Raw genomic sequence first — 115,769 nt, forward strand, 5'->3', positions numbered from 1 at the left:
GGCTTCGCACGAACTTCCTTCTGTCGTCATACGACAAAGTTGTTGCAGTCCTCAAGCTTGAGTGCTTTGTGACAGTCGTGACGTTGCAAACCGCGACTCGCTGCCGTTTTAAATTTCCTGAAATTTTCCTCGGCGACCGAGGAGATGAATCCAACCGACTTTCCACGTACCTTACGTTTTCTCTAGCCATAAGCAGTAGTTGCGCAAGAGAGCGGCCAGCCTTTTCAAACTCTCTTGGTCGTTATCATTCAGTTGGGCGTGTCCGTCAGGCGAGGCTTTCACAGCGGCGCGCGATCATATCCCATCCTCGGATTTTAATTTGCGGCATGATCTTGTCATGCACTAACTTGGCGCAGTGCTTCAAACAAATAAATGAGTTTTAGGCCGTACGAATCGACCCTGTCATCTATATGAAGTTGGCAACAATTGACAAAATTCTAACAATCCATTGGATCCCCATCAAATTTCTCAACAATAGGTTTTGGAAATCGTTCACCAACCTCTGGTTGTCGACGTTGGTTACGATGGTCGTTCACCTGTTAAGTCGAGCAGACCGTTATAAGGTCCGTTCGGAGTAGGCTCATGATAGTGACACGATTTCCACGATTGTCCAGCTGTAGGCCATGGAAGATCACCACGATCCGCCTGAGAATTTGCGGTGGACAGTGGTTTTACTCTCTCTGGTTGCCAGGACCAGAACTGTCCATAAGTGGAGTCGGAAAGGTCCCGCAAAAATAACAACGACTACGTCGAGATTAGGTCAAAGATGCAGTTAGAAAATGTAACATTCATGAAGGTTTCATTAATGTCTGCGCGAAAACTAATTTGCAATTGCGATTTTACGCTACACATGGGCGTCAAAAGCCATGATCCGTAAGATCACATTGCGTTCTGTTAGACCAAAAACCATATGATCTGTTTATTTGTGGAAAGAGTCGCAAATATATAGGGCGATATCAAAGTCGAGGCAGAAACAAAGGGATAATGGCTGCGATAACGCAACAAAGGAGACTATAGGAGAAATAACGCAAGTTGAAAGACGTGAAGCAGGCGAGATAATTATAGCGAAGGCGCCAGAAAGACGGATTGTAAATGTAAAAGAGTAGAAAGACCGACTTTAAATAAAATATGAAAATGTTTAGCATCATGACAGGACAAACTACACAAAAGGCAATGTGCCGAAGACAGCTTTGCAATGCACACTGTTGTCAAAGTAACAACAATTTTTTTTAGATTTTACTGAAAAAATATCGAAACTTATATTTTTTTTCCAAATGAACTATCACAGACATTTTCTGTGATTGTTCATATTTGCGACTCCAATACTTGCGACAGTCTCAATTGCACCTTTAATCAGATTTGTTTTAGTATGCACTATCTGGATCCATAACTTTGTCATCTTCATTTGCTCTTTGCCTATGGAGTGTCGGTTTGGCAAAACAAGTTATTATTGTTGCCGCCAATAGCATCAAAGTTTGAAAAATTAAAACACCAAGTCCAGAAGTTCGGCTATAAATGAGTCTTCCCGTTTCTGCAGCCACTCCGCCAATTAAAGCTTGTAGTCCGACAACATTGAGACTGACAAAAATTTCATCAATCGGGTAAGTATGTTCAATTATTAATTTGTACAAGGGAACAATGCTCATGCGAATAAAAAATCCATACAGCGCGTTACTTACTCCTATGACCACAAAGTTTCTGTACACATACCCTAAAATCAATCCACATGAAGCCACACATGCAACTGCGGAGGCAATGATTGCTTGAAAATGAGGTTTTTGAAATTTGTCGACAAATAGACCTGAAACAGGAGAACCAACCAATCCGCCAAACGCCATCAAACTCATAACGTAGCCGGTGACAATTTTTGTTGGTAAAGAAGAATCACTGTTTACTCCAACAAAGTTAACTATTTCAGACATTAAGATGAGTTCAACGGAATTTACATGAAATATCACTCCCATTGAAATCGACATCAGAAAGAAGGTTAATGAGAACAAACTCCTCGCTTCCGCAATTAACATTCTAAACGTTCTTCTTTTAACAGTGTTTAGCTTTGAGTTTTCTTCTTTTTTTGCTTGAGCCAAACTTGGGTAGTTGGCTGGTTTTTTTGGCAATGTCAATACAAACAAAAGCAATATAAAAGCACTTGCCATTAAAAATGTAAAGTACATTGTCCTCATGGTGTCACTGTTTTCAATTGTCCAGTTGCCCTTAATTTCTGCAAACTTTTTTGGAGGACTTTTCAAAACGTTTGTTGGAAGTAAATATCCCAATATACTGCCCGCGGGAATTCCAAACATGATTAAAGACATGCTAAGTCCAAGTTCCTCTGTTGGAAACCAGACAACTCCAAATATCGGCGGGACTGCCACAAGTATTGCCGCAGCAATTCCTGTAAAAACCTGTCCGACGATTGCACATATAAAAAGGTGTGTCTTTGCCACAGCCAAAAGTATCAGGGCACATGCAATGGTGGCACACATTGATGATGTAATAATTAAATATTTCAGGTTTATATATTCAAAAAAACAGAAGGTTGCCAAAATCGGGGAGGCAAAAACTACACCAAAAAATGGTGTTATAGTCAACCAGTCAATTTCGACATAGCTAGCTTGAAAATACGCATGGTAAAAGTCGCTAACTTGGCCAAATCCCGCGAATTCGAAGCTGTTTAATAATTCCAATACAGTCAAAAGGAACACAAACAACCATCTTCTCTTGTACACTGATATTGTTAAAGACTTCACCTCGATTTTCTTATCAGCAACATTTCCTTTCCCAGATTCCATTTAGACTGTGCAAAATCTTTTTGTATTCTGTAATATTGGAAATCCTCAATAGACATTCAACATAAAGAATCCTCTTCAGGAAAGTTACGAAGTGGTGTGCGGAGATGACTGATGGATATAGGATGGATGCATTATATCCACTTCCGCTTACTGTCGCATTAAATTCATTCTGCGAAACATAGAAATCCGTGCGAAGTTAACGTTCAGGGGTTAACAAACCAATCACCTGTTATTTTTGATTATATATTTCAATTACTTGTACCGTCAACATTCGCACAGATTTATATGTTCCACACACTTTATTGAGGATCACAATTGCCGACATATAGCTGTGAGGGGGTGTTTCTAAAAAGCTTTCGTAGGCATTGAGGCTAGGCATTAAAGGCAATAAGGGTAGGCATTTTATGCACTGGCAAGTCGTGAGGCTTGTTACAGCATGCGCATGAAACGGGAGTAAACCAACAGGTTTTCGTAGACTGCTTCGACACCGAACAACGAATTGGCGTTGTGGGCGCGCTCCTCGAACTAGCTGTCTCAACGTATCCAATGAGTTTAAGCTCTTATATCTATATCTTCTAATATCTTCGAGTAAGCTGCGACAATTTTCTAACAGGTCAGAAAATTCCATCAAGGTCTTTTGGTCGACCTTGCTTGACTGGCGGAAATGGTTTGAGCCTGCGTTTACATGCGTTGGCAATGATAAAGGGTTGTCCGTCATCGTATTCAAGTCAGGAACGGGCTTTCGAGTATCCTGAGATCTTATCCTTACTGTATCTCAAGTTTAGCAGCAATTAAGACTTCGCAAAAAACAAACTAGCCGCGAATCTTTGGATTTCGTCCGGTACCGGGGTGACTTCGGACATTTGAGAACTGTTTTAAAAATGGACTGAATGGGCTTTTTAGTGAGCTAAAACGAACGAAAAACCTTCTGTTTTTTGAGCAATGCTTTACTACTTACAACAAAATAATATTTAAGAATGTGGTTCATGATTTAAAAAAAATATGAGCAATTTTAAAAAAAACGCCCGAGCTGGCCCCGGTCTCCCCTACATTGTGTTGACGTCAAATGAACAATACATCACATAACATAGAAAACATAATTAATCGACATAAAAAGGTGTCGATGCAACAATTGACAATACCTCTAATTGGGACTAACACACTTTCTCTGTCAACCCCAATGTTGATGTACTTGATGTACCCCAAAACATGCGATGTACTTGATGTACCCCAATACATCAAGCCTCCACTGTCGTACGGTCGCAACTAAATCATTCATGGTTCTGTGTGTTGATGTGTAGTAAGGTGAAACTGTCTAGCTTTAGTCAAAAAATTAAAATTGTATTGTTTGTCAGACAATTTTTCATGCAATATACATTTATTTGCAATTTTTGTTGAAAAAGTTTGTTAGCATCAATTACAACAGCCCAATTGTTTCATACTATGTTTTTTCAACTGGAAAATTGAAAAGAGCATATGCAACCAACTCAAAAATAACATTTTGCTCACACAAAAATAAAATTAAAAAAAATAAAAACCACCAAAATTTCTGCCAATATATTACATGTTCTTGACTAACGCAAGATTGAATAGTTTAACGGTTTATTTTCTGTTTTTGTATAGTAACAAAGTGGCCTTTATAAGCCAATTCAACATGATAAACACGAAATGTTGCATGGGCCAGTGTAGTTTTCTGGTTATTTTGTTGGGATGTTTTATTCATCTAAGTTTCTGTAACAATGCTGTCAATCACTGTATTGTGTGTTGAATAAAACTTTAAAAATGTCTTTGAAGATAATAAAGTGGATATTACATCTTGTTTGCCGATTTCTATGAATGCACATTTTCTCTACACTAATGTGTGTGTGTTGCAATCTCATGCGGTCTGTGACATAATAATAATAGACCAAGTTTTAAGTAATAACGCAACGTGGTTCTGGCCTTTTTGTGTCCGACAACTGTGCAGCACAGTGCTACGTCATTTTATTCTGCAAAAGGTTTTTTTGTGTTGCGAGCGAGCATTTTCTGGTGGGTCTCTTTATACATAAGTGTTTAACGACTGATCGAAATGTGTAAATTGTAACTTTGGCAAATTTAACTGCGATGACTTAGAAGTCAGTTCGGTGAACAGTATATAGCTGCCCTTGTTTATGTGATTAAGTTTACACACGGTGTTGACGCTGTCTTTGTACTCACAGTGTCTCTCTTGCATTTGTACACACGTGAAGCGTGGTGTATTCAATCTCTGTCGCCCAAAGTTATCGGTAAGCATTGTGTGTGTTACGTCATAGTGGCGCATTGTAGTTTATGTTGCCTGTTTCGTTTAGGTGTGCGACAGTAACTGCTTGGGCCGTCTTTGTGGTCCAGAGTTTTCCGGTTCCCAAATAGTTGGTGAGCCTTATGCTGTAATTAACTACGTGTGAAGTGTATTTGTTTGACACATTGCCTTCGGCGTAGAAACCGTGTTCTAAGGGTCCACGTGTCTTTTCGTTTCCTCCCGACGTCTGTATCGTCTACGCTTCGAATACATTCTATCTTGCGTACGAATGCGTACTGCACATTCGATAACAAGAATAACATCAACTGAGTGAGCGAGTTTGAGGCCCATTAAAGATACGCGTTTTAACTGCGGGAATTCCGCCTTGTGTGGCGTTCCGCGCCAAGAACCGGGGCGCGTTCAACGGACGTTACAATAAAATAATGCAATACAAAGGCAGCGTTTCTAGCCATTTCAAACAACTTTCTGCAATTTTATGTTGGGTCATTGGGCAATTAAATCCTCACAAAAAGTATTTTTTTGCCTCTTTAACTAAGTCAATGCTCCACCGCAGTCCTTACGCGGAATGTAATAAACAACGCCTTTGGGTTGGACCGTACCCTTCTCGTTAGGGTGTGACACCATCCTGCCCACTGTTCTAAGTGGCTTTGTGTATACCGTTATACCATAGTCTAACATCATACGCCTTAGCGTGTCTGTTAAAACAGGAACGTATGGCAAAACGATCGTACCGGTAGTTGGCGCTGTTTCTTGTGGCTTGACCGCGGGCTTTCTTCTAAACATCCATGACGGATACAGACCATCTGGATGTTTGGAAGACACAAGAAACAGCGCCAACTACCAGTACGGTAAAAAAATTTTTGTAATCACTACATAGTAACAATAAATTGTTTTACTACATGAAATCTACCTAACCAGCAGCACTTCTTTCACGTGACACAAGTTAACCATCAATTCAATTTTAAATGTTACTAGAACAACTTTGTGTCCACGTTTCTGGTTTTAGAAAACATGTTTCGCTTTTTATTAAAGCATCTTCAGTTCTATAAACAGCAGAAATTCCAGGTTTTCCATCAGAATGACCTCCAACACGGGCCTTTTTACGATTTTCGCTTTACCGGTGACGTCACTTTCAATGAAGTGCCAAACCACTTTCCGCTCTCTACAATTTTTTTTAAATCTCTGTATCTGCCAAGAATTGGGTTCTGAATAGCGTGAAAGTAATCAAAATCGGTAGAGATATCACGTATTCCATCATAATGACCTCAAACACGGTTCTTTATACGATTTTCGCTTTGCAGGTGATGTCACTTTCAATCAAGTGCCAAACCACCTTCCGCCCCCTAGAATTTTTTTAAATCTCTGTATCAGTCAAGAATTGCGTGCCGAACAGCGTGAAAGAAATAAAAATCGGTAGAGATATCACGTATTCCATCAGAATGACCTCCAACACGGGTCTTTTTACGATTTTCGCTTTACCGGTGACGTCACTTTCAATCAAGTGCCAAACCACTTTCCGCTCCCTCCCTGCCAGTGCTAAGCAAACGCACAGCTAACAGGGTAACGCCAGAAAGGGGCTAAATAAGCCCAACCAAATTTTGGGCGCCAGACAAAATGGAAAAAAGCCAAATTTAGGGAATTTGGCGCCGAAAGCGCCAATCTGGCAACCCTGTCTCCAATGCCTTCTGCGCGGCAAGTTGGACCTTTGAAGATGGCGGCCGCGTCTTTCAATTTGCTTCAAAAATCATTCATGCGTCACAGTGAGATGGACAATCCCGTGTTTATAGAGATCAGTGGCTGTAACAGATAGGGATAGACACCAATGGCTTTTACGCTACAACGACCCAAAAAAGAGGGTATTAATGCATATTAATAACCGTTACAAAAATTTGCTTAAAAAATCGTACAAAATTTGTTAGTGTCAATCTAGGCAACTTGTAAATAAATTATTGAAATCCCACGAATATCGGCTGAGTTAAGCACGTTTGAAGTTTAGTCGGGTAACACTAATTTACGGAATAAATTAGTGTTTGTGATTTCCTTAGGTTCCATCATAGAATACTAAGGGTGGTATTCACAATCTCCGATCAAGATTGATCCGCGATCAAGTTTGATCCGAGTTTCTGAATACGGATCAGTGAAAACTGATCCGGATCAATTGATCTGATCCTTGATCGGGGATTGTGAATACCACCCTAAAACATGGAATGGAAACTCTTTTCGTCACGCTCACGCATGAGTAACACTTTACGCAAAATGAAAAATGCATTGGGTTAAATGCGATTTTGGCGTTTTTCGGCGGGGAAAAACTCTAAGTTAATGTAACCACAGGAATTCATTTAAAAGAAATTCAAGTAGTTCTATCTTTAATCTTTTAAAATATGTGGATGATTTTAATTATGACGCGCTATAATACACTTTTTACCCGTGTGTCACAAGTCACCGAACTGACTGAAAAATTGTTAATACGTCATCGCGGTGACCTCAAAGATGACGTAAGACATGTATTATGTCATTCAAGTGATGACGTAATGTTTTAGATTTGCATATCTGCCTGAAGAGCAATCATGGGATTCAGAAACCTAATATATGAACAAAACAGGCCGACCCAGAGGTCACATTTTTGCAGTCATTATTGGGTATGTATCAAAATATTTCATAACTCCTCTTTTTGTAAAGACATATGTTGGATAGATAGTGCAGTACTACATGAAGTAGTTTTTGGCCCAAAATGTCTTTGGCAGATTGTAGTCATTGTAAGCGAGATAAGATAGGGCCAATTTTTGCTGTTTTTTTTTCAAAAATTGTCTTTAAACTGGTTAACCATACTTAAATCTGGCCGTTTTTTCATCTTTTATGAAATTATATATGAAATGATAAATAAATGTTGGTAATTATCTAAAAAATATTGACAGAATCAAATGAATTCTTGTGTCTTTTTTTATATTCCATTGGTTTTGAGCAATTCATGCCACATATGAGCCTATGCTTTGTGAATAGCAATGAACCTGCTTTTATTGTCCTAGTAATCTACTTTATACATTTTTCCCACACATCACTGAGTTTTCTATTTGATTTCATTGTAAATATTTGGTTGTATATTGGCTTTTTGTCTGAAAGTTGGACTTTAAGTGTTGATTTGTCCAATATCTGAGAAGAAAACAATTTGAATTTGATGGAAATTATTTTGTCAAACTATTGCACACATAACAGAAGTATATTTTTTTACTCAAAACACTTGATTGAATGCTCATGACACAGTTGAGAATATGTAATATTTTGTTCAACCAAACATAATTGCCTTCTGTTTTTTTTTCGAATCGGACCTTAATATATTAAAAATAACCTTTTTCACTAGTCATTTTTTTTCTTCGCAGATCAGTTTCAAGTAAAACACAACAGGATTTGATATGGATATGTATTAAAATGAGTATATTCTGAAGAAACATGTCACGTTGAAGTAAAAGATGAAAGTTTTCAGAATTTGCTCGTATGCAAACACTTCTATACAAATTATAGTTGGTTTATATTGGAAGTATTCCCACTGCCCTTGAGTATTTGCAACCAATCAACATATATTTTGTCAAGGCTTAACTTTTTCAAACCCATGTTATGCACAAAAATGTTGTTTTTGTTGTGCACTTTACTGGCAACATTTGCGCTCAAGTAGTATGAACATGGTGTTTCCTGATATCAACTGATTTTAATAGTTTAGTTCATCATAATATCTTCATCTCCATCTTGATCAAGATACAGAAATCGCAGAAAAAAACATTCATACTATCGTTTGTCAACTATTTATGTCAAATGACATGTTTTTGCAAAATAAATATTCCCAAACCACCGTATTACTGTGTGCAAAGATACTGTCCTAAAAAAAAACATACCAAGCAAAGTATTTAATTTGACATAAGAAGCATAGTGGTTGATAATATTACTCGATTTGGCCTCCCATTGCTTGCGAACAGCAAAAGCGCGCAATTATTTGTTCATATTTTGACTTAAAGGCAGTAGACAGCAAACCGCCGTAAAAAATGATGCGACACGATTTATTCAAAATCATGTGCATATTTCAAAAGACGAGGGACCAAACTTCTTGTTTCTTTAAAAAAGTTTTAAATTTTGTTCTATTTAATGGGTTTTTAAGCCCTCTAAAAAACACCAAAATCGCATTTAACCCAATGCATTTTTCATTTCGCGTAAAGTGTTACTCATGCGTGACGGCGCATTTTCAGCGGAGTTTCCATTCCATGTTTTAGTATTCTATGGTTCCATAGCTCCGTAAATTAGTGTGAGTTTCCTTAGATTTCTTAGGTTCCTTATTCCGTAAATTAGTGTTACCCGTTTTGTCGATTGGCGTCTCTTTGGTACACTTGACTAGACCCGTTATTTGTTTGTTAGCATTTACAAAAATGAAACGAGCTAGGACGGAACAAGTACAAGCAACTACACTTAACCATTTGAAAAGAAGAAGCAACACAAATTCTGAACTAACATTTCGTCATAACTTCAGATTTAAGGAAAGTAAAGAGGTATGACAAAATTGGTTTTGGTAAAGTTCATTGCATGTGGAATTCATCGTCAATATTTAGTTTGGCAGAATCTTAAAGTATCCTCACTATTCTGCTCAATCCAAATATCCTGATTCAGTCCCGCACAGCCTCCAGATAAGAAAGTTTGTTATTTGCGCGTAGGCTTTTTTTTCGGCGATCGTTGATTGCGCGAACGATTTTTCGTATGTTAATGCATTAGCTATTTTATATTGCGCACATTTTCGGTATATTTGCGCAAAAGTGTGTGGAGGATTTAACCGAAAAAAAAATCCTCCGCGCCGTTCCAATGTTGCACAGTCCTGGTTTTGACGCAAAAATTAATTATCCAGTAGCAACAACAAAATTTATAATCACAATACTTTCCAAACAAGCTAATTTTTGGAGCTGATGTTGCATGGCAATTGATTATACATATCTGGATTAGGTTTCAAAAAATAATTGTGTACTTGAAGTTATTTTATTGTTTCAGGATATGTCAAAAAGGGCAGTTCATTCATTACACTGTACATTGTATAATGCAGTGTCTTTGGGGTCAACTGAACTCTGTGATTACTTTGACTCATTTAATCAAATGGTTAAGTTTACTGAAATACATGGAAAAAATGAAACACACAATGACCTTCCTGGTATGTTGTTAGTGGAAATATCATATTCAGTTGAAGAAGGATTCAAAATCCTAAATAGATTTGCCTCACTGGAAATAATGTAAACATACAAAAACATTAAATATATTTCCTTTTTGGCAATAACATATGGGGCTATAACATTGTGGCTAAGATAGGTTATCATCCAAAATCAGTTGCCTACACACATGACTGTTGCAGCGATCAGGGATATGTGTGTCCATTAAGGGGTTAATATAAATTGAAACCATTTTCCCTTTTCTCTATATCCTGCACTAAGTCCGTGATAGGTTTTAAACGTTAAGAGTATATTGCCTTTGTTTAACAAAGTAACCTATCTTGGACACTTTGCAATGTATAGCAATCATAGGGGACTTTTAATTTATATTAACCCTTCCATTGACCAAAACATGTGCCTTCCTTGATCGCTTTGGCAGTCAGGTGTTCAGGCAACTGATTTTGCTCACACAACCATGTTGGATAACAACCTATCTTAGTCGTAATGTTACAGCACATTTTCTGTGATAAGGTATAACAGTCATTTTTATGCCCACCTTGGCACCCTGTTTCAATAAGGACTATCGCACTGTTTTATCCAAATGATTTGGAAAGGAGTTTTGAAACCAGGTGATTATACAATTCTGCAAGCACAGTGATATTTTTTATTTTTTATAGATCTTCTTGGTCCATTGTTTGTGCACATGTATTTGGATTTAATAATTGCAGGCAGAATGTCTGAGGCAGAGGAATTCTATAATCTTTCGGCTATTGTTGAATCAGGTTTAGATTTGGATAACTTTGATTTGCAGCTACAATCACTGCTACATGCCTCAGATATGAACATGCATCTCCAGGTGACTCCTTAAACTTGAATTTTTTTTATCATGATTTTACTGAAGCCATCAGGTAGCTTGGTTTACTGATCCAGTTTAGTTTCTATAACTTATTTCATCATTGTATCTAGGATGTTATGTTATAATTTGTGTCAAAACGTTGAAAATTTAATCGATAAAGTTGAGTTCTTCTAAATAGTGTGAGTTGTTCATGTAATATTAAAGTACAAGTAAAAGTGCATTTAGTGGCTAAATTATTCAAATGTGCCAACTTACTTTATTTTGTGTTTTATCCATGATTAAATAGCCTTGCTATACCTGACAAAATAATTATTATACTTCTAATTAACACCATTGTTTTTGGTTGGTCATGTTTCTTTTTGTTTATTTTAGATAGCTGAATTAAGAAATCAGTTTTGCAAAATTAATCTCACTCCTCATAGTGAAGATACATTGAAAAGACATTTAAGTCACCAGCCAAATCTTATAATTATGAAGATATTAAATGAAAGGATTGACTTTGCAGGTATTGGTAAGCTACAAAGTATTGTTCGTGTAACTCTTTTATAATAGTATTGTGTGCAGCATGCAATTTAATTGATAATGGTGACAAATTCGTCAAAAATGAGGTTGGTCAAAATACAACACATGTGACAAGTAAAGTAAGTAAAACTTGTCTTGCAATGCACATTGGCTCCAACATGTTTATTGGTTGATTGGTTTATCTTTTAACAATGACAATTTCAATGCAGCCTGAAGCAACTTTAACAGGTGAAAAGTTAAGTTCCAACACCATAACTCCTCATCACAGCGTTTCAGGAAAACACTCAGTATCTGAACCTCTTGTATTTCCATCAGTCTTAAAGTTGGACACTTTAAAAAATAAGATAAGTTCTGTGAAAAGACAAGTTTCTTCCACTCCAAGAGTTTTTCTTCACAAGTAAATGAATGATATTTTTAAACTTTCAAAGGTAGTTCTTTGTAATATTTTGTAGGTTTACAGACTTTAAGCAAGAAATAACACATACAAACATGTCAAACAAGCTACAATATCTTTGCTGTGGTGTGTACAGTTTTTTCAATTTTTTTGCTCGTTTAAAACAAATGTATCTTGGATAAAAATCCTGAATCACATTAACTTGCTGAATGCTGTTAACTGGGTCTGGCACAACGCTTATCAAGGTATCTACAACTCTGCAGCTACAGATGATGCTTCTATTAAAGTTTGGAATATTAAAAAAAAAAACTCGCCTTCTGATGATGTTCCTCGCCACAATGCCCAATCCAGTCATGAAGTTCAACCTGTTTTTCAAGATGATTCGTTTTACACAAACTCATGTTCAAATGAAGACATGAAAAAAATAACTAAAGATTACAACATGGCGAGTTTAAGAGCCCATACAGGCACAGTGTATGACACCTGTTTTTCTTCTGATGACAAGTACATGCTATCCTGCTCGGATGATAGAAGTGGTAATTGTGATATGAATGTATCATTTCCTAAAAGTAACTTTAAAAAAAAATTTTTGACTGTTTGTACCTATTTTAAACTTTTCTTTTATTTAAATGCAACATCATCCATTTAATCTTTTCCATTCATCCATTTAAAGTTAACATCACTTCAAGTTTTGAACTTCTTAACAGCCCTCCCAATACAAACATTGCACAAAGAGTATCTGTTGTCAAGCATATATTTAACTAGATTGTGATAAATTTATGTTTCGATTTTGTTAGTCAGGTTGTGGGATTTGAGCAATTTTAAGAATAAGGCGGTATATTATGGTCATGACTATCCAGTATTTTCACTTGCCATCAGGTATGTTGAAATCCTTTGTTAATATACAGTAATTATGTAAAGACATAATATATTATTTCTGTGCAGTGACCTCGATATGTATTTTGCTTCTTCATCATATGACTGCACAGCCAGGTTATGGACAACTAGTCGATGTTTTCCAATTAGAGTTTTCGCAGGTCACCAACAAGCTGTTCGAAGTGTTGCTTTTCATAAGAATGTTAGTTACTTGGCTACAGCTGATAACACAGTTCGCCTTTGGGACATTGCATCAGGAAAACCAGTCCGCCTAATGACTGGACACTGGGTTTGTATTCCAGTTACAAGTTTCAAATTCTTATGAAAAGATTTTGTACAACTTTTAAGGCATCAGTTTTGTGTTTGAGCTTTTCACCAAATGGTCAGTGGTTGGCAAGTGCTGGTCAAGACAGCAGAATCAGAATTTGGGACATTGCCTCCGGAAGTTTGTGGAAAGTAGGTTTGGCATTGTTATTTTTTAAGTATCTGGTACGAATGCATTTGAACAGGAAATGAGAGGACATGATGGAAGTATTTATGGGTTGCACTTTAGTCTTGATTCAAATTTATTATCATCATGTGGTGCTGATGGCTGTCTTCGTGTTTGGAATGTTGATTCTTCTCAAACATCTTCAACACCATCCATATGTAATGTTGTTTGCCATTTCTGTCGTTTTACCTTAACATTATTTACAAATACAGCAGATATGTTGGACAATCCACACTTAATTGCACAATGGTCTTTGGATGGATCGAGTGTTTGCACCCGCTTCATTGCAAACAACCTGCTAAACTGTATTGTTGTAGAAAGATGACATTAACCAAATCTGTGTTTTTGCACATTTGCTGTAGGCAAATTCTATTGATCTGTCAAACATGTTTGTAAATAACAGTTTGTTCAGTAAGGTTTGCAGGAATCGCCTTGTGGTCGGCCTTTGGTGTATTTTGATTATCCCGCTTTTTAGTTTTGGCGTTTAACTTTTGTTTTCCTACTGTGGGCAATCGCGTATTTATTTCTTTTTTGTATGGTCAGTGACAACATGTTTATTAAATGACAGTGAATAAGCAACTTTGTTAAAAACGCAGACCAAATCTTCTTTGTGTATAAGCTGCAGACAGATGGACACTGTTTCGACCTAAAAGGTCTCATCAGTGCAGCTGGTGTGAGCTTATGCACAATTCATATTGTTGGCTCCGCATTGCTTATTAAATCTTCTTTGTTTCTAAGTTACCATAATGCTTGCCAAAATGTTTTTGTCATGAAAAATTTAATTATTTAATATTTTCAGTTGTTTGGCGTGTTGAAACAAAATTGCACTTACAATTTTTAAGGTAAACTGTATGGCCGTTTTAAATGGTGTGAAAAATAGTTAAATGTGCTAATGACCACCCCTGCAGATTTCGCAACCCCAGCATAAAACCTAATTAGAAGCAATATGATCGAAAAAAGAGTATGTTATTTAGAGCTACTGAACCAACACTGAAACATCATTACTGTTGACGTGTGACAGCTGAACTTTTGTTCTTCAACTTAACAGGTATTTTCGTTTTAGCATAGTTTCAGGGGCCTATATGGCAATTAAATCAACGAATTCCTGCTTTCAAGGTCATCTGCAACAATGTACAGTTTTTCCACTTGTTCATTAATAACCACTGTTGGGTATTGTGACTTACATAGGAACCTAATATTATTGTTTTAAGTTCAAAAAACAAGGATAGGACAGTACACAAAGGATTTGTGAAGCCTCCTGGATGATCTTGTGACCTACAGGAAGGCATAAACAGCCCTGGGGCCTGCTTAGGCAATTATTTACCACATAGTTGCCACTAAGTTATCTGGCCACCTGTGCACTTGGCGGTTTAATCCGGGAATAATTGTTATTTAAATAGAATGAAATGTAATCAAATAGAATTTGAACATACTAGAATCGAATGGTCGGAAAGAGGGTATAAACCGGCAGCCATATGTGATATGCGCGAGAAGCAGTGGGCTTGTAAATACCATGTCGATATGAAGGCCGCATCTCTGTATTTGTATGGAAAAGACTTTCCCGGTTGGGAAATGCCCTTCTCGAACTCTGTCCTGCGTAACAGAGTAAAATTGTGTGTAACAATGCAATGGGTCATGCATGGGCGCCAGTGTTTTGGTTGAATGTTTTGGTCCCCCTTCATGAGTCATCAGACCCGGCAATTGTTTTTGGCAAACAAGAGAAACTGTAACCAGGTGCACAATGACAAATGACTTGTAAAACTCAATTTTTAGGATTTAATTGTGAGATGCGGCCTGAAAGTCTCTGGCCCGTTACGCACGATAAAATATCCTTGTCAAACACAAACTCCACTATTGGTGGAATACAAGGACAAATTCTCATCAAAGAACCTTCCAGCTGCGGCGTTGTTATGCAATTGCCGTCATATTTTTACTCATTCAAGCCATCAACTCACACGTCAAAGTCGGTTTACACCACACGACCGGAATTCAAGTTTATGGTCCAGTCAAAAACGCGGTTTTCTGCAACAAAATTTCAAACCTGACACAACGTGCAGCACAAACCAACCGAACAAAACTTATCGAAATGTGACGTAGGCAAGCAGTAAAAGTCTTCATCAAAGTTATGCTCTAAGTTAATGTTTGGGGAATGTCCACCAACGAACAGGCCAACATGTTAATTACGCAGGCCTACTTGAAACATTGCAAAGTGATGAAGAGTTGTCTCTACCAAACAATCCTTCAAAAAAAACAAGACTTGAGGAATTATTGAGTAGATTTTCGAGATTCAATACGCAATACAATCCTTTTTAAACAAAAGGTGTATATTTGTTGTTTTTCACCAGAAGAACGTCAGATTCATATTTCATTATGATACCTGGTGGTCAAAACCTATTTTCAGTTTTTAGTGTTATCGGAAGAGAAAACAGTAAAAGCGGCTCGAAGGTTTATCAAAGAAATTTGCACGATTGGAAAGTAGTGTACTTTTTTGTCGCCTGATTTCTTTGCCCGCGGGTTCGCTACTGCGTTTGTTTTATTCTCTGAAGAAGCCTAGTCGTTCGTACAGGCGAAACGTCAGAAATTACAATCTTTTTTAAACGAAAGGTGTATAGGGGAGACCGGGGATACCTCGGACACGGGGATACTTCGGACCAGGTATTTTACGTCACAATTAGGTGTTGTTAAGACACTTTTACAAAAGCTTTATGTCTCCATTAAACGTTAACAGTAACTTTGGAATTAAATCATGTCTGCTTAAAAAATTATAATCGAAAAAGTCAATTTATCAGTGAAACCAAGTTTTTTTATTTGTATGTGTAAGGCTATATATCAGTCACAGTTAATCAAAATGCAGTAATTTTTGGTTGATTGCATATTCAAATATGTATTCTTGAATAGGGCAATGATGATTTTGTGTAACCTTTAAAAATACGGCCATATTTTAATAATTTCTATGTCGTCACGTGGTCGGGGATACTTCGGACATCATGGCAAGAAATCGCGAGAAGACAATTCAACACTTGTTGAGTTTTATGAAAAATTATCAGGTCATAGAAGATAATAAACAGAGGCTTGATGAAATGATTGAATTTTGGCAGTAAGAAAAAGCCCCAAAGATAAAAAATCGTTTGTTGACCCAAAAATATATAATATTCGTGCTGTCGTTAAAAGTACTCGAGTTACCCAAAGCATGAACGTGTGGAAGGGTCGAAACGATAAGTGGCCACGCCCCGATTCCTGAAAGCTTGAATGATATTTTGAGCGCTAATGCCCCAATGCTGTTGTTGCGCCAAGTTTGATTTCAGCTAATTGTTAAATAAACAAAAAACGTGCTGTCCGAGATATCCCCAGTGACATTTGAGACCTGTTTAAAAAATGGGCTGAATGAGCATTTTTAGTGATCTAAAACCAACCAAAACCCTTTTGTTTTTTGAGTAATGCTTTACTACTAACAACAAAGTAAAATTTAAGAATGTGGTTCATAATTTAAAAAAAATATGAGCAATTTTCCCAAAACCGTCCGAGCTATCCCCGGTCTCCCCTAGGCCTATTTGTTGTTTTTCACCAGAAGAACGTCAGATTCATATTTCATTATGATAACTGGTGGTCAAAAACCTCAGTTTTCCGGAAAAAGAATTGCCGGAATAGACGATTTTGCTTTTAAGATAATCCGATTCCGTCAAAGTTTTACAAAAACTCTTTGCCGATTTGTTAATGAGGTTTCGTAGAAAACCGAACAAATCCCCTTCAAACCTAAACAACACTGAAAAACCGCTAAACGTTTTGGAGTTTAAAATGAGGAAGAGAAACAAAACTAGTTTTTATTCATCGGAAATCATATGTAAACATTTAAACTAAGAAAACGAAAAATCACTTTCTCCACAACCAATGTTAACATTTGAGTGCACCCCGATAATGGCATTTTTTCCTACCTGTTCAAAACAAAACAAAAAGTTTTTTCGACTGTAAGAAAATTGCAGATTTCGTTTGGTATCATATACCTTTTACTCCAACCAATTTTTAACGCCGCCCTCGTCGCGCACTGTCGTCAGTCAGTTATTTCGTGGTGTGACGTAATACCACAATCTGGAAGTTTTGTTTGGTTACTTAGTTTTTGGAGTGCCTTATTGGCAGTCTACCTTTTTTGCCTTGAATTGTTTTTCTACACTGTATATTGACAATAATTTTGTCGTTTTAGCCATATTACTATACTCACAAACTAAAATATTGAAAATTCGTTTTAAAACTCTACCCACGATTAAAGCAATTTCAAATTGTTTGCGAGTTTCCTATCTCTCGGCATGCAAAAAGTCATTACCCTCTTTCTAGCAGAATAATCTTGCCAATTAGCCATATTTTACAAGATACAACAGACTTTCACCAAAAAGTTGTGTTTTTTGGATTTAGAATCAAACTACTGGGACCAGCAAGCAGTTCAAACTTCAACAACCAAACTTTTTCGCAGATATCAATGTTTAAAAAATCGCCCATTGAACTCTTTTTGTGATTTACCATTATGGCGGCATGCAAAAATACATGCGTAATTCAAACAATTCTGCTTAGCGTTGTGGTAATAGTTGTCAATGTTGATCAATATCAAGAGAACGGAAATTTAATGCTCTATAACATGCAATTAATAGATTTGAAATTAAGATGGCGGACGACATCAAAATCGACCATTGAACATGACCCTCTCTTCGCGGATTAGCGCAACCGGCAGTATGCGAAAAACTTTTCTTAACGTAATTTGAGCAACATTAGATCAACGAATTTTGGTGGAGGTTTTTTAAACGTTGTTTTTTATTTGTTTATAGAACGTTGCTGAGCTAACGTAACTTTCAAGTTTTCGTTTTTTGCTCAGCTTGTGTTTGTTTTGTTCTGAAAACGTAAAACCTTTTGCCAGTAGTAGACGCAAACTGATAACCAATACACAATAGCTGTTGAGTTAAAACTCTGTACCTTGACATTGGAGCTACATCATAGGTGAACAATATTTCCAAAAGTGAATTTATTAGAATACATTATACAAACACATATAATCTTATTGCGACAACGAGTTGTCTGAAGATGCACAAAAAGTCGATTTTGTAAGCGGGGCGAACTTGAAAGCAGTCCGCCAATACGCGTTTATTTCTTTTTCGGTGGTCGAGCTGCACCCCATCATGTAGGCCTACTCTGTAAAATCGAGAAGTTCGCATTACTTTTCATAACAAAACAAATCATGGTAGTTGTTTTGCCAAAGAACTGCTGCTATATTTGACATACTAAAGCGTGCTTTATATTGGTTGTTAAAAGATTATTTCAAAATACCATATGGTATGTTTTTGCAGCGAAAAAAAAAACAAATCAATAGTTTTTTGTTTCTGATGTTTTCTTTGTGGCTATGTTTTTCAAAAAGCAATTTTATTTGAACAACCCCAAACTAATAGTGATGGCCCTTGGTTTGTCCCTTGAGCATAGTTGAAATGTTGATGTTTCACTCACCCATCAACACTTTATAAAGTTGCGTTGAAAAGTTCCTTTTCCATGGCTTCCTTTCATGCTAAATTGCGCCATTGCTTTATTGGTCATTAATCTGCAAATCATATCAAAATATAACAACAATCTGGGCATTAATAAAAATGATTTACTTACTCTCTCAAGCGGATCACATTGTCTTTTCAGTTTTTCATTTTCCATGGAACTTTTATTGTCAATCTTAACCAACAAATTACTTTCACACTCAAGTCAATTTTAAACAATTAAGCTGCAAAACAACCAGTGTAAATCAACAGTCATTTCAAAACACAACCTTTGCTAAATAGCACTAAACAAATTATGTGTTCTGAGGTTATGCTATGGTATACTCTGATACTATTTCTGACATGACTTGAGGCTTACCATCAGTTTGACTCGCAGCCAAAATCAATAATGTCCCTCCTGAGAGGAATTCAATCAACCGTACTTTGAAAAACTTTCCCGCCACTCGGCTTCACTCCCACAAGCCGCGGCAAGCCCAGGTAGCGCCAAATTTTCTTTTGTGAATATGTGAGGTATGCGGTGCATTGTCGACTTGCGACCACACACTGCGGCAAATCCATAAGAGACGAATCCAATTTCTAACACAAATACAAACTATTTTGCGGAGGCCCGCAATTACTCTTTGCTCACTTGCGTGCGCTGACAGAGTTTTTTCTTGGGACAAACTTTAAAATTAACATGCGGTATACAACGTGTTGAACAACTAAACCAATTGTCTTTAATAAGTGGAAAAACCGCACTGGCTAGCTTAAGCACGATGTGTTTTCAGGTCAATATTGAAGCAAGTTTCAGACTTTCATAGTTATTTATTTAAATGACAATTGGATTATTCAGCTATAAAAATACACAAAAATATTTTACAAAAGGGTTTAGGCTAACCATAAGTTTGACTAATAAACAAAATCAATAATATCCCTCCCGAGAGGAATCCAACAGTACTTTGAAAAACTTTTCCGCCAACCGGCTTCACTTCCACAAGCCGCGGCAGGCCAGATAGCGCCGAAACCCTTAAATTTAGTGTGACATAAACAGGAAGATACGATAACAAACGATAGGCTACTAACCATGTCCTAATCGTTTGCTGGAAATAAAACCAAAAATACGGTACAACAACAGTCGTCATTGCAATCAAACGATGTTGTTCCCTGTCCAACAAGGAAAGTCAAAATGCAAATTTTCTTATGCGAATACGTGAGGTGTGTGATGCGATGTGCGTTGTCCGCTGTCGCCTTTAAGGCCTTCGAGTTTCGACCACACGCTAACGCAAACCCACAAGGGACAAAACGTAGCAAAGTCCGCGGTGGACAGCCCCATTAATCACAGTGTAAATTTGGTGTTGCAAGGAATATGAAATTTGTTCAACTGGCTTTTGTGTAGGACAGTGCTTTTCAACCTGTGGGACCATCACTGGTGCGGATGTGAACTGAAAATTTGTTGTGCGGATGGGCAACATGGTGCGGATAAGTGCGAATGACAATCGCCCAATAAAAGGCTATTTAGTCTAAGAATTTTTCATATTTGGTTACGTACACTAGCTTTAAGAAGCTACGCTAATCCTTCCCCTTTAATCGTTGGTAGGTTTTTAATCGTTTAAATTTCGAAACGTCCAAGAAAGGGCAATTTATCATGAAGCCTGGCTGTTGGTATTAGTTATGTACATCCTGGGGTTCGCAAACATTTGATGCGCGGTTTGGCCGCATTGTGCGGATGAAATTTTCGTGCCACAGAAAAGTGCGGATAGAATTTAAAAAGGTTGAAAAGCACTGATGTAGGACGAAATATTGCGTACTTGACAATTTAATATTTACAAATCTCGAAAAACAACTGATCTGGTACCACTTCGATATAGCCATACAAGAGCAGTTTGGTTACGTTTACGGTTTATAGAATTGTGGAAAGGGTCCTCCACTATCACACCATACAAATTTTGCACAGTATTACAACACTCTATTCGGAGTTCAACTGTAAAAACCAAATTATTTATTTTGCGATTGGCTTTTGAGAGCCAAGCGACCAAGCATTTTAATGTGCCAGCAGTAGATACCAAACCGCGCAGGTCGTGCCTTCGTGTTCAATCCAGTTGTCGGTCTCTCATTCGTTTGTTTTAACTTCAAACAAAACAAAATTTTGCACAGTATTACAACACTCTATTTGGAGTTGAACTGTAAAAACCGATTTTTTTTTCATTTGGCGTTTGAGAGCCAAGCGACCAAGCATTTTAATGTGCCAGCAGTAGATACCAAACCGCGCGGGTCGTGCCTTCGTGTTCAATCAAGTTGTCGGTCTTTCATTCGTTTGTTTTAACTTCAATCAAAACAAAATTATGCACAGTATTACAACACACTATTCGGAATTAAACTGTAAAAACAGATTTCTTTTATTTCAATTGACTTTTGAGAGCCAAACGACCAAGTATTTTGATGTGCCAGCAGTAGATACCAAACCGCGCGGGTCGTGCCTTCGCGTTCAATCAAGTTGTCGGTTTCTCATTCGTTTGTTTTAACTTCAATCAAAACAAAAATTTGCACAGTATTGCAACACTCTATTCGGAGTTCAACTGTAAAACCCGATTTCTTTTTTTTCAATTGGCTTTTGAGAGCTTTATAAACTCCAGAGCGTGAATGTTTACGACATTCCAGTCAGACTGGTACAATCAGCTGGCGATACGTGTACCTCCCGTGCCACAGCTCTTCTTGAGCACCTGTTGAAACCGATCAGCATTGCCTTTTGTTGCTCCACTGTAAATGAGTATTGCAAAGATAGCCAACACTACCTTAAAGAACTAACAGCGTGGCAACAAAGCAATCCAAACTTTCGAGGATCCACAAAAGACTTACACATTGTAGCAGGGGACGTATAGTATCCCTTTAACCAAACATCAGCAGCGATCTTATTCAGAAGGCATTAACGTGCGCATTGCGACGCCATTCCGTATTTAGTCCAAAGGCGCAAAAAACGTTGGTCAAACTCTGCCTATATACCATCAATAATTTACTGGTGCAGTTTGATAACGTCATTTACCGACAAAAAGATGGTATAGCAACTGGCGACAACGACTCTGTATCAATCGCCAACATAGCACTTCACTATGTAATACAATCAGTCGCTAAGATTCTTAATAACGCACATCTTTTCAAGAGGTTCATTGACGATATCATTTGGGTTTCCACGGGAGAAGACATAACCTCAAATATATGCTCAAAACTCACGGAAGCATTTTCTACTGTAGGACTGCAGATTGTGTTTCGGCAAATGCGCATCAAGGATGGTAACACTTCTGTAGAGTTTCTGGATGTGTGGCATGTGCCGGATTGCGAATCTAGTTTTGGGTTTGTCACCAAAAACTTTGTTAAGGAGACAGCAAAAGAGCGGTGTTTCCTTCATGGAACATCTTATCACCCCGGACACATTTACAAGTCCATTATTCTAGGTGAAGTATGTCGTTTGCGTCGCCTGAATGAAAGACAAAACCACTACCAACAAAGCCTGGATCGACTTCAGGACAAGTGCATAAAATCGGGCTTCTCGAAGAAGGCTATTAGTGAAAATATTGCTCAGGCAAGAACTTGGACACAACGCTTTCGTGATGCCACCGACAAGGGCAATATCTCAATGATTGCTTGGGGGCACCGCCTTTCCTCAAGTGCTTAAATTAACACATAGAGAGAAAGAAATTAAAAGCCAAGCAAGAATTGTTTACAAACGACCACCGTCTTTGGGAAATATTCTGACCAACTACCGGCAACTGGCATTGCAAACTGACTGCAGCAGTCCCGCGGGGAGTTACGCTTGCAGACGGTGCGCAATGTGCGGACACCATGGCAACCATAAATCTATGGTTATTGAAACGACCAATTTAACGACAAACACTGGTAAAGAATAGAAACTAACGCAACGCCTAACCTGTGCAAGTTATGGTATTTACGTTGCAACGTGCCAAATCTGTCATGAGCAGTACGTTGGTCAGACTAAAAATAAATTCTCAAAAAGGTGGACGCAACATAGGTCAGATTGGAACATGACAACAGGCAAAATGGGGAGTACCGACAAGACGGCCCTGCGCCACCATTACTTAAGCGCACACCCCTCGTCAGGTCAACACCAGCCCATTGACAGCTGTTTTGCAGTGACATTTGTGGAACAACCGATGGTCAACAGACTGGATATTTTCGAAGCCGAATGGTTAAATCTTACGCAGGCCTCAAAAAACATCCAAAAAATGATCATTCCCAGAATTCGGTGAATAACATATTGTTGACGGTTTATTGATGTGCCCCACGGTTGCAACGTATTTCTGTTCATTGGTTTTTATCATCGCCCTTTCTACGTTCTCATGTGTTGTGTTTACGGCGTGCGTTCGTGCTGCAGGTGTTGTTGCGTTGCGTGTCACGTCAATCGGCTTGTCTTATCTTTGCGCCACAGAAGTCTAAACACCTTTTATTGCAGTGTACTGCACAGGGAAGGCAGCAGAACAGGATTTCTTTCTTTTTAACTTTAGTAGTTTTATTTTATTTTTGTTTTAATTCATGTTATTTGTATTGTTTCATTCTTGGATTTGTTTTACCGTATAGCTTTCTGTGTTTACTTGCAAAATTCGAATTTGCAGAAACTGAGGATGCCCGTGCAGGCGAAATCGATTTTTCAAGATTACAAATAAATCAGCTGACTGCAATTTAAAACTTCTGTTAGTTTCACTTAATACTTAATGCTTAATAGTAAAATAGGAAATTGGTGTCGTTGATTAGAAAACAATGCCAACCAGAGGGCTAGATTCTGATAAAACTAAGGGAATAGTCTTTAGTAAAGTCTTTGCAATTGACCACGGCAATTTTGACGTGTTCGAATAAGTTACTAATCCACTTGCCAATACACGGCGTATTGCACCAATGTTATTAAATTTCATCCCAACAAAATCATTGGGTGGCAACTTAGTTTTTGAGGGGGCATATTTACCACGGGTACTGTCAATTTGTTTCCAATTTGCTTTACAAAAGTTAAGAAAAAGTTTCATGCGTGTTTTGTTTTTCTTTCCTTCCCAAAATGTGTGGTGCCGTAAAAAATCCGAACCTGATTTGACGTCAATATCTGTTATGTGGTGAAAAGCTAAATACTGCGCAATAGATTGTATGATTGTTTCGGACGGTGAAAAAGGTGAACCACCTATCAATGCTGTGCGAGCTAGAGGATAAAAAGCGGCTTGAAAAACACGTTGCACAGAACTCACCTCCATGGATGCTTCGGAACTTGGTGGTTGAGGCGTTTTTCCCATCCTTAAACGTATACTTTTTCCAACCCAAACAATATAATTAAGCACTCCTATAACACGCTTTGCAAACCTGCATTTAACAAAACAAGTTGTCGTGAGTTAATAGACAAAAACACGTTCTTGCTACTAAGGCGCAGTCAGTAACGAGTGAAAGGAGACATTTCAAACACTAAAAACAAAAGTTTCATTTCTTGTTACGTATTAATGGTTTTTATACACTTAGATTGAGGAAGCAATCTCTAATTGGACAAAAACGGACATAGGGATATGTTGCACGCTCCTAAAATACTACTCGGTGCTTCTGCAAATTTTCATTAGATTTCTTGTCTATTGAACTTCATTTGTATGAATATTCCATTGCTTACTTGCAATTGCTGACGGCAAAAATACATTTCGGTGGAAAACGATTCATTTTATTTTTAAATATCGTAGGCTACGGTATTTTATTTCAATATAGCTTATAACATTCTCCATGAATTGAGGCAGTTGTTGGGAAAAATTGTGGAGGTAATGGCGTAAACAGTCAACAAAGCAGCTGTGCTGGACTATAGTTTAATGATTGGCTGCTAAGCTTATTGCCACCGCTTAACAAAAAGATATCGCTTGTCTTCCACTTTAATTTAACATTATACCGTATTCTATCTTCAAAGAAAATATTCGTACAGAAAGTGTTTAAAACGCTGGTGAAATACAAACTTTTGTCAATGGAATGTATTGACGGTAGAAGTTGTTTTATTTTATTTCGATATGAGCCTTTAGCTGATGCTGCACTCTACTTATAAGGCAATATTTAGAAAAATATTAGTCCCGGAAAGTGTTAAAAGTATAATTTTATTAATAACAGCTCTAGTTTATTTCAACTTGACAGCAGTGTAAGCTGGAGTTTGATGCCTTTATGACGTAATAGTTACTCGTTCCGAGGTGCTTCAAGGTTCTTTTGATGACGGAAAAAGTCATTTCGTTGGAAAACGGCGCTTGTATACCATTTTATTTCGATATGAGCGTTTGGCTGATGCTGTACTCTACCTATAGGGCGATTATGAGAAAAATATTAGTCCCGGAAAGTGTTTAAAGCGTCAAAAGAATTACATCGTTTTTCATAGTTCGGTTGTAATTGTTGACGGAATAAGTCATTTCGTTGGAAAACGGCGCTTATGTACCATTTTATTTCGATATGAGCGTTTAGCGGATGCAGTACTCTACCTATAGGGCGATTTTTAGAAAAATATTAGTCCCGGAAAGTGTTTAAAGTATAATTTAATTATTATCAGATTGAGCTAACAGCAGTGGAAGCTTGTTGTTGATGCGTTTATGACGTAAGAGTCACCCGTTCAGCATTGCTTTAAGGTTGCTTTGATGACGGAAAAAGTCATTTCGTTGGAAAACGGCGCTTGTGTACCATTTTATTTCGATATGAGCGTTTGGCTGATGCTGTACTCTAACCACAGGGCGATTTTTAGAGAAATATTAGTCCGGGAAAGTGTTTAAAGCGTGAACAGAATTTCATCGCATATCATAGTTCGGTTGTAATTGTTGACGGAATAAGTACTTTCGTTGGAAAACGGCGCTTATGTACCATTTTATTTCAGCATGAGCGTTTAGATGATGCTGTATTCTACCTACAGGGCAATTTGTAGAAAAATATTAGTCCCGGAAAGTGTTTAAAGCGTGAACAGAATTTCATCGCATATCATAGTTCGGTTTTTATTGTTGACGGAAAAAGTCATTTCGTTGGAAAACGGCGCTTGTGTACCATTTTATTTCGATATGAGCGTTTGGCTGATGCTGTACTCTAACCACAGGGCGATTTTTAGAGAAATATTAGTCCGGGAAAGTGTTTAAAGCGTGAACAGAATTTCATCGCATATCATAGTTCGGTTGTAATTGTTGACGGAATAAGTACTTTCGTTGGAAAACGGCGCTTATGTACCATTTTATTTCAGCATGAGCGTTTAGATGATGCTGTATTCTACCTATAGGGCAATTTGTAGAAAAATATTAGTCCCGGAAAGTGTTTAAAGCGTGAACAGAATTTCATCGCATATCATAGTTCGGTTTTTATTGTTGACGGAATAAGTCATTTCGTTGGAAAACGGCGCTTATGTACCATTTTATTTCAATATGAGCGTTTAGCGAATGCTGTACTCTATCTATAGGGCGATTTTCAGAAAAATATTAGTCCCGGAAAGTGTTTAAAGCGACAAAAGAATTTGATCTAATATCATAGTTCGGTTTTAATTGTTGACGGAAAAAGTCATTTCGATAGAAAACGGCGCTTATGTACCATTTTATTTCGATATGAGCGTTTAGCTGATGCTGTACTCTACCTATAGGGCGATTTTTAGAAAAATATTAGTCCCGGAAAGTGTTTAAAACGTGAACAGAATTTCATCGCATATCATAGTTCGGTTTTTATTGTTGACGGAATAAGTCATTTCGTTGGAAAACGGCGCTTATGTACCATTTTATTTCAATATGAGCGTTTAGCTGATGCTGTACTCTACCTATAGGGCGATTTTTAGAAAAATATTAGTCCCGGAAAGTGTTTAAAACGTGAACAGAATTTCATCGCATATCATAGTTCGGTTGTAGTTGGTGACGGAATAAGTCATTTCGTTGGAAAACGGCGCTTATGTACCATTTGGTTTCAGTATGAGGGTTTAGATGATGCTGTACTCTAACTACAGGGCGATTTTCAGAAAAATATTAGTCCCGGAAAGTGTTTAAGCGTCCCTGAATTACGTTTTGTTTGGGAACTATCTAATACGTTGTGATTTATGCTTTATGAAGGAATATTTGGTGTGAAATAGCATTTTAATGTTTGCCCTAATAATTGTTGTGACAATTGACATATAATTTGTTTTACCGGAATGACAGGATTATGCTAAACCTGAAGTAAAATTAAAAATATTATGTGAATGTTGTGGTAAGTGATGCGGAACGCTTTTTTTAAATTTCTTTTTTTTTATTTCGCCAGATTGACAATAGTGTTTTGGTATTCTGTATTTCTGTGGTTACATTTGTGCTTTGCTCTACGTACACAGCGAGTTTTAGAAAATATTATGTGTTTAAAACGTCAATACAATTTAGTCACATAGGCCTACCTTATAATGGAATTGCCATCATTTTTGTGAACTCTCAGATGCGCTGTGAAATAATAAAATTTGTGGCATGTCATAAGGAACGCTAACGCTTATGTAATTTTTTCTTTATTTTGCCAAAACAACAATTTGAATTTTTTGATCAGAAACATGGTAAAACTAGTATCTTGGTAAAATAAAAATGTCGCAAGGTGCATCAGTTGCATTGAAAACTTGGGAGATGCAAAATAATGTTGAGGTTAATAATTTAAATGGGTTGTAACTTGGAAGTGCTGCTTCATAAACTTGCACTTTGTTCAGAACATCTCAAATGCTGATGATATTTACAAATATGAACACCAATCCCAGCAAGACATGCTGGCAGCAAAGCCGTGGATTAAAGAGTATGTGTTGATACTATTTAGGGTATACAGTTTTTTATAAACAATTTCAATTTGTCCTCCTATTTGTAGTCCTCATTATTTCAAAAACTGCAAAGTTTCAGCATTAGCACTGCTGAAAATGGTGATGCATGCAAGATCCGGTGGGAATCTTGAAGTCATGGGATTAATGCTTGGAAAGGTACAACAAATTCCTTTTGCAAAACAACACTGCAACCATATCATTTACAAATAGGTGGATGGAGAAAATATGATTGTGATGGATGCTTTTGCACTTCCAGTTGAAGGAACTGAAACTAGAGTAAATGCCCAAGCTGCTGCTTATGAGTACATGGCTGCCTACATTGACAGTGCTAAACAAGTAGGTATGTTTGGACTGATTACTACTTGCATGATTCAAACATACTGCACTTTTTTGCAATGTAACTGTTTGAACATAAACATATTCTATCACCTTTTGGTCACACATTTGTTTATATCAGTTCTCTTTTAAGCCAAACACTGTTTAAATAAAGCACGTCACACTTTTATATTAGGTAAAATTCGAGTTAAGTATAAGTCATTTTACTGACTTACTAATAGTATGTACCCGATTCACAAAAAATTAATTTGGCTTCTGAAAAGGAACAAATATATATACTTTTATTCTTGCAGGTGGGCAGGTTAGAAAATGCAATTGGATGGTATCACAGTCATCCTGGTTATGGATGCTGGCTTTCCGGAATAGACGTGGGCAAGTTTACATATTAATGTGCAAATAATCTGACTGAGATTCAGGCAATGTTGTTTTTTAGTGCAATGCATCAACAACTAAAAAAATGCTACTAATAAATATAGTTTGGAATGCTGCTAAAAGTATGCTGTAATGATCAATGAAGAAAAGGATCACTATTTTTATAGGGACACAACTTCTTAACCAACAATTCCAAGAACCGTTTTTGGCAATTGTTATTGATCCAACACGTACAATAAGTGCTGGAAAAGTTAACATTGGAGCTTTTCGGACATATCCAAAGGTCCTGTCAACTGCAAAACTATAGTAATTTGTAATGAATAATTTGTTATGCAACATAGGGATACAAACCTCCAGATGATGGACCAGATGAATACCAAACAATTCCCTTGAATAAAATTGAGGATTTTGGTGTGCATTGCAAACAATACTATTCTTTGGATATGTCATACTTTAAGTCTGCTTTGGATAAAAGACTACTGGAGAGTTTATGGAACAAGTATTGGGTTTCTACATTAAGTTCTTCCAGCTTGTTGACAGTAAGTGAAGTTTCTCTAGTTTCAAATCTCTTTTTTAAATGTATTCAGTAGTGCAGGGGGCGCAACACAAGGCATCCATACCAATACCAAGCTAGTCATGCAATTGGTTTTAATGTCAAAATGGCATGTGGGCTTATTTTGAGAACGTCTTAGAAAATGTGAATACCTTTATTAGTTGTTGTTTGTATTTTTATGTTGGTTTAGGTCTAGTTTATTAAGCCCACATGTTGGTTTATTTTAGGTTTAGTTGTAAATGTTTTGTGTAAAAAACTTATATTTTTAGAATTCGGAGTATATGACTGGCCAGGTTGTGGATTTGTCAGAAAAATTGGAACAAGCTGAAACACAATTGACAAGAAGTGGCAGTAGTTATACATTTGATCTTCATGACAAAAAAACAGAGGATAAATTAACAAAAGCCGCAAAAGACAGGTATTTTTAGATATGTACGTAACTTGTTTGCAACATTAGAACATGATGTCTCTGGGCTTTCTAAAAATACTGTCTATACTTTATGTTTCTGCATTCACCATTTCTTAATTTTGAAAAGTATATAATGTTATAAACACAACTCACGGGTTTTCTCATAATTCTGAGTATAAAGAGACTGGCCCATATTGTTATTAACACTGTCATGTTAAAATAAGATGTTTTGACAAAAACTTAAAGTCAAACTGATGATGACATAAGTTTTTGTCGAAACGTCTTATTTTAACATGACAGTGTTAATAACAATATGGGCAGGTCTCTTTATATAATGTTTATTTCACAATTTGTGTTTTCCAGACTTGCATGTAAATTGTAGTTCACACTGTCAAGTTGACAGTCATAGTTATAAATTGTATTAAATATATAATTTTAATAAGTAATGTAGCCAATGACCTCTGTAACAGACCATAACCTTGTGCCCTCCATTGTGTTATCTTGTCACATAATAACACAAATAATAACATTTTGGTGACCTACATATCAATTTAGGCACATATATGATTTTCTGCAATCTATGAATAGATCAATTTTTTTTGCTACTTATTTTACAGTGAAAACATTGTCAATCGATGCAATACATGGTTGTAAAACTTTTTTTCAGTGAAAAGTTGTCCATCGAAGCAATTCATGGTTTGATGTCCCAAGTTATCAAAAGTCACCTTTTCAACAAACAAACAAACTGAAATGGTTTTGGGGATAAAAACCACTTGCAGTAACATTATTTTTCTCTGCAGAAAAGTTTAAATGTATTGCAATATATACCTAAGTAAAAGTGGAAATTCAGTTGTTAATAAAAGTAGGTCCGTAAATGTTGTTGCAATTGCAACTTTAAAGCTGTATTTCTATGGAAGAGAGTTTCTTGGTCGGGAAATGCTCTTTTGAACTCCTGTGTAACAGAGTATAATTGTGTATAACAATACAAAGGTTATGCATGTATGCCAGTGTTTTGGTTGAATGCCCCCCTCCCCCCCCCCCCCCATTTTAATAATTAAACTAAGATATGTTCATAATTTTAAAACATTTTGGCGAAAAAAGTAGCTTGATACGGCGACTGGTTTCTGAGATACAGCTGATCAAAGTCGCATTTTTACCGCTGCGAAAGTTAGATTATTGTTGCGTGTTTGGTGCATTTCTTGCCCATCTCAGTGAGCTAGTCATTTGGTGCTGGGTGCTGTGAAAAAGTTAGTTGAAAAAGCATCAAAATGTTCACGGGCCACGTGGCACGCATGGCACCAAATTTGTCCCACGTGGCACCAACATGGCACGGATGGCATCTTTGTGTGTTTTCTTTTTGTCCTACTTATTGAATCCACTGTATGCTAAATCGACAATACAGTCTGCAGTTGCCATTTGCACTAAACATTAGGGCATTTCATCAGTGTAGGAAAGTTTGTTTCAACAAAAACAAGCTGTAACAATAACTTTAGGCTAGGGTTGCAAGGTGCGTTTGTTGAATAGTTGACCGCATATCAGTAATTCTATTAAAATAGTTTTGCCCGCGGGAAATGCCCGTCTTGTACCCTGCATCATAGAGAGTCTCAGTTTCGTCACAAGGCAACCGGTGATGCATTGGGGTCAATTTTCTGGTTGAATGAACAAGAAGTCACATGGTGTAGCCAGGGCGATTTTCAGCGTGTTTAGTGCATTTTTTGCTCTTCCCAGTCAGTCAGACGTTTGGTGCAGGGTGCTGTGAAAAGTTAAGTTGAAAAACCATCAAAATGTTCAAGGGGATGTAGCTCAAAATTGAATCACAGAAGTATACCTTAATTTGTGATTTTATGTTAGGCCCGCCTCTTGGCTACGCAGTAAGGTGAAAATTAGTTGCAAGATAGTTGCTTAAAGCACCCCCTAGGGGTCATTTCGGCCCCCGATCAGTCATTATTTTAGCTAAATGGGCTGCAAAAAAATGTAAGATGGTTTTGCGAACAAATGAATCTCAAAAACCTCATCCAATTTGCAATTTAATGTTGGCCCTAACCCTTTTCTACGCAATGGCAAAAAAAATGTCACAGGAAAGTTGCTTTGGTTGCCCCCTGGGACTGTTTTTGCTATCCTGTAGGACGCATATTGGTTTTGGTGCTGGGAAATGCCCACCGTGTAGACCTGTGTCAAAATGGAAATTCATGCATCACCAAGCAAAGCAGTGACGCAATTAAGTTAAATTTACGGTTGAATGAGGGCACATGTGCGTGCTGTTGTCATGGCGAATTTTAGGGTGTTTGGGGCAGTTTTAGTGGGGTTTTGGGCTATTCCAATTAGGTAGTAACTTGCTGGTGGGTGCTGCTGAAAATTATGTTGAAAATGGAGCAAAAAAATCAGGCTGTATTTGTGGAAAAATGAATCGTTTAAGTGTCCAATCATTTGTGATTTTATGAAAGATCCATTTCATATCTACAAAGTTTGATCGAAATTAGTGTCCGAAAAAATGGTTTAGTTAAACAAGCGGAACAGTCGCTAGATGCATAACAGCCGAGGGCTTGAACACAGGATTTCTCCAATCTAATACCCATATAGGTCCTATAGGACAAAAGATCCTCCTGGAGGCTCCTCAGATCCTTGCTGTGTTTTGGCGGATGCAGCTGCAATCAATTTTTTTTCTCCATGAATAGTACCAGTAGATCTTCATGGGTCACTGACCACAGGAATTGTTGTTGGCAAAAAAGCAAATCACTCAGTATGGGTATTAATGGTGATAGCCTTCAAAACTAGATTTTTGGGATTTAATACTGATATGCGGCCTAAATGGGTTTATCTATATGGTTATCAATGAAATGTTGTGTTTTGCTGCATGCCCAGTTGTGCACACAGATGCAAACTTTAATAACTTCTGTTACAAATTACAGGTAGCGAGGCTTTCCAACATGTGGTCGTTCCTGATACATCAATAGTTAATTGTGCCATGTGAATTGGTCATGGAATTTATCATTTTCATACCGGTGTTTTAATAAAAGTATATTTTCCATGGAAACAGATTATTGTTGTGTTCTTCCAAATCTCTGTTTATCTGACACTTATTAGTTATAAACAATCTTTTATTAAGATGGCTCAAACGAATGGCAGCAGTTCAACACGAAAATGGATCTAATGAATGCAGCAAGCCAATATGGCCCATTAAAAGCATATATACGCATGTTAGGGCGGACCAACAGGCTACAGCATTTTATATCTTTTATTGATAATTATTGTTAGACACATTTGAGTTGTCCTTCTGTATGTGGGAAATAGGTCTCGTATAAACGATGCCAATATTAACGTTCAGCATCGTATTTCATATTAATATTACACTGTGTTCGCTACTTATGAACGTTTCATTATCAATTTAAAACCACACCAAAATATTATCGCAATCAATTCCAAAATCGACACAAAACATCACAAAACACAAGTTTGCGTTAAGGTTTTCATTGATTGCAATGTTTGGTGTTCTCTCACAAGGATTCGGGACCTCTTAGAGTTCAGACTTCAAATTGCTGTGCTGAAAAATAAAAACAAAGAAAAAAGAGTTATTCATGTCACACAAAAAATGTGGACCAAAACTTCATACACTAATCAAGTAAATTATAAGTTTCATGCTTCAACTGACCATAACCCTTAACTAAAAATGTGCAAGGATTTTTCCTAAAGGGAAACAATGTAGCGTAGTGTGTGCATCTGCGACCTTGCTCAGATCGCTATTAGCATCAGGCCCTTAGCTGTGTCACCTCAGTGAGGGTTTTCCACAAGCAGACGAAATGTTAGGTTCCACACTTTATCATTAACTACCGTCAACATGTATGCCAAAATAACAACTAATGTTTGGTGACACGAGTTACCTTCTAATTTTTAACAAGAATACAATTTATAGGGGAATAATATAATGACATAATCACACAGGATAGGTCTACTCATGTTTACAAAGATTTAACAAAACATCCTTGAAGCAATTTGCCTGTAAAACGACTATTTATACAACGTTGGAATCTACATTAAAACCCCTTTCTAACCATATCAAACTTGTCTAATTATCGCACCTGAAAGAACGCCTACTGATCGAATATTATTCATAACCGTCATAAAAAAAATACACTGTTTCGTTTATAAGTCTTTTCACAGCCACCGTTGGAAACTACATTAAAAACCCTTTCCAACCATACCAAACTTGTCTAATTATCGCATCTGAAAAAAAAGACTTATAAACGAAACAGTGTATTTTTGATGACGGTTATGAATAATATTTGATCAGTAGACGTACATTCAGGTGCGACAATTAGACAAGTTTGGTATGGTTAGAAAGGGTTTTTAATGTAGATTCCAACGTTGTATAAATAGTCGTGGCCGCGGTTCGATAAAACTAGTTATGACCGATATATGACAATGTACATTAATATTCGTTATATAAATCGTTGGATTTTTTTTAATTTTTAATATTTTATGAAACTACATGCCATTCCATGCATATTGTGCGAAAAGTTATTTGCGTTCAAAGTTTTGTCGACTGGAAACAAAAAAATTGTCGACTAGCGTCTCGTTGGTATTGCATAACTACCCTTTTGTAACACTAAAAGTTCGCATTATGTTTATGTTTTTTATAGTGAGCTCTGAGCTGCAGAAAGGGTCACTGTTTCAACCCAATGGGTCTCACCAGTGCAGTGCAGCTATGGTAGGATTCACAACAATCTTGTCAGCTAAATAGTCGATTATTCATTGCCTAACTGTTCTACATAATATTTCTGTAAATGCATCTTTGCAAGCATATATACGTTCCATGTTGCTGCCATGCTATGATTTCTATGGTGCCATTCCCTTATATGGGGTGCCATGCTCTTAAAAAGGAAATTCTCCAAGCGCCTGTCCTCTTCTCACAATAATGTCAATTTGTAAAAGCAATTCATAACTACATTAAGGAGGTGCTTAACAGCCCTATTCTTGCATAATAGGTTGGTTAACACCAAGGTTTCACGCACACAATTTATAAGTACGGATTCATATTTGTACTATGATTTCTATGGTGCCATGCCCATATATGGGGTGCCATGCCCTTATATGGGGATTCTCCAAACGCCTGTCTTCTTCCCACAATAATTTCAGTGAATTTGTAAAAACAGCTCATAACTATATTACGGAGGTGCTTAACTGCCCCTATCTTACATAATAGGTTGGTTAACACCAAGGTTTCACGCACATAATTAAGAAGTACCACATTTGTAATACGATTCCTTTCACTTTCAGGCTTTCAAACAAACATTTCTAATCACATTTTTAACATGTTTGTTAAACACATATCTTTAATCTACGTATACTCATGTTTGGTGCTGCATAACTACGCTATTCTAACATAACTGTTAAGCGAAATGCGGTGCCATGCTATACATTCTTTTGATGTATTGCAGATGCTCCTTGTCACAGTTGCAAGTGTATTTATCATTAAATACACAACTAATTACTATATCTATCAGTTTAGTACTGCAAAACTGCTCTTTTCTAACACTAAACTTTGGCAAATACCAACCAATAGATCTTCACGGGTCACCGACCACAGGAATTGTTGTGGGCAAAAAAGCAAATCACTCAGTATGGTGTTAATGCTGATGGCCTTCAAAACTTGACTTTTGGGATTTAATACTGATATGGGGCCTTCAGTATACTGTCTTAATGCTGCTGCAATCATTTTTTTACTGTTAAGTAATAATAGTCCATGGGTGATGGGTCATAAGTCCCAGCGATTATCAAAAGAAACTGTCACCAGGAACATGAAGAAAATTGACCTCCAAAACTTATTTTTTAGGATTTAAATGTGAGATAGGGCCTTAAAGCGAGTCCGTGGACAGTGGAAAAAGAGAACTGTTAGTCGAAAAATTTTGGTTGATCAAACTTGTGCCGTACCAAAGTTGTATGATGACTTGGAAATAAATTGTTCACAAACGACGAAAAAAACAAATGTAGCCTATGTATTGCAAACCGAGAAGCACACGATATTTATTTGATTATAAGCGCATGCGAAGATTTTAACAAATTCATGTAAGCTGCACGTAAATGTTAAAGGTAATGTTAGGTGCGCTAGTATAAGTATTTTCACTACATTTGTCGTTCAAAATCGCAAGTTACGCTGACAAACAGAGATATAATTTATGATGTCCTATAGTCTGTTTCTGGAAATTTGTATTTGTACTAAACATCTTAAAGAAATAATTAATGTACGGTTGTCTATATTGCAGTGGAATGTGTACAATTGCTAGTGGATATTTCAATATGTTCGTGTAATATGGAGGCGTTTTTTGTCAGCTAGTCAAGTGGTGGTATTTCGAATTGCATGGATTTTGCACAAACTTTCTACGCATTTGGGATAAAATGCTTTGGTTGTTGCATTGGTGAAAAATCTTGGTGGATTTGCAATATTGTTAGGTTAATGTCGTCTTACGAATCAGAAAACAACTGGTCATGCATAAATTGTATAAATGTAGCCTAAACATTAAGCCACAAATTGAAAATGGGGAAAAAAATCAATCTTTCATTTAGATATTTGGAACGTACCGTTTCTATGTGGATTGCCGAAAACTTAATGAAGTTACTCGCAAAGAGGTCTGTCCTTTGCCTAAAATTGCAAATGTTCGCCAAATCCACGAAGTTTTTGGGCCACATTGTAACTGACAGTGGCGTTAGCTGCGATCCGGCAAAAACCAGCTCGATTAAGGAGTGGAAGACCCCGATGTCAGTTAAAGAAGTACGCCATGTCGAAGATTCAGCATTTGGCAACCATTGCAGACCCATGAACTGCTCTTACGCGGGACAAAGTGACTCTTGCATGGACTTTCCAGTGTCAAGAGGCTTTTAATTTATTGAAACAAATATTTGTCACTTCCCCTGTTCTCAGTTATCCTACACGCACTGATCCCTTTATTTTGGACACAGAAGCCTGTGGAATGGATTTAGGTGGCGTGTTGTCGCAGCTCGTCAACGGCAAGGGACGGGTCATAGCTTATGCCAGTCAAACACTAAACAAATCTGAACGACCCTGTTGTGCCACATATAGAGAGTTGCTAACAATTGTTTACTTTGTCAAGCATTTTTGCCATTTCTTGTTGGCCCGAATGGTTGTGCTGCGTACTGACCACGCTTCATTGCAGTGGCTTTTTTTCACATAGTAGGGAATCGTCATCATCCATGCCAACGGTTTCCAAACAGGCAAATTGGGGTAATTGGGGTTAAATTTGACTTATAAGTCAATATATGCATTGGGGGTAAATTTTGTAAGTAAGAAATTTGAAAACTTTTCACTGTACGTCGTAGTTTTGGAACGGTTATATCTTCGCAAATCATTAGTTATTTTTACATTTATTTTACATTCTTTGCCTCGCTCAGTGTTTTTAAGTTTGATACAATTTAGTTCGGGTATGTATTTCAAAACCTATGTTTGCCATAACCATTTTGGCAAAATTGGTATGTTAAAAAATGGGGTAAATTTTGTCTTTAAAGGCTGCCGGTGCGAGGGGGTAAATTGGTGATAAACGGTTGGGAACCTATGATCCATGCCTTTTGTAGATACTGGAGCAACCCAAGTGTATTAAATCGTCGCGTATGGAGTCATTTAAAGCTACACATAATGGGATGAAAATGATGAAATCAGAGTATCTAAACGCCTCTGTTGATGTTCGCGCGGGAATTTGCGGGTTTCGCTTTGCGCTTATCACAAAAAATGTACGTAACACGCTATATTCAGGAAAAATGCATTTTTGGCATGTACTTCATCCAGAGCAATGGTTTCCAACTATGTCACAAGAAAATGTTGTTCTACGTTGGAGCGGGTTCCGCTGCTCTACTTTCTTTCCCATTCCCATGTAAACGAACAGATGTACAACTCAAAGAAGACGTAACGATCCTGGCATGCCATTTTTAGAGGTACGCGTTGTTGGTTCATTCATATGGGAATCCCCTAGTAAATATCCCTAGTTTGAAGCATATTTTAAGAAAACCACGATAATTAAGAAAAACCACGATTTAACACTCCAAAATGGTTTGCTGGGCGGAACCTATGTAACTATAACGTCGCAAGCGCCTGTTCCAGTATTTTTAGCAAATTTGTTCGACGAAAATTTGTGGCAGCAGCGCAGCGAACCATAAAGGCCGACGGCTTACGAGCAAGTAAGATTATCGACTCCATGTCGATTAGTGAGCGGACAGACGTCCGCTCAGAGGAAACGTGTTGAAGAATTATTTTTCTGGAAATAATCCGCGTTTTGCACATAGACGGGGATTCTCGGTCGGACACACTTGAGGTCGTTAAGTCGGCCGTGACGTCTGAGATCGAGAACGAAGAAGGACAACGCAAAGTCGTTCTTTACAATCGCCTCAAACAAACACGTGAGAAACGGGCGGACCAGACAGAAGGATGACCAGCTGCGGAAGAGGGGTTAGGACATTGTCACCCACCGAAGATCCCACGGTACAGATGGTGACGTGGATTGCCGTTACCGGAGACAAAGGAACTGTGCGAAACCCGAACGCTTGCGATGCCAATCGTCAGTCGCCTTCGCGCAAATCGCCGCCCCACTCAGCGATATTCCCAATGAGTCTGCACGGGAGTGCATCGATAGGGTGGGGAGGTTTCATTATTTCACCTGCTTGGTACAATGTTTTTTTATGTAAATTTATATTTTAATGGATATTATTGTTGTGTTCTTGTTTTATGCGTTTTGATTTCTTTAATTTTGTGACGCTATCTTTTTAAATATTTGGACACAGTAAGTACGTACTCCATAATTGGTGAACAGTATGTAAACTTATTGGCTTCATTTTCACCTTGCTTTCAATTACCGTGCTGAAGTTTCTTTTCAATAAAGCTCGCCTCTTCTCGGTTTTTCTTTACAATAGAATGGTAATGATTACGATATTTGTAATCAAAGATTCGAATATATGAAAGGATGTGGTTTATAAATTTCTTGCAACCTTTATCACATTACGTGGGTACGGATTTTGATTTCGGAATACGATAGAATAGGATTCAATTGAACCACACTCTAGAATTGGTTATTATGCTATGGTGTGAAGCATCTCCTCTTGTGGGGCCTGACAACAAGGTTGCAGTCAGGACATTCTGAATCAGTATACTGGTGCACATTGTTTTGTTGTTTGCTTCGTACGTTTGTAACAATAAAAAATAAAATGGTATACTTTTTTTAGCGCCACCATGTAATTATGTCATAAAAAGTACAGGCCAATAAATTGAGTGCATATATACCAATAGGCTAAACTTTACATAAAGGTAAATAGGCGATATTTTTCACAAAATTTCATCGTAATGTAAAGGATTACTATATCTGTCCAAGCACAATCCCAGACTGACTTATTTTAGAAACCTTACAAAATTTAATTTCAAAATTTTAATCATTATTTGGATGACCTTTATTTGGATAATAACCTTTTTAGAGTTCCGAGTGTCGCAACTACAGCAGAATGTTATGTTAATTCACAACGAACACAGATTTCCACTTCGCGGTACCTTTCGTGCAAGTCGATCCGTTGGGTATCCAACACTTTCTGTGTTTAAATTTTCAGATATTTGGGTATTTTTGCCATTTTTCTCCCGGGCGTAGATTTCGCCAATAAAATGCAGACATGTCCGGCAACATGCAACGTCTGGCCATCTAAATTTTATATTATATCACGATAAATATACAAAGAAAGTCATTCAAACGCCCTTCGTCCTTCGCCCTTGGCCTGTAAATTTGCAAATTTATTTGAGTAAATTACATCGATGTAGGCCTAAGTATATTCAGGGTTGGGCCTCAAGAGGTCTTTTCAATTTGCCTCAAAACCATTTAAGCGCAATAGTGAGATGGGGATCGGTAATGGTGAGATAAGGATCGGTAATGGTGACTGCAAAATACCATTGTGTGGAAAGTGCCGTTAACCAATATCATTTATGCAACTTGTTCTTCTGGCACCTAAGTTACGGGTTATGATAACCTGTCCCTGAGGAAGTCTCACCAGATGGTGCTGGATGCAATAAAAAAATCTCGTTACTTAGGTACCAGAAGAACATTTCTTATAAGGTTATGCCTGGCAGCACGAATAGTGCAGCGTTCTAAGTTAGTTCGGTCGGCTGCTATAACTGAAACTAGCGAATTAATTGTAAAAACCGTGCCACGCGATTACGAAAAATCACGTTTTATGACGAAGAGTGAAAAAATGTGTGTTGTCCAGCAGGATGCATACAACTGTGAGAGTTCTTGCAGGAAAGCTTAACACCGCCTGCACCCTTTCCGTCTAGCGTTCTAGTGTGTGTGTTTGGGAAACATGCGTGGTGGTCAGAATTAGGTCAGGAAACATGCGTGTGGTGCTACAATAGCACTAAATATAATTTATAATTTACCATTGTAGTTTCAGAATGAAATATATAGGCTAGATAGAAACGACGGATTGGTAGATAGAAACCAAATTTTTCACAGAGATGCACAATAAATACAATTTACAAATATTGTTGTTATTTTGGCTTTTATTCGTTCCGTCATGAGGGAAACCCCGATTATAGTTGTCCAGGCCACGTGACAAATATTTGCCCGAGTAGTCAGCCAGCCAGCCACGTAGTATCTTATTTTTGGGAATGAGATACGGTGTAAAGTGCCAGTAATAAATGTTTTGTGATATTTGCAATTAATATTGAAATTTATTTCAGATTATAACTAATATTACAAAATGAGTTCACAAACATTAGAAAACGTTGAAAAAGTCCAAGATCAAGGTTTGGAAAACTTGGATGGCTTGATTAATGAAACATTCAGTGCAGTAAATGAAACATTTAAGGCCACACCGCAAGGTCAAGCACTGGCTTACTCAAGCTTGGTGTTCATGGCAATAGTGCCGATTATAGTTGGTTCTTACAGATCTGTAAAATATTTGAAAACACAACAGGTTAGTTTACTTGATCCTACCAAGAACATATTGAACTGTTTACAAATATATTATTAAATCGTTTTTACAAACAGTTTATTATGAAAAGTTGTGTTGTGAAAATTTACTATAATCCATGCAAAAAATTAGGTGATAAATATTTAGCTAAAGGCATTCTTTGCACACTACAGATAAGTGATAATTATTTTCAGTTTTATGCAAAAGCTTGTTCATATAGCCTAGAGTAATATAAGTTCAAAACCAAACTTAAACCTTTATCTTGACATTAACTATAAAAAACTTTTTTGTAACAAAGTCTAGGAAAGCAGTCATAAATCACTAGTTTTATTTCTTACGTTTATATGTGTACTTTATAGGTGACTGGTGAGAAACCCGAGACAATTTCAAAAACAGACGCCTTGAAGTTTCCAATAATTGCTAGCGGAATGTTGTTGAGCATATACATTTTCTTTAAGGCAAGATAAAAGTAGATATATTTTGTTTATTGTTTATATAAAAACAGGATGTCCATGGTACCTTTAATAGTTTTCTTACAACTGAAACTTGCTTTAAATACAACTGATTTGTTTCTAGATTTTCTCACAGCAGTATATTGACATTATTATTGGACTATATTTCTTCTTTTTGGGGATGTTTGCTATGGCTCATATAGCTGGGTGAGTTGAAGAAACAATTATAAATTTAACAAATAAAAATACTTGTCCTCAAAAGTTTGATGTAAACATGAATCTTTCTTACTGGTTGTTTTCCTTGCCAACAAAACTTATTTTTGTGCATTTTAGACCACTTGTGAGGCATTTTGTTCCATGTGCGTTTCCAAATTCTCCTTATCATTTACATCTTACTGAGGGAGATGAAGAAACTAAGAATGGTATTTATTTGATGCTTGTTGGGTTCTTCTTTTTTTATTGATGTTACGGCCAGTTTTCATTATGTGCATAGCAATATTGGATTGGTCATTTGACAGAATAGATTTGATTACATTGACTACTTGTGCCATTGTTGCTGGGTGGTATGGAGTACAAAAGGTGATGAATTGTGAATTGGCAGATTTTTATGAAAGTAACAGATTTCATAAAAAAAACTTTTTAGCACTGGATTGCCAACAACTTAATTGGAATTGCTTTTGCCATGAATGGAGTTGAACTTCTGCAGCTAAACAGTGTAGCAACTGGATGTATTTTGCTTGGTGGTTAGTATGCGAATTAAATCTTACTGTATATAAACCTTTAAATGGGATCCAATTTATATGATGTCATTCATATGTTGCCTTTTAAGTATACATCGTCACTTCTTCTGTAAATATTAGAAAAACATTTCAAATAAACCATTTTATGTTTATGTACATTTTGCTGTGCCAATGGGTATTGTAAACCGAAATAACCATTATTGTGCCACAGTGTAGCTAAATTGAATTTAAGAGGAGTATTTGTCATGTTTACAGACATACAGCCAAATCCTTGCCTAATTTTTTCATAAGGTTTCTGTACACAGAAATGGCAATAGTGCCGATTATATTTGGTTTTTACAGTTCTGTAAAATATTTGAAAAATGAATAAATCACTGATTGGTTGCTAGACAGGTATTCTAAAAACTTTTGCGCCCCTTTGACAACCTTCCACACCTCCAGTTTAAGAACCTCTGGTGTGAAGGGTGAACGGGCCTTGCATAAAACATAATGGATTCTTATCAACTAAATTTTTCTGCAAATGTTGCCCCTTTTTCCAAAATGATATAAGACGCACCTGTCAAGCAACCATTTATGATCAGAATGCGAAAACGAGGGATGGACCTAACCTATGGATTGCAGATTCTGTGGTTTTGCTTATTGAGATAATGTTGCAAATTCATGCTTGTATGTGTTTGTTGAGAATGTATCTTTTAGGTTTGTTTTTCTATGATGTTTTTTGGGTGTTTGGGACCAATGTTATGATCACAGTGGCAAAGAACTTTAATGCCCCAATAAAAGGTAAGAAAAATGATTAACGCATTCAGTGTAGGTGATCAGTGATTATGTGTATTCAGTGGTCTTCCCTCAAGATTTTATTGAGCAAGGAATATTTGGCAAACATTTCGCAATGTTGGGTCTGGGAGATATAGTGATTCCAGGTAAATGCTTAATTTTTTTTTACATTTTAGTACACATTTTGCACAAATTTCTTTTTTAGGCATCTTCATTGCTTTGCTTCTAAGATTTGATGCAAGGTAGTAGGTGTAGTGCAAAAGTTGTTATTAACTGATCCCTAAAGTGTGTTTTACTGGCAGTTTAAAAAGAGACACTCGGACCTACTTTTATGCTGGATTTTTTGCTTACTTTGTGGGACTTATTGCAACCATTGTTGTCATGGTTGTTTTTAAGCATCCACAACCGGCCCTGCTATACCTTGTACCATCTTGCATTGGAATTCCTCTCTTAGTGGCATACATAAAAGGAGATTGGGAAAAAATGTTCAAGTCTGTACCACATTTCTTTACATAGTAAAACACACAATAAATTTAAATTTATGTAAAAATCACAGGTATACAGATGAAAAAAGTTGGGAAGACACTGATAAAGAAAATGGAAAAAAAGTGCAATAAAACATTGCTTGCAGTTTTTGTTTATTTTGTGTGATTGTATTGAATGGAACAGGTTCATGCATGGGTGTCTCTTGTGATGATGGCAAAAGAACATTTGGATTAAACTGTTGTGGACTCGATGTTAACATGTACAGTATCACCTTCTTGTGGGTTAGGTTTATCACCCAATAAAGTTTCTTCATTCAAATCTACATTGTGGTCCTGAAGAAGTTTCCTCAATGTTTTAATGTCTAAAAGCAACAATAGATAATGAAGTAATAAATTTCCACTTGATTTGCATCCTACCCTCCTCCTGCTTTTTCAGTTGTTGGGTTGCTTCTTCATACAAGTTCTCAATTGCTGCTATCTTCTCTTTCATTGCATGGACACGCTCATCAGCCTTTGTCTTCACTGTCACAATAATTCCTGTAATGAGGCGAGTTGGTCAACTGAATTTTAAGTACAAACAATAGTTTGAAAATACACAAACCAAATACTGCAGGGTACTAACCATTCACAATTCTAAATATTCTCCAAAGCCGCAAAATTACTAGTAGTCCAAGTGCAGCCAAAGCTTCACTGTCCTCAAAAAATACAAGAGCAACATCAACAGCAAAAGAAATGACAACTACTACAGCATCAAGAACTTCAACTTTGTGTCGAATAAAATGGCGATGATCTGCATACAGCTGTTGTAAACACAAATATTAAGTCAAATTTTCAGGGCAAGGATTCAAAGATTTGGGAACAATCTTTACTTATTAAGTAACATCCTGAAATCATATAACTACTACTATTTATATTTACCTTGAGCATAATTTCAATCATGAAAACACTTAGTATTGCTATTGAAAAACCATGGAAAATGCCTGGGAGTGGGTTTTCAGGATTGAATGTAATAACTCCAAGATCAATCAATAGCTCAAATATTACAAGAAAGCAATCAACAATAACCAAAACAATAATGATTATCTGAATAAATACAAACAGTATATATTGTAAAGCTGTTCAAAGCAAATTATTTTTTTTTATTACATGCACAGGTTTTGAATGCAAAATATGCATTAATTTTTGTCGAGTTGTCAAATCCTCGCCATCTTCAACAGAAGGTAAATCTTGTGGCTCAACAGTGACATCCCCATCGCTTTCTCCTTTTCGATGCTCAAATTTCATATACTGAAACATTCCCAAGATGTTTCTCTGGCCTTTCTTTGATGCTAATGGCAAAAAAAGGCTATGTGAATCAATTAAACACACCGAGAAAGAACATGTAAACATTCACCACATACTTTTAACACAATCACTATAAGACAGCTCTTCTGGCAGTAATATTTATAAACACCAATCTTTTGGTTGCCCATGCAGCAGCCTTCTTCAGGATGTACCATATAAATGTGCAAAAATATGCCAGGCAGCATCAGTAATGAATCGTTTAAAGAAGGTGTGCAAGGATCAAGGCTGAAAAAACAGCTCTCTTGCAGACATGGTGGAATTTATAAAAACAGTAATTTTGGACCGAGAAACTGACAAGTACAAGAGAATGTGTTTGGAGACGGTAAACATTCATGCGTATGCATCATCACTCAATGACAAAAAACAAATAATTTCCCCCAGTGTACCAGCACTTGCTTCGAACTTCTGCACCTTGTGGTCATTGAAATACTGATAAATGGAGCGCTTTCATGGTTGCTGTTGGTTTTTTTCTTATCCTTCTACTTTTTCTACCCTTGTGTTTTTCACAGTTTGTGCCTCAACATTTGACCACACTGCTTTTTGCACATTTACATTGGTACATCCTGATGAATGTTGCTGCATAGCAACTAATATGTTGGTGTTTATGAATATTTTTTCCAGAAGTCATTTTGTAGTGATAATATGCTTGACAGCATCACCAATCAATTGTTCACTATAAAAATTTAAACTCAAGTAAAGTTTTTCTATGTAAAAACAATATAGCGACAAAATGCAATTCTCTTCTGCAACCCTGTATCATACTAACCAACTTAACATTTGGTAACTCTAGACAATGCAACAATATTAAATGTTTATCAAAAATGACTGTTTTTTGTGTTGTCATAATCACTATTAACATTCCTGTTAACATTACAATCACTTTAAATATCATATATTGAATATATAATTGTATTAAGTAAATGTTATTTTTGAACCAACCTTGCGTTTGTGATGGGCAATCAGCAGAATTATCATTTTGGGTATTCTGAACTTTAGTAATCACAGGGTTTTTATTATTGTTTTGATTCACAAAATGCTCTTCATAGGAATAGTTCGTTAAAAGCAGGGGTTGATCATTCACTGATTGCAAGCTGTCAAGCTGAATAAAAGGATGGTCAACCAAATTACATGACAGATTTTCAGTATGACAAGTGTTGTTTGGCTGCAGTTTAATCACAGAGGGCTTGGGTTGGGTGCATCTAACACTTGCATAATTTGGATTATGTAGTTGATTGCTTTTGTTGCAATTGTTTAGATGTTCACAAGACATTGTTTCTTTGTCACGCTTAAATGACATAAATTAAAATGTATCATCTAAACTGTGGAGGAAACACTGTACATGCAAGCACTGTGGTTAACTGGCAAATAATACACCAAATTACCAATATATCAAAATTCATTCTGATTGCTATAGTTCCTACTACAACCTACAATTTTATACAACCTGCACTAAACATCATCAGTTTTATAAAACTGCATGAAATTTAAATGGCACACATATTATAGAAATACAGTGGAACTCGCACAATCCGGATTTGGTTTATCTGGCGCTTGGTCTGATACACACAAAAGTACAATAAACATTACTACTTATAGGTTACATACAGTAATATGATTTGGGTAGACTTTTCTGCTTCAATCTTGCATTTGTTGATTTACTCACCAATTGGTTACATACAACCACTTACATTTTTGTTTGTTTTTGACAACAGGGTTTCTCAAACTGTGTGCTGTGTGGACAGGGCCAAATTCACTGACTTTATGTGCCATGACCCTAAAATACATTTGAAAACCACTGCCTGACAATATTGTATTGACTAACTCATTGATGTCTAACCCACGGCCTAGTGAAGAAATTTGTGCTTCTGATTACATGAATGTCGTTAAAACTATCATGTCAAAAAGAGGAAAAGAGTTATGTTACCAGTGATTCAAAAGGGATATGATGTGTAATTTTGATATTAAACATGTTAACTACATGCACTTATATGACAACATAATCACTGAAACTTAAGTATTGCAGAGGCAGTTTGTAAAATACCAACACAACAAACCGACTTTCTCATTAAAAAAATATTAATTCTATGTGTCATGCACTGATAATAATAAAGTGACTGTTGTAATTTACTGTGCAGCCTCTTGGAAAAGCAACATTAATATTGGCCCAACATTGCATTTCGGTTGTATACCACTGGACTAACTGACTGGCATAGTGCTGCACATATGACATAACAGTACCTTTGCCTAAAAATTTTGAGGAATCTGTGCTTTTGATTTGAAATATACCTGCTTTGCTTTTTTGATTTTCAGGTCACAAATATGTCATAGCTGTGTTGGAATAAGATGACTTCTACTAATTCATGGTTCTGACTTCGTGTCAACCATGGGTCTGACTCCACAATGCTGCAGGTAAAGATTGGCTAAAAATGCATTGGTTTAGATGAGGATTATTCACTAAAACGCATGTAGTGCAGCCCTAAAACCTTTTGTGGTAAAAATATTAAGACACAAAGCAGAAATTGCCAAAGAATGTAAGTAATAAGCCCCAAAAACGCATATTTATGCCTAGGTGAAGAAAAACATCTGGAATTAACGGCAACTAGTAACTTGGCTGTTGTGTGCATTTTTACTGTGGCAAATAAGTCTTGATCGTCTCAAAACTGACACAAATGGACACTAAGGCTCATCTGATACGTTTTTTGTTAGTGCAACTTAGCTAGGAAAATTTCATAAATGTTAAGATGTTTTGTAGAACTTTTTGAAAGTGACCTTGAGAATTAGGAGAATGCGATTATTATTTGATTTCTTTTGTTTTCTTTGAGAGTCTTTTGTTTGATATGCTGCAATTTTTCCCACTAACAAGATAGTAATGTGCACCGCCTTATCAATGCAATGTAGCTACCAGAAGTGCTAGTTGCTGTTAATTCCAGACGATTTTCCTCACCTAATTTATGTTTTTCGTGCTTGGTACTTACATTCTTCGAGAATTTTTGCTTTGCCCAAACAAAAAAAATTTCCCACAAAATGATTTACCACAGCTACACGCGTTTTATTGAAGTACTCCTATCTAAACCAATGCATTTACAACTAATCTTTACCAGTTTACCTGCAGCATTGTGACGTAAGGTCCATTGTTGATGCAAATCAGGACCATGAATATATCACATCACACTAACTACACAAAATCTTCGGACAATCCGGAACGTCACCCAATCCGGACAACTGTGTTTGACGATTGTACGTTGCCTAGACTAACTGTTGCTCATTATCTTAAACCTAAATGTAAGCTGAAAGTGGAAGTTAACACCAAAGGGGAAGCTAGTTGATAAAAAAAATCACTGTTGTCATTCATTCTGGCAGAATCCGAATATGTTTCTTCGCTAAAAGAGTTTCGCATCAGTGAATACAGTTAACCGAGATGTTCATCGGATACATATGTGTTTATTCTGAATTTAAATTACAAAAAGCTTCAAAATTTCAACAAGAATTTTTCTGGAAGTTCATCACATACAAGTGCTCATCGCAAATTCTCAAGTTTTTGCTCAGAATCATTTGGATTTTGCGTGTTTTGCTAGGGGGCTACGTCACATTCAACCGCGTGCCAAAATACTTCCCGACCCCTATAATTTTTTTAAAATTTCTGTATCTGTCAAGAATCTAGTGCTGAGTAACGGACAACAAATAAAATTGGTACAAATCCCAGGTATTCCATCAGAATGACTTCAAACACAGGGTACGTCACATTCAACCGCGTGCCAACATACTTTCCGCCCGCTATAATTTTTTTTTTAATTTCTGTATCTGTCAAGAATCTAGTGCTGATTAACGGGACATCAATTTAAATCGGCAATCGCACCTGCAGGTCACTTATAATTACCATTTGTGACATATAAGTCCACGCAGAATTTTTTCACCTGAATGTGATTCATTCGTTTCCTAAAAACGTAATGCATTTGTATGGTGTTAGACCAGTTTTTCGCAGAAATATTTAACCACCGAAAATGATGATCATTTTGCAATTTAGGGTAACATAATCAAAGAAAAATCTACACCTTGTTTTTTTCTCGAAAACGTAATAAATTATTTTTGTTCGCCCACACTGGCTTGAATCTTTTGAGATAAACATTAGCTTGTCGTATTTCGAATATTTATTGATATTTTGTTTAAACTTGGTCTTTTGAAATCCCTTTATACTCTTTTACATTTACACCCGTCCTTCTGACGCCATCGCTGGTTATCTCGCTTGCGTTACGTCTTTCAACTTGCGCTACTTCTTCTAAGTCTCCTTTATCGCGTAATCGCAGCAATTATATCTTCGTTTCTGTCTCGTCTTTGATGTATCCCTATATATTTGCGTCTCTTTCCACAAATACACAGATCATGGTTTTCAATCTACAGATCACAATGTGATGGTCTCATCGACCAGCACAAATCTCGGTTTTGTTCCGACAGGACCTGCAGGCAGCATGTTTTCTCACCGGGACTTTCTGGACAGGTTTGATATTGGGTTCGCGGTGATGCAATTCCTTCAAAATCTTCCGACAAACTAACCGCGACCCTTCACATACCTTGTTTTTATTCGATTTGGTGTATTTCTTTCTCCGATTTATTTTGTTGGGGGCTTCTGATCAAGATATTTTACAGTTTTTGACGTTAAAGTCGTCCGTTTTATTTTGCTGTTAAGAGTCTTATTGGGTAGTTTGTGTGCTTTAATTGTTTTTTTCAAAAACATTGCAGATTCAAGTCGACATTATCTGGCATGGCTGGCACTTTTTTGCAAATCCATTATATTTTGTAGGTAATGCAGACCAATTTCGTTTTCCGTAATGCGTCCATGCTTTATCAAATAAACATGCACTCACAAATAACTGTAAAGTTTTCTTTGCGTTCAAATATTATCAGCAAAATGCTAATAACAGCGTAAAATTTCAATGTAAATAACATAAGTGTCCTCATACACAACAAATCAAAACGAAATCGTCATTGAAAACTTTGAACTATAATCCATCTATCCATTCAACCAATCTGTCACGTCTGAATTGTGTAAACTGCAGACAGATGGCCACTGTTTCGACCGTTTAGGTCTCAATCATCAGTGCAACTGGTGTGACTTTCAGACTACTTTGCTGTGACCAAACGGCCAAGCAAAGACTTCCTCTTTGTAGTGACTATACAATCACACCGTCATCCGTTGGGCACCAAAGTAGGTGCAACAGTGGCCATCTGTATGCAGAGAGGGTAAATAGTTGATACTCATCCATTAAACAAGCAGAGGGTTTAACATTATGTTTTATGGCACGCCCATCATTTATGTGTGAAATAGAAATATAAGCAGTGAGCACTAATCCCTTTAACTACCTTTTCATGTGTACAAAAAGCAACACTAGATTCTTGACAATCAATTGGTGTACACATTGGAGGCAAATACAAGGTATACAGAATTTTCTTCATAACCCCCAAATCTTTCATTTTCATGGGAATAGCGATACTCAAACACAGTCATTCTGATAGAAAACCTAGGGTTTGTAGCGATTTTAATTGTTTCCCGTTAATCAGCACTAGATTCTTGACAGATACAGAGATTTAAAAAAAAATATAGTGGGCGGAAAGTATTTTGGCACGTTGTTGAATGTGACTGACCCAAAAACGTGGGATTTGCTGCCATTAATTTGTGCGTACTAACTGTCTAGTTTGTTTTTGGTTTAAATAATTAGACGTACTGTGATTTATAGACAGAACAAACACGTTCGTATCTTATAAACCATCTCGTGAAATGGTGATCATTGATGCGGATTGCTTTTTTCGAAGAAACATATTCGGATTCTGCCAGAATGAGTCGCCAGTTAACAAAATTTGAACGCAGGTTACGCGACAACCTTACGAGGTAGCGGCAGGATTTTTTCACACGTAGAAGTTCATGGGCTAATTATGAAAAAAAAATATTTATAATTGGCTACGAATATGATATGTGTATTATGCCATAAGTTACGAAAACAAGATTCGTCCGCTGAAATTTTAAAGCAGAGCATTCTACGAGCTTTAACCCTTTTAAACGATATCAAAATATTTGAAAATTTAAATACATGAAAAAATATTGATATTTCTACAATAATTTTTTTCATCGTTATGATCCAACTTTCAATTTATAACCATAAGTAAGCACGTACATCAAGCTTTCCAAAAGTCGCTACCAACTTCGGTACTTTGCGTCACCATAGATGCTCCTCCTATATAAAGTCTAACTAAGTTACTCCCAGTTCGAGTGGAATATATACCTCCTATTATCTGCCCAAAACTGGTTTAGTCTGAATACCACGAACACATGGGCTTCCGCAGAATATAAATCAGGGACGGATTTTTTTTATGTGTTTTCGATTGTTCACTCCGATAAGCATGTGTTAATTTCTTGATTTCCATGTGCCGCCCCCTCGCCAATGCACGAGCACCATCTTCTCGCCAAAAATAACAAGCCTCTTTCATTCTGAAGATTTATGTCAGTCACGTCGACCAATTTTTGAGTCCCAAACATATTCATTATGGTAGATGCAGGGCAAATTGCCAGTTTCTCACAAACAAAATGGTGTCCCATTTTTAGGTGAACAGTGTGTTGTCCTCGATCGATATTACGGCAAACAGTTTTGGGATACAACCAAAGTTTGAAATGTCATAAAAATTCCTGGCCTATGACAATTTAAACCCACTCTTCTCCCGCGAATGATGTATGTGGAAAGATTCACCGAGCATTTGCGGCACAACGCAAGGTCAGTACGTGTAAGTTAGACCTATTGCAATTTTTTCCTAAAAGTTAAAAGGCTTTCTTAGTATGTTTCGCGCAGAAGGCTGGACATTTCGTTTTTATTACTTGGGTTATAGTCTACCTATGCGATTCACTTGAAAACTAGCCACGGTGTCGCGACGAACAATATTGGATTCACTGATAATTGATTAGCCGTTTTGGCTTGATTATGGGTTGCTTCACAATAACACTCAATAACAAGCACATCATGTGGTAGTGTTGTTTCAAAGCTTCGTCTGTCTATATATAATTTATCTTTCTCAACTTGGGGTCACCGCGTTGTTACATATTTAATCTGAGCCTACGTTTACAAAATGAACGCAATTTATTGGCTTACATCATAGTTTCATACCAGTAGTAAATTCTGAAACTTTTCTGTTTATACCCAATCAGACTGTTCGTGTTTTAGTGTTTTCATCGAAGGAGCCTCACAAGAGCGCAATATTAAAACTACCGCGCCACTACAATTTTAATAATTTTTAAACGAATTAGTGTACATAGACTGTATATCTGTAAAAGATAAAATGTAAAAGGACTGATGAGGTCTTGGATCGCTAAAAAGTATCACAACTTATATTTTTGTGCTACAGTGATATGTAAGCTATACACTGACGTTAAAAAAGACCGTATCATTTAATTAATGTTTACGTCCCAGTGAAAAAGATAAAACCGGAAGTGACGCTAGGACTGGCGTCACTTCCGTTTTATGTGTTACGTCATAGTCTGCCCATACAGCTTTTATTTGTTGGTAAAGGCAAGGAGGACGTTGAAGAAAACAACAGCAGAATCGAAAATACATAAAGGCTAGCTATGGCTAATCTACAATTTTGCTTTCTAATATTATGTTTGTCCCCACACCACAAGATTCAGTGCACAGGAAGGGTAAACATTCTTTTGTCTTAGGCTACCATGCAAAAATGTTTGGCTATTTTTTTTATTTTCAGTCAGTTGGGGCAAGTTTAAACTCAACGACAAAGGTTTGTTTTGGCTATACCTTGAAAAAATTATGTAATGACTGCTTGCTTTTAATGGCTGCATTAGAATCAGCAATAATTCCCCAGGTTTAAAGAGTTTGTGTTGGTTAAAGGAAGTTGATGAAATGCTTCGGTATCTTAAAAAGTATACAAGCTTTATGATGGGTGGTCCCGGCACCGCGGAAAGTTCCAGCAACGGAGAAACAGACTCGATGCCAGAACCCTCGTTAACAGAGATTGTTTCATCTCCAACTTTTGCCGAAAGTATTATTATATTACAAGAATCGGCGGGAATAAACAAAACAGGTAAAATCTCAAATATGAAATATCTTTTAACAGGAATGATTTTATGAGAGTTTAGTAATACATTTGCTATTGAACCAGGTGTACCTGATGCGACCGTCTTGAAACAAATTACCAAGTCACGTTGTGGAATGAGTGATCCACCTCCCCCTGGAAGCGGAATTGCTGAATATAATTCAAACAGTAAATGGAGGACAGCCTTCGAAAATACAAGTGGAAAATATAAGCTAACTTATTCGTGAGTAAATGTAACATTAAAAGTAATATATCACCTAACAAAAAAGCTTTTCTCAAGCTAATTTTTCTCAACCAGTGAGCCATAAACAAGTTTTCGTATGGGCCACGGAGATAAGTGAAAATACGTTTAGAAAGCAGAAACAAAACAGTTGAAACAGCACGCAATTTTACCACTGGTTTGTATTTGAATGTTCGATCGATTAAAAAAAGTTTTGTTCGGTACATTGCAACGTCTGAGCCACAATTTATTTACACTTCTCTGACTCCATAAAAAGAAATACACATTTTGGGCGATAAATATATGTGAATTGATGTAATGGATCTCAGCAAATTAAAATTAAAGTAACTTTTCAATTGGAATCGAAGAAATTACGGTCAGTCACAAGGGCACAATAACTTCTTTGGAGAACGAAACACGACAAAATGGTCGATGTAACATCACTAGTACAATATATGCGTCACATGAAATTAAAAAAAAAATAGTAAAATTACAAAAAATTACAAAAGTACCGACTACAAAAGCAAATTAGTAATCCTGGCCAACGTTGATTATCAAATAATAAACGTGTTTTTTACGTTAAAGTACGATTAGGGCATAGCCAATGACAGTGCAAGTCGCTGGTAGAAGAAAACAAATTTACCTGTTGACATGAAACACGTGACAAACAAAACGTGAAAAACAGCAAGTTTCGTTGAAGTTTCTAAGGTGGACAATAAACAATTGAATTGAATGTATATGTTTGCTATCATTGCCATGATCACAATGCAGATTATCGCATAGTAAAACTGTCGGTTTGCATATTACAGGTAAGTTGTTTGAAAATCCCTATTCATAAATTAGTTTTTGCCAGGTCTCAAACATTCTCATTACTGGTGTTATACCTTGGTAAATCAATTCGAGAAAATAAATCACTTTTATTAGTTCTAAATATCTGGGATTTTCAACTTTACATCAACTTTACCGTACTTTATCTGGGTAATTATTATTTATGACGCCGGAAATGAAACAACAAAATCGATATCACAAGTTCCAAATGATTGCAAAAAAAAACAGATAAAAATGTGGCAAGGCATTGATGCAGTGTTCGACTGCAAAAGTATCTTATATATTATGCACAATAACGCTACAGTTTAATATCCTGTAAATACTTTGATCATCGTTGCAGACTCGATTTTTTCAGGTTTTTTACATCAACATTTCCGAAGGGTCTGGAAACTGACATGAGCAAGGGCCTATTGGCAGCTATGTGCTTGTGGGAGAGATATTCAAATATTAGGTTTACCCAAGACCTTGGGCGCTCCGTATCAACCGCTGATATAACTGTTTCATTTGGGCGAGGTAAGCGATATTCAAGTTACTTTATATACCCAAAACTCCTAAAATCGTTAAGTTTTGTATGCTTATTTGAGATGTTTACCTTTATATCTGTGTTCGTTAATAAAGGTCTTAATCTAAGCGAAATTTCGTTGTAATTCTGTATGAGTAATAGGGCTGAAAAACTACCACCTGTGAGTAAATAATTTTTGAATAACCTTTTACACACGAAAAATGTTTCTTCTCATCTACTCTAAACCCATACTGACAGATATGTCGGTATATAAAAATCCTGGGATGACGAAACAGTGAATTTTCTAATAAATAGTTTAATTATAGCATCACATGGAGATGGATTTCCCTTCGACGGAAGAGGAGGAACACTTGCTCATGCATTTTATCCTGAAAACGGCAAGCTTCATTTCGATTCTGATGAACAATGGTATTTATCGAGGAATAACCAGGGTAAGTTGACTTCCTTAACTTCCTCAAAATCTCGAATCAACTTCATCTTAAATTTAATTTGGCCTAAACTTGTAAACGTCTTTGCTCAACAGGTCAGTCAGGTGGAAAAGACATTTTTACAGTTGCAGCACATGAACTCGGGCACAGTTTAGGACTAAAACATTCCAATAAACCGAAGTGAGTTTAACCCTTTACATTACGTCATGATGTATATTTCTGAAGTATAATTTCCAACGTATATGAATATTGTGTCGTTTTCTTAAATTTTCAAAGAGCACTGATGGCGCCGTATTATAAGTTCGTTCAATCCCTTGAACACTACACTCTGCCAGAAGACGAACAAAACGGAATGATTGAACTTTACGGGAAAGTTGGTAGGTTTATCGTTTTCGTTGAAAATATGATATAGTTGAAAAATATACGAAAATGCGCTTAAATTTGTTGTTTTAGAACAAAAGGTGATGTATGAAAGGGATTCTGCGTGCTACGCTTTTGATAAAAAATTTGGAAATGCTGCTGGCCAAAGACCTGTAACTACACGTGGACCACAAACACCGCCTTCACGTCCGCACTCTACAGGTAAACGTTTTGTGGTAAAAACGAATATAAATGAAATAGATAATAATGCGGCTGTAACAATATATAAAACAAACAATATGTGCCATAACCTGAAAGTTGTACTTTTATTTTTCAATATTTGTTAATACTTATAGTAGTTTACGTCCCAAGGCGCGGGTTGCAGGGATAACGTACCAGTGGAAATTTGCCATAAATTCAAAGCCGACCAATCTTGTGAAATTTACTCGGATGGTGCTAAGTCTTTATGCTCCAAAACTTGTGGGTTTTGTTCAATAGGTAGGGTTGTTAGTTGGTGGGGTGGTGTGAAAAAAATGTAGTTGGTGTTTATGGCACTAGTTATCAATAGCATGTCTTCCTGTAGAAATCATCAAAAAAGTACTTACCAGACATGATCCAGGTAAAGTTTGCATGAGAATGGTGGCCATGAAATTTTCGGGTTTCATTTCCTATTTTCTTTGTAAATTGTAGCCTAAACTTTTTTTTAACTCTGCCAACCTAGGGAGTTCTGAGGCCGGGAGGTAAATACCAATGATACGCACTTTTCTTGCAATTCATTGAGGAAAGCAAGTGTGGCTTAAATTACATTAAACATCGTTTTGGAAAACATAAATTGTCCGAAAAAATACTTTTAACGAAAGCTTTACATTATTGGTTACCACGTTATTGCTGCTAAATAACATCTCCCGACTAATTTAGGACAAAATTTAATAATTAATATGTCACTGTGGCAATGTGGCAATGTGGGAACACCAAATTGGGCACAATAAATGAATTTTTTGAAAAAGTATCACATAAATTTTTAAGCCTGCAAGAACTCGACATCTTTATCATTGTTATACGATAGTCACTCGGCAGTTTGTTTAATTACTGCGCACTACGTTTTGAAACCACCAAAGTTGATAAAGTTAATGTCAATTAAATTGATCCGGTTGAAAACTACTATGCTGTGGAGATTTAAGTGAGCAAAAGGCAAAAAAGAGATTGAAAGGAACCTTCATCCAAACAAACTTGCTTTTGGTTAAAGTTGTATCCTGAGTTCAATATTTTCTTTTCTTAGGTTATCTTCTTGTTTTTAGTAGGCCGACACTTGCATTCTGTTTATGTCTTAGTTTCCAAGTAAACAATATTAATGTGATTTCTTTAATTCGCCGTGTCCGACCTGGTCTATGCCTATAATGCTTGCTGGTGCACTGCTTTTGTAAGAGACTGACTAGTAAACGACTTTATTAGCATGAGCTTTCGCAGCAAAAACTTCAACTGATGAAACAAGATCAAGCTCGCGAAAGCTCGTGTTAATAAAGTCGTTTACTAGTCAGTCTCTTACAAAAGCAGTGCACCAGCAAGCATTACAATACTAATGTGGTTTCTTGCACACAGAAACGTCATGTGTCGATAAGCACTCTACAGAAGCATGCAACTCTTGGAAAAAGGTGGGTTATTGTACAAAACCACATGGAATACAATCAATGGTCCGTCTGTGTCAAGCAACTTGCAATTATTGTTCAAGTACGTTTATGTTTTTTTTTCCTAAAAATGAATCATTTTTTTAATTATACTCAATATTTTTAGCGATTTTGGCTGTCAAACCAGCGATTCGCAACAATCCTCCGAAAACCGTTTGTGATGTGAAAAAGTTCGATGCAGTATCAGTCAGAAGAGATTACAGGAAGTACTTCTACGCCGACTTCATAAAAGTATTTTAAACAGCCTGTGATATTTTTACCGTTCCAATATTTTTACAATAATTTATATAGGAGGATTACTACTTTCCAGTCGAAGCACAGCTTTCACAACATAGTTTGCTCGTTGACAATGAAGCTATAAAAAACTTGATTCAATGGAACTTTGATCCAAAGGTGGTTCCAGCCGTTCATTTCAAATATAATATCGAGCGAAGATTTCACAAAACACGTAGTGTCAAAGCCATTATGCAAGGCCAAGGGTATATCCTTATTATACAAAGTGAGTTCATAGTTATCTATGATATTTTAGTTATAACCGGAGCTTGCTAAGTTATAACTGGTAAAAATATTGCCGTCTGTTTAAAGAAAATGGTCACGTTGTTGAGTACTCCAGCAACGGACCATACCCTGATTACGTCACCAGTCAATACTTGACAAAAGTTTTTGCCAATTACTCAAATTCGGGAATAGACGCAGGATATTCTTACTACGATGCAAACATGGGAGAACAAATTTACGCTTTATTTCACCACAAAAGCATTTGGCTATACAAGGTGCGGATTTAAAACTTTACCGTACTTTTAGCTGAATAATTGTTATTTATAACCCAGGAAACGAAACAACAAAATGGATATCCTGGACACAAGTTTCAATTGATTGCAAAAAAACAGATAAAAATGTGGCAAGGCGTTGACGCATGTGATGTTGATGCAGTGTTCGATTACAAAAGTATCTCATATATATTATGCACAATAACGTTACAGTTTAAATATCCTGTAAATACTTTGATCATCGTTGCAGACTCCCCGTACTTTTTAAAAGACAACATTTTCTGGCCAGCAACAGACAAGGAACCACAAATAGCACGTGATGTTTCATACAAGTATGTTGCAGGATATGAACAGTTTTCAAATATTTTACCAAACTTAAACTACGTATCTATTTTATTTAGCATTTTTCGCTGCTGGGAATCCAAACCCCAAAGTCTACGAATTCCGTTTGAATGCAATGCTGGGCGTAAACAAATGATTCCTCGTTCGTTAATTATACTGATGTTGCTCTTTTTTTATTAAGATATTTTTCTTTCTTTTATTCAATTTTTAATTAATGTAGTTTTCTTGAAAGCAAGTTTACTGCCAAGCATTCGGTGCTCTGAACTGAATGAACGTATATCACGCAGAAAGTTTTTGCTGATATTGGCATTATATAGCCCATATCAGCCTACTCACTGTACATTACATCGGTGCTCTAACCAAGGGGCCAGCAAATACTTTTTGGCGCGACCCATAAAACAGATTCCTCAAGTCTCGTTAACCTAATAAGAGCACAAACATGCAGTTTCACTGCCAATCCTTTCTGCTTGTGACAAAAAGGAGTGAAACATTTGCAAGCGCAAACGATGACAGTACGAAAAACAACCTTTGTACATTGAATCTTGTGTAATTTTAAACTTGAAAGATTGGTTGCGACCCATGATTTGCGGATCTCTTATTTAACCGACTATATTCAGTTACATTTTATTGGTGACATACTTTGGCAGTGGTGAAAGTTGTATATTTTGTTTGTCGTGTGCCAACCCATCAAGTGATCGATTAACGTTGCACGGTGTAAGTATTACATTTGCAAATGAACCCCAAAAACTAATAAATGGAAAATAGATAACGTTTGTCAGTAAACAGAAACATGGGGATAAGACTGGTTCCTTAATTTGAAAAGAATCTATCCCTCCACTGAGCATTGTCTTTCCACTAGCGACATTAATTTATTAGGATAGGAAGTCAATAATTCAAAACAGAACGTTTTAGATTAAAGTCAGTTGGTTTATTATGCCCTGCTGTACTGCTGTCTTCCCTATAAACACTACACTACAATGAAAGGCGTTGCAACCAGTGGTACTTGAATAAGATAGGGTGAGTGGGGTGAACACGCATCGTAACAACCGCCCGCAACACGAACGCACGACGTTAATACAACAGTGAACGTTATGAAAACAATGAAGAAAGGTACGTTTCAACCGCAAGACACAGCAATTAAACACCTACAATATATTTCAACGAATCCTGGGTAGGATCATTCTTTGGATGGTAATTGAAGCTTGAGCAAGGTTCAACCATTTGGCTTCGCAAACTTTAAGTCTGTTGGCCATTGTTTTTTCACAAATGTCACTGCAACACAGTTGGCATTAGGTGTACTTCCCGTCTTGCCTTTTGTCAAGTTCCAGTTTCACCTATATGTGGTGTCCATCGTGTTGAGAATTTATTCTTAGTCTGAGCAACGTAATGCCCTGCAAGTTAGGCTTGTTGCAACATAAATGCCCAAACTCGCACAGGTTAGATGTTGCATTAGTTTATATTATTTACCTGTATAGTCGTTAATGTTGTCGATTCAGTAACCATGTGGTTTCCAAGTTCGTGTCACAGCAATATTTACATCAGGTACGTTTTTCAAGGAGCGCAAGGAGATATCCTTCAGTTCTTGAGTAAATCCAGGCTTTGTAGGTAGTGGTCGTGTCTTTTATTCAGGCAACGCAAACGACATGCTTTACAGAGGACAATTAATAGACCAAAAACGTGTCTTAGGTGATAAGGTGTCGCAAGAAGAAAACGGCGCTCTTTTGCCGTATCATTAACAAAGGTGTTTTATTGTCTTACGGTCGTAACGTACTTTTTCCATTGCTTTTATTACGTCCAGTGATGTATTAACGTCGTGCGTTCGTACCTCGGGTAGTTGTGAAGTTTCGTGTTTACGTCATTGCCATCCTTGATCTAATTGCTACTGGATAGGAAAGACAGCAATACAGGACATAATGTTTCCTACTTAAGCTTCATTTTTATTATTTGTTATCAGAAACTAAGCATGCCCGTGCAGGGGAAATCGATTTTTCTATGTGTATAATAAACCCGCTGAATTGTCTGAAACGTTTTTTCAAATCAAATAAGAAGAAATATGAAATCAAGTAAGTGTAACACGATTGTGGCTTAACTTTTAACAACAAATTGACAGCCTCGACAAAATGCTTAAAATCATGCACCAGAGAGAAGCTAGTTGACAAAAAAACGCCAGTTAACAAAACTTTGGACGCGGGTAACTCACCAGAGGGAAGCTAGTTGACAAAAAAACGCCAGTTAACAAAACTTTGAACGCGGGTTACTCGGCCGCCTTACGAGGTAGCGACATGATTTTTGTGCACGTTATAGTTCAAAGGCTGAAGTTTGCAACGATACCAAAATTATTTTAAAAAACATATTTGTATTCGGTTATGAATATGATATGCGTATTAGGACAAAAGTTGCGAAAACAAGATTCGCTGGCAAAACTTTTGGGACAGAAGAGTATTCTACGCGCTTAACCCTTTCAAACGATATTAAAATATTTGAAAAATTCGCTCAGAAAAGTGCAGAAATATGAATTCATATTTTACAAACATAAAAAAACGGTGGTCCGATGTACACTTTTGTCCATAAAACCTTGTACAAACCTTGGACCAGGCTGTTCTTGTGCAAAAACAATCTTATAGCCTACCTTGTTACTATCGAATGAAATCAAATTTTAACAAATTTAGCCAGGGTGTTTTTTTTGTCAACTAGCTTCCCTCTGGTCTGGTGGGCAACTCTACTATCTTATTACCAGGTAGCGGCTTGTTTTTTTACACCAATTAGTTCATAGGTTGAACTTTCCAACGATACAAAAATTAAAAAAAAAATATTATAAATATTTGAGTATGAATATGGCATTAATACCTTCTCATAACTAAGAACATCTTGAGTAATCCAGCAAATAATTTGCATCATACAATCTCTGCTTTCCAATGACACCAAGCTTTACTTGATTTTCCTGGGGACGCATGGTCTAATCAGCCGAATATTAATCAATCCCATACGCGCTTTAGCCCTTATCGCCAGTTAACAAAACATTGGACACGGGTAACTCGTGACTTTATTCGCACTGGCATCTATGCCCATTCAACCGATAAAATTGACTGCCCTCCGAACTACCAGATAAAAGTTCGCGGTATCCATACTTTACAATAAATAGATAATTTCCAGTGATCACATCTACACTCTTGGTGGTTTATTCAATGAAACGAAAACCATGAAATTACTTCATTGACATATTGGTAATAGTCCAGCAGCATTGATGTAGTAAAGTTTTATCATACGAAACATTTTTTACACCACTTTATTTTTTGTAACGTCGAGTGGCTCGTTTTATTTGGCGTCCAGCCATAGCAACTGTTGATCTACCAGATGAACTTGTTTGACCAATATGAAACATAGAAACATTGTTTGTACTTGCTTGGACTGCACTTGGCCTAGAAAGTTACAACTCATCAGTCATAATTTTTACAAACGATTTGGAACTACAGGAGTAAGAAAGCCATAGCTAATTAGTACAAGTTTCGAACACTTTTGTGCTTTCATTTTGTGCTTTGGCTTTTCTATTCCCTGTGATCCAACTCAAGTTTTTCGTACCAAAGCGATTTGGAACGAAATATTTTGTTTTGCAATAGTTACTTTCTACTGGCGATTATTTATATTTAGCACTTGGGAAATTACCTTTAAATTCATAGTTTGGTTTGGTACATAGGATTTAATAATCTAATGTTACCAAAGAAGAATAAAAGTCAGACAATGCAACTTTTTTGAGTTCAGATTTCAAAAAATGCAAAATTTTCGAGCTTAGGGAGATTTCAAAATCTCAGAGAATAGTTTCAAAAGCTTATCTGTCTAGAACTTACACAAATGTGTTGGAAGCCTCAGCAACACTACTAGTTGTCGAAGTTTTAAAATGAAAAAGACCTGAGGAATCTGTCTGTGTCTGTTGACGAGTACCAAAATTAAAACCACTGCTTTTAATTTGTGAAGCACTTGCCACGCCAAAATTAAAAGAAGATTCTGTGAAAGTTTAAAAGAGAACTGAAAAGTGTAAATTTACCATTAAACGATTCTTACCATTTTGAAAATTTGTTTCATTATTTTGTGATCCAAAAGTAAAACCTTTAGCAGAAGATTCTGGTTTACTAAATCCACCAAACTTAAAACCTGAAAATAAAACAAAGAGGCTCTATTTTAAAAACACAAACCAATCAACACTGTTGTACTTGATTGTCCTGATGCAATGGGTGGTTTAACATCACTTTCCTGCTGTTTAGATAATGAACCAAGTGTAAATGAAGGATTAGAAGCTGGTTCACAAGACGATGAAACTTTGTTGTTACTTTCATGTTTGGTTTCAGCATGTTTTAATCCAAAGGAAAGAGTTCCATGTTTTGGGTTAGCTGTACTTGTGCCAAATTTACCAGGTTTCTCACTCTCCTGTGTTAAAGTTTCTGTAGCAGACACATTGTCAACACATGTTTCAACTAATGGCAATGAATTGCATGAAAAGCTAGTCTTTGAGGATGTTCCAAATGTAAAAGCTGGTTTTTCATTTAACTTTGTGGTGTTGGAACCTAAGAACAATATAACAAGTAAAATATAATACAACATATCCTATTAATAAATATTTTGGTTGGGGATGTAATATCATTAATAAAAATTTTATAGTTTATCTGCATACTAACATTTTGTGAAATCTTCCCTTGATAAACTAGCAACACATACGTTTTAAGTTTTGGATTCGGTGAATTGGGAATTTAACCACAAATTTAAGTTACCTGGTAGAGGCTTTACCACACTTCATTTGTAAAAAACAATTCCTGAAGTTTTATTTAACTACATTAGTGTTCGACATGTTGCAAATACACACTTCTTTTGTGTTTTAAACATTACCTGCATTGTCCGAGTCGAAATTGACATCTACCTTGGATACTCCAAACAAAAATGTTTTTTTGTTATCAGTTTTGCATGGTTCAAAACTCAATCCTTTCTTCGACACTCCAGTGGTAATGTGAGGATCTTAGAAAAGTATGCCTACTATAATATGCTACCAAGTAAATGCTCACAAGGGTTTATTTGAAACTGGGAACTTTACAATTCTAATAAAAAAACAGGATTATTATTCCATCACATGGGTCAAATTTATAGCAGAATACATGGTTACAGTTATAGCTGCTACCAATAACACTTCTTTAATTTTTGCACAATTCCACAACTAAGATTACAGCACATCTATATCAAGAATAAATTGGTTTTGTAGCATTTTAAATTGACTCAATTCTGCAAATCAAAAGGAATAAGAAGGTGGAATTTTCCCTGGAACTGTCTGCAGTGTGAAATGTTAACACAGATATGGAACCATTAGGTTTGCAAGAACTTTGCTCAGACTTGTCAGGAAAAAGTGGCTGATCCAGCTAGACTGGGGCTGCCAATATGATAGCTGTGATCGCCAAGCAAGGACCTGTGCATAGGCGTCGATTTAGGGGTGACATGTCACCCCTCACAAACAAACAGGGGTGACAACGTGTGTATTGCCACCCCTGGATTTCGTTTAAATTAAAAATTTATTGCCAGAAAAATACATATATGCGTTAAGCTAGTTTCAAAATACCTGTATTATCATCGTTACAATTAAGACAAACACCAGTGTCTTGTTGATTGTTACGTAACGCTGCAGTTGTTGTAGCATAATGGTAAGAATCAGCATTGTTGCGTAATAGATTTGTTTGTTACTTCATAATTACAAAATCTGCAATAGACTGAGTGAAACAAAAATGTGCCGCTTTCAGAAAGGGGTTTAAAACTTAGTGCTACAACAACAACACAGTGTATAAACAAAGTGACATGAAACGGAATTTGCATCGTTTGCCTATGTTTACGGCGATACGACCGAGGAAATGTTTTTTTTAGTGTTTCTGAAACCAGAAAATGTCACCCTTAGTATTTTACAAAACATAAAAAAATCGACGCCTATGGACCTGTGCAGTCCTGCCAATCATGCCATTGCATGAATTATTAGCACAGATATGGAATTTTGAAGTGAATGTATTGTTTAAATTATTTCATAAAGAAAACTACACAAAGTCGAGTTGTGCTTAAACTCGCATTGTCTTCTTTCACTGGTGAACAATATATTTTTATTTAATTTCCTGCCAACTACAAATCTGAATCAATGTATTACACATAGAAAACCCTTTACATAGAACAAGTTCTGTGTGTCCTATACTTTAGTGTTTATATATGTAAGCCCTATGTTACCCTCCCACAAAATCATTATTTTTAAAAACTATTAATAAAAATTCTATTGCATAATATAAGAAAATCCTACCCTCCAATTCAGAACTGGCAGAAGTTAATTTTGAAGTTGTTTGTTTGATACAAGACATTTCCCTCGCTTGACTAAACTTAAGCAATGATGCCGAAGAGGTTCCAAATGCAAAGCATGTCGTTTTTTTCTCAGTATTCTCTACAAATTTGGACATAAAATTTTAAATCAAATTTGTTGTTAACAAATATTTAAAAATTTACCTGATTGAGGTGACTGACATGCAACACAAATTCTGTTCTCCAATGTGTTTTGTAATAAACAAACATTGCAGTCCCAAGTTAACTTACTTGTGAATGAAGAAAGCTTTGCATTACTACAATACATCACAATTTTACACACAAACAAAAATATGCTACTGGCAGAATACCTGTTTTCAGACTTTTGGAAACTTTTTGACTTTTTTGAAATGTTATCTTCCGAATCAATAAATATTGATGGTTTGTTGGTAGTTGTTGCAGCTCTTTGGGTTAAACAAGCCACACAACTAGTTTTGTTTGCATCATTTCTCAACAAACATGAACTGCACTCCCATTTCTTCCCAGTGTCAAGTTTAGGCAAAACATTCATTTTCATAACAGGCTTTGGATTGTTACATGCTTCACAATTGCCTAGTTCATGTTTGTTTTTTATTAAACACACAGAACAAATCCATTTATCCAATTTTGGCTGTGAGTTTGTGGGACTAGGGTTCCCACATGCAATGCACTTCTTGTCACTTGTTTTGTTTATCAACATACATAAATTACATTCCCATTTGCTGCCAGCTGATGTGACACTAACAGAAGAAACAGTGTTTTTCACAACCCTTTTTGTTTTGCAAGCAGTACATTGATCAACATTGCTTTCATTCCATAACAAACATGTTTGACACTCCCATTTGCCAACTTGTTTGCTTGCTAAAATATCAGACATTCTGACAGTATTTTTATCATTTATTCCTGGCTGTTTGTAACCTGTTTTAAAACAATGTTAAATTTTTGTAACACATATTTTTGACAATATTAAAAAATGGTACCAAGTATATCCATAACACTTCCAGAAGCAGATTTTGCATGATTTAAAACGTTTTCTTTCAGTGGCAGATTTTGCCTTTGCTCATTAAAACCTGGTGTCTGTGCATACCGTGTAGCTGACCCCATGAAAGGATTACCTGTTTTAGGAACCCAAGAGATTAGCACAAATGCAATCATCTTACATGCAAAACTAACTTGTACCTTCGGATTGCAAACAATTTCCAACTTTTCTTGGAGAACAAAAAATATAATGGAGCTAAGAAAATAAAACACGAGTTATAAATATACATATAAATTGAAGATGGTTATTCCATAATTACATCTGATATTGTGGCTTGATTTGTCACCTCATTTGCAGACTGATATCTCACAGTGGGGAGAGCAAAGGTAAATGTGGGTTGTTGTGTAGTTGATGCAATTGAAAGCGGCAAAACTACCTGCAAAATTTGACATTTTGCTTATTTTGCAAACATTTGATGATTAACAACCATTAATTGCAATAAGATATTCTTTTTATCAAATAATATAATGGAATATTTTAGGTTAATATATTTTTTTAGTTAAGCTGAATAGGTAAAATGTAGCCCCCCCCATTCACTTAATTCTTATGAACTTTATCAATGTTAAAATAGGCAACTGATCTTCGTGTTACAAAAGGACAGTCTTAAAGGAAGGCATGCAGAAATAAGTGATAGAAGAATAGATGAAAGTTAAACTTGTATGGGAAAGACATGTAAACACAACAGATGGATACTGAATTGACTAGATTGTAAGCTACATGAGATAATCTTAAAATGTTAATAAAAGATGCCCTCAAATGTAAATTGTGTGTAACAGTTAAAAAGTCATGTTTAGCGCACTAAATCAAGTATTGCCATCAAATATGTCGCTCGAAACTGTTAGTTATACTAAAAACCCTGTACGATGAAACCTCTGTTGACATAATGACACATAAGATAGGTCACTGAAACAGAGAACCGCTGAAGTATCCGTTTGCCATTAAAAAATATAAGTTATCCCCAATTAAAGGCATCCTTGATTGCTGCCAAGCCTACTGAAATTTGCATCAACCAATGAAGCAATGTGGTTGTCGATTCATTGCCTAAACCAATTAGGTAAAACACAAAACAAAAGCAGGGGTTTCCAAACTTGTGGTCCACAATAGCTGCGCACAGGTAGTCCGTGACAATATGGCAGAAAAATCAACCTTATTGTAGGCTTTTGCATTCTTAAATAGTTGTTACGCTATTTTACCATTTAAATTTTTTTTTTATTAATTGTCGTAACCCACATCTATGACGTAACAATTAAGACTTGTTGCCTGTAGAGTTGCTGTTAATAAGATCACATCTTCGTGTGTACAAGAATATGAAAGCATAGTTAATAAGTAAAGAGTTTGATGTGAATTGGAGGTACAAAATGAATTAAAGATATTGTAAAATTTATTGTGTAATTAAACTTTTGAGTTGACTTGAAATAAAAAAGATTTTGAAAAAATTTGGAAAACACAAGACATAACACAGGTTCAGGCTCAGGTGGTTGGGTGAAAAAATTGGAGTAACATAAGATGGGGGTCTGAGAACAAAAACAGTTTTACAAATACAGGTCCGCACCCAAAAACGTTTGGGAAACACGCTCTAAATAACTACAGACACTGGCAAATATAAGTTGAATTACCTCTGTACTACGAATAACATTATTTGTCTTTGGCACAGCTGGTGTGGAAGTGCTTCCAGGAAAACCAAAGGTAAAAGTTGGAAGTGATTTACTGATAGGAAAAGGAACATCAGGAACTGGAGTTGAATTCTACAAACATATGTTAGATTTTGTTTGGTGTTTTGTATTTACAAAACTGTATACCAGTGGGAAGTCGTATTGTTTTTCAACTGCAGCAGAAGCATAATGAGCAATTCGCCTGTTCTTTTTAATTTTACCTCCAGCACCTGAAGAAACAAACAATAAACATACCCAAACATGAAAAAAGAAAAAATATACCAATATTATGGGACAGGGTATTAGGATGGTCATTTCTACTTTGACCTGTGGCAGTTTTGTTCACAGAGTTCCTAGATAAAATAAACAAGTTAAATAAGATAGTTTAAACCATTAACAATGCAACTTTACACACCCAATCTTGTTTGGTGGCACATGATGAATAATACCTTGTGACAGTATTCTATTATCAAGAGGAATATTGGCAGTTGCATGTAGAAAAACTGGACTTAAGCTCGCAGAATCTTGAACTGGAGGAAGCTGGAATAATGATAAAAACATGTCAGAGTGCACCAAATGTATTTTACCATTAATGCACAGACAGGGCATCAATTTTTTATTGCGTGTCGAACATCTTGAGAAAAATTGTTGTGCATGTTAAATAGCAAAAATGTCGTATCTGCTAACTAACACATGAGAACGACCAGGTTAAAGGATTGTTCTACTTACATCATGTTGAAAAAACAATTAAAAAACCTTGTATGTTGCAGTCTCCTATGTCTCTTTTAAGTACCGATTGAATGAAAAATGGTACATGTTTCGTAAAAATGCAACATGTTCGGTAACAATGCCACGTGTTCGGCAACAATACTCCATTGGTTAGTATTAGGTATAACGTGCTTATTCGCTGAACGTTAAAGTAAGTGTTGACAGAATTTTGCCTGGATTTATTGCGATTGTGTTTATTTAGCCATCTAAACAAAAAAATTATTTTAGGAGGGGTTCCCAAGCGATGATGCCATTAAGTTTTCAACACTATGTAAACGTTCAGTTAAATACTGTTGTTTGATAGTGACTCGAAATACAAATTTCTTCCCCAATAATTGTTTGCGGTTTGAAATTAAATAACTTATACTGGTAACAACGTTTTCGAGCCACTATTGCCACCAGCATCTACGGCAAAAATTGACAACCACATGTTAATAGGAAATCGATGTGAATGTTGCAAGATTGGTGTGACCGATATGTTAGGCCTAATTAAGTTATTATGGTAATTTAATTTATGGACATTTGTAGATAACAATAGCGTTTGTCTGTTCGTGGTACTGCATATCGGTAACTTAACATTTATTCACGCCGCCAGTGTCGAACAGTGGCGCCGTGTGTCGAACACTTAGAATGGCGAAAAAGGCATAAATCGACACCCTGTGCCCACGCAACAAAAGGTCATTTTAAACAAAAATAAACGTTTAAATGGTATGCCAAACCAATATGTTTTTGTTACAATCTGTTGCGTATTAATTTTTAGCATGGAATGATTTGTGTTTCACATTTTTACTTGTGAGTTCTGTGGCACCTTATTATGTTAAAAATTAGACAATGATTTGCGATTGAGGTGTGCATATTACAACTAGCGAAATATCATGTGTGTTTGGAACTGTCAATTTTGGATAAGGCCAGTCAGGAATAGCATGTTGCTATCTGATTTAATGTCAATTGTAAGGTAAAAGTAATATAAATATGTATGCAGAAAATAGTTACAGAAATATTTGAGTTTCCAGTTGATAAACAATCCTCCATTTTCTCTTTTTGAATCACCATCTATCAGAATTTTTAAACACATTATTGCTGTGCTTGAAAAATATTAGGTCTCTTAGCCTTACTGTTAATTAATTTCATTTTCACAGTTAGAGTAAAATATAAGACTGCTAAATGTCTGAACAGAAAAACTTAAACTAGACAAAAAAAGTGCAATATTTCTTATCAACCCTATAATCAGACAGACAATAAATTGAAAAAAAATTAGGCTATGCATTCAGCAACTTTATCTTCTACTAAAATCTTTTCTGATCAACATATTTTAAAAAGCATTGCAAAGTTTAAAAAGTGATTTAAAGTTGCATTTTATTTGTCCTAATTTTGACACTTGCACTCCTGCAATCTGGGCAAGCAGTAAAATGTGAAAACTTTCAACTTAATATTTCCAAATCTATTTCCTAAAACCACTTTTTAGTAGCTTATTAAGACACATCTTGTAAACACCATTAGACACAAATATGAAACTTTTTTTATTTAATTTCTCACTTTCAGTTTAAACGGAATCTTTATTTCCCACTAGTAATAAAATTTTATAACTAAGAATGAAATTATTGCAATTTTGATAAATCTGTTGTACTTTTTTTAACTGTTATACACTTATTGGCAATTGGTCAAGCATACACAGTGAATAAAAAATATATTTCTTTTCCAAATACTTATGTATATTTCGGTGACGACAAATACGACAAATTTCCCACTGGTTAAGAACCACTGCCTTATTCTGACAACTATGATAAAAATACTTACATGATGAGATCGTTTGTATTTGGATGCAGAAGTATAATTGGAATTCTAATGAAATAGTCAGTGAAAGTTTGTTTTGGGGTATTGGTAACAGTGTCGAGCAAATACTTACATGTAGCGGTGTAGAAATTTTATCAAGTGTCAACAAAATTTTTTTAGCTGTAGAACTCATCGATGAAATACCAGTTTTTGAAGAAATCCCAACAATACTAGGTGACATTTTTGAAGAGGTTTTTACTTTAATCTTTCGAACACTGGGAATCTGAAAATTTTGTTTACCCCATGCACATGTTCAGATTAATGTACAGAAAATTTCTCACACATTACCTCCCAAAATTAGTCAAAGTAAGCACTTCCAACAGTGGATATTGCACCAATCTAATACATACCTTGTATGGAACAGAACAAGCCCTTGATTTGTATGCCGAAGTACCCCCATACTGGATTTTCGTTTTGGGTGTGACAGCACTGTTCAGTATGTTTAAAGAAACATTTGAAACCATATTGTTTGAATTTTGCTTTAACATAAAACTGCTACTAATTGCAGTTTGCTGCTTTTGGGAGTCAGAATTTGACCAAAATTTTAACAGTTCTTCAGAATTTGTCAACTCTTTATACCCGCAAACATTCACTTGAAAAAACAAAACACCGTTAACAGTCTGGCTAAAACTTGTATATCCATAGACAACAGGAAACACAAAGTAATACCTGCATTGTTTTGCAGAACACAGGGTGTTTGGACATGTGCTTCATTATTATCTGAACTCATGCTTAACATATTTATTGCTGAGTCACGATGATAAACAGATTTCTAGAAAAAAAAAAAAAAATTCCATGATATATCAAAGTGATAACATGAAAAATACTGGATACTGTACTATGTATCCATAGTATATTACATTTATATATATACATATTACATTAATTGTTCTGTCTGAGTATCATTTTCAAATGCACTTTCTAAGAGCTTTATTGCCATCTGACGAATGCTTGATTAACAATCAATTAATATCGAAGATTAATATGTACATTTATATATTTTACACTATATACAATTTGTATATTTCAGCTGTCAGAAATTGGTAAATTTATACATCTGACATTCTTTCAATTAATTTTGTCCATATGAGAGCAAAAACCTTTTGTGTAGTTGTGAAAAAATCATTTGTTGAACTACTGTCAACTTTATGTTCCATGTTTTTTGATGTGCGACACCCTAAACAGTTCCAAAAATTAATATCAATATAAAGTAAAACTTTAACTTCAAATGATTGTCAAATACTCATAATAATCACAGTTTGTCATTTTGTCACAAAAAATTTACCATTCTTACCAGAATCAAGAGTTGGTGTCTTTTTTGACAGCCAATGTGGAGTAATTGGAGTGAACAGATTTTTAACAGAGTCACTCACTCGAGAAAATAGAGACTGCAAAAAATATTCTTGATTCAATGACACAAAAATATCCTCACTTATATGATTAAACTTGTGGCATTAAAAACATGCAACAAAGGTACCTTGAGAAAATAGCTAATGTAATGGAAATGGACAAAGATCGCCTACTCTATTTTCATTACACATATTTTTGTGGGAATCTTGTCAATTTAATCTGTTGTAGGGGTTGTATTGGTATTGTAGCAAGAAGGGTTATTGACCAAAGACACAACATGAAAAGAACACTTGACAGTAGTGTTAACTCCTGAGTAGCGCGAAATTACCTACACTTTTACAAATGCCAGGGTTGTTTTGACACCTAACAACATATTTTGATATTTTAATGTGCCAGAAGAACAGACTATTAAAATATATAAATTGACTTCTGTGCAGAGATACCAAAACTAATGGTTTCTTGTAAAAGCTGTGTTGGGGTCGTTGGGTTCCAGCCTAAGGCATATTCGTCATCCACCACCAGTAGATGCATACTTTCCTTTCTATGTACGCCAACTTTAATGTAAACAAAGCATTGGCCTTTGCGGTCCACGAAAATTTGCAGCCCAATCACTGTGTAGTTTTCCAGGCTCCGTTTTGCAATTGTAGAACTCCTGGCTAGCAGCTTGACTTTGCTTGTGTCTTTGAAATTCCATGAACATCATCAAGGATTTGTATGTGATGTCTTCAACCAAAGGTAAACATGCTTTTTTCTGCACTTATGTGAAGTGCAGTGAAATATTGCTCCACTTCTTGTTTTGTCGAACTGTTAAAGTTTAGGTACGGTTCTCTCCAGCAGTTTCATCATTGTTTGCTGTTGTTTTGCCATTATTGCCGTATCACTTTGTCTTTGGTGTCACTTGGCATGTTGTTACTGAATCCCCAGCATTATTACGCTTTCAGCCTTGTAATGCTGTTAAAATTTTGCATTTGTCACTGGTATAGTGATGTGTACAACAGTGACCACTTAAAGCTACAATTCATTGACAAACAGCCTTGGTAACAATTTTCGGCCACTGTGGCCTTTTTGCCACTTTTGACAGTGGATTTACATGGCACAAACATGTGGCCTGGTTGCATCTTTTGCCCACTGCAACCGAGATAATTGTTACTGATACTCGGACCTGCTTCCAAGGTGGTCCAACTAAAGATACCTTTTTGTGAACCTCCTTTTTTGCAAAAACAATTTATCGACAACTTGGGTAATGCGCTAGAAGCATTTAAAATTTGCTATGCTAAGATATTTTCAGGTCTTAGTGGGGTATAAATGTTTGTGCGAAGGTTTTTAGAGGTGCACAATTTGCGGAAATATTAGTTTTGTCATAAGCATTTAAAACAACTTTATTTTAGTATTTTTATGACTTCACAATAATAGCATGAAAGATACAAGAGCAAAGTGGCAAATTTAATATATCCACCACTCTGGGGACCTTGGTAATAATGTAGTAGATGTGCTAAGTTGGGGATAAATAGGCTAACACATATTGTACCTTTTCATCATCCAAAATCTCCGATTATCTGAGATTTGTTAGTCTTTTTTAAAACGAATACACTAGTTACATTATTTACGAATTTTTTTTGCGAACACATACTCTGTTGGTCACACATGTCATCTTTGTACAGCCTATAACAACCAGCACTGTAGTAAAGTAAAGTCATTAGTTCAAAATGCTGGCTTTGTGTGGCCATGTAAACGCTCTAGGACAAGTGGCTGAAATGCCATAGTTTGCAGCTAGTTTGTGAATAACCCTGGCCATTTAAACAGGCTAAAAGACTGTTGAAGGTGCTGTATTTCAAATAATATGATTTGTAAATAACAATTAATTTTAGAAAAAATCCTTTATCGAAATGATTTTGTTTATTCCCTGATCTATATCTTTCACCAACAATTAGCAATCGTCTGTATCACTAAATGGGATTTAAAACAAAATATGCAAAACAATTAATAAAACTGACATAAAGGTCCAAACAAGTTTTTTTTGTTATGTAACTGGTCGAAAAATCAGATACCAAGACTGTTTAGTGATTCTGATACTTAATCAAAGAGTAATATTTTCAATGTGATACAATTCCATAACAGATGGGGCCACTAAATTCTTAACTTCCCATTTTTACAGCACCACAACCAGAATCGCTAGTTTATTCTCCAATAACCCTTTAAAATTGCAAACTCCCCCAGGGACTTAGAAACCACTGAAGTTTAAGGAGATAGTTTATCCAAATAATTACTTTCAATGTGGCCAAAAAACTTTTAACGCTCAATAATAACGTACTGAAACAGCTACAATAGCGTTCAGACCTTCTGGATAGTTTTCAATACATTTTTTAATGTAATATAAAAATTTTAATTAAAAAAATATTTTTTTGTGATTGCATTTAGGCCGACTAATTGTGTATCACACAAACTTACAAACTGTGAAAAACCTGTGCCCTAATATAACAATGAAACTGTTACATAGACAAGTTAATTTTTGAGATGGTGCAGTTTGTGATGCAAGTCTTAGCATTTACAGTTGCGAAAAACATATCCTTTAAAAAATGAGAAGTTAAGAGTCAACTGTGTTCAATTTAGCATTATCGCTTTGTCCACCTGGTAAAAGATCAGTAATTAATATGGAGACTATCAATGATGGCCAAGACAACTTTAAAACCCGAACTGAGACAGTCATTGCACACAACCATGGCGTAAGAAAACTAAGCGTATCCAGAATTTTTAAAGGGGGGGGTCCATATTTTTGGGGGAATTTCCTAATTTTCAGGTTTAAATTAAGGTTAATTGTGGTCTAGAATCGCAAAATACGAACGCCAGTGTTGACGCAAATCGTCACTGATGTCTGGTAACTAACACATACGAAAGGCAAATTCGTAGGTTCAAAATGGTGTTCTTTTTTATCAAAACATTGCATTTGATAAAACTCAAAAGTTCTATAAAGTATACTAGTATTGATTACAGGTTTCTTGTACTTAAACAGACTATATTTCCTTCTAATAGCCCTAAAAAAAAAAAACTTTGCATGAAGTGGCCTGCTATGTATCTTGGGGTCAAATGGAATGAAAAATGGTCACTTTAAGCATAATGCATTTTTTGCCGAACGTTCCAGAAAGCGCTAGTTTTTCATAGATATTGACAAAAAATTAAATAACATTGCGTTTATTTAGCTATACGAATAGATAAAAGTATTTTACTAAAGGGTGGATCCCTTGGACCCCCGTCTAAGCTTATCATGAGAAATGAATGCTTTCCTACCTTTCTGTTTTTGGAAACATAACATAGTATTAGTATCTCATTGCTGTTACAGAGTAGCAAACAATAATGACATAAGTTTTGAGAAGAGTTATTATTCTGATGCAAGCCTTGTCATTTATGGTTGCTAACAACATGTCCTTTAAAAAAACGGGAGTCAATAGTCTCCATTGATTGAAGTATTAGCGTTTTTGCCACGCCTGGTACAAGATCTAATACACTTGGAAACTACAAACGATGGCTAAGACAGCTTAAATACCCAAAGAACTTCAACAATAATTGAACAACTATCCTGTTGTATGTATTAACTTAGCTTTATGACTTGGAATTGGCATAATTTTAATTTATGTTGTGATGTCATAACTTGACTCCACCTTTGTAGTGACCTAATTTGGTTTCCATTATTTCAAGAACATTGTACACTAGACTCAAAGACACAATCAATAAAAAGTATTTGTATAAAAAATAGGATTTAATAAAATTATCTTATAAATGTGTGTTTTTCTTACCTTGTTGACTGGTCGGGCATATGGCTTTTTGATCAAAGAATTCTTTGTTTTTATTTTACCACTAAAATCATCCATGGCTTTAAACTGGATTCACCAAGAAACTAAAATGACACAAAAACATTGAAAAAAAGTAACCAAGAAAGTTCATAGTCCTACAACAACACAATGTGACAAACTTATTAGCATTTTTATTTGGGCCTACACATAGTATAGTTCAAACAGACAAGGGGCTCGTTCTAGTCAACAAAAATATTTAAATACTGATATATATTAATGTTTTGTTTAAGTTTGCTTTTTCACCCAAAATAACAGGTGGTTGCTGTGGTTGAACATGATGATTTTCAAACATTCGATTCGCCAATATTTCTATTACATAGAGTGCAGATTGGAAAGTTTGATTTTTGTGTGGAGGATTTTTTCGGCGATGGCAATTTTCTCTTAATTGCGCGGACGAGCGCAACGTATTTCTTCATGTCAATGCATTAGCTAATTGATATTGCGCGGATTTTCGGTACATTTTAGCACACGAAACTGCTTAAATTAACCGCAGTTTGTTTAAAGTCACCGCCGGCGCCAGCACATTCAAACCGTCAGACGTCAATCCCTGTTTCTCCTATAAAGCGAAGTCTTGTAAATTTCGTTACGTCATAGGTGATACGTCATTTTTGCTATGGTGACTCGTAATGTGTCATTTAACATTTGTGTGAAGTTTCAGATTTGTAGTGCTAGGGATAGCTGAGATATTAGTTGTTGTGCTAAAAGTACACGAGACCCGACAAAACCTTTTTTCCAGTCGACAAAACTTCAAACGCACATAACTCTGCCGTTACTCGTGAGATTTCAATTATTTTTTTGGCATTATGCATTGATTGACACAAAATTTATTGAAATGTAAAAAAATAACAATTTCGAACGATTTTTGTAATGCATATTAATAAGCATGCATTGTCATAAATTGTCGACAGGAAAGATAGTTTTCCCACCGTTGGAAAGCCCTTTAAAATCCCTTTACAGCGATACCTAACTTGTGCGCAATTTCGTGGGGGAAATATGTTTACCAGCCGAATATTAATTATGACCGTCATAAAAAAATCAGTCTTTTACTTGTAACTTTGGCTACAGTTTGACAGGAAAGACAGTTCTACCACCATTGCAAAGCTTGCATAAATACCTTTCCAACGATACCAAACTTGTCTTCTCATTCGAGGGGGCTATATGTTTACCGTCCGAATATTTTTCAATACGACGGCCCCAAAAAACGGTTTTTCGATCCTAACTATTTTTCTAGGCACAGCAGGAAAAATAATTTCACCACCATTGCAAAGCTCATTGAAAAACCTTTCCATTGATACTGTTACATCGTAAATTACTGTTTTGTCTACCGTCTCCCCAAAATGTAAATTTCAGTATAAACAGCGCCTTCTTGTGGATAGTTTCGCGCCTCGTGTTCGACAAGTTTGCTGAAAACGTCTGTAGTTAGTTTCGTGTGTCTGGGAAACTGTTGTCGTTTGTTTTTCAGGAAAATTAAGTAAATTGTTGGTTAAATATTGTGTAACCTGTTTCTTATTGCTGTGCACATAAAGTCTGCCAGTAATTCGAGACCCAAGTTGTTTTGGTAAGTGTTGTTTTATTTGCTTGTGTATCTTGTCAACATTATGCCAATAACCATTCTCTTGTATTGTTAAACCCTTTGTTGTGACAATATGCCTGGTCTAAAGTGTATTTGGTTACTTGCAGTTTGACTTGATTCCTCGTCAAATAGGCCTAACTGTTTTAAAGCCCTGGTCCAAACGTTTCGGCATTTTTCTCCTGTGCTTATGGCCTGATATTTCCTGTAGAAAACCGCCCGCAAGTTTATCCATCTTAATCATGTTGAAGTAACTACATCCTGCTAATTGAAGCCAGCAAGGGCTTGCAAATAAACTGTTGGAACCTTGTTGGAGTGTTAGTGGGAAGAAGCCTGCAGTTGGGACCTGGCAGGCGCGTTTTTGAATATCATTGAAGCACCTGAGTGGTCGTCTGTGCCCACCAGGAGCACTGAAGTAGACGTTACAGATACCAAACTTGTCTTCTCATTCGTGCGGGAAATATGTTTACCGACCGAATATTAATTATGACCGTCATGAAATAAATCAGTCTTTTACTTGTAACTTTGTCTATGGTGTGACATCATAATCATTTCATATTCCAAGCGTAAATTCAGATATCCACATCTTTTACTCAACAGTCCCCAAGATTCTTCGTTTGTCAGAATAATAAGGTTATTTACAGGCCGCATCTCACAATTAAATCCTAAAAATTGAGTTTTACAAGTCATTTGTCATTGTGCACCTGGTTACAGTTTCTCTTGTTTGCCAAAAACAATTGCCGGGTCTGATGACTCATGAAGGGGGACTACTATTGCTGAACAGAAAAAAAATTGATTGCAGCTGCATTAAGACAGCACATTGGGGGGGTTTGCAAAGCCTAACTGCTAAATTGTCAGTCCTAGGTGGGGGGGGGGGGGGGGGGGGTACAAACAGCCCTGGGGGCCCCAAAACAGTTACAAGACATCTAATTCTTGATGAATTGTGTAGAGGAGGGTTTGTGGCTTCACTTAATCGCAAATGGAGGGTACTTTCTGTGATTCATTTTTTCACAAAACAAACCTACACTTTTTTCTGCTTTTTTGGCCAACAGAGGGTCAAAATGTCCCCGGGGAGCAGTTAAAGTAGTTATCTCGATTATAAATTTGGCCAGAATTCCTAGTCAAGGGTCGGGAATAACAGAAAATCACAAATTGACCATACTTTCTGTGATTCATATTTGCACAAAATCTACCTCAATATTTGGGTAGTTTTTCAGCTACATGTTCAACAGCACCCTCTACCAATTTACTGCCTGACTAATAACCCTGAAATCCATAGTAAAACTGCCCCAAACACGCTGAAAATCGCCCTAGCAACAGCCTGTTCATCTGCGCTCATTCAACCAAAACACTGGCGCCCATGCATGACCCATTGCATTGTTACACATAATTTTACTCTGTTACGCAGGACAGAGTTGGAGAAGGGCAGTCTTTTCCATAGAAATACAGAGATGCGGCCTACAGAAGGTTTTTGTGTGTTCCGTAGTGCTTGTGGTGAAATTATTTTTCCTGCTGTGCCTAGAAAAAAGTTATGATCGAAAAACTGATTTTTGGGGGCCGTGGTTATGAATAATATTCGGCCGGTAAGCATATAGCCCCCGTGAACCAGAAGACATATTTGGTATCGTTGGAAAGGTTTTTCAATGAGCTTTGCAATGGTGGGGAAATTATTTTTCCTGCTGTGCATAGAAAAAAAGTTATGATCGAAAAACTGTTTTTTTGGGGCCGTCGTTATGAACAATATTTGGTCAGTAAACATATTTCCCCCACGAATGAGAAGACAAGTTTGGTATCGTTGGAAAGGTTTTTCAATGAGCTTTGCAATGGTGGTAAAATTATATTTCCTGCTGTGCCTACAAAAAAAAGTTATGATAGAAAAACTGTTTTTTTGGGGCCGTGTTTATGAACAATAAACATATTTCCCCCGCGAAGGAGAAGACAACTTAGCATCGTTGGAAAGGTATTTGTGTAAGCTTTGCAATGGTGGTAGAATTGTCCTTTCAAACTGTAGCCAAAGTTACAAAGACTGATTTTTTTTATGACGGTCATAATTAATATTCGGCCAGTAAACATTTCCCTTACGAAATCGAGCACAAGTTAGGTATCGCTGTTAAGGGATTTTAAAAGGCTTTCCAACAGTGGTAAAATTATCTTTCCTGTCAACCTATGAAAAACGTTATGGCCAATTTATGACAATGCTTATTAATATGCGTTACAAAAATCGTTTTTTTTTTTTACATTTTTATAAATTTTGTGTCAATCTTTGCATCTTGCCAAAAAAATTATCGAAATCCAACAGGTAACGGCAGAGTTATGTGCGTTTGAAGTTTTGTCGACTGGAAAAAAAGTTTTGTCGACCAGCGTCTTTTTGACAAACAGCAGAGGATTCCCTTACGTGTCCCTAGCCTATAGTTTATAGAACAACGACTCTTAACCGCACCTCTTAATCAACAATCATCCTTCTATTAAACAACACAATCACACAGAACACGCGCGGCTACGTGCCTCCGCTCCATTCTCCAAGTGGACAAACTTGTTTATCACATATGACAACACTTCAAATTTAAACGGACATATCTTCGCTGTTTCTTGACGGATTGCCATATTTTTTTAAAAATTGCAAGGCTCTGGATAACACAAATATTATCGGCACTGGTAATTTTGTAATGGTGATTTTGTTTGCAAGACTATTTGCACGATCTGGTAAGAAAAATAAGGAATAAGGCCAAATCTCCCCATTAGGTGGTCGGCGAAGTTATTTCAAAACCGCATGAGGCCCTTTGCCCAAACCGGTTGGGCGCCTTGTGTACATTATACTGTACCTACTTTATATAAACTTTCATAAAAAGTAGTAAATCAATGTAATTTTAGACTTAATCTTGTTTAAGAATATATTAGGCACACACGAAATAAAAATATATGCCAGAACCTTCCACCAGAAAGTTATGGAAGATTGTATTATATTATCCCTAGTGTTGCATATCATCACGTGACTAAATCAACCAATAAGCTTCCAGATACCCAAGCATAAATACTCCACAGATACTTTAACCACGTCACGGACGGGCGGATTTCCCCGGTTCATCGTAATATGGTTAAACTAGCGTTTCAAACATGTTTGTCGGAAGTATCATTCTTTCTGAACTAAAATAGTCATTAAGATATTACATCTTGTAGTGGGCGCTATGCCTTATAACTTCATTCTATTTTAGAAACAACATTATATTTTGGAAACAACATTCTATTTCGGAATCAACATTCATCATTCTAATCGAATCAGCCTACAGCTCTGTTCTATTTATCTAAATTAAATCAAGATCGAAATAATCTACAATTCAACCGCAGACGAAGACACCGTTATGTGCTGTTATGTGGAGCCTATTGACGTGTATGAATAAAAATTTTATCCGGAGAACTTGCAAGGATCTGATTGTTTGACCAGTCGAGGCAGAACATATCAGGACAGACATAGGCTATCTATCGAGACTCATGCGCCAGCATCATTAAGGCATTTACCTGTATAATGACATTGCATACTCGCCAGTCGGTATTTTGCGAGCGAAAGCTTCGCATGCAGCTTTCTATGCGAGCATGGATGTACAAAAGCAAAAAATACCGGTACCGGGGTAACATTGAACATGACTTGGAATAGCCCGGACAGTAAGTTTTAACAGACGTTTTTTTGTTTATGTAGATTCCCAAACCAAAGGTCGTTAATTCTTTTCTGTTGTGTTTTCCATGTTTGGCGCAACTGTCATTATTGCGTGAACAAAGGCTGGTTATGTTTGCTTGTTCTTTGCGTTGCAAATATTTGTCACGTGTTTTAACTAAGATTCTATTTGAATTAAGGACTAGTTGCAAGCGTGCGTGGGTAATGGTTTTTGGCTGTTAGCTGGGATTTGTGACAATTAGAAAGTTTTACTGGCATTTTGTTAATGCAACTAATATGGATCTCACAATGGGCAGTCTATATTTGCGTATAAATCGGTCGCAAAACAGTTTGATAAGTGTACTAGTATTTGCCATGTCTGCAAACTGTAAGCACGATTGTGTTTCTTTGTGTTTTATAGAAACCGCTCCTGTTTCGGCGCGTTGATGTTGCGCCCGTCATTAATTCACTGAATACAAGCGTGTGTATGTTCTGCGGACTTGGCGACTGTCTGGGAGAATTGGGAGCGCGTTTTTAACACATTTATGCTAAAGGCTAACTAAACTGCTGAGTGGCGTGTTGAGCCGTCGACCCGCTAAAAATGCACGTTACAGTTTATTTCACATATAACGGAAATCGAATTCGACGCAAAATCAACATTGTGGCTTTCTGAAAGGGAGCATGGCCATTTGTCGTATATGAGGCCTTTCACAGGATGTTCCAACGCTTTGGGTTGCTCATTCAAGAAAATGTATGGTAAAAATACATTAAACCAACAATTGCTGTTTTTTGATTAACTGTACCTGATATATAAATGTACACATACAAATTTGAAATGTTGGTTTAACTGATTAATTGACTTTTTCGATCAGAATTTTTTATGAAGTGTAGGGAATGGCCAGGGCTTGTCACAAGTCGTTTTCTATTAAGATTTTGTTTAAATTCGATTTTCAAATGACTATAAAAGCGTAGTTGTTTTAAGTGAGATATGGTATGTTGCCGGTGTAACCACAACGTATGTGACTGGTCATGAATGCTCACATATGAAGTTACTCTACTTTAGTGCTGATATCATGTTCACTTGTCTACGCTAGTTTGACAGAAACAAGACTTCGATCGAACGATGAAAAGAACTGTTTCAAAACAATATTCTTTTTCGTTTCCGCAACGGCTGAACCGGTGTAACAAAGTGCATAAACAACGTTTGAATATAAAGTTTCAATCACTTTGACAGTACCAACAAAGTTTTTACTCAAAAAACATCGTCTCAAATGTAACACTGCAAGTTTTAATATCGAAAAATTACTTTGCACGTCAATCTGAATCAGGTCAAAAAAATAACGCATAGATAAATACACTCAATCAGTATGCTATATCCAAGCAGCTCTCCACAAAGTAGCTTGGCCATGTAATTTAAAAACAATTGAAGTCCGCTGCAACACATTTTATACTTTTCATGGAGATATAGGCTACTTTTTAATAATTCTAGAAACATAAATGTGTGCAAAATGGATCTTGTTGTATTTGAAAGGAAATGTTTGCAAATGTAAACACGAATGCGATAACATCATCCAATGCTGACATTCATGACTGCAGAAATATTAAGAAGCTACAACTTTTCATAATTCGAATACAAACACATTGGTGCAACAGACGTTGTTCGGCTATTTCCTGATATTGCTTGAAGTGAGCGACGTTGATTTTTTGCGTTATCAACTAAAATTGATTCATCTCCATATTTTGGTGGTTTATAACGCGTTTTGGACACAAGTTCAGGAATCAATGCCAAAGGGGTTGGTATGACAAATGATGAACCTCTTCGACTGGAAACCGGATTGTTGATTGCTCTAGTGCTTGAAGCAAGTTATGATGTTGAAATCGTTATACGGATGTTAAGATATATACTTACCTCATTAAATGAGGTTTGCAGTCAACATGTTCCGAAGCAGACAAATCCAAAGCACAGTAATTCTAAATTCAGTATTTAACAGTATAAAGTGAATTACAATAAATTTTTATGTTAGAAATTGCAGGGACTTTTAATACATTCTTGTTCTTTTAAGTTTACTGGTTATGTTTAAAATCCGCGATTATTTTGTAGTGCTTTGTTATGGCGTTGATGTCACAAAGATGATGCATTCAACTTCAGACGCCGAAGTTAATGAGAGGATTCAAGATTAGTTTTGAGCTATGCTATCACGTTATTTGTTCGCTTAATCACGGTTTCTCGTAAAAATGAGGTTACAAACTTTAGAATTGTTGGTGGACTGGTTGACTGATGGCGCCGACAGTTTGTCGAGTTTTATTCCATGATTAGGTGCATTGATGTCTCCGGGATTGGGAAGGGGTTTTGTAAATCCCTTCATGCCAAGCAACCACCAAGTTTCCATTTTTCCTCGTCCCTTTTACACAATTTCTGATATCAAAATTTTTAAACACACGCTTTAGGCGTGGTAAAACTGCATCTTACTTTTAGCTCGATAGTTCCACGTTTCTGTAGACTAAATTCGTTTTCACTATTATCCAGAAACAGCTTAGTGTCTGAGCTAATGTGAATTCGGCTTGCTGTCGTACAAAACAAAATTGTCACATACATTAAAAATATGTTTTTTTTTAATTCTTACGAATTCCAGTGGTTTCAAGTCTGGAGGCGGTGTTTATTGTATCACCAAACAAGCAGTATCTTGGCATCGTAAGGCCTACGACACCAGCTACAGCCGGACCTAAAACAAACGTTTGCTTTTATTGTTGTTTGAAACAATGCCCATGATTAGTTTTTTTACCAGAATGCATTCCGATTCGAATCCGAACGTCAACTTCCGGAAGGTGTCGAATGCGGAATGTTGTAGTTGCACTCATGATATCTAAAGCCATTAGTGCGGCTTCTTCGGCATGTCGTTCACCAATTACCTGAAGCATAGAATTATCGTATACGTTTGTGAAATATTTTAGACATTCATTGGACCAAATGTTAATCACCAAGTATGGGGATTAAGTAAACAAATAATACCTTAGGAATTCCAGAAGATACCATATAAGCATCTCCTATTGTTTCGACTTTGTAGAGCTCATACCTTTCAATGATAGCATCAAAACATGTGTACAAATCATTAAGAAAATCTACAACCTGCAAAAAAATAGTTTAACTGTTTAAGTTACCAAAGAAATGCAGCATGTTACATGTTTGCAATTATAAGATTCGCTCTAATCTAAGCAACAACACGTCACCTGCATGGGGGAGCTTGCATGGGCTATCGTTGTAAAACCACAAATATCGCTAAAATATATGGTGCAGTTGTCAAATGTTTCTGGAACTATTTTCTGATTGGCCATCAACAACTTTGCAACGGAACTGTAAAGTATTTCTTTCGATAGTAACAGTTTAGTAAATGCATTACACATTGGGACACTAACGGTGGTAACATTCTCATCAACAGTTGCTCAGTTTTCTTTTTTTCCTCTTTAAGTTCAACTGTTCTTTCATTTACTAGCTCTTCCAGATGACTGCTGTAGTCTTCCAACTGTTTCATCATATCTTCAACAATGTTGTGCTTCTTTCCTCGGTTCATGCGTTTGATTTCGGAATGTACAGCACTAAAACAACTCTCATGGTTTAAACATGGTCGTTGATAAATTCTTCATCTGTTTGTTACTTCGGTAAAAAGTAACAAAACATATTCTCTAAGGAAGCCCAGTCAGACGAAAACGTCAGAAAATTCTTTTTTATAGAAAGATGTATGTTTACTTGAAAAGAAAGCATCAGATTAGTATTTATCATGTTTCCCGGTGGTTTACACATATTTTTAGTTTTCACTGGTGGTTGATGTTGTAAATTGGCACCAAAAAATATTGAAAAAATATACTCCTGTACCTAAACGTCAAGCGAAGTTCTGGTTGTTCTTGCCAACATTGTTTCATAATTTGAATTATTTCAATCGGAGCAGCGTCCGCATGAACAGAGGGTCTGGTTACAGGGTCATTGTGAGAAATTACAAAAAATGCAAGTGTTACCACAATCGAGCAGCTTCGTTACCGAATCAGTGGTGGTGCTTTTTTAAGTTTTTCAATTATTTCCTCTGCGGGCAAGTTGACCATAGAAAAGGGATCTTCGCGCAAAATTAATTCCTTGACAAAAGATATGATGGATAAAGGTGCAATTTAAACTTAAACACAAAATTTTACCTGACAAATTATTGAAAAACTGTAAGAGTCCCCTTTTTGTGTTCCAATTAGGCGAAGTGTCGGATCGTTTAGTAATTCAGGGGCGGTCCATAAAAGATCTAAAGCAAAATATCATACAAATAAAAACGACATGTGTTTTATTGGCAATCCGTACCTTTTGGGTCGTTGTTTATCTCTGCACTTACTCCCATACTATTTTGCAGTCTGTTTACTCCATAATCCGTTATTTTGAGAACAAATCTTCCATCAACCACACAATTTCGTGATTTTAATCGGCCATGGCAATGGATGGGGCTTGAGTGAAGATATTTCATCCCCTGCTCCGTTATTTGAAAATTAATGCATAGCACGCTGGAGTTTTGCATGTACATTTAAACTGGTCATTGCGGAAAAATGTTTGACTGTAAGTTACAATGTCACAATACAGCAAGGCCTAATTAAAATTACGTGTAAAAATTGGGATTTACCAAATTAACGATCATTTTACTCACTCGAACAAGATCGTGTAACAGTGACACTTTGAAGGTCCAATTGAGTTCACAGTCACGATTCTCAATTAGTTCCTTTAGGCTTCTTCTATGCCCATATTCGGTAACCAAGCAGGTAAAAGTTTTGTTAGAGTAAAGGCCATGCACAACGCAAAGGTTTTCGTTCCGGAGGTCTTTTATCTAACATATTATTACTTCATTATAAATACTTAAAACAGAAGTTTCCATGTGCCCACAGAAGTGTAGCATATGGTCGTCTCTTTTCTCCAACACTAATCCTTTGATCCATACGAGAACACATGTTGGATTAGTAGAAACAACCCATGTGTGAACAATGGGAAAAGCCTATTACACGCTCGTTGCATTCGCGCTTTGTTTTGAATTATGGCAGCCAAATAAAACATTATATCACCATTTATTTGTTTTGTTTAAACCTACAAAGGTTGCATAAAAGAACAAAACTCGTGTATTCAGTCACCCACTTGTTTAAGGCAATCACGCGTTGATTTCCGTATTTCACGTGCCGGGCCACACAATCGTTTGAGAAATACATATTCACCCTGTATAAATAAACTGTTAGGTTGCGAAAAACTATACATGCATACGCATGGCTCAATGTTAATATACCTTCAACAATGCTAGGTTAACATCTTCATTGAAACCATTTTGATCTGCTAATGTGATTATGCTTCCAATTCCAGAAACATGTGGACTAATTTCCCGACATGAGTCACTTGCAAATGGCCTGCTTTATAGTTAAAAAGTTGTTAGGCCTTATATTCTATGTGAGTTAAAATCCAAATTACCGGTTTGAAACTGTGAGAAATTTTAAATCATTGTCGGTCAAAAAGAGCTTATTTGGTCCGCGTAATAAAACTTGCCATTCTTTTTTCTTTCTGGATAAATGCATCAAGGTACGTAAATCAATTTGGTATCTTAATTTTTGTCCATGGTGTCTTACCGTAAAAACAAATATGCACCATATATCATCATATACAAGCCGGTTCCACAGAACAAAACAACAACGAAGTCTTGCGTTTGAAATCCGTTTGAAGTGACGTGACACAGAAAAGACATAGTATCACAAGTGTCTGTCGCCGGCTTACCATTTAGCGACCACTTAATCTCATTGATAGGTCTTACCTATGTAAGACATAATCGGTTAAAATTCTTAAGTTTATAAGTTTCTGATGGCATTTCAAATAGCACCTAATAAAATTGCAAACATGGCCAAAAATAAGTCAATTAAAAAAGGGTTTAATGTTTATATTTTATTTTTTTTAATCAGCGCAATATGGTTTCGGCCAAGTTCGGAAAGGTTTTTTTTCATTTTTTTAAAGAGTTTAAAGCACAATAAAACCTACGAGGAAAAAAGCCAGTGGTTTACATGCAATCAATTCAATCTGCCTTCATTGGTTTTCTTACTTTACGGACTGAGTGTAGTTAACTTACAAATACCAGAAAAATTGCATATTATGAAGTGAAAATTTTGAAGGGTTTTGAAACCATTTTAAACTATATTAACTTCTCAAGTATTCCAACAAAAATAAAATGACTGACAAATTTTCATTTATTTTACTTACTTCAAAAAATGTTGTGTCGCTCCAAGTTGCGTTGATTATTAAAACCGGTGTCATTGATAGCCCTATAATTAAGGAAGAATTAGAACAACTAAAGGACAACATCAACAACATATTGACCGGGTATTTTTTAAACCGAGCTAAATTATAGGCCTCCACATACCACTATTTTCAATTACGTCCCAAACTGTGAAGTTCATGGTTCTTTCTTGTGAATCTGTGTAGCAAATATTTCCAGTATGTCCATTAGTAATGTGTAGTTGTGATGCTCTTTCTATGAGAAATCTGCAAAAGAATGTGGTTTGTTGCAGCAACTACGGTGAAATACCACATTTACAATTTTTAGTCTCGTACATGTTTATTAAAATGGTAGGTTATAACTTTTGGACTAACCTTCCATTTGTTAGTTTCTCATTCCCATGTATGCGCTTGGTCTCATAAAATGCGCTCATAGCTAAAAGTAGCGAATCCATAAAATAGAAGGTGTCATACTTAAATACATCGTTTGCTTCCAGAATCAAAGATTGATGCGGCAGTGATGGCGATATTGTGAGAACATTTTCGTAAATAATGGAATGTGCGACATCGTTATTCATTGTGTAAACTTCATTCTGTGTGGACCGTTTTGTAATAGTTACTGGAACTTTCATATTTTCCGCGAAGTTTTGGGAAAATCTTTGATTGCCATCTTGATAATCTTGACTAGTTTTGACTTTTCTCGTAAAGTTAGCTTCTATAATCAAGTTTGTGAAACTTAATGAGGAATCCATAGTTTTGGAAACACTTCGTCTAGATTTGAGTACAGTGTTGGTATTTTGTTTAGCATTTAATATGTGTTCTTGTTGAGTTCCTTTCCAGTCAACTACAACAAATGCCCTCGTACGCGCATGTTCTTCATCGACTTCATATGCACTGATAAGTAAGGCGTCCAGAAAACTTGTTTTGGTTTCCTCTCTCGTTTCTTGTGGGACGCAAATGAGAACCGCTAAAACGCAATATTTACAACAATGGAGAATAATTATAAAGAAATAGCAGTTATAATCACAACGTTACCTGAGGCTTGTGCACGACGAAGTTCGCGCCACGTTTGTTCAAAATACTTTGTGTTTGAGTGCACTGTAATATTTTGTCTTGGAAACCTTTTGTAATATTGTACATCAAAGTGGTTTGAGGACATTATCTGTTTCTCTATTTCGTCACATACAAAGCTCCACTCGTCCGGCCAAGCGGTCGTTAAAATAGCAATTTTTCTCCATTTCAGGTGATGTAAAGTACTAGTAACTGATCTCCCAATAGTTTCAGCAGAAGGCAACAAGCTTAGCATCAAAGAAGTGTTTGCAGAATACTGTTGAAAAACACAAGCCCAAGAGAATGTTGGAATATTTAATTCAGTAACCAAAGCATCAACAGCGTCACATAAAAGCTTTCTGCGTCGGAAGTTTGCGGACTGTCGAGCTTCAGTAAAAAACCCAAATATTATTGCATCACAAACATCTTTGTTTTCGTACAGTAAACTGATAATGGTTTTTAAAGAAGCCCCAGGGCTAAAAGGTATTTGACGAAAGGTAAACGTCGTCGCTGATTGATTTGAATATTCTTTAAATTTCTGTTTAACAGCTTGAAACATTTTTGGCAGGTCTTGTGGCCCATCTATAATCCAATTTGAAGACTCGTGAGCAATTTCATCTGCTTGCAAATAAGAATCAACTTTTAAATCTTGGCCATTGTCTTGTTGGGAAATGGAAAGGTCCACCAAAAGACCAATGACGATGTTCCTTGAGCTTGCAAAAGGTAGTTTTAAATAAATTAATAAGAACACCAGAGCAATGTACATCTGACGAGAATCCATGAAGATTGGATCAGAACACCTTTTCTTTTCCAAAATGCGTGCTTCTAATGTGCCATTGCAGTTTCACAATCACTTCACGCTTTCACTTTAAACTTCCTACCTTGATTTATCGCTGTACAAAAGTATCCTATTTATTTCACAATAATTGCGATGCATGTGCACCATACATTCATACCAGCTGGACCTGTAATGATTTGCGTGCGGCGGCAGCGAGGAATTCATTTGTAATAACAGGACGGCTTTACAAAAATGGAGTGGGTAAAAGAGATAAGCGGATTAAATACAATCCTTTTCGACTGCATTATGTTAAAAGCACCATTTTTACAGAGATAAATTTTGGGATTAAGTTGGTGGCATTTAAGTCAAAAAACATCAAACTAAAAAATTATATCTTATTAGCAATGCATAACCTATTTATGTACGGTAAAATATATGTATTTTAAATGGAACAATAGACATTATACTTTTTTGCATAAAAAAAATAATGTATAGCGTTTTGTTGCGTTGATGGGTCCAATAACACATTTCAACGGTAACTCAGAGTGGTGTAACATTACAGTGTGACCCCTTTAAAGAATCAAACTAAAACGTTTTTGACAATAGCAAAGGGTTCAAGAAGCAAAACTTGTATTCTGTGTAAGGAATTTATCGTATTATTCTCGATCACGAGTTTACCGTGTTCTACAACACAAAGTTTACTACAAACTTAATTTTTGGCCCTTCGTTGTTTGTGGTTTTCCGCAAGTGATCTCTTTTAGTAAACAACTATTACTCTACACCTTTCCCACATCTGAACTGTACCTCGAAAACTTCTCTTTGGACAAAACTTCTTCAGGCCCCATAGGTTATATGCTTGACCATCACTCAAAAATGTATTTGAAACATAGTGCTTATAAAAGGTTGTTGCGTCAAAAAGATGTTTATGATGAATATTGTAAAACTAGCGAACCTCACGGCCCCGCGGGTGTTACGACCCACAAGTTGAAAACCGCTGACTGATCTACACTTGGTTCAACATAAAACTAAACTAACTAATTTAATTCATTTTATATATAGTTTTGCGAGGTTCTTTCGTCATTTGTTCTGGTAACAATTATGAAATTTTAAGTATCATTTAATTTTCACATCAAAAGTTTTGGACATACCATTCAAAATTAAAATATTGGACATAATTTGGTATACAAACGTATTTTGGTACATAAGATAAGTCTTGTAGTAAAGGGCTTGCAGTTCGTCATTTTACAAAAAAATTGAACAGTTTTATCTCACAGCTCCCAAATTCTAAGATGGCAAGTGTATTTCCATTCTTCTGCAAGCAAACGTGCGTAGGCATTTTTATTCCGTCAGATTGTGCAAGAATATGCTTTATAAATTGTCCTCTGCAATTGAAGACAGATATCCTATACAAAATAACGATTTTGTTGTAATATATTGATTAGTTAGACTTTTTATGAAATATTGAGGTCTGTGGACAACCACATAACATTTACCTGATGCACTTATAACAAACAAAGTGGTGTATTTCTCTTAAATACGAATGGGTGTGACGAAATAGCCAGAAAAAAATTAGATTAAAAACCAAACTTTAAATTTGCATGAAATTACCACACGGATCTCTTGGTGGTCCACGGAAACCAAGGTTGGGAAACATTAGTGGCGATTCGTGATTTAATTGGCTTTTAATTTATCATTATTAGTAGTTCAAACGTTTTCCGCCCTATCAAGTGACTTATTTTGTTACAGTTGTTTTTTTAAGACCGCTGGTATCAGCGACATTCTAGTGCAGGTGCTTGGTTGGTTGAGCACAGTCGTTTCATTGCCGTATTAATGTCTGGACAATGTCGTCTCGTTAGGCTTGTTGAGGATGCAGTTAGGAATGCTTGTTTCACGTGGCCAGACAATCTTATTTAACTGCAAGGCGCAAACGAAGTCAAGAACAAACATGTTTATACGTTTGCCGTAAACATTTTTGTTAATTTTGTCAATTGTATCTGTGCGATAGCAACGATTGGGTGAGTTTGGCATAACCAATTCTAATCTCAGAAATTTATTAGCTTTATTACTGTTTAGATTTGCTTTGTCCATTTTAAACGTCTGCTTTGCATGGCCCTCTGCTTCTGTTACAGGCGTATACAGTTTTGCGCGGCGGCAAACGACTTCGTGACATGGGGATTATGGCATGCAGTGACACTATCTGTTGATGAAATTTTTTTGATTTGGTCCTTTTTATGAATTTAAACTGAGTTTATAGTTTGTTGGATTTCATTTGTTTTATCTTTTTGAGTGTTAGAAACTTATATTTTGTTGGTTGGCTCTATTGTCAACATTGGATTTATCAACATACAAATTTTTTCAACACTGCATATTTTTTTATACTGAACTATTCGCAGATAAATAAAAAAAAAACAGTAAGTTTATTATTTCAAACTATAAATGTTATTTGCCTATCTAAACGTTAAATTTCCTTGAATCGGAAACCTAAGTTTAAAGAGATATAATAAACATGCTCCTACCGATTGTTCCACCAATCTGCAACCAATATATTATCTTTTGAGTCGCAGGTTAATCCGTAGGGCAGATCAAGCTTTCCGTCCTCTTTGCCCCTTTCTGAAAACTCCAATTTTTTGCGTCCGTGTCGATCAAATAACTAAGAGGTAAATAATTTACTGTCACTTAGGCTAAAGTGTCATTTTTAAGTTAGTGATATTTAATTTACTTGTACTCTGCATTTCCAATCAGCAACTGCTACATCTCCATTGGATAAAACACCAATCCCAGTTGGGCAGCATAAATCGGTTTCTTTTCCAAAGAAGTGAAGCCAGTTTCCATCAAGTGATATCATGGCTGCTGAGTCATTGTCCGCATCAGTAACGGCTATAATTCCTGAGGACATGCTGAGTTATTTTGTCATTATGTCTTGTTCATATAGAACACATACTTGGAGCAATAGTATGCGTAGCTTTTTTTAAATGGAATTATTAGCATATGCGCCAAATGTCAAATTGATTTATAAATTCACATTATAACCTTCTTCGTTTAAAGATAAATTCTTGCAAAAACGTAGGTTGTTTTTTCCATATTCATGCAGAAGTCTTCCTTGATTTGACCATAAGGTTACGGCATTACCACTTGCAACCACAAACTCTCCCCTTTTGGTCATAGCTGCTTGAAATTTCTAAACAGGTTTACCAGCTAATACGCAAAAACGGTTACATATAATTAAAAAATAAACTCTGCGTAATGTTGATCTTTCTTACATGTCTGTTGTCTACTCCTGGAAATATTTTTACAGAACTAACAACTTGTCCAGTGTTAAAATTATGTACGCGAATCCATCCATCAAAGCAACAGGAAACAAACTGTGCTGAACCAGTTGACGAAATTGCCAGAACCGGCGCTCCAACGTTTACTTTAACCTCGCATGTCACCTGACCCCATCGACCCACATCGACAGTCTTTATGTGTTTTCTATTTGTGGATAAAAGTACAGTTATCAACACTGCTTTCCCAAGTCGTAGCTTTGAGCAAAAATTTCTTACATTCTCTTTTCAGAAAGTGATTGTTGAAATTTAAACGTCTCACTTGGTTTGTGATAATTTGTGTCTAAAAAACAATTATTGTAACAAAAAACCGCAGTGCGAAATTTTTTTTACAGATATAACAACCTGAAAGTTCTCAGAAGATGCTTGATAATTGCTAATGATATTATTTGAAATAATATTTTTATTTAATCCACGTAATTTGCTTGATCAATTTCATTTCGCTCTTAATATAATGTTCGCGGCAAACTTAGTCTTTGTATTTTAGAGGTAATATGTTATTTGGTGTGCACCTTTAGAGTCATCGACTTTCATAGAAATAATAGAGAAGTTTTCATGAAGCCACCGCCGCGTTTTTTGACCACGACGAAATTTCTGCCTGCGTTTCCCATTTTTAAAGTGTCGATTTTTCCGAAAATGTTTTCACAATTTTCAAAATATTCATATTGCTGAATTTGTCACATAGACTTTTCACTTAGGTATGATAAAAATGGCTGCAGGGGTACTTTAGGGGTTTGGTGTAGCAAAAGGCATAATAAGATTTTTTATATATGTATAGCCTACTGTGGTCTATAAATATTTTCAATTTGGACTGTTTGCGTTTCATTTGGACTTTCAAAAACTTAAAGGGTGTGTTGGCTGCGTCCATCTCTTATACATGTAAATAAAAAGGACAGTAGTATTGTGCTATGAAACATAATAGTAAATAAGATGTTACCAAACACTATTTATCGAAGGTCAATTTTGATCAAGTGAGATGCCCTGGGGACAGCGCGTTTTCTCGACGATTGAAGTACAACTTTCCAAGACATTGGGACACGTAGGCGTCTGACTCGTTGTCCTTACTTATACTTAAAATACAGTGTAGTCGTTCACGCAAAAATAAAATGATTTGTACAAATTTCCAAGACATCCATACCAAGGCGATGTTCAACTTCTTTTGGAGTCGAATGAATAAACAAAACTGCGTCCTTACAAAACATAAAAAAAAACTAGCCAACTTTGTACAATAACCCACCGAATCGCGCAGTTGTATTTAAGTTCTTCTATTGGCCTAAATTTATCTTCTGTCCCGTATTTTTTGAACGGGAGCCAAAGGTTGTTTTTGGTTCAATACATTTAAACGTAACTAAAAGTAAAAAAATTCAAATTTGCTGCAAACAATAGCGCGCAGTACTGGAAAAAATAGCGTCTGTCATTAGCCGCATGTTTTTCTAATACGTTTGAAATATGGGTACCATGTGTAATTCCTTCGTGCAGACACATGAAGTTCTAGGCGAAAAAGTAGGTCACTCGTTACATCTGATCAGAGTGCCGTCCAGCATGTTAGCGCCAGAGGTTTCTACTGTTCGGCCAGTTTTATCGTTTTATCATTTTAGCATTTAACTATGTCTTTTCTGTTTTATTTTGTTTGTATGGAACTGAAAATGCTTTATAAAAAGCGAAACATTTTTTCTAAAACTAGAAGCGTGGACACAAAGTTGTCATAGTGATATTTAAAATGGTCTGATTAATATGATGTAACAAACACACCATCACATTAAAAGCAGAATAAAAAAAAATTGAATGAACAATATTTTTGTAGTAAGTGGGCGGCGAATATTATTCTATTTTCGTAATGCGCCATAAGCTAAAAAAGTTTTATAGCCAATGGTAAACAGCCTAATTTTTTAAAAACCTTTGTGTGGGGCTTCCTTATCCGTTGCTGAAAATTGTCTTTCCATCGATGAAACATCCTCAGCAATGTAAGGCGAGTGATCAATTGGACGGGAAATCATCATTTTCCTAGATGCGGTCTTGGCGCCTTCCTGTTACGTATACAGAATTAAGAATTGCACTGAATGGTGCTTTGGCAGAATTGTGCAAAAAAGTTTCGTCGTTTTTCTCACACCTTCTTCTGCGGTTTGTAATTATATAGTTTGGTACTCAAAATCTGTTCAAATTAGTTTTTCTTGATATGTTTTGAAACGTGCTCTAAACGCAGACAACAAAACGTTTTACACATGTTCGCCTGATGGTCTCAGGTGCTAAAAATAAGCCTGTTACCTGCAGGTATTGCACGAAAATGTTTAACTGTCGACTACCGTTCCTACAAGTTGTGTAATGCCGTACATCCACATTTAGTACTTCCATCACAGTTAACCAGTGTGGCCTACGATTTGAATTTGTTTCTGCCTTTGTTCAACATATTGTTGGTGATATATGCAATTGGTTTAAAATTTAGGGTTGTGTTTATAGGTTAGAATTTAGAGTCCAATTACATAGGGGCGACAGCTCTGGTTTATTTAAAAACATTCCCTTATGTCTGTCCTGTATCTATATATGGACATGTTGAACGATTACCTTCATCGTGTTTCTTTTTCGTAACCTGGGGTCAAAGCCCAACTATGAAAGGTTTCAACGGGCCGTACTATTTTATCAAGTCTAACTCACATTTCCGTTTAAAATTGGATCCTTTAGTATTAAACCTAGCGGACATGTAGTATATAAAGGTACTTTACACAGGCCAATGTTACAAGTTACACACCAAGATGCATTTAAGATATAGGCCATTTCACCCAAAGCTTAATTAATGCTCACCTTTTCATTCTTTATTTTCACATGGGCGCCTGACTTTACACCTGAGGTTTTATTGGTACCTATGCCATTTTACTTCCTGTAAGGGCCTATGTGATGTTCATTTATGTTGCAGTTGTTCACGCAAAAATAAAATGATATAATTTGATTTTCAAAATGGAATAATTGCCTGTTTTAAGACTGTACTTGATAACTTTTTCGTATGGTTAAGTGTTACATTTTATTTCATGAAGATTCAAACTTAATTAAAGTGGTCCAAACGTTAAACCTACACCCCAAAACGATAATATTGAATCAAAGGAGTGGTAGTAATTTTATAGGTGCTGGAGCGCTGCGCAATGATAAACACAAATTGTATCAATAAAGAATGTCGTCTTGCTAATGACCGGACCATTCATTGTTACGTGAGCTCCGGCAGCACTAGCACCCATCAATCACTTATAGAGATCTTTAAAGTTATGGCAAATACTACATTTAGGTTACTTGCGCAGCTTTCGAATCTTCAATTCTTAAAATTATACAACACAAAAAAGCATTGTTGCTGTTTTGCTTCAGGTTGTAGCAAAGTTGTGGTCGCACAGACGCTTGTTGAGTAGGTTGGTCGATATTCTTATAGATTGGCATAGCAACAGGATTTGCAAGATTTAATGAAAACCACAGACAAATTGAAGCATAATCCGTTATCATAATTCCTAATATTGTATCGGCAATGCTATTGAAAAAAATTACCTCATTTAAAACATCCTCTGTTGTTACCACATCTGCCAAAAGCATTGGACTTTTTGACACCACACTGTTTGTTACAGATAACAAAACATTACTCTTCTTCGATGACCTAGTGAAGGGTTTGTTACAACACAAAAAATACACTTACACTTTAACGAAACATCAACTTACTGGCTGGGAGATAGGGACTCATCCTTTTTCGAAAACTTGCTTCTTTTCGTAGATAAACGGTTTGAGAATTTCGGCGATGAAAGCATAATTGTCCCACCCGTATAACAACACTACGCTACCCAACTATTTTTTTTCTGTAATTAATTAGTGCCAATTGTCATAATAAAGCTTTGCGTAATATCCTATAATGTAAGAATAAATAATGCCGATGATGATACACCGGCAAACAACTAGCCGGAGTATAACATATAGCTTAATTTCACTTCGTGATAAAAACATGAAATCTTCGAAAATTTGACTACAAGTATTTGTGCTACCATATTGAAGGATATTGTGCTGTATGCCTGAGATAACATACAAAAATATGCTGTATTTCTGCATATGACTCATTCTCTCAAACAAAGAATACATTAAGTAAAACGACAATACATTTGGCTTTCATTAATGTCAGTCCCTAAACTATGCCTTAAGAACAAACTCTGAACAGGCAAGTAAAGTCTGGCTGAACTAAAGGCCACTTGCGCGGCAAGTTCCGATACACTGTTTTTGTCAGAAAAGTCGTGCACTGAGTTATCAGTTACCGAAAACTGGTAATTGACATCTTGCAGAGTTGGGACAATGAGATGGTTCTAATTCTAGAGCAAAATGTCCGTAATTCAAATCTAATTGGGAAAAACAGAGTGTTGTTAAAATTAATACTAGACTTTGCATTCATGGGCGTGTAAGCTCAAACTGCAGTTATAACTAGTTTTCAGTTTTACCAAAATTGCTACTTTGTCCAACAGCCTTTTTTATTCAGGACAAGTTCTCACTAACACAAGCAAATTGTACAAAACGTGTTAAACATAATTTTGGTGTATTACTACGAAGCATTGCCATTCTGGTGATAACAGATCTAGCATGAATTGAATGTGACTTGTTTATCTGTCAGTAACTCTAATCTTAAGAAAAACCAAAATTTTAATTCTAAACAAGTAGCTATAATTTCAATTCTAATCTAATTTAAAAAAGCTAGAAAAATGTAGTTGTCCAAGTCCGCTTTCTACCCGGTCATTACCAACTTTCATGCTAGACACAAAGTGAATTGGTCCAAAAATATACCAATTTCCAAGTATGGCCTTTAATTTTATTATTTCAACATCTAACAGTGACACATACTGCACAAAAAAGGAAACTAATTTAGAGATGTGACAAATGTTGACAAAAAAAAGGAGAAACACAATTTGTAAAAGTTGTATCTATTCACTAAACCAAATGTACAATAAGATCAAATACATGGCAAGCATGGCCAAATTAGCAAGAGAGAGCAACCAAAGCACAAACCAAGTTAATAAATTAACACTAAATCAAAGAAATGCATTTTATTGTTGTCTTTTTCGTGGTTACAAATTACAACTTGTAAGCAGTTGTAAAAAAATATTAATTAAAAGAATGAACAAAACAACCACAAAACCTGATCACGGTAGCCACATTAACAAAACAAATAATCTCTTGATAAACCCGGCAGTAATACAAACAATACACAACAAAACTGGTAAGAAAAATTTATTTCTGCTAAATTAAAATGTAAGAAGTTTAGAATAATAAGAATTAGATTTAGACCCAGCTTTGGTCCATTCACTAGTTACAGTACAGAAACATCTTGGATAAATGAGGCATTAATTTAATAAAAAAAATGGTGAGGAAGAAGCAGCAGGTGAACACTTAAAACAAACTTTTAAAACAATGCAACTGAGAGCCAGCTATTCACATGACAAGTCTATCTTCCATAAGTTTCCATTATTTTCCACCCTTACCTTCCTGTGCCTTTTCCATCTCTAAAATTCAAACATGATTATTATAAAAGGTTTAGAAGAATGTAACAATATTCCCACCAAATTGAGTAACATTGGAAATTTGTAACCAAGTCAAGATATGTGGAGTACAAAGATTGGTCTAATTTTAGTAAACTAAATATGTTTGTTTTGGTTGATTTTTTGCTCAGAAGTTTTAAGCCAAATATCATTTCCAGTGGGCACAACATTTCTTTATAAAATAAATTACCAGTATTGCAGTTTTTAACCAAACAATAAACAAAAAGTTAATTTAAACATGTTTCTGAAACTACAGACAAAAAATAGTACCAGCTTAAGGAAACATATTATGTAGTACACCAGAACTTATTAATCACCACCATATTTAACTTGTGCAGATTTTGTCTGTGCAAATTACACAAGTTATGGTTTTTGAATTTTTACTTGCTTTATCTAGACCCATTCCCCTTAAAACAGATTTTTGTGATTTAGTACTGACAAGGGGCCTATAGTTTAAATCACTATGTTCGCCCAGGTTCAAGAAAAAAAAAAACTCTTTGAGTGATAAACATCAATATACAATATTTTCTTTGAAATATATATTTGACATGGACATATGTATATGTTTTAAATGGTGCATGAAGATCTTTAAATTTATTGTATGCCTTGTTGTGTTATTACACCATATACTGTACAGTTCGCGTTGAAAAAGATTAAGCGAAGCAAATTAAAACAAACAAACCTTGCAAACGCATTCTTGCAAAATCTTCAAAAACAATGTCATCAGGGGGTGAAGCACTAAAGATGATGTTGACATAAAAATCTTATATTTTTGCCTACAGATCTGTTCAGTGTCTTACCTTGCTTCAAATGAAATTAGGTTGTGATCAATGGGTTCCCCGGAGCCTGTTGCCTCACCTTCTTTATAAGCCTGCTTATTGTCAATCATTTTCGATGGTGAAGGATTTGATATCAGTGGTTCAACATCCATCGGTTTTGAATGCATAAGAGTTACTGGGAGTTCCACACTTAGCTCACTAAAAAAATGTTACATGTAGGAGTTAAAATGAGTAAACAAAAAAAAACGACAATTCTAATTACACAATGTGGCTATTTGGAAGGGCACTACACATTTAATATTGTATGCTACAATAGGACAAATCTGTGCTTGTTTTGATTGTCACATGGAATCTTGCCGTTTATTTAGGCCTGAAGAGAATATTCAATCTTATTGAGGCAAGACGATCATTCAACCTTTAGACCAGTGTTTCCAAAGTGGTACTATTGATATGTAACAGCATTCCAGGTGGTAAGCGAGCACCTCCTGGCTATTATTTTTTTTTAATTATGTAATTGGCATAAAGTTTGCCTGAATGTGCAAGAAGTTTAAGAGCTCCTACACCAAAATAAACCAACATTGACAAACAGCTCACTACAGCCTACCTTCTTTATCGTCGATAATTGAAAATTTAGGAAGCATGATACAAACCAAAATGTATTTTAGTCAATGTATTACCTTATTGTTATGCCAATATATTTTACCATTGTGAATATTTATTATCACTTTACAACTATGTAAGATTAAAAACAACATTTTTTTGCATTGCTTTCCCATTATTATGCATAATATACATTTCCCTACATCATCATGAAAACTCAAATTAAATGCCAATATCTTACCCACTTAATGATCCCAAAAGCAACTTCACTTTAACTTTGTACTGAACTATTATTCCAAGATTTTCCTTCGGAACACCTTCTTTAATTCTGTTAAAAACAGCAAATTTATGTTTTTAAACGTATGTCGTCCAACAGGTATATACTAACATAGTGCTTGAAGCAAGGTTGGTATCTTCATGTTTGAGCTGGCCATCCAAAGCAAGTCCACGCTTGTCTTTATTGTTGCTCAAGAGAGGACAAATTTGGTATACCTTGCATAATGTTGAACTAGGTGCAACTTGATCCCTTAAAAAGCAACAGGATCTGAAGTCAGGCATAGAAAATTGTGAACCAATTGGGTGTGGCATTTTACTAATTGCAAATGGATGCTCGCCACATGATTTACAAAATTTACACACACACCAGAAATTTAACTGGCCCACTGCATCTTTTTCCGACATATAAAACATCTGGTGGACTATGTGATAATTATTAGTGGCCACTCCTGGGTTAAGTGAAGAAACAACAAAATGGTCGTTTTTTACAAAATTTGAACCTACTCAGCTTCCAAAATTGCAACAGGACATTTGTACTGAGCATTTGAAAAAAGACAAATGTCAGCAAACTGGCGAACTGAAATTTTGATCTTCTTCACTGCTTTGGATGAGTTGTTAGTAACTTGAACGTTAACTCCAATGGTTTCTCCATGATAGTAAAGCTGGGTAATGAAAAATTATCAAAAGTAGGAATATTTCACTACCTGACAAGATAGGACAGATCCGTCGGTACCACCTAGCAAGTAGGCTGATTACTGTTGTCTGAATGACATTTTTCCTTTTTTTCACTTATATCAAGAAAAATTTGCAAAAACTGTCCAGCTAGGTTAAGGTTGGTTGTCAGCGATACTGAGTATGGTTCTTAGCACTTTTGAATGTGAAAGCAGTAAAACATGTGCACACTCTTTAACTTGACAAGAGGAATAGTGTAGACATCTATTAAAATAATAAATTTACGTCTTTGTCCAAAGAAGCTTCCAAACACAATGGTTTGTCACTCATTAGAAATTGTTTTTGAGCTTCAGCAGTTGGTTGGGGTCCTTTCTTGTCAGGAGCAAACTGAACCTTGCGAATAGCCAGACGCACAGAATTTCTAAAATTAAAAATCATCGTAAATTTATGACAGCATTTAAGAACAAAGTATGCAAAGCTACCACCGTTTATGGATCTTCTCATCATTATCTTCTGAAACATACGTTTTTAGTTCATAATCTACCCCACATGGTTTTCCAGTATCACCAGGTGCTGGCTGCAGTGTGACTGAACATGGCGAATCTTTTGGTATCTGTGTACAAAGCACATAACATTTATTTTTGATTGGCAAAAAAACTTTGGGGACTAGTGCTGGACCAAAGCTGATTGTTTGAGTCAATTTAAACTTTGGTGACCCTGAAGTAGCAAATGAATTTGTTTGCTGAATTTTAATATAGTTGTCTTCAAAAAGCACTAGCTCATCACATAAGGCCCTGAAAAGTTTTGCATGTTTCAAAAATAAATGAAAATTGACATACTTCAATGAAAAAAGGGTAGGCATTGTCGCCAAGTTTTTTCATGAGTCGCTCTTGCAATCTAGTTTTTGGCTTCTTATCCTCTTCGTTTACAGGTGGAAACACCTTCCAAGAAAAAGTCTTAGTTAAAAAAAAATTAAAAGATTCTCAAAATTGCTACATACATACTTACCACTTAATTTCAAGGTGTGAATTATTAGTTTCAGTTACAAACTTTTATAATTGGTAAATAACAATTTTAGCAGTGAGCCTAAATTTTAGTGTGCAATTTCACATTCTGGTAGTCATGGCCATTAGATAATTCTAATTCTCTGTGTCACAATCTAATTTAGAAAAACTGAGTAGGCTCTTATTTCTATTTTTAATTTAATTTTCGGTTTTACCCAAATTGCTACTTTGTCCTGCAGTCTTTTTAATTCAGTCTTGACATCACTACCAAAAGCAAATTGTACAGCACAAATGTGTCAATACTATTCTAAATACCCAGACAGAATATTAACAACAATATTCTGAAACTACTGCAAATGACTCAAAATAAAATATTCCAGCTACTGGGTCGAGCAGGGGTTCCCAATTTTTTATAGTCATGGCACACGGATCCTTTTTACTCATTCACCAAATTTTTAAGTCAGTTCAAGTTGAAAGAAAACAACAGCATTAGGAAAGTATGGCCATATTTAGGTGAATGAATCGACTTCTTTCTGGGTTGCTTTTTTTCGAACATTGTTTGTTCTTAATAAGTATTATGGAGGAAAACAACAATTGTAGTGGTATAACATTTTTATTAAAAATTTAGGCATATCTGAGCCCGCTTCAAGGTATACCATTTTGAGAAACAGTTCAAATGTGCAAATGTGTTTTATTGACATTTTTTTTCTCAAGTCAATTCCATTTAGTGTAATATTTTGCTCCAAGGAGTTGGCTTTTATCAGCTTTGTTACAGTATGTACACAGTTATTTTACACAAACTTAATGAATACACAAATACATGAAAAATATGCAATAATGTAAAACCTGCAAAGTTGTTGTGCAAAAGTCTTTTCGAAAAGTTAAACCCAGAACATCCAAATCCTCACGACCATATCGAAAAGCACATAAAAGCTTGACAAATACTGAAATTAATAAATGTTTAATATGTATGGCATATAAACATTTTAACGTATTTTACCTTTTCTTTCCTTGATGTATTCTGGGTCCACAAGCACAACACCATCTATACAGCAAATATATATACTTGTTAACAACAAATGCCTAACTTGTGCAAGAATTACATGTTACCTATCGGCTCAGTGTGGGAAATGTGGTCGACATAATCTCTTTTACCCAAGTATGCTGTTATCTGTTAACAAAGTAAGGGACACTCCAATTAAAACATTTTTTTAAAACAAAGAATAAGTATACAGCATCACAGTCATCATAAAACTATAGAGATAAATACTTTCTGATATATACCTTTCCATTTGGACTGCTTTTCTTGAAAACTCTGCAAAATAACAACATACATTATCACATAAATGCACATTAACAATAAAAAAAAGGTTTTTACCTGGTACCAGTATTTTTATCAGAAGACATGCTGAAGATGCAATATGTGTAAAATAGCCTACAGTCTCTCTAATATAAAACCTGAAATATAATGAGAAACTATCAATGATCTAACTTGTTTATCTTTAAATCTTGTTTAAAAATAAGTTATTAACACAGGTAATGAAACAAAAAGACTACTGACAATCCAAAACCAGTTTTTCCAAAAAATTGAGGCCCTGTTGGCAACACATTAGCATGAAACAACAATGGAAGTGACATCATCTCTTCCTTAGATTTATGCAAAATCTCATAATAAATTTAATATTGCTATTAATGTTTTAACAATTAACAGATAGCTTTGGTTTGTGTGATGTACATTTACACTATTTAACAAAGGCACTAAAAAACACATTAACGATTTATTACTTTCATTTATTTAAAACTCATTGGCGACAACTATCTACACAAAAACAACAATAAAAAAGATTTAAACCTTGTAGTGCTGCTGTTAATAGACACAACAAAGCATAATGGCTTAACCATTTTCTATTGCACAATAAAACAGTTGACTAATGGTAAAGTCAATCACAACCCACAGCCATTATCTTTTCCTTCTACGTTATTGGTAATTGGTAGGAATAATATGCAGTAAATTTCCAGATTTTTTGAAATATGTAATAAACATTAATGACATAATTGAACAATTATGAATTGTAGATCATTTTCTTAGCCTATGACTAAATTCATATGTATTTTTTGATTAAACCACAGTTACCGAAATCAATAACTAGCAAGGATACATGCAAGCATAAATCTGCGACAAATTAAACCTGAAGTCATGAAGTAACAGGACAAAAATAAATACACTTTATAGCATAGATAGATGGAAAACATGGTCACTTTACTAAACTACATTGCTGAAGTTTTTCATCCAGTTGTTTTAGGACAAAATTGTTCACACCTGAAGGTCAAGTCTAGCAAAACTTCACAAACTATCGATTTTGTGCAAAATGCTACATTTACAAAAACGTCACATGGATTGAAATTGTTTCCACAATGGCACAATCAAAATGCATGTGATTTATGTTTGTTTTGGTGCCTTATAAGTATATACAATCTTATTTCAAAAAGATTTCTTTAAGGGTATAGGTGATGTAATAAATCGAACAGAGAAGTTCCATAAGGCAGTAATCACTAAAACAACTTGTACTGCCTTGTCACAAACAAACTCACTTTGTTTTTGTTTAACATTTTTTTTTGAAACAAAGTTTTGGCCTTACCCTGACTTGGGTACCCATACATTTGAGATTCTTGTTAGCAAATGCTTAAGAATCTCAAATATTTTCTAAAAATTTTTAAAATGTAATTAAATTCACTATTTAGATCTATTGTTTAAATTAGTGGTTTTCAATCTTGCAGATTGGTAAAATTAATACAGCCCAGTAATTTTATAAAATCCAAACTAAACATAATGAACAGAACATATCCAAAATATGATGTGTCTAAATGACATTTTTTGCTTGAACAGAACATATTGATGAAAAGAATATTCAATGAAGAAAAAGTAACCTAAAATAAATGCACTTTGCACAACAACAAATCTATTAAATATAAAGAATATAAAAAAACACAGACCTGCACTGGTTGATAAGAAACAGTGGTCCAAACGTGCATATTGCATTTTACTACTTATTCAATAGTTTTGTCAAGAGTAACTACATGACTCACTCATTTAAATATATACACATTACACATATAGCCTAATGCCCAGCTAATATAATTTCATTTCCTTTTCTGTCCAGTGCTGCAACAACAATATCTCAAGGATATTCAAGACCGTTTATACCCAACCATTCGCCAACAACGCAAATTTTTATCATGCCACATTTCTTATATCATGCTATTTGCGGCATATGGTGATATCCGATTGCAAAGGATAAAACAGGCTAATGGATGAAACGGTTCATAATGCTAGCTTTACAATATTAATTTCGCTTGAAATTGATTTTTCAAGAGAACAGCTTAGTCTCCAACGGACAATCACAGAGACATAGTTGCAAAAATCGCCTTAAAAAATCGTTACTAATAACTCGGAAATGGTAGTGGACGCCCTGAGCACCACTAAGAGCTGTTGTAATTTTAGTTCAGTAAAAAAAGAAAATCGGATAATATCGATATGCGTCAGTGCGCACAGTTACATGTATTGCTAAAATGACCCACAGTAAAAGTTCAAAAAATGCATTTATTGCCCCCAAAGCGCCTCCATGATTGTGGCCCTGCACAATTGGACCACATTTTTTAAGTGCAAAAATGGGTCCGAAACGGAAAGCACGTTCCATAAAAAAATCTGTTTTAGTATTTTATAGGTCCGTCCAGCTACCAAGCTGAAAACCTTTCAATTTTTAGGTTTGTTGTGCTTTGGTTATTTAAATAATTGTGTCAAACGTTTATTAGGATTATTATTATAACTTTGGGGGTTTAAGGAATTCGCCTTGCAATAATTCGAAACCTTTCAATATTTTGTTCAACTTGGTCTTTCGAAACCGCTTCTACTCTTCTACTTATACGCCCCGTCTTTCTGACGCCTTTTCTCGCTTGCATTACGTCTTTCAATTTGTCCTAGTTTTTCTTAGTCTCCTTTGTCGCGTAATCCCAGCAATCATCTTTTTATTACTGCTTAGTTTTGAATGTCGCCCTGTACATATTTTGGACTCCACAAATGAACAGATCGTAACTTTTGATTTCACAGATCGGTCCAGATCTCGGATTTGGTCTCAGATTGAATTTAAGCCCAAGAACAGACCATCGGTGATGGGATTTCTTGACTTACTTGACGTTGGGTTCGCGGAGATGCACGGTCAAATCTTTTGTCAAAACCATCCGAGTTCCTTTAAGTGTGTATATCTCTCTTGTGTTAATAAGTTTTCTGTTACATGCTCAAAATCAGATTCTATATTATTGCTAGACATCCAATCCCCGCAGTGCTTTGTATACAAAAGTCCAAAAGAAAATCCTGCAACAAATAAATATGCAGGGACCAGAGACATAATAAGTAATGCCTGAATGGCCTTGATGAAGATTATAATATCGTTGTAATAAAAAAGGTTAAGCCAACCAGCAATAAAGCAACTAGACAACAATTTACATTTGCACGCAAATTTGCAAAAAAAACGGTTAAACTAACGTTTTCAACGTATTTTGGAGAAAACAACGCAGATGATAATATATTCACTTATAATCAATGTCCCCACGATTTTAAACATTAATTAACATATGGTGAAAGAGTGTTTAAAGTTGCTTTTGATTATAGGAACAAAGGTCATTTAAGTTGCTATTCAATGAAACGCGACCCAAGTCTGCAAATTTTTCGCAAAGTTGGATGGAATTTTATTTGTTATGAAGCGGAAAATGTCGCACTATGGCCATAAGAACGGTTGTTCTACAAAATTGCTTTTTAAATAACTTTTCCAATGATATTACATGACCCAATGTCGGAACTTTGACAGTTTTATTTCTCTTGGACGGTCATGTGACGTACAAAGGTTATTTTGAGATATTATACATTGTTCTATAATTAGTCGTTTGTTTAGGTGCATAAATATCAAAGAACTATGAATTATCATTTAATTTCGACCTCCTCACGACCCCCATTCTCACAGAATCTATACATCAATTACACGTGCACATGAAACTTAACTGCTCTCGTGGACGATGAGGTGTGTCTCGCCGAACAGAAACACATGGCCAAGATGGAAGTTCTCACCGCCTTTTAACATAAGAGTGGCATACGCCTCCACGTCAGCTCTCAAACCTAGCCAAAATGTCTTTCATCAACCTTCGACCTTTTTTTTACGTACAAGGTTAAATTATTCGTTTTTCCGCAGGTCTGTTGATTGTCTGTATGTGGTTATGACGATACGCGCATGTTTCTGGTGGATGTAACAAGTCGCGTTTTTAATAAAAACACATTTTTACCATATTGCCATTTGACGGACTTGCTGGCTGACATTTGGCCGTGCTGGCTGACTCTGTGCGAGAACAAAAAAGGGTCTGGATTTAGGGGTCGGACATTGGCCAATCTAAATCACACTGGGGTGGTCTTGGTTTCGAACCGAATATAAATCAACGTGGGGCGACAAACATGCTTTCGAAAAGAAATTATAAAAATCTATCGTGGCACAAAATTAAGTCACCAATTCAATAGTGTGGAGAAAAAATTGAAAAAAATCTGAAATTATTTTTGCAACCAACGTCAACAACCAAGTTTACAATTTGTTCTTACCGTAACACAAAAGGACGGGATATCATTATTGCGTATTCTACTACACATAATTCGAATTTATATTAGCACTTTTTGAAAAAACATAGCCTTTAGGTGAAAACATTTGAGCTTATTACTTTAAACAAGAAAGTCAAAGGTGCTCAACATATCAAACAGACGCTTCAAACACAACTGAGTTCATCATTAGTGCTACTGTTGAATAACAGAGATTGACTGCACCGACTGTACCGCTAACAGGCAGGACGGATGTAACAGACGAGCAAAACATAACCAGCGCAATCACACATTTACGTTTCTCCTGCACAATAACGAACAAAATACAGAAATAAAAAAAACGTATAGGCCTACCCACCTACATACTTTTAAAACCCTTCAGCAACAGAGAATATATAAAATACATGAAATACCAGTACAACAAAAATCACAAATTAGAATTTTTCGGAAGCGGGTGTATCCCGGTGGTTACATAGCTACAACAAAGTTGAAATTGAATGTGAGAACTTTTTACTTCTATACAGTTAAAGCAAATGTAACTGATATAGGTGGGCAACAGAACCCTCTAGTTCTATGTAATCATTTGGAAACTTAATACGGAAAAGTTATTGTTGTTGGAAAGTTTGCCTTAAAGCTATTTAACCTTTTTCAGTGGAATCTGAAAGATGTTTTAGTGCTACCGGACTAATCATACCAAGGCTTTTATCTTTATGACGGATTTATATGGGGAATGTTATTTCACTGTGCTTTTTAAATCAGCGTGAAACCATTGTAAGGTCAATGGAAATAATAGTCAATATTATCCAACAATCATGAGGTTTTCAAGCTTTGCAGCCCAGGCAATGCAGACTAGCTGGATCAGCCACTTCTTCCTGACAAGTCGGAGCAAGATTTGAAAAATCGAGCTCCCGGTGAGGTTTGAACTCACGACCCTGGGCTAACCAGGCCCAACGATTTACCAACTGAGCTAACTAAGCTTGGTTTCACGAGGTATATTGTGGCCAAGGTGGTGCGCAAGCCTACAACTTGCCAGGCAACCTTCACATATACGTAGGGGATTTGTACCACCGTATCAAATAACGCAGTAATATTACATGCAATGGCATGATAGGCAGGATCGCCCCAGTGCGCAGGTCCTTGTTTGGCGATCACAGCTAACATATCGCGATCATGAGGTTTTCAGGCTTGGCAGCCTAGCTGGATCAGCCACTTTTTCCTAACAAGTCGGAGCAAAATTTGAAAAATTAAGCTCCCGGTGAGGTTTGAACTCACGACCCTGGGCTAACCAGACCCAACGCTCTACCAACTGAGCTACAGGAGCTCAGTGGTTTCACGGGTATATTGTGGCCAAGTTACACTGGTGCGCAAGCGCACAACTTGCCAGACAACCTTCACATATACGCAGGGGATCTTGCCATTGCATGTAATACTACTGCGTTATCTGATACGGTGGTAGAAATCCCCTACGTACATGTGAAGGTTGCCTGGCAAGTTGTGCACTTGCGCACCACTGTACCTTGGCCACAATATACACCGTGAAACAACTGAGCTCCTTTGGGCCTGGCGATTAACAACATGTTAAATCATTTAAATTGCTTGCATTTGCACACAGCAATAAAACATACGTTACTGTATTAAAAAATGTATTTTTCATTAATTGAATATTTTGCATGGGCCGCACGATATTTAATAACAGGATGCACAAAAATTCGATTCGCGATCTGCAAGCTGCACACTGCTACTTTAGGATGCTGCTCTCAACCAACAGCCCAAAGACTGCTTCTGCCGTTTCGCCAAATTCAGGCGATGTTTGGGTTTCTAACTCACCTTTGACCAAGCTATCCCTTTTCCTTTTGACTGCCTTTCGGTTTAATGTACTTTACGAATTCGTTCAGTTTCCTGATTCGGGAGGGGAAATCCAATGATTAATTTTCAGACTTTGATAAACGCTTGGTATAGCTTTTTTATTGCAAAGTAAACACAACTATTAAAAAAATGTGTGGGTGTTTGCAATTAATTTTGAATCACACACGGCTTTAGTTGACACGCTCCCAATAGCCATGTGCAATACGTGGCGATTCCAAGAAGGGAAAGCCGGGAGCGTTTTCATAAATTTTTTCGGCTTTTATGGACGATGATCCTGGACATACGATTGTCTGCCTGGCTCCCACATCGGGGTGGTTGCTAGAACTTTTATGTATTTCATGATTTATCCACTGAATATGTGGATATATTGCTGTGTAAACCGCTGGCCTTCCAGGAACGCCACATGATGAAGATCCTGCTATGGTGACGGCAGCCAGATAATAACCACCACACAGATTACTGCTAGGGGCCCTACACATTAGTGGACCACCCATATCCCCCTGAAGTACACATATCATCAATATTTGCAAAAAATTAATAAATGTTAAATTTCATGGCATAACAAATAAAATGACCTTCATTTATAAATAAAATGACCTTCATGGTAATTACCATATTAATTTTCTTTAATGGAAATCCGCTTATACCTAAATATTGTAAACGTACGTCACAAGTGTCTCTTGCTTTTGATTCCGTACAAACTTTGTCGGAGCCAACCCAACTTCCATAAGTGTTTTCGCACGTTTTCTTGGAAACATAAGGAAACCATACTTCTTGCAAAACTTTAGCTGCGTGACCAGAATCTGCAGGAAATATACGCTTTAGATTGAAATTTGTTTGATGATAACTATTTTGTTCACAGGGTAAGCTGAAACCGACACTTAGTTTAAAGTAAGCGTCCGGCCTTGTTAAAAAATCCGTAGTTAGCAAACAACAAAACTTGTGAGCTGAAAACAACCTGATTGAAATACACAATTTCAAGGCCAATTAATTTTTCAGCAAACGTATACATTACATGTTTATATTCTTGTTTAAATTAATTAATGGCTTGTGCGAAAATAACAAAAGGATTGATGCTTAGGTGGGTAACATATTTAGGATGAAAGAGTGTAAACGATTTGATTTGAAAAACAATCGTATATTCTGTGCCGCGTACAAACAAGAATCTTTACCACTATCGTTCCTAGGTTAACATTTGATCTTAAATTTGCTTTGAGTTTCAGTAAGTAGTAAAAAACAAAATAATATTCTTACCAGTAACCCCATAACCTGTCGCTACGCAGTGAGGTATTGTCACTCCTCCTTTTAGTCTTGCCCAGTCATCCAATGGCTTCGTAGGAAAGCACACCACATTTCTTGTAGGTTCCTCCTTATGAAGTTTGATCAAGGCCAAGTTCGCATAATCAAAAACATCTAAAAACACAAAATTATATATGCCAGAACGTTTTACCACAACCAAGTTTCGCCTATTTTGTGTTTTACTTTTCTATTTTTACTTTTATGATAGATATGCCGCTTAGTTTTTTTTAAATAAAACCCTTTCTCGGAAGAAAATCCAAAAAAAATATTAGTAGTGTTATCGATGTTTAACAACTGACCATCTTTTTATTCTACGCAATATCGCAAAACGTTGCAACACAGCACATATAAAGGTAAAACCTATTCTTTGCTATCCCCTACGCGTTTTTGTTTTCAAAGTATACAAGAGTCTGGGTCTGAAAATTGTCAGCATCGAAACAAATCGCCATGATAGATTTATAATCGGTGCGTCGCAAGTGTCTTGAATCTTTTTAAGTGCGTCGCACGCATTTGAGAACATTTGAAAACCACTGTCTACCGTAAAACATTATTTCATTGTGTCTGGGATGATTCACCCTTTTTTGATCTACCTTTTTAATGTACTTCTTAAGAAATCTACTTACTGTTGTTATCAGAATGACAACGGTGAACAACTACTTTTTCTGCAAAGTGTATTCGCCGTCCTTCTTCAAAACTACTTGTTGTATTCCATACGCCAAAATAAACTTCAACACCAGGATTCCTAAAAGATATATAGGTTTAATGTTTTCCCTGCGAATTTTTGAGTGTCATTTTTTAGTTTTACCCTTATTAGATTGAGAGGGAATCTTGAATGGTCACACCGCCTAACATGCGCTTAGGCACAACTTGTACAAAAGCCTTATAGTATAACCGCAACAATCGTGTTTATTGCGAACAAGCGCAAATTACAAATTGTCATTCCTGTACGGTGTTAGATGCTGCTAGAATCGCCACCATAAAGAACCTTTGTATAAAGGTAAGTAAATACTTATCAAAAAATCCATGATCCAAGTTTCGTTTTGACATGTGATTTTGGTAAATCGGCCGAAAATGGTCTTTTGCATACCCCCTATCCGTTTGTTCAGTGAAAACAAAATAGTTACATGCACATAGGTACTAATGTGACAAACGCCATTTTGTGATTTTTGAAAATGAAACTAAGGGGATATATCTCGGAGAATTCATGTTTCATTTGTTAATCGTCTTATTCAGGGACGGATGTCGAAATGCAAAAGCGCAAAAATTCGTCTGCGGTGGCAAACAATTAATTGGAGTTGACTTAAAATTGATTTTCGTTCATCACCCTAGTGTCCTATTAGCCTAGTCATGGTAGTACTGACCTAACACAATATGAAGCTGTTAGGACCCAACTTCGATGAACCAAGATTCCACCGCAAAGGATGGCAGTTTCTGTTCCATTGATTGGGTCTAAAACAAGTGCTTGCCAAGGCCACCTGCCAACATCAGAATCAACTCCTCCAACTATTTTCAAAAGAGCTGTAACCAAAACACTTAACAAATATGGCCACCACATAACAAATATAAAGTAGCACAAAATTTACCTGCGCATCGTATTGCGGGGAGAAAAATTAAAATAACCCCACAGAGAAATTGCTGCGCTGCACGTACCATGTTGTGTTATGTAAACTTAATCAGCCAGGTACGTGAAAGCATTCTAACAAAAAAACGTACATATGTTAAGTGTAGTGAAACACAAAAAAAACTTGTTAATTTTCTTGCCTACTTTTGGTTGTTACCTACTGAACACAATCAACGGTATTTGTTAAATAGTAAGGCACTCTTGACTGTCAAGCTTTTTTCATATGAAATCACAAACAAACATATGGTCTGCACTAATATTACATTTTCATTCATAATAAAACGAATCAGACTAAACTGCTTCCCAAGTTAAACCAATAGTGGACTTAAAACTTATAGCAATTGGCTAGTTAGTGCGTGTGTGCGGATGTGCTTGCGGGTGTGTATGTGGAAAGAGAGAGAGAGAGATAAACAGAGTGAGAGAAAGTGAAGGATAAATAAGCCACTATGACGCAAGGAAGATAGTTATCGGATTTCAATGAAAACATAACGACATACCTTGAATGAAGAGCAAGAAGTTATCATCAACTTTAGTAATTTCCTAAACACAACATACCCAATAACTTTTCACAAAAAGCACACTAATTTTGGTTCCGTTTGAGCATGGTGTAACATACTTTTCTCTTGGTCTTTTTTTATTTTGGGATATCGATGCTAAAATGTGTGATGGTCCAACCCACAAGCGATAATCTTAAACAAATTGTCAGAGAAAATCCGTTATAAGGGCGTGGTGGGCTGGATATTAAATGTTTTAAATTCCTTTGAATTAAATTTACGAAAGAGAGCGCACAAACATAGTTGACGTTGGTTGCAAAACTAACAACACAAATGCACAAAAATGTAAAAACAGCTATTTCACACAGGTTTGGCACTTTACACAGACTATGTTTTATTGTTAACGAGAAACGCTAGTTGCAAATACGTACGTTTCAAATTACTACGAATGTCAGTTAATATTTCTAATGTGTGCCTCTGACCTAAGGGGTATACACCTTTGTTTGCGTTTCTAAGCTTGTGCAGTTGGTTCAAGTTAGATGCCGCCTGGAGCTATGGCGACATGCTTTGTGAGCATTTTCTATCTATTTTGAGCATGGAATATTAAATGCAGGGCAAGGTGAAATTTCGTCTCACAACTTTGCAACATTACACCATTCAATGTTGTTTGCTGCACTACGCAACTGCTCTGTTACAAGTTTTTGTTTCGATTTTTCTGAGAGTAACATTGCACAACTCGACACGGCTTGCTGCGCTACACAACAGGTCTGTTTTACGTTTTTCACTTAAACGGTGATGAACACCGAGTTTTTCGGTCTCAAACACTTGGCGCACAGAACACACCGGAACTATAGGACGGTTTTTACACAAAAAGAAACATCAAATAAACAGTATAAAAGGAACTAATCCATATAGAACAGAATGAAAAGAAATGCAGAAGCTTCTACATTCGATTCAGGTTTATAGTAACAAATTGAACACATAATTGAAGTTGCTTTTTTTTACAAAAGAACAGCAGGATGACAAAAAAACTGTTTGGTAAAACAGGATCACATAAAACCTAAAAATCACGGACCCTTTTCTCCAAGAAATAATCTAACCAAAAGTGTAGTAATTTTGCTTCCAAAATTAAGAATGATGGTAATCAATCGCTGTTTGTGGTTAACCTGACCGTCTACTCGATCGTCAATCAATTTATGCATTTAACTAAGGTTGTGGAAGTTATAGACGACGTTATTCACCCCAATAAGACGCGTCGGCTGCAAGTTTGACACTAATCTGAAAGCTCCTAAGGGCACACCACTGTATAGGACCAGGAGTGTACAGGACCGGAACCAATTGTGACTCTTTTACTTGGCGTGTTACAGTTACATACACCAGCCACAAAACAGCTGTAATTAGAGAAAAACAAAATTTGGATGAAGTAAATTAATATACTGAAAAAAACACACTTATAATCAACAATTTGTTCTTCAAAATAGTAATATGATATCGAGATTTTCGAAAAAAGTTTTTCGAAAGAATTATACTGTATAGAAATGTAGCAAGTCAATTGTTACAGTTTTGCGGTTAAAACAAGAATTGGAAAATCATGTGAAATGAATTACATACATTTCGTTATTATTGCAACTCATTTGCAACGAATGTTAATATTTGTTATTTGTCTTCTTTGTTAGCCCAAATTTATCGAGGAAATACACAATTAACCAAAGTTTAGCCGGGTCCACGTTTTTTAATTATTGTTTTGTAGTAAAGTCCAGCACAAAACAACATTTTTGTGCATATTATGGGTTTGAAAAAGTTAAGCATTGACAAAATATATGTTGATTGCTTGAAAATACTCAAGGGCAGTGGGAATACTTCCAATATGAATTGTTTGCATACGAGCAAATTCTGAAAACTTTTATCTTTTGCTTCAACATGACATGTTTCTTCTGAATATACTCAGAAGCATTTTAATAAAGATATATCTACATCACATTCTGTTGTGTTTTACTTGAAACTGATCTGCAAAGAAAAAAAATGACCAGTGAAAAAGGTTATTTTTAATATTTGAAGCTGCAATTTGGCTAAAACAATAGGCAATTGTGTTTAGTTCGACAAAATACTGCATATTTTCAACTGTGACATGAGCATGAAACCAAGTGTTATGATAAAAGTAAATTATATATACTTCTGTTATGTGTGCAATAGTTTGACAAAAATAATTTCCTTCAAATTCAAACTGTTTTCTTTTCACGGATATCGGACTAATCGTTTATTGTACAGATTTTGGCTTGGTTTTCCAATTGTGCCTCTTCATGCGTAAGTTTAAGCACTTAAGGAAATGCGGTGGCCCAAGCAATCATGGAAACTTTAACCTTTTCGGTGGCATTGCGAAAGCGATGTGTTCAAATTCGTGCCTCTGCAATATTGGCATCAATTATGTTCTTCAACAAGCCCGAATTCCTACACTTACTGACGTCTATCCAGGCTTTGTAGATATAGTGGACATGTCTTGCATTTAGGCGACGCAAACGACATGCTTCACATAAGATAGTATATGTTCTATTAAGGAAACAGCGCTCTTTTGCTGTATACTTAACAAAGTCTTGGGTGATAAACCCAAAGTTAGATTCGCAATCCGGCACATACCACACATTTTCAAGTCACGTTGTACATAGCCTTATATGCAAACAAACCACTGTACCAGGAATTCCAGAAAGTTAGGCACTATAACATGCCGACGTGAAAGCGAATCTTGTTATGAAATGAACATTACATATCCAAGAATATTCTTTAAGACTTCTTCGATTCAATTGGCACCCGACTTAATATCCATCATGGTTTTATCGGTGCCCATGCCATTCTATTTGTTTTGTGTATTGTTCATCTGCGTAACCTAATTTTTTGGCGAAATACACACAAAATACACTGCCGTCAACCATCTGCAGGAAATGGCCATCATGGGAACGCTATTGACTTGAGCAGAAAAATAATTCAAAAAAAGGGAGGGCGCAACTTTTTTCTGTGTTTTTTTTTTGTGTTATCCATTCTCCACCCCAATAGCCATGTGATGGCTTTCGTTTTTCAGGGGAGCAACCCTCCCTCCTATGTCACATGCACTTTACTCACAGAGAGTAGTTGACGATCAGCGTCAGTGTGCTTTATGGTTCCTGTCGTCTCGAGTATAGCCACTCCTTTCAATCACTCCACCACATTGAAGCAGCAACTATACCTTGCCGAAACTGCGGTATTTACGTGGCCACCTGCACCACATGCAACGAGCAATACGTGGGACAAACAAAATCCGTTTCAGCACAAGATGGAATGAACACCGCTCCACATGGAGGGCAAGAGATGTATCTGAAACCGGTGGTGACAAGATGGTTCTGATAAAAGGTTATAAAGTTAAACCGTTTTCTAGGATAAACGGGACATTTCGGACTGTTGAATGGTTATTTTTGTAGAAAGACCACCTATGGATGTTTTCGACACAAAGATAATGGGCAACAATAACATTCAACTAACCAATCTAATGTCGCCTTTCCGAGCTCCTTACAAAAATACCGATTACACTGCCGTTCTTTTGCTCTGGGTTATTTTGCGGGTTCAACCAGTGGTTAGAATAACCGTAGAGAGAGTGAGCGCTGGCGGTCAGGACCGGCATACTCCTCTTACCATCGGGCCGAAGCCAACCGGTGGAGTGTTCTGGTGATACTCCCTTATTCATAGAACATGAAATTAGTTTATTGATGTTGCACATAAAACGATGCCTTAAAATCAATGTCATTCGAAGCCTTAGCATAAGATGCATTGAAAACTTTTGCAAAGTAATTAGAAATAGAAGACAGATGTTGTCTCTCTATTTGGTACAGGGCTGGATTGAATTTTAGAAATTGTCGTTTCGCAACATGCAATTATGTGCAGTGGTGCGTGACAAATTTCGGGCTTTCTATTTCTCCGAAATAATAACGAATACTTTCGTAAAACAAAAAAATATTTCGACTAAGTGTCATAGAGGCGGGTTCGTAACCAAAAGGTGGCATTGGCCACGATGCACCAACATGGCACCGCATTTTTAGATTGTGTTGGCAATGCAAATGTTATTTACCGAACTTTAATCTTACGAAAGGGTAGTTATGCAGCAGTAATATGTTAAACTAGTTGATAAATACACTTGTTGCTGTGACCTGAAAAAATTTCTGCAAAATCTTACAAAGAATGCATAGCATGGCACCAACATGGCACCGCATTTCTAGATTGTGTTCGTAATGCAGATTTTATTTACCAAACTTTAGAGTTACAAAATGGTAGTTATGCAGCACTAACTGGGTGTATTTTTAGTTTTCAATGATTACTTTTGTTACCAAAACTTTGGTGTGGTTTTAAATTGATAGGCGTGTGTAGCGAACACAGTGTAATATTAACATAAAATACCAATCTGAACGTCCAACGATAATTATCAATGAGGGACTTTAACATGCCTGGCGGGTGGCCCTTTGACGTATGCATGTTTTAAATGGGCCATATGATCTAGACTGCTGCCGTTCGTTTGAACTATCTTCAATAATAATAGATTGTTTATACCTGCAATTGGTGTCGAATACATGGAGATTTAGAAGAACACGCAAAAAACACAATATGTTTCCATGGAAAGTACACTTTTATTAAAACACAGGTAGAAAAATAACAAATTTCATGACCAATTCATGTGGCACAATTACCTACTGATGTGGTCAATGTTGTAACAGGTGTAGGTAATTCGGCTTGTCATAATTCTCGATATTTTGTTTAAAGTTGGTCCTTGAACCGCTCTTACATTTACACCCAGTCTTTCTGACGCCATCGCTATTAAGTTGTCTCGCTTGCGTTACGTCTGTTAACTTGCGTTACTTCTTTTAAGTCTCGTATGTCGCGCAATCGCAGCAATTATCTCTTCGTTTCTTCCTCATCTTTGATATCTCCCTATATATTTGCGACTTTATCCACAAATAAACAGATCATGGTTTTCGGTCTAACAGATTACAATGTGATCTCTCAGATCATGGCTTTTGGTCTCATCGACCAGCACAGATCTCCTTTTTGTTCTGACAGGACCTGCAGGCAGCATATGTTAATTGTCTATCTGGGACTTTCTTGAAAGGTTTGATGTTCGGTTCGCGGTGATGCAATTTCGTCTAAACCTT

The 115,769-nt window shown here is 36.1% G+C and overlaps 11 protein-coding genes across 17 annotated transcripts; 4 read left to right on the forward strand and 7 right to left on the reverse strand.

Annotated features, from left to right (window-relative positions):
• Positions 1-1,364: 1,364 nt before the first annotated feature.
• Positions 1,365-2,792, reverse strand: LOC145902912 (choline/ethanolamine transporter flvcr2a-like). Its single transcript, XM_082991001.1, has one exon. It carries the CDS (start codon positions 2,790-2,792, stop codon positions 1,365-1,367), a length of 1,428 nt encoding a protein of 475 aa, XP_082847127.1.
• A 6,547-nt stretch (positions 2,793-9,339) lies between these two features.
• Positions 9,340-14,176, forward strand: LOC145902249 (TAF5-like RNA polymerase II p300/CBP-associated factor-associated factor 65 kDa subunit 5L). Of its 5 annotated transcripts, XM_082990141.1 has the most exons (14): positions 9,340-9,354; positions 9,414-9,602; positions 10,093-10,249; positions 10,922-11,100; positions 11,473-11,605; positions 11,653-11,741; positions 11,832-12,019; positions 12,075-12,142; positions 12,280-12,552; positions 12,814-12,895; positions 12,962-13,181; positions 13,241-13,348; positions 13,402-13,540; positions 13,595-14,176. In XM_082990141.1, the coding sequence occupies exons 2-14, from the start codon at positions 9,483-9,485 to the stop codon at positions 13,705-13,707; spliced, it is 1,869 nt and encodes a 622-aa protein (XP_082846267.1). In that variant the 5' UTR covers positions 9,340-9,354; positions 9,414-9,482; the 3' UTR covers positions 13,708-14,176. The 5 variants fall into 5 exon arrangements, with proteins under 5 accessions (XP_082846267.1, XP_082846269.1, XP_082846266.1 ...); XM_082990143.1 differs by having other exon boundaries at positions 9,349-9,602; positions 11,473-11,611; positions 11,665-11,741; XM_082990140.1 differs by having other exon boundaries at positions 9,349-9,602.
• A 13,212-nt stretch (positions 14,177-27,388) lies between these two features.
• On the forward strand, positions 27,389-30,740 carry LOC145901399 (COP9 signalosome complex subunit 5-like). 2 transcript variants are annotated; one of them, XM_082989063.1, is made up of 9 exons: positions 27,389-27,507; positions 27,570-27,652; positions 27,722-27,830; positions 27,885-28,014; positions 28,304-28,378; positions 28,550-28,665; positions 28,724-28,921; positions 29,205-29,353; positions 30,012-30,740. In XM_082989063.1, exons 1-9 carry the CDS (start codon positions 27,451-27,453, stop codon positions 30,091-30,093), a joined length of 999 nt encoding a protein of 332 aa, XP_082845189.1. In that variant the 5' UTR covers positions 27,389-27,450; the 3' UTR covers positions 30,094-30,740. The 2 variants fall into 2 exon arrangements, with proteins under 2 accessions (XP_082845189.1, XP_082845188.1); XM_082989062.1 differs by having other exon boundaries at positions 27,885-28,010; positions 28,304-28,382; positions 30,012-30,738.
• Positions 30,741-40,065: 9,325 nt separating this feature from the next.
• On the forward strand, positions 40,066-42,957 carry LOC145903928 (signal peptide peptidase-like). Its single transcript, XM_082992119.1, has 11 exons — positions 40,066-40,297; positions 40,654-40,752; positions 40,871-40,953; positions 41,080-41,168; positions 41,240-41,325; positions 41,390-41,489; positions 42,183-42,266; positions 42,323-42,406; positions 42,466-42,502; positions 42,563-42,751; positions 42,817-42,957. The coding sequence occupies exons 1-11, from the start codon at positions 40,082-40,084 to the stop codon at positions 42,875-42,877; spliced, it is 1,128 nt and encodes a 375-aa protein (XP_082848245.1). The 5' UTR covers positions 40,066-40,081; the 3' UTR covers positions 42,878-42,957.
• Positions 42,747-47,373, reverse strand: LOC145903927 (voltage-gated hydrogen channel 1-like). The gene is made up of 6 exons (XM_082992118.1): positions 45,029-47,373; positions 43,892-44,073; positions 43,664-43,828; positions 43,368-43,545; positions 43,163-43,282; positions 42,747-43,107 (listed from the first exon to the last, which is right to left on the reverse strand). Exons 1-6 carry the CDS (start codon positions 45,384-45,386, stop codon positions 42,977-42,979), a joined length of 1,134 nt encoding a protein of 377 aa, XP_082848244.1. The 5' UTR covers positions 45,387-47,373; the 3' UTR covers positions 42,747-42,976.
• A 4,264-nt stretch (positions 47,374-51,637) lies between these two features.
• LOC145902097 (uncharacterized) lies at positions 51,638-58,074 on the forward strand. Its single transcript, XM_082989956.1, has 18 exons — positions 51,638-51,767; positions 51,830-51,862; positions 51,973-52,165; positions 52,244-52,400; positions 53,581-53,738; positions 54,054-54,179; positions 54,272-54,356; positions 54,453-54,553; positions 54,630-54,758; positions 54,909-55,034; positions 55,120-55,155; positions 56,136-56,264; positions 56,328-56,452; positions 56,513-56,720; positions 56,807-56,994; positions 57,052-57,169; positions 57,242-57,323; positions 57,393-58,074. Exons 1-18 carry the CDS (start codon positions 51,696-51,698, stop codon positions 57,511-57,513), a joined length of 2,187 nt encoding a protein of 728 aa, XP_082846082.1. The 5' UTR covers positions 51,638-51,695; the 3' UTR covers positions 57,514-58,074.
• Positions 58,075-60,496: 2,422 nt separating this feature from the next.
• On the reverse strand, positions 60,497-74,217 carry LOC145902445 (uncharacterized). 2 transcript variants are annotated; one of them, XM_082990415.1, is made up of 23 exons: positions 74,115-74,217; positions 70,268-70,361; positions 70,074-70,150; positions 69,643-69,745; positions 69,324-69,565; positions 69,047-69,196; positions 68,938-68,982; positions 68,134-68,193; positions 66,788-66,912; positions 66,655-66,725; positions 66,520-66,602; positions 66,337-66,465; positions 64,980-65,096; positions 64,861-64,915; positions 64,662-64,796; positions 64,014-64,599; positions 63,847-63,959; positions 63,647-63,784; positions 62,212-62,337; positions 61,542-61,892; positions 61,393-61,482; positions 61,179-61,335; positions 60,497-60,752 (listed from the first exon to the last, which is right to left on the reverse strand). In XM_082990415.1, the coding sequence occupies exons 1-23, from the start codon at positions 74,187-74,189 to the stop codon at positions 60,620-60,622; spliced, it is 3,255 nt and encodes a 1,084-aa protein (XP_082846541.1). In that variant the 5' UTR covers positions 74,190-74,217; the 3' UTR covers positions 60,497-60,619. The 2 variants fall into 2 exon arrangements, with proteins under 2 accessions (XP_082846541.1, XP_082846542.1); XM_082990416.1 differs by lacking the exon at positions 66,655-66,725 and having other exon boundaries at positions 66,822-66,912.
• Positions 74,218-80,999: 6,782 nt separating this feature from the next.
• LOC145902913 (atrial natriuretic peptide receptor 1-like) lies at positions 81,000-88,331 on the reverse strand. The gene is made up of 24 exons (XM_082991002.1): positions 88,291-88,331; positions 87,665-87,728; positions 86,694-87,513; positions 86,034-86,625; positions 85,804-85,925; positions 85,644-85,705; positions 85,022-85,203; positions 84,867-84,956; positions 84,688-84,805; positions 84,543-84,620; positions 84,064-84,240; positions 83,727-83,889; positions 83,573-83,670; positions 83,424-83,515; positions 83,262-83,354; positions 82,805-82,984; positions 82,619-82,742; positions 82,401-82,517; positions 82,174-82,300; positions 82,015-82,113; positions 81,861-81,955; positions 81,640-81,792; positions 81,300-81,361; positions 81,000-81,243 (listed from the first exon to the last, which is right to left on the reverse strand). Exons 1-24 carry the CDS (start codon positions 88,329-88,331, stop codon positions 81,000-81,002), a joined length of 3,993 nt encoding a protein of 1,330 aa, XP_082847128.1.
• A 392-nt stretch (positions 88,332-88,723) lies between these two features.
• LOC145902914 (uncharacterized) lies at positions 88,724-94,638 on the reverse strand. The gene is made up of 9 exons (XM_082991003.1): positions 94,503-94,638; positions 94,335-94,440; positions 92,707-92,836; positions 91,029-91,092; positions 90,747-90,957; positions 90,517-90,664; positions 90,206-90,372; positions 90,003-90,136; positions 88,724-88,889 (listed from the first exon to the last, which is right to left on the reverse strand). The coding sequence occupies exons 1-9, from the start codon at positions 94,586-94,588 to the stop codon at positions 88,724-88,726; spliced, it is 1,212 nt and encodes a 403-aa protein (XP_082847129.1). The 5' UTR covers positions 94,589-94,638.
• A 983-nt stretch (positions 94,639-95,621) lies between these two features.
• Positions 95,622-102,844, reverse strand: LOC145903986 (beta-arrestin-1-like). Its single transcript, XM_082992186.1, has 15 exons — positions 102,681-102,844; positions 101,065-101,144; positions 100,971-101,001; positions 100,797-100,857; positions 100,687-100,731; positions 100,533-100,630; positions 99,522-99,623; positions 99,168-99,295; positions 98,968-99,103; positions 98,515-98,672; positions 98,123-98,260; positions 97,976-98,062; positions 97,156-97,332; positions 97,038-97,093; positions 95,622-96,319 (listed from the first exon to the last, which is right to left on the reverse strand). Exons 2-15 carry the CDS (start codon positions 101,091-101,093, stop codon positions 96,282-96,284), a joined length of 1,284 nt encoding a protein of 427 aa, XP_082848312.1. The 5' UTR covers positions 101,094-101,144; positions 102,681-102,844; the 3' UTR covers positions 95,622-96,281.
• A 4,422-nt stretch (positions 102,845-107,266) lies between these two features.
• On the reverse strand, positions 107,267-110,721 carry LOC145903358 (elastase-1-like). Its single transcript, XM_082991436.1, has 7 exons — positions 110,605-110,721; positions 110,070-110,182; positions 109,848-110,004; positions 109,110-109,228; positions 108,442-108,600; positions 107,854-107,990; positions 107,267-107,687 (listed from the first exon to the last, which is right to left on the reverse strand). The coding sequence occupies exons 2-7, from the start codon at positions 110,137-110,139 to the stop codon at positions 107,358-107,360; spliced, it is 972 nt and encodes a 323-aa protein (XP_082847562.1). The 5' UTR covers positions 110,140-110,182; positions 110,605-110,721; the 3' UTR covers positions 107,267-107,357.
• Positions 110,722-115,769: the final 5,048 nt, after the last annotated feature.

Source organism: Ascidia mentula, chromosome 5 (genome assembly GCF_947561715.1).
Source record: "Ascidia mentula chromosome 5, kaAscMent1.1, whole genome shotgun sequence".
NCBI classification, from domain to species: domain Eukaryota; kingdom Metazoa; phylum Chordata; class Ascidiacea; order Phlebobranchia; family Ascidiidae; genus Ascidia; species Ascidia mentula.

What these genes read in the sequence shown, in the direction of transcription:
- LOC145903358 (XM_082991436.1), bottom strand. Translation starts at nt 110,139, where the DNA reads ATGGTACGTGCAGCGCAGCAATTTCTCTGTGGGGTTATTTTAATTTTT. An exon ending in ACAGCTTCATATTGTGTTAG is followed by an intron (nt 109,229 to 109,847) that starts GTCAGTACTACC and finishes TATATCTTTTAG; the next exon opens with GAATCCTGGTGTTGAAGTTT. An exon ending in AAGCAAGAGACACTTGTGAC is followed by an intron (nt 107,688 to 107,853) that starts GTACGTTTACAA and finishes TGTGTACTTCAG; the next exon opens with GGGGATATGGGTGGTCCACT.
- LOC145902913 (XM_082991002.1), bottom strand. Translation starts at nt 88,331, where the DNA reads ATGGGGCCTGAAGAAGTTTTGTCCAAAGAGAAGTTTTCGAG. An exon ending in TCGTCGTGCACAAGCCTCAG is followed by an intron (nt 86,626 to 86,693) that starts GTAACGTTGTGA and finishes ATTGCGTTTTAG; the next exon opens with CGGTTCTCATTTGCGTCCCA. An exon ending in GAACTTCGCTTGACGTTTAG is followed by an intron (nt 82,985 to 83,261) that starts GTACAGGAGTAT and finishes GAGTTGTTTTAG; the next exon opens with TGCTGTACATTCCGAAATCA.
- LOC145903986 (XM_082992186.1), bottom strand. Translation starts at nt 101,093, where the DNA reads ATGTCTTCTGATAAAAATACTGGTACCAG. An exon ending in TTCCCACACTGAGCCGATAG is followed by an intron (nt 100,732 to 100,796) that starts GTAACATGTAAT and finishes TTTGCTGTATAG; the next exon opens with ATGGTGTTGTGCTTGTGGAC. An exon ending in CCTACCCTTTTTTCATTGAA is followed by an intron (nt 99,296 to 99,521) that starts GTATGTCAATTT and finishes CTTTGTACACAG; the next exon opens with ATACCAAAAGATTCGCCATG.
- LOC145903928 (XM_082992119.1), top strand. Translation starts at nt 40,082, where the DNA reads ATGAGTTCACAAACATTAGAAAACGTTGAAAAAGTCCAAGATCAAGGT. An exon ending in GCATATACATTTTCTTTAAG is followed by an intron (nt 40,753 to 40,870) that starts GCAAGATAAAAG and finishes ATTTGTTTCTAG; the next exon opens with ATTTTCTCACAGCAGTATAT. An exon ending in CTTTAATGCCCCAATAAAAG is followed by an intron (nt 42,267 to 42,322) that starts GTAAGAAAAATG and finishes ATGTGTATTCAG; the next exon opens with TGGTCTTCCCTCAAGATTTT.
- LOC145901399 (XM_082989063.1), top strand. Translation starts at nt 27,451, where the DNA reads ATGTCGCAAGGTGCATCAGTTGCATTGAAAACTTGGGAGATGCAAAAT. An exon ending in CTTTTCGGACATATCCAAAG is followed by an intron (nt 28,666 to 28,723) that starts GTCCTGTCAACT and finishes TATGCAACATAG; the next exon opens with GGATACAAACCTCCAGATGA. An exon ending in GTTCTTCCAGCTTGTTGACA is followed by an intron (nt 28,922 to 29,204) that starts GTAAGTGAAGTT and finishes TTATATTTTTAG; the next exon opens with AATTCGGAGTATATGACTGG.
- LOC145902097 (XM_082989956.1), top strand. Translation starts at nt 51,696, where the DNA reads ATGGCTAATCTACAATTTTGCTTTCTAATATTATGTTTGTCCCCACAC. An exon ending in AACTGTTTCATTTGGGCGAG is followed by an intron (nt 53,739 to 54,053) that starts GTAAGCGATATT and finishes GTTTAATTATAG; the next exon opens with CATCACATGGAGATGGATTT. An exon ending in TGAACTTTACGGGAAAGTTG is followed by an intron (nt 54,554 to 54,629) that starts GTAGGTTTATCG and finishes TTGTTGTTTTAG; the next exon opens with AACAAAAGGTGATGTATGAA.
- LOC145903927 (XM_082992118.1), bottom strand. Translation starts at nt 45,386, where the DNA reads ATGTCATTTAAGCGTGACAAAGAAACAATGTCTTGTGAACATCTAAAC. An exon ending in TTGCCCATCACAAACGCAAG is followed by an intron (nt 44,074 to 45,028) that starts GTTGGTTCAAAA and finishes TTTTGCCATTAG; the next exon opens with CATCAAAGAAAGGCCAGAGA. An exon ending in ACTGAAAAAGCAGGAGGAGG is followed by an intron (nt 43,108 to 43,162) that starts GTAGGATGCAAA and finishes TGTTGCTTTTAG; the next exon opens with ACATTAAAACATTGAGGAAA.
- LOC145902445 (XM_082990415.1), bottom strand. Translation starts at nt 74,189, where the DNA reads ATGGATGATTTTAGTGGTAAAATAAAAACAAAGAATTCTTTGATCAAA. An exon ending in CTTGTTCTGTTCCATACAAG is followed by an intron (nt 69,197 to 69,323) that starts GTATGTATTAGA and finishes CAAAATTTTCAG; the next exon opens with ATTCCCAGTGTTCGAAAGAT. An exon ending in AAGTGTTATGGATATACTTG is followed by an intron (nt 64,600 to 64,661) that starts GTACCATTTTTT and finishes GTTTTAAAACAG; the next exon opens with GTTACAAACAGCCAGGAATA.
- LOC145902249 (XM_082990141.1), top strand. Translation starts at nt 9,483, where the DNA reads ATGAAACGAGCTAGGACGGAACAAGTACAAGCAACTACACTTAACCAT. An exon ending in GATTTAAGGAAAGTAAAGAG is followed by an intron (nt 9,603 to 10,092) that starts GTATGACAAAAT and finishes TTATTGTTTCAG; the next exon opens with GATATGTCAAAAAGGGCAGT. An exon ending in ATATGAACATGCATCTCCAG is followed by an intron (nt 11,101 to 11,472) that starts GTGACTCCTTAA and finishes TGTTTATTTTAG; the next exon opens with ATAGCTGAATTAAGAAATCA.
- LOC145902914 (XM_082991003.1), bottom strand. Translation starts at nt 94,588, where the DNA reads ATGCTTTCATCGCCGAAATTCTCAAACCGTTTATCTACGAAAAGAAGC. An exon ending in TAAGGAAGCCCCACACAAAG is followed by an intron (nt 91,093 to 92,706) that starts GTTTTTAAAAAA and finishes ATTGTTTTTTAG; the next exon opens with ACACAAATTATCACAAACCA. An exon ending in TTTATCTTTAAACGAAGAAG is followed by an intron (nt 90,373 to 90,516) that starts GTTATAATGTGA and finishes GCATGTCCTCAG; the next exon opens with GAATTATAGCCGTTACTGAT.
- LOC145902912 (XM_082991001.1), bottom strand. Translation starts at nt 2,792, where the DNA reads ATGGAATCTGGGAAAGGAAATGTTGCTGATAAGAAAATCGAGGTGAAG.